Source organism: Camelus bactrianus, chromosome 23, assembly GCF_048773025.1.
Source record: "Camelus bactrianus isolate YW-2024 breed Bactrian camel chromosome 23, ASM4877302v1, whole genome shotgun sequence".
NCBI classification, from domain to species: Eukaryota; Metazoa; Chordata; class Mammalia; order Artiodactyla; family Camelidae; genus Camelus; species Camelus bactrianus.
This window is the reverse complement of record NC_133561.1, coordinates 22,906,050-23,050,228: the sequence shown is the minus strand read 5'-3', so window position 1 is coordinate 23,050,228 and position 144,179 is coordinate 22,906,050. Positions and strand designations below refer to the sequence as shown.

The 144,179-nt window shown below is 34.3% G+C and overlaps 4 protein-coding genes across 14 annotated transcripts; 2 read left to right on the top strand and 2 right to left on the bottom strand.

Annotated features, from left to right (window-relative positions):
- Nucleotides 1-7,341: 7,341 nt before the first annotated feature.
- Nucleotides 7,342-14,812, top strand: PDC (phosducin). Of its 2 annotated transcripts, XM_010973235.3 has the most exons (3): nt 7,342-7,524; nt 11,120-11,271; nt 13,999-14,812. In XM_010973235.3, the coding sequence occupies exons 1-3, from the start codon at nt 7,464-7,466 to the stop codon at nt 14,521-14,523; spliced, it is 738 nt and encodes a 245-aa protein (XP_010971537.1). In that variant the 5' UTR covers nt 7,342-7,463; the 3' UTR covers nt 14,524-14,812. The 2 variants fall into 2 exon arrangements, with proteins under 2 accessions (XP_010971537.1, XP_074208207.1); XM_074352106.1 differs by lacking the exon at nt 7,342-7,524 and having other exon boundaries at nt 10,640-11,271.
- Nucleotides 14,813-37,675: 22,863 nt separating this feature from the next.
- Nucleotides 37,676-71,332, bottom strand: ODR4 (odr-4 GPCR localization factor homolog). 5 transcript variants are annotated; one of them, XM_074351807.1, is made up of 14 exons: nt 71,130-71,327; nt 68,372-68,492; nt 66,467-66,601; nt 63,161-63,256; nt 61,180-61,286; nt 60,123-60,159; nt 59,245-59,385; nt 58,383-58,478; nt 57,270-57,338; nt 53,570-53,698; nt 52,770-52,858; nt 48,344-48,531; nt 39,191-39,301; nt 37,676-37,974 (listed from the first exon to the last, which is right to left on the bottom strand). In XM_074351807.1, the coding sequence occupies exons 2-14, from the start codon at nt 68,468-68,470 to the stop codon at nt 37,907-37,909; spliced, it is 1,365 nt and encodes a 454-aa protein (XP_074207908.1). In that variant the 5' UTR covers nt 68,471-68,492; nt 71,130-71,327; the 3' UTR covers nt 37,676-37,906. The 5 variants fall into 5 exon arrangements, 2 of the variants coding, with proteins under 2 accessions (XP_074207908.1, XP_074207909.1); XM_074351808.1 differs by having other exon boundaries at nt 71,140-71,327; XR_012501852.1 differs by lacking the exon at nt 37,676-37,974 and having other exon boundaries at nt 48,344-48,529; nt 52,754-52,858; nt 71,130-71,332.
- A 69-nt stretch (nt 71,333-71,401) lies between these two features.
- Nucleotides 71,402-123,980, top strand: TPR (translocated promoter region, nuclear basket protein). Of its 3 annotated transcripts, none has more exons than XM_045509407.2 (52): nt 71,402-71,557; nt 71,927-72,238; nt 73,713-73,817; nt 75,834-75,907; nt 76,458-76,554; nt 77,686-77,789; nt 78,130-78,294; nt 78,770-78,862; nt 79,298-79,378; nt 79,459-79,546; nt 80,294-80,434; nt 80,877-80,968; nt 81,229-81,426; nt 83,593-83,700; nt 85,408-85,634; nt 86,287-86,450; nt 86,911-87,038; nt 87,127-87,275; nt 88,259-88,421; nt 89,670-89,804; nt 90,324-90,464; nt 91,024-91,189; nt 92,284-92,450; nt 93,377-93,529; nt 93,953-94,069; nt 94,944-95,147; nt 95,271-95,455; nt 95,895-96,042; nt 97,647-97,784; nt 97,886-98,017; nt 99,061-99,191; nt 100,339-100,549; nt 101,392-101,535; nt 101,820-102,018; nt 103,012-103,217; nt 103,420-103,481; nt 104,175-104,383; nt 105,483-105,755; nt 106,622-106,770; nt 107,394-107,477; nt 109,942-110,139; nt 110,982-111,113; nt 111,324-111,414; nt 113,498-113,682; nt 114,903-114,971; nt 115,085-115,176; nt 117,140-117,246; nt 118,481-118,588; nt 118,737-118,893; nt 120,606-120,724; nt 123,090-123,185; nt 123,777-123,980. In XM_045509407.2, exons 1-52 carry the CDS (start codon nt 71,488-71,490, stop codon nt 123,830-123,832), a joined length of 7,323 nt encoding a protein of 2,440 aa, XP_045365363.2. In that variant the 5' UTR covers nt 71,402-71,487; the 3' UTR covers nt 123,833-123,980. The 3 variants fall into 3 exon arrangements, with proteins under 3 accessions (XP_045365363.2, XP_045365357.2, XP_010971563.2); XM_045509401.2 differs by having other exon boundaries at nt 71,403-71,557; nt 115,082-115,176; XM_010973261.3 differs by having other exon boundaries at nt 71,404-71,557; nt 115,082-115,176; nt 118,493-118,588.
- PRG4 (proteoglycan 4) lies at nt 122,900-141,563 on the bottom strand. Of its 4 annotated transcripts, none has more exons than XM_074351804.1 (11): nt 141,457-141,563; nt 140,515-140,616; nt 137,675-137,797; nt 136,296-136,415; nt 128,081-131,578; nt 127,319-127,396; nt 126,649-126,785; nt 126,181-126,337; nt 125,508-125,708; nt 124,919-125,056; nt 122,900-124,149 (listed from the first exon to the last, which is right to left on the bottom strand). In XM_074351804.1, the coding sequence occupies exons 1-11, from the start codon at nt 141,515-141,517 to the stop codon at nt 124,052-124,054; spliced, it is 4,713 nt and encodes a 1,570-aa protein (XP_074207905.1). In that variant the 5' UTR covers nt 141,518-141,563; the 3' UTR covers nt 122,900-124,051. The 4 variants fall into 4 exon arrangements, with proteins under 4 accessions (XP_074207905.1, XP_045365373.2, XP_074207906.1 ...); XM_045509417.2 differs by having other exon boundaries at nt 124,919-125,044; nt 141,457-141,561; XM_074351805.1 differs by lacking the exon at nt 137,675-137,797.
- Between the last annotated feature and the right edge of the window lie 2,616 nt (nt 141,564-144,179).

Here is a 144,179-nt window from a genome sequence, read left to right as displayed (position 1 = left end):
CATTTTATGCAATAGCTATTAAGTCCCTATAACTAAATACTATACATTTTACATAATACAGTTTACATTATTTAATCCTTACATAGCCTTTTGAGGTAGATAGTTTCACTACTCCAATTTTATAGGAAAGAAAACTAAAACACAGAATTTTAGTGATTTGCTCAAGGTCACAAAGTTGATAATTGGCAAAGCTAGATTTGAACCCAAGTGTTTATGTATTGTTAATCATTATGCTATACTGTCACTTGGAAGCATTGCAATGTATGGTTCTTCCCCATAAGAAGCTAACTCTTCATTGGGTATAAGACATATATAAATAAATCAATTAGAGAGCAGTTCAAGAAATGAAATGATATATTATGAGGCATAAAATCCCCTCTATATTGATACTAAACCTAAGACGACATCACTCTTACTAAAAATCTCTAGTTCTCAAAGTCAATAAATAAAATAGTGAGGTGGGGTAGAGAAAGAGGAAATTATGGCTTAGGTGAAATCATCAGCATTACCTTTATGATTTGAGAGATAGTGAGGTCTCCACAAGCCCAGGAATGACTCCCATGATCTGACATGGTGCTGTCAGACCTATCTGATGTGAAATTCCCACCACTAACCACATTTTTTAATGAGAAAGAAAAAACAGAACTGTTTTCTACAGGAGTCCAGTATGACATTGAGGAAGACAGTCATGGCAGGGGTTAAAACACCTGACGTTAATATATTAGCACTGGTGAGAACATTAGCCTGGCTTAGTTAATCAGATTAGCTCACAGTCACCTTGGAAAACACAGGAGAGCAGAGATCTAAGATGTATGGTTAGAGGTGGAAAAAGGTAGAACATGAAGTCCTGCAAGGGTAAAAAGCACAGTGTGATACTCTTCTGGAGCAGAGATCAAGACACAGAATCTAAATTTCTATCAAAAGTGAAGGTGAAGCAGAATTTCTGTAGATTTTCCTATCTAGCAGTTTTGCTTGGTTTCAGCCCTCTAATAACACAGTATGTTCCAAGTATGCCTTAAAGAGAATTTGCTATATTTCCACTTCAGTTAAGTTACAGAATTATTTTAATCAAGCACTTCAGTACTTTATTCTAGTCAGTTATTTACCTCCCATGGCTAAGCATGCTCAGACACAATAATGTCATTTTTAGTACAGCACCTTCTCTGAAACAGCTTTTATTCCATGTGTTTCCAAAAGGGAACATATGCATTTATGTATAAGAGAGAGGAAAGATTATTTGTTTTAAATTGCATAACAAGAAACTTACTTGACAATTTAACTTTGAAGCTACTTTAATACTCTGTTTTTCATGTTTTTTACGTCCCTGGAAAGATGTCACATACGTCATAGGTAGGTCATTTTAATGTTTGGTTGTTTAACCTGTTTACTCTGTACTTAGGTTATCAGAATACAGTATCAGAATACAGCATCTGAAGCCTTTAATTACAATTTTAAAAAGGAAAGAAACCACATTTACCTGAACCTCAGCCCTACGAAACAGAATGGAGTACTTCTACTGAGCCTTTTCCCCCCTTGGCATTTATGGCTTTTATTTCTCAACAGAAGACAATAGTTATTGAAATGCTTAAAACAATTTTCCCCTTTGTGTGGAAAACACTGATACACAGTGTCTTCTTAGATGTACTACCAGTTACTTGATCTGACCCAGACCAAGGTGAACCCATAACATTCTTACCAAAGTCTATGTAACATTCTTCTGATTTAATTTTTTAATATAATACTCTAGATTCTATTGCAATTAGTACAGAAGAGCAATAATTTCCTGAGGACATCAGAACAACCAAGAAAATAACTGGCATTTGCATTATTTGATGTGTAGGGCTAGGATCTTTTGTGGCATCCCAGGAATATGGGTCTAGAAGCAGGGAAAGAGATAATAAAGAATCCCCCAAACGGACAACCTAATCCTAGGTGTGCCTCATTTCCCTACCTGCAACTCTTAAAGGATTAATGGAGAACCCCATGGAATCCAGAGGCCCCCAAAGTCTTAGAAAGTCAGAGGAAAAGGCAGGCTGTTCAGGTCCAGTACCTACATAACTTAGACAATTTTTTTGTACAAAAGTAAGAGCCAGGTGCTATGGACTGAACTGTGTCCCCCCAAATTCATATATTGATGACCTAACCCCAGATGTGATAGTATTTTGAAACAGTAATTAATAAAGAAATAATGAATGGTTAAATGAGGTTAATTTAATGGTAGGGCCTAATCCATACTATTAGTGTCCTGACAAGAAGGGATACCAGAGCACCCTCTCCCTTTACCATATAAGGACACAACAAGGAGGTGGCTGCCTGCAAGCCAGGAAGAGAGGCTTCACCAGAACCAAACCTGCCAGACCTTGATCTGGGACTTCAAGCCTACAGAACTGTGGGAAAATAAATTTCTGTTGTTTAAGCCTCAAAGTCTATAATATTTTGTTATGGTAGCCCAAGCAGACTAAGTTACCAGCAAACTATATTTATATGTGATTTCTGACAAATAGAAAAGTGGAATAAAGTTTGAAGGATTGAAGTGTTAGTTTCCAAAGATACACCACACATTGAGAAGATTTTTATATAAGACTTGGGCTACCTAAAAACAGGATTAAGAAACAAATAGGCTTAATTTTAGAAACTGATCTTAAAGATTGCTGAAGCCATAGAATTGTTACTTCAATTACATTAAAAAATTCAAATATAACTCTTTGGACTATGAGAATGAAATATCTCAATTTCCTGCACAAATCTCCACACAAAGATCAGTGTTACGTTTCCATAATTTTCCTACACAAGCAAAAGTAGCTCTATAAAGAGCATATCCTGGATTTATTTTGATACATAATTGATGTATGTTACCTATTGCTTTATAAGTGATCCAGAGACATGGGATTGATACTGAATTCTCAATCAATATGTATGACTGTCAAGAACCAACATCAGGCAAAGCCATTTTGTCTTTCGTATTAATTTTCAAGTCATTATCAGTCATTTAGAATTAATTCAGATAACTCAAAATAAAGATTCTTCTATTATATTCACTATAGACAAATATGGTTTAATCCAAAACTGAGAAATATATCATTCAAATAAGTACTATCTCAAAGAATTAGGGCACGATAACTTATTGATCTATTATTTTCCATATTCTCATCTTGGTTTTAATGCTTATACAAAAAATTTGTTTGGTTTGTTAATTCATTCATTCATTAAGCATATTATTGAAAAGATAATGGTATAGTGCAAAAAAAAAAAAATAAGGATTCTAGAGATTCAAAAGTCAGACAAACCTGAATTTGAACTTTAGCTCTATCTACTGTATACTATCTCTGTGATCTTTGGTGAGTCACTGAATCTCCCAGAGCCTGAGAATTCACGTCTGAAAAATGAGGATAATGGTTTTGTGAGAATTTTAAATAGTGTATATAACATACCTAGCACATAGGTTCTTTAAAAAATTGCTGCTGTCATTTATGGAGTATTCACAATATGTGAAACAATTGTAAGAAGTAAGACAATGACAAGTAAAAACCAGTCTCTGTCCCAGAAGAATTTACAGTAGTGAAGTAAAGTAAGTCCTGTAAGTTGTTGTGGATGCTAGGAGAGAAGTCAGTCTAAGGTACACTGGTAAGATGATCCTGCTGTTTGAAAGTCTACCAATAAACTGTAACAGTTAGTACTGAAAGCAAAGCTCTTCTTCAGGAACACCAAGAATCTACAAGTCACTTCGAAACTAGATATTCTGAATAGATTAGGTCAACAAATATGAAATGATTAACAAATGTCATCATCACAGTATCATGTGAACAAGGATAATGATGATAATGAAATATTTCTAGGGTGGATTTGGGGTTTTCAGAGAGTTTTAAAATCAATTATTTAAGGACTTTACTCACTTCCTTTCTATTCTAGATCACCACTATTATGTGCAAAACAAGAACTAAAAGAAAAATGCTTAAAATTGTCTCATTTTATTTTTTAGTAATTACTAAACCATGGTTGGGAGGTGTTACAGTTTTGAGGACTAAGTCTGAAAAATCTTATCCCAGATAAGCCATTATTTTAAATTCCTATTAAAATCTTAAACTAAGAGGAAAATAAATCCTAACTTGGTAGAATTATAACTTTAAACTGTATTTCTCACCAAAATTTACTTTCACTTTTGAAGAATTTGGTAGTACCCATTCAAATGAGTGATATTTTGTCAAAGGTTATCCAAACACAATTTTTATTTAACACAGATTTCATTCATTGCAACAGTATTATAACTTTCTAAAATCAAAAAGGAACAACATCACACATTTTTATAATATAGCAAATGGAAAATACAGTAACTCTTGAACCACAGGAAATCTCGGGGAAAGTAGATTTTTTTGTCTTCTTGTCTTACTTTATCACCACTTTTCAGTAACACACAATGTGTTTACTATCGCTCAAAGTCTTATAATAATCCTATTGTTATTTTAAACCCTTTAACCAAAAGCAGACTTGTAATTTTTTAACCCCTAATAGTACTACTGCAAACCAAATGTTGATCATATCTTTGAATGACTGTTACATTGTATATCAAAACATAAAGTATATTTTTTATTTTATTTTATAGACTCATATATAGCACTTTCTGTGTGTAAGGATCTAAGCACCTTCCAAACTAACTGGATTCATTTTAGGATACTAAAGCAAATTCTGAAGACGATAAATTATTTGAGATAATCAGAAAACCCCAGAGTAAGCTGATGACAGGTGGTACTAACAGTTATATAGATCAAATATCTCACTAGCTAATTATACTAGATTTGTGTCTTCTTCTACAGTGTTTTCAAGCAGTGCAAGCAAATATACCTCATACTTCAAATTTTTCTTCCAATTTCTGCCTTTGTTCACTTGTTCCCCTAATATATATAAACAGTAGTAAATTTCATCAATCTTTGTACTCTAATTCAAATGGAGGCAGTAGGTAAGAATGGATTCTGTCTTTTACTACATAGGCAACCCAATTGACTTAACTCTTAGTATTTGTGAGTACCATACTACAAGAGTTTTGTTCTTAATGTAATTCAGAGCCCCGGGAAATGCCTGGCCCATAGCCTATTCTTAACATATATAATCCAGTCAATCAATCAAGTTTTCCCCAAGTAACTGAATTATCTTTACAATAAAGGAATTCTATGAAATTGAAAAAAGTCTTTTTGAAAAAAGAAATTTCTTTTTTTCTCCACTAGATTTCAACTAGGTTGCCAAGAAGCAGGTCAAGAAGCAAGCTATTCTATCTCTTCAACATTTGAAATAAAATTATTTTCAGATTTTTTTTAAGCCTTAAATACACTTGTGAACAGTAGCTACCCCAAATTTTCTATTTTTCCTTTTTTAATTGAAATATAGTCAGTTTACAATGTTGCATCAATTTCTGATGTACAATATAATGATTCAGCCATACATATATGTACATACATTCATTTTCATATTCTTTTTCCTTATAGGTTACTACAAGATATTGAATATAGTTCTCTGTGCTATACAGAAGAAACTTGTTATTTATCTATTTTATGTATAGTAGTTAGTATCTGCAACTTTCGAACTCCCAGTTTACTCTTTCAAAATAAAAGAGACTGGCTTGAGTCTCTACTTTTCTGAGGACTAAATAGTTATTGAAGTTATCAAATAGTTTCCATTACTTTGTTCTGTAGTGGTCTTTTGAAGCAAACTAATAATATTCATTTTTCTTAGATGAAACAATTATTTTTAAATAATTGCAGTAAGTAATTAAGTAGATTCTTTTGTCCAACAACATCTACTTATTTTAATTTTCTCTTACTCCCATTTTCTTTGATTCTTTTTCATTATTAAATCCATTCAAATTTAACATTCTTTATTACATTTATAGTCACATGAAATGGATTGGCATTCACTTGACAGCCTTTTCTTAAAAGCCTTTTCTTGTTCAACTGGGTAAAATTAAATTGGCAAAGACCTTTGACCTCCAGTGATTCCGGGTAGGAATTGTAGCAAGGAAAACAAGATTAAGATGCCAGTCCAAATGTTAGGGGCAGAAGTCAAAGAAAGAAAAGAAAAAAAAAGAATCAAGACAAAAAGAGTTCTGGTTTACCATTCTGTGCCTTGGGAAAGTACCAAACAGACCAAGCTCAGAACACATCAATAAAAAACTAAGAGGATGCTGTACACTGGAAATTAACATTGTAAATCAACTATACTTCAATAAAAGGCTTTTTAAATAAAATAAAATTTAAAAATTAAAAATTAAGATGTGATCAAAGCATAAGCTGGATGATATCACTGCTTAAAACTGACTCTGAGAGAAAGAGGCAAAGGGAAAAGTGTAGAAGAAGGAAAAAGAGTAAAAAGAGAGTATGTCCACTGTTAGCATATCCTCCTTGACTTGAGAATTATAAGAAAATCACGACTATATGGACCCTCTTAGGGAATGTGTTAGTATGCATAATAGAATTTTCCAGATAATGGAAAGGTTATTAAAATAGGCAAATAAGTTGGATTTGAATGTGAACCAAGGATAAATAGAGTCTACACGAGCTCATCAAGGAGTTTCCTATGAATAAAATTCCATGTGCTTTTGGTAGATTTTGTGACATATTTTAGCTTCTCAAAATTCTACAGGCATAGTTACTGATTGTTTTCATTTGCTTGGTGGGTAACATGACCAAAACTTGCTTTGTGGTATAGAGAGAAGTAATAGTGCTAGGTTTGGAATAGCACTGTTTCTTAGATCATAATTCTTTAATGCCAATTCAAAAAATGGATTTGTCAAAACATATTGAGAAAAATGATACAGTATGTTAACCGTCAAAATAGTAAAATGCTTTAAAATTTAGCTCTAAAATGAAAGGTAGGTTCAGATCCTTGCTCCACCACCTACTATGTGATCTTAGGCAAGCAAAAAGTAAACTCTTTGTCCTTCAGCTTCCTCAGCTGTAAAATAGCATTAACAATTGTCCCTGTTACATATGGTGTGAGAATTAAATGACTTTTGACACATGAAATGATTGGAACAATGCCTGGCACATAGTAAGTGTTCATAGTAAGTACATAATTATTATTCATTAAAACAGTTTTATTATATAAAGTGATCAGAATACAATTTCGTGAAATTTGGTAACAAACAGCAATAAAAAATAAAATCAGTAATAAATAATGTTCACTAAGTACACAGACCTAAACTGAAGCCTTTTAAGTAAAAAAAAAAAAAAAAAAAAAAAAGACAAACTATAAATTACATAAAGTACTTAGGTCCAAATATCTTTAATGACACAAATATTAAATTAATATCCTTTTACAAAGTAGACAGGAAACTAAACATTATATCACTTAGAGATAACTCTTAACCCACGTGGAATCTGACAGTAGAATACATAACATATATTTCTCCTAGAATTCATCTGTCATCATTACTTTGTTTTCCCTTTAGATTATATCAAATCTGAATTCCTAAAATGGAAGAAGCCAAAAGCCAAAGTTTGGAGGAAGACTTTGAAGGGCAGGCCACACACACAGGTAAGCAAAGCTAGAAGAAAAGATGATTATTAAATTTAAATTAAATCTGAAGCTCTCCAGTGTTTGTATTGCCACAATTCAATATGAAATTTAAGTAATACCTTTCAGTGGCTTGATGGAATCACAAAAAAAAAAAAAATTTGACTGGCTAAATTAATGTGAAATTAAATACTCTTAAAATAGTTTTATTTAGGCTACAATGAGCTATCACCTTACACCAGTCAGAACAGCCATCATCAAAAAGCCTACAAATAATAAATACTAGAGAGGATGAGGAGAAAAGAGAATCCTCCTACACTGTTGGTAGCAATGTAAATTGGTATAGCCATGGAGAACAGTCTAGAGGTCCCTTAAAAAACTAAAAATAGAGTTGCCATATGATCCAGTAATTGCACTCCTGGGTATATATCTGTAAAGACAAAAACTAGTTCAAAAAGATATATGCACCCCAGTGTTCACAGCAGCAGTATTTACAATAGCCAAGACATGGCAGCTACCTAAATGTCTATTGACAGATTAATGGATAAAGAAGATGTGGTATATATACACAATGGAACATTATTCAGCCTTAAAAAAAGAATGAAATAAATGCCATTTGCAGCAGCATGAATGGATCTTGAGATTATCATGCTAAGTGAAGTAAGTCAGAAAGAAAAAGACAAATGTCATATGACATCACTTACATGTGGAATTTTAAAAAATGGTACATATGAACTTATTTACGAAACAGACATAGAAAACAAACTTATGGTTACTAAAGGGGAAGGGGGAGAGAGATAAATCAGAAGTTTGGGATTAAAAGAGATACACTACTATATATAAAACAGATAAACAACAAGGACCTACTGTATGGCACAGGGAACGATATTCAATATCTCGTAATAACATATAATGGTAAAGAATCTGGAAAAAATATATATGTATATGTATAACTGAATCACTTTGCTCTACCTCTGAAACTAATACATTGTAAATCAACTATTAAAAAAAAAAAACCAACTGATCACCGTTGGTCTGAGAGATGAAACCTACTGCACCCTCACCCCTGTATCACTTTGCCTCCCCTGCTGGAAGGATCACACTCAGCATCTATGAGGCAAGTGAGATTTTCTTTTTTCTTAAGTCACTCTATTTGAAAGCAGGGAGTCACTTTAAATACACAACAATTGATCTTGTTAATAAAGATTTTAAAGTCCTAAAGACTATGGTAAATCAAAACTGGAAAAAAATACAGTGATAAAAAATATAGCATTCTGTGTTTCCTAAAAAAAAGTTTTACTCAGATGTCAAACAATGAGAAAAACACCAATTATTGAGAATTCTTTGTTGCCCAACTATCATAAAACTTCTCTACCTACACTATAATTAAGCCATTTTCCACTCTCCTAATCTCCCTCACTATGGATTTTCTTTGTCATTGTAAATAATAGTAGACCAAAAGATAAATAAATAGAGTTTTTAATCAATTTTTTGAATATAAAAAAATATAGAAAATAATTAAAAATCTTTAAATAAAATGGATTTTAATATTCTTCCAGAAAACCTAAGATTTCAATTCATCCAGAGCCTGTTTTCTTAATCTATTAAATTGTGTGTGGCTGTCCATATGCTATTACTAAATAAAGTTTAAAAGTCAAATATCATAGCTTAAATTTTAAAATTCAGGTTTCTTTTAACTCTACTGAATCTCATTTGAGTAATACTTTCTTCTCTCTTTTAATAATATGAATTGGAGCCTTTAAAGTTAGCCAGAATTTTGAATGAATTCAATGAGTACTAAACAAAAGGCATGAAAAGTAATTTCATAATGGCAGTATGAAGAATACCTTTCAAGCGTGACAAAACCAAGAAACCATAGAAGAAGATTAATAAATTCAGCTACAGAAATGAAGGAAGGAAGGAAGAAGGAAAAGGAGAGGAAGGAAGGGAGGGAAGGAAGGGAATGTCTGCAGCCTGGTAAAAGTCACAAAGAGAAGAATCCAAAAAACAACAAATTGGGGGAAAACATTAAGAAAGGGTTAATTTCCTAATATATATTAAAAGCTCCTACAAATCAATTAAAAAAATCAACAACCAAATGGGGAAATTGGCAAAACACAGGACTATTTAGAAAAAGAATTTTAATGGCACTGGGAATAGTCAGAACTATAGTAAGATACATTTTTTCCCACAGTTTGTAAAAGTGAAAAAGTTTAATATCACACTTTGGAAAAAGGCATACTCATAAATTATTGGTAGGAGTGTAAACTTGTACAATCTCTTTAAAGATAGTTTAGCAATATTAAAATTAGAAACATATATGACAAGCAATTTTACTACCTATATGTAGACCTAACCTATATGTAGACCTGCACAGACAGAAAAAACGTATGTGCCGCATTCTTCACTCAGAATCATATGTCATAGAAAAAATGCAGAAGCAACCATGTACATCTATAAGACACTGCTTAAGTAAACTGATATTTACACACCGGAATACCAGTCCCTATTTTTTAGAAAAAGGAAGAACCTGTTTATGTATGTATGTAAAAAAAATCTTTGAGATATATTATGAAGTAAAAAAAGCAAGGTGAAAAAAAGTGTGCAAAATATACTACCACTTGTAAAAAAAAAAAAAAACAGGAGAAAAAATATTGCCTTTTCTAAACACATAAACGCATGCTATACACATGCATATTTTGTATATGCAGAAAACATCTGGAAAACAGAGACTACACAAGTAAAAAACACTGATTGCCTGAAAATCATTAACTAAATAAATCTATATTAAAATTGTATATTACAAAACAAAAAATTATCAGGAAACATGTGGGAGAGAGAATACATCCACACATACACAATACTAAAAGTATGGATGTGGCTAAGCTTTAGTGAAGAATATTTAAAACTGCATATATTCAAGAATCTAGACCTTCTTCCAAGCACTGTTATTATTTATCAGGGCAAATGAACATCAGAGTTCCAGCTGGGTTATTCTTTATTTAATTAATTTTCTAAAATCTGTATATCTCATAGTTTCTGTATTTCTAAAAGATCCTTACAATCTTAGAAGGAATTGAATGGTTATGTAATAATTTTCTTAAACCATTTTAGTTTTGTTAATTGCAGTCAGGCATCCCTCTTACTGGTTGTCTCCTAAGTGCTATTGTTATTATTGTTTTCTGGATCTTGGTAACATTTCAATTTGTTTGCCCCAAATCCTAGTTTCCTTTGTTAATAGTATGGTGCCAATTTTAGTTTACTGCTGAAGCTTCTTTCTTATTTAATAAAAGTACTAATCTCTTAAAACTCTAGTTTCCTCTCTACAGTAATTTTTGACATCTTTACCTTCAAATTTTGCCAATAGTTCAAAGTGCATAATTTGTATTTTCATAAACACAGATGTTAAAATTCTTAGCCAAAACCCATTTAACAAGATTAATGTGGAAGAAGATTTTTACCAGCAAGGAAGTCAGAAATTTCTAGCCCGAATGAGATATTTTTCCTGACACAGAAGGTGGCAAGTCTATTTCCATGGTTATCCTTATACAAATATCAATTATGTACATAATTATTTGGAAAAAAAGGAAAACAATTTGTCTTAATTTTATTCCAGGGCCCAAAGGAGTAATAAATGATTGGAGGAAGTTTAAATTAGAGAGTGAAGATAGTGATTCATTCCCACCTAGCAAGAAGGAGATTCTCAGACAAATGTCTTCTCCTCAAAGTAGAGATGACAAAGACTCAAAAGAAAGATTCAGCAGAAAGGTAAGATAAGAAGAAATCAATAATAACCTACAATGTGTTTTTAGTCTGAATGACTCTATGGAATCACTTTAGAAATATTACAAAATACTTATCTATTTCAAGAATATTTACTACAGTATTGTTTGTATTAGCAAAAAATAAATAAATTTAAAAAACAAACTTTAGTAAATGTCTACGAAGTCATCCTATAATTTAAGAAATACGTGACAACTGTTAAAAGAATGAGTTACAAATGAGTACATGAGTTGACCTGAGGTACTTTCACAACATGAGAGGGCAAGTTACAGAGAATTTTATATATGATCCATTCTCTAGAGCAACGGAAAACAAACAACAAAAGGTATTTAGAAAAGTATGGGAAGACACTCACCAAATTGACAATATTGATTAATTGGAAGGGTAAGATTGGTTGAGAGTTCTTAACTTCCTCTTTTCAAGGAGGAGAAAGAAGGTAAGCAGAATAAGACACATTTTTTTTAATATCCATTTTTTTAGAGCAGCATTTTAAAAACTCTCACTTATTTCTTATTATATAATGTGTATGTCATCCATACACAAAGCAATACATGAGAAGTTGATCTCTAAAATTTTGATAGGGATTATCTCAGAGGATCTGAGTGGTGAAATTTCAGTATTTATTACTTCCTTTAGTGTTTAGTTCATTTTTGAATCTTTATAATTAGCATGTATTATTTATACAAAAGGAACAACAATATTAATATTAATAGAAGAAATCATAAAGTTATTTTCATTGTGGAGAAAAACCACTCTAGTGGTTTATTTATCTCCAAACCACTGTGTATGGATTATTATATATTGATTCTCAACAGAGTCTATGAATCAGAAATATTCTTGGTTCCAGGTTTCTGGTCATTGTAAAAATCTTCAAGTATAACATCTTGTTTTCAGATTTTGGTTCCTTCACTAGGTCACTATGTGATGTGAAAGAAACAATTAAATTTTCCCATCTGAGGAACTGTAACAACACCTCCTCCACTTGGTTTAAAGAGATGTAAAGAGAAAAAAATGAGAAAGTGTTTTGAAACATGTAAAATGCTATACAAATGTGAGACATTATACTGGTTAAAGATGGTGTACTAAGGTTAGGCTTTAGAAATGTATCTGAGTGCCTGAATATCTATTTGCCTGAAGATATGAATGGAACAGATTCTCATAAGAATGCTCAAATGCATGTTTAAATCAGTATTTGTGTGGTTGCATCTGTAAAATTAACAGAACTATGGTAGCAACTAAAAAATTACACAAAACATATAACAATGTCTAGGGTTAAAACAGATTAAGTTGGAATGATAATTCTAAAGCAGAAAAAAATAATATGATATGAAAAAGAATGAGGACATTGGAAAAACCACCATAGGAGGCAGAAACAAGAGAATGAAGTAAAGAATGTGCCAGATACTTCAACTTAATCTCCGTATCGTCTGTAAAAAACCTACCTCACAGGTTTGTTGTGAGGATTAAGAAAAATTATCTATGCAAAATGCCTAAGACATAGTAGATTTTCCACAAATTTGGGAGTCATCCAACCTCCATGGTTCTGGGCTGCTCCACATCTCTTAATTACATTATGACCCATCATCACTCCTTTATATCACTCGTGTGTGTGTGTGTGTGTGTGTGTGTGTGTGTGTGTGAGTGTGCGTGTGCGTGTGCGTGTGTGTGTGTGTGTGTGAAGGGAAAGTGTGTTTAACATTCTACTAAGTAATAATGATATAGCTATTAAGAAAGGCTCTGCGGGTAATTTAATATTCCAGCTTCAGTGAGAAGTAGCTGTCTTAGGAGATGGAAACTAGGTCTTTTCTCATTTTAGCCTAAAACAGTGCATACGAATCACCTGAAGGACTTGTTTAAACATGGCTCACTCAGCCTCACCCTTACAGATTCTGATTCAGTAAATCTGGGGTGGTGCTCCCAGATTTGCGTTTCCCAGAACTTCTCAGGTGATGGTGATGCTGCTGCTGGTCTCCTGGCTAAGATGAACTCCAAAAAGTACTAAAAGTTGTCTTGCTTAAACTCCATCCTACATATTCCAAAAATCATCAGCATATGGTAAGCTATAATATTGTTAACAACTTTTATGGAGGAGACACTAATGCCCAAAGGCATTTGTTGGGGACACATTTAACTGCATGTGCAGGCACTCGTGCACATGTGTGTGTATATATTTTTATGGAAGTCACTCCAGAGTAGAACTTGCTGGGCTTTTTTCCACCCAAAGTGGCACATTTCTGACTGAGATCATGACCATCTCGTAGCTCAACTATATTCAGCAATACTTACACATGCATCTAATCATGAAATAATTACTGAACCCCCATTACATGCCAGACACTAAGGCAGATATTGAAGAGCGACTGAATGAGACAAATAAAATCCCTGCCACCATACAGCACAAAAGTGGAAAAAAAAAAAAACTAACCTTATACAATTAAACTAATAAATATATAATACCATACCAGATAGTGTTTATTGCTACAAAGAAAAATAAGCCAGCATAAGGAATAGAAAGTATGAGGCTGGGACTCTTAGACAGAGAAATCAAAGAAGGTGACATTTGAACACATGATGTGAAGTAGAAGGCCACATCAGGATCAGGGGCAGGGCTGGGGGGACAGCAAATGCAAATTCTTTAAGTTAAGAATAGGATGTATGAGGAATATAAATTTCTGACTGAATATCTCTCTCATTTCTTTCATCTATTCCCAGATGAGCATTCAAGAATATGAACTCGTTCACCGAGACAAAGAAGATGAAAACTGCCTTCGTAAATATCGTAGACAGTGTATGCAGGATATGCACCAGAAGCTGAGTTTTGGTCCTAGATATGGATTTGTGTACGAGCTGGAATCTGGGGAGCAATTCCTGGAAACCATTGAAAAGGAGCAGAAAATCACCACAATCATTGTTCACATTTATGAAGACGGTATTAAGGGCTGTGACGCTCTAAACAGTAGCTTAACATGCCTTGCAGCCGAATATCCTATGGTCAAATTTTGTAAAATAAAAGCTTCTAATACAGGTGCTGGGGACCGCTTTTCCTCAGATGTGCTCCCCACACTGCTCGTCTACAAAGGTGGGGAACTCCTAAGCAATTTTATTAGTGTTACTGAACAGTTTGCTGAAGAATTTTTTACTGGGGATGTGGAGTCTTTCCTAAATGAATATGGATTATTACCTGAAAGAGAGGTGCATGTCTTAGAGCAGACCAACATGGAAGAAGATATGGAATAAAGATTCACTATGTCAATATCTCCAATTTCTCCTTTAAGCAGTGAACATTGATTTTGGTAGTATTTATATTCCTCTAGAGAACACCAGGTATAGCCATGGATGTTCTAATTTGGGGAAAAACAAGATTTACATTAAAATTACATGATTAGCATTTCTTAGGATTAGTTACTCAAATTGATAAAGTGCTTTACTACAAAACATTGTAGTCTTCAGCAACATGTTATAGACAAAGAGGATGTGGATAATATTGTGACGGTTTTCAAAAATCCCTTTCAAGTTATATGTTGGCTTTTTTCCTCCTTGTTTTTTCCTTGGTATTATTATTGGGATTTTCAAATTACATTGTTAATTATAATTTTGCTTGTGTAATAAGAATAAAATCTCATAAGGAAATACACCTTTTATCTGAAGTCCATTCTTTCTCAAATATTACATTATCAAGGTCCTAAAACATTATATATCCCAAATTACAAAAAAATTATTATTCAGTAAGATATCTTATGTTCCAACTACACTAATACACAAGAAACAGAAACCTCGTGCCACATTAAAATTGTAAAAAAAAAAAAAAGTATGTTAAAAATTCAGTTTCAGGGTTTCAAAAGCTAACTTTATCTAGAAAAAAAGGCAGAGTAGAAGCAAAGTCTTTTTATTCTCTAGACAAAAGAATAATATTCAATGGTAATAATAATTACAACTATCACCTATTGGTTACATATTATGGGCCACAATTCTGCAAGTAGATGATAATATGCCCATTTCATAAATGATGAAACTGAAATTCATAGAAGTAGTTCTATTTCCCTTAAAAACACCTGGAAAGCTCTCCTACACAGACACATGGAAATGCAAAATAAAATATAATTTGAAAAATGTTTTTAAATGCACGAATGAGCTGAAGAGCAAGATAAAAGAAATTTCTAGGTGTATGAATCGAGTAGAGTGAGTGAGAGCTGAAGTGATATGGCCTATCAGTGAAGTCATAGTCTTGATAAGTAACCAAAAATGGGCTCCCGGGGGCGAGCGTGCGTTTTCCCCTGGTGAACCAATGTTGAAACCAGACATTTGTCACAAATTCTAGTCTCCATTCTCCTAAATGACTATTTTATACCTTCTCTTCCTTCCTTAAATCTTTTTTACCTTTTATCCCCCATGCCAAACACTTCATCTTGCCTATATTTTATTGAGAACACAGAAATTATCAGATGAGCCCTACTTCTTATTTCCATCACCAATCTAACATGTGCACCTGCCTGTAAACGTTGTTTCCACTGATGTTACAATGGAAGGAGAGTTCATGCAAGTATCTAAGACCAAGAAATCAAACCTTGCTGTGGAGCCTATCTTCACCCATGCAGTAACATTTCCCCTCTCTCCGCATGATCATTTTCTCACATTCTCTATGTTGTATTATTCATAATGGCTTATAAATGAGTTTTTAAATTGTTCCCTATTTAAAATACACCACCTATAATTTAAAATTTCCAGCTATCCCTTACTTCTCTGCTTTCCTTTACAATCATATTTCTCAAAAAAAAAAGTGTCTAAAGTCATCATCTTTATTCCTCATTTCCAATTTTTTTCATCCCACTCCAATCAGGCCTTTGTCCCAAGCACTCTAATTATGGTTGTAGTTTATCTTGTCAAACTTAAGTTTATTGTAAGTCTTACTCTTTATTTTATTCTGCCTACTATATGCATGTGTTGGAGCTGCCCATTTCCCCTTTTTAAGTTACTTCTTTTGCTTTTATTATTATTTTTTTTGACATACATCTCAAAAATGTTCTCCTAGAACAGTCTACTCAAGCAATAGAAACAAAAGCAAGAATAAACAAATAGGACCTAATGAAACTTACAAGCTTCTGCACAGCAAAGGAAACCATAAGTAAAACAAAAAGACGACCTACGGAATGGGATAAAATTTTTGCAAATGAAACCGACAAAGGCTTGATCTCCAGAATATATAAGCAGCTCATATGACTTAATAAGAAACAACCAAACAACCCAATCCAAAAATGGGCAAAAGACCTAAACAAGCAATTCTCCAAGGAAGACATACAAATGATCAATAGGCACACGTAAGTTACTTCTTTTGGCTTCTTTGAAAACACACTCTGTTTCTATCCTACTGACTATTCCTTCTAAGTCTCCTTCTCTAACTTCTCTAAGCACTCACCTTAGGTAACCCCTTCCTGTTCATAGTCTTAAATACTGTTCATATTCAGACCACTTTCAAATTCACATCTCCAGCTGTCTCTCTCTTAGACTCCATTATCCTATGTCACAACTGGAGGAAAGGAGGAAAAAAGGAAAAGAAGAATGGGAAAGAAAAAGTAGGTCTGCAATTGTACTATATATTGGTATTACAAAGGTGGGTGAGATAGAATTCCTAACTGTGACCAGCTTACACTGAGCAGTCCCTAACATGTAGTTGCTGCAATAAGTAGCTTCTGCTCGTGAATCTAAAATTCTATCTTCTATTTCTCTTTATAAATTGGGAAAGACATTTTAAATACCCTATGGTTTATTTCTAAGTTGATGAACGCTAAACATATCACAAGGAAGAAAAGTGCTAGGAGGGAGACTACAGGGTAATTATATATAACATGAGAAGCTTTTAAAAAATAGCTCAACGCGTTTTTTCCTAGTAAGTAATTGCTAATGAATTTAAAGCCTTACAGAGTTCTCTGTTGGGGAATTACTGAACTTGGAAACCATAGCAAAAAAATAGGATCCTTATATGTGTTATTTATCATTTTATAACTCCTTAGCAGAACAATTCTTTTAGGTTGATATTAATTCCATGGATTGGAAGTAACTATTTAAAAATATAATAGCAAGGCAGCGGAGAAGGATAGTCAAATGTGTATCTCAAAAGAGAACAACATTTTAAGAATAAAATCTATGTTCTTTTCAATCACCCGTCATTAACTGCAGTGTAGTGCAGCTTTGTAGAGCAAAAGGAGAAAAGCATAGTTTAACTGTGAAAGAAGACTTTCATCTATGGAAAAGAAGAATAAAAATTAGTGCTTTGAAAGATCCTGTCCAGTGAAAGATTTACTCTTGTAAGAAATAACCCACTGTGCATTAATTTAAAATAGGGAGCTAGCAAGCTTAAGCAGGACTAAACCCTGGAATGTCTTTAACCCATAATTGCCAAAACAAAAGTAACTAGGTGGCACCTGTGTAAAGGGAGTAAGTGATGATAGCAACCATTCTCCAAATAAGCACTTGGTGACTAATGGATGCCTGAGTGACGCTTTAATGGTAACACTCATCAGGAAGAGTCAGACAAAAGGCAGGATTTGACTAGAATATTTGAAATTCGCTGCTGCAGAAATCCTGGATTACAAACTCCCCTCGTGTAAACACTTAATCTGCTATGACATTTGGCAGGAGGAGAGGGAGAGATCATTTTTGTCTCAGCAAAAGAATGAAGATTTAAAGGTAAAGGTTTAAAATGTCAAAACATGTCTCATAACAAACCATCCAAATAATAACTGGAATAGACTGAAAGAAAAGCCAAGAGTGTTAGTTGTGAAATATGAAAATAACAATAGAAAAAAGAAAGAGGAAAATCTGTAAGCAACAGCAAAATTATCTTGGAAAGGGAAAAGCTTATTCATTGTTTAGAAAATTTGCTGATAAGCAGCAATGCACCATGCAATGTCCTTGATCTCAGGGAGCTAAAGGTAAAAAAAACAGACATTTAAACAAGAAGTAGATGATAAAAGCGTCTACATTTGTATCTATACCTATGCCTGTATTAGTAGTGGTGGTTAATACCCTGAGCACTAGGTTTGATCTGCTCACTAATTTTCTGATCTTAGGCAAGTTAGTTAACCTCTCTGTATCTGTTTCTTCATCTATAAATAAGGATAATAATAGCACATTGGGTTGTTTTGAGGAAAAATTAAGTAAATTGTGTAAACTACTTACAACAGCACCTGTCACATAAAAAGCATTACTCAATGTTAATTATTATTATTTCTAATTGATATATATGAGGCAAAATGATAATGCAGTACATAAACGTAAGATCTTAAAGATATGCTTCATAAATAGAAGCTAATTTATGAAGAAGTTGAACTGCAATTATCTATTCCTAAACATACCACTCACATTCCTCTATATAAGGATCTTATTTTACAAATCTATATATTTGAATTGAAAGAGAAGGATCCTAAAAAACTGCTATTCCAAATTGACTACAGATACCACAATAAATATAAATTAAATTAGTTTTGAAAACAGAGGTACAAAACAAACATTAAGACACAGTTAAGAAAGAAATCTACAGAATTTTGAGGAATTTTATACTGAATTTATTACAGAATATAATTACAATCATATACTTAGCTGCTCAAATATATCCAGTAAGCTATTATCTCAGAATGAAAACTTGATCTGTTTTCCTTTGTTCTCTTTTTCAAATATTATACAAATATTTGAGTGCCTAATACATACAAGGAATTATGTTAGATAATAGAGGGGTGGTGATTAAAATGGATAGGATAGAGTCATTCCTTCTTTTCAGGGGACTTACAATTAGAAGCACACATTTCTGAAATTTAAAAAGATGGGACAGTGGTAGACTGTGTGCTTAGCATGTACAAGGTCCTAGGTTCAATCCCCAGTGCCTCCACTAAAAAAAATAACTAAATAAACCTAATTACTTTCACCCCTGCCAAAAAAATAAACAAATAAATTTAAAAGACAGAGATTTATTTTTACTTTGTTTATTACTGTTTGAGGTCTTATATTCTAGAACCCAGCTGATACTGAATTTCAGTGAAGAAATTGTCACCGACTATTGATCCTCTGATTAGCTACCATACTGTCATATCTATTCAGCAACTTCTCTTACTTTCACTACTAGCTCTCTTTTTGAAATCTTCTATTTCAATATACTATTCTCTGATTATAGCCAGCTACCCTTTCAGCTCTCTCAACCCTTTACTCCCAATGCATGTTCTTTAAAGACCTCCAATTTCTTAATCTTGCCTTTTTAACACTTTCTCCGTTTTCATGGTTTCGGACTTTCCACTGTAGCCTAGACACTTGGTGGATGACATCAATCACCTTCCTGCTAGCTCACTCCATTTTCATCCCCTTATTCTTCCAAAGCACTTCTCTTTTAACTCTCAAAACTTTTGAACATTGCAGCTAGAGTCCCTAGCTTGAACAGCAAACAAATTCTCTCTTCTACTTCCCACAGCTACCATTCTTTACTAATCTCCTCAGTCGTCCCTTCATAAGTCCCTCCCCTTCTGAACAAATGACCTTGCCTTCTGCATCACAGAGGAAATTGAGCCTCCTCACCAAGAACTTCCCTAATTACTTACCCCACATAAATTAACTCACTCTTCTCCATTTCATTGTTCTCAGAGATGTCTCTCTGTTCAAAGCTAATCCTGTCACCTCTGCCTTAACCAGATTGTATCATATTCAAATTTCACAACTTTTTTGTTTATATTATACAATTTTATCTTCTATATCAATTTCTTATTCACAACTTAAAATTAAGTCTACATATCCCCTTAAAATTTTTCCTCTGATTCTTAAGAATTCTCACTAGCTATGAGAATGCTCTCTAGCATTCTCCTTTCCTTCACTGCCATACTCTTGAAAGGAAAAAATCCATGTCCTTAATCCTTTCTTTCTTTCTTTCCATTTATTTCTCCACCTATCTTCCTCAGCCACTCCAATAAAAAGTGATTCTGATAAAGATCAAGAATGGCCTCTGTGTTAGTCAGATTCCTGGCAAGAAACAGCACAAACAGAAAAGGAATGATAGAGGGGAGTTTAATGAAGAGACTGTGTATTTGGAAGAGTGTGGGCAGGAAACTAACAAGGGATGGTGAAGCACCACAGGGATAGCAACAGGTGAAGATGACTTCTACCCACGGGCCTTGAGGAAACCAGTAAGATTTGTACTTATAGAAATGTGTTGCCCAAAAGGAACTTTAGCTGCTGGGAGAGGACAATGCCCCTGCCAATCTATGACCCAGGAGGGGAAGAGATGTCAAAATAAATAACTGGAGCTCTCTCTTCTCCAGTTCTCCTACCTCTTCTCAGTGCCTTCCATTGTCCAAACCCAACCAGAAGCCAGAAGGCAAGGAAACCTTGTTGATGAGGTGAGTTAAGTCAACTTTCCCCCCGGGCACAAAGCAGGTTGGAGAAGGATATGAAGTGGTTGTTCAGAGGCAACTGAGGGATAATCCAACACAAACACCTAACCACCATGCCCATTAGATTCTAAATCCTCATCTTACTTGATGATCGGCTCCATTGACTGCTGGTGACCACTCTCAAATTGAAATCCTTTCCTCACTTTCAGGGCAACACTCTCCAGATTCTTCAATGCTTCTGTAACCTTCTTTCTCGGTCTTATCTTTTGGCATTTCTTCCTTGGCATGATCTTTAAATTACGATGTTTTCTTGGATTAGCACCACTCCCCCTTACTTTGGATTCTATTATTCACTTTAATGGTTTCAGGTGCCACCTATATCAAGACTTCTGAACCTTGCCACTATTTTATTTGGCCAGATGATTCTTTGTTGTGCGAGGTTGTCCTGTATACTATAGGATGTTTAGCAGTATCCTTGATCTCTATCCTTTGGATGACAGTAGTACCCCAACTGACACTGTGACAACTAAAAAAACTATCTCTAGACATTGCCAAGTATCTTCTGGAAGACAAAAATCACTCCTAGACAAGAATCACTCACCTCCACATACAAAATATATATCTTCTGTCTTCTAAGTTCCATGCTGATAGAAAGTTAATTTCCATCTCATTGGACCACTGCAAATCATTTTCTAATTGGACTCCATGACTCCCAGTCTTCACACTGACACCAGAATGATCCATAAAAGATAGTGGGTATGTGAAGGAATCCCAAGGATGTCAGGGCATGCAAATGAAAGTCTTCTTGGAACATCTGTAATACAAACTTTTAAAAGTAGAACTCGAGGATTCTTGACATACTCTGACATTGGGGATATAGACATTCTATAGACATGACTTGTGACTTGAGGGAGTGAAGTGACTGTATGCAGAAATACTGTGCTTCCCATCAGTAGAAAAATATATCCTTTCCAAAGAACATAAACTTAACAGCAATCTTGGTGGCAGCCACTCTGGACAGCTCATTCTACCATGTGGACACTGGTGTTGTCAAGTGCCATTTCTGAATCCTCCCTCAAGCTTATTAGTCAGGCCCTGCCTCCACATGAGGCAGAGCCTGGCAACCAACCAGACCAGTGGCCAGCGATGCCTACCAGACTGCCCACAGTAGTCAGCTTGGCACAACAGAAGGACCCATGCAGACCACATAGGAGGGTGCCTTAGAGCATATAGTTCTAGTGACCCGAAGGGAGTGCATTGCTGGGATGCAAAGAATGTCTCCTACAAAAGGTCACTTCTCAACGATCAAGAGATGTAAACAACCTACCAGATACATAGATATAAAAACAGCAGATTAGGCAAAATAAAGTGACAGAGGGCACGTTCCAAATGAAGGAACAAGATAAAACCCCAGAAAAAGAACTATGTGAAGTAAAGATAGGCAATCTACCTGAGAAAAAGTTCAAAGTAATGATCACAAAGATGATCAAAGAACTTGGGAGAAGATTGGATGAGCAGAGTAAGAAGTTACAAGTTTTTGACAAAGAGTTAGAAAATACAAAGAACAACCAGAGAAACTCTGAAACTCCTCAGAAACCCTGCAGGCCAGACGGGAGCGAAATAATGTATTTAAAGTGATGAAAGGGAAAAACTTGAAACGAAGAATACTCTGACAAGGCTCTCATTCAGATTTGATGGAGAGACAAAAGCTATACAGATAAGCAAAAGCTAAAAGAGTTCAGCACCACCAAGCCAGCATTACAATAAATATTAAAGAGAGCTCTCAAAACGAAAAAGAAAAGGCCATAAGTAAAAACATGAAAATTATGAAAGGAAAAAGTTCATCAGTAAAGGCAAATATACAGTAAAGGTAATAAATCAACCACATACAAAGCTAGTAGGAAGGTTAAAAGACAAAAGTAGTAAAATCATCTATATCCACAAAAAGCAGTTAAGGAATACACAAAACAAGTAGATGTAAAATATGTCAAAAACAGTAATCATGAGGAAAGGAGAGTAAAAATGTGAGATTCCTTGTCATTCTAAGTGAAGTAAGTCAGAAAGAGAAAGAAAAATACTATATGATATCACACATGTGGAATCTAAAAAAAAAAAAAAAAGAAGACAACAAATGAACTTAAATATAAAACAGAAACAGACTCACAGACATAGAATACAAACTTGTGGTTGTGGTTGCCAGCGGGGAGGAGGGTGAGAAGGGACAGACTGGGAGTTCGAGATTTGTAGATACTGATAGGTATATATAGAATAGATAAACAAGTTTATACCGTATAGCACAGGGAAATATATACAAGATCTTGTATTAGCTCACGAATATGAAAATGAATATATGTATATTTATGTATGATTGAAAAATTGTGCTGTATACCAGAAACTGACACAACATTGTAAACTGACTATAACTCAATTTAAAAAATGTGAGATTCTTAAAATACATTTGAAATTAAGTGATCAGCAACTTAAAATAATCACAAACCAAAAATCTGTAATAGATAAACACACAAAAAAGAAAGTTAATTCAGACATAACACTAAAGATACTCATCAAAGCACAAGGGAAGAGAACAAAAGAAGAAAGCAACAAAAAAGAACTGCAAAAACAACCCCAAAACAATTCACAAACTGTTAATAAGTACATACATATCAATAATTACATTCAGTGTTAACGGACTAAATGTTCCAGTCAGAAGACACAGAGTAGCTGAATGGACAAAAAAAACCCAAAATTAATCCAAATTAGAAAGGAAGAAGTAAATCTGTCACTGTTTGCAGATGACATGATACTGTAAATAGAAAATCCTAAAGACACCACCAAAAAACTACCCATCAATGAATTTGGTAACGTTGCAGGATACAAAATCAATATACATACATCTATTGCAATTCTATACACTAACAACAAACTATCAGAAAGAGAATTTAAGAAAACAATTAGATTTGCAATCACATCAAAAAGAACAAAATACCTATGAATAAACCTACCTTAGGAGGTAAAAGACCTGTACTTAGAAAATTTAAGGCACTGATTCAAGAGATTGTAGACAACACAAACAGATGGAAAGATATACCAACTTCATGAAATGTAAGAATTAATATTGTTAAAATGACCATACTACCCAAGGCAACCTATTGATTCAAATGAAATCCCTATCAAAAACCAATGGCATTCTTCACGGAACTAGAACAATTTTAAATTTTGCACTGAAGCACAAAGGACCTTGAATAGCAAAACAATCTTGAGAAAGAACAGAGCTGGAGGTACCACACTCCTTGACTTCAGACTACTACAAAGCTACAGTACTCCAAACAGTGTGATACTGGCACAAAAACATATACATAGATCAATGCAACAGAATAGCTCAGAAATAAACCCACACACTTACGGTTAATTAATCTATGACAAAAGAGACAAGGATACACAATGCAGAAAAAGTCTCTCCTATAAGTGGTGCTGAGGAAATTAGACAGCTACATGTAAAACAATAAAATTAGAACACTGTTTCACATCACCAAAAATAAAAAACTCAACAATGAATTAAAAACCTAAATGTATGACCAGAAACCATAAAACTCCTAGAAGAAAACATATGCAGAACACTCTCTGACATAAATCATAACAATATTTTCTATCTGTTTCCTAAGGCAAAGGAAACAAAACTAAAAATACACAAATGGGACCTAATAAAACTTAAAAACTTTTATACAGTAAAGGAAACCATTGACAAAATGAAAAGACAACCGACCGAATGGAGAAAATACTTGCAAACGATATGACTGATAAGGGGTTAACATCCAAACTATATAAACAGCTCATACAACTCAATATCAAAAAGCCAAACTACCCAATTTAAAAATGGGCAGAAGATCTAAATAGATATTTTTCCAAAAAAGATATATAGATGGCCAAAAGGCACATGAAAAGATGCTCAATATCACTAATCATCAGAGAAATGCAGTTCAAATCTAAAATGAGATATCACCTTACATCTGGTAGAATGACTACCATCAAAAAAATCATAAATAATAAATGGCAGTGAGGATGGTGAAAAGGGAACCCTTGTACATTGTTGGTGGGAATGTAAATTGGTATAGCCACTGTGGAAAACATTATGGAGTTTGCTCAAAAATAGAACTATCATATGATCCAGCAATTCCACTTCTGGGTATATATCCAAAGAACATGAAAACACTAATTTGAAAAGACACATGCACCTCAATGTTCATAGCAACATTATTTGTAAATGCCAAGATATGGAAGCAACCTAAGTGTCCATCAACAGGCGAATTGATGGGGTGGGTATAGCTCAGTGGTAGAGTGAGTGCTTAGCATGCACTAGGTCCTGGGTTCAATCCCTAGTACTTCCATTAAAACAAACAAACAAACAAGCAAACAAACAAACAGATGAATGGATTAAGTTGTGGTATATATATTCAATGAAATACTACTCGGCCATAAAGAAGAATGAAGTTTTCCCATTTGCAACAGCATGGATGAACCTGTAAGGTATTATGCTTAGTGAAATAAGTCAGATAGAGAAAGACAAATACTATATGCTATCACTTACATGAGGAATCTGAAAAATAAAACAAGCAAATGAATATAGCAAAAAGAAACAGGCTCACAGACATAGAGAACAAATTAGTGGTTACCAGTGGGGAAGAGTGAAGGGAGATGGGAGGGTTAAGATTGGGGTATGGGATTAAGAGATATGAACTACTATATATAAAATAGATAAACAAGGATATATTTTACAGCACTGGGAATTTCGGTCATTACTTTCTAATAATTTTAAATGGAGAATAATCTATAAAAATTGTTTACCTCTATGTCATATACCTGAAACTAATATAATATTGTAAATCATCTATACCTCAATTAAAAATTATAAAAATTTAAAAAAAAACTCAACAGCAAGCATCCAGTCAATTATCAAGAGTTTGATCTCTAATTGAATGTTTGAAACCTGAAAAGATTATAAAGACTACTATGGAAATAACATAAATTCAGATAAAGATCTGCAGGTTTTATGACAAAAGTTATTATATTTACAGCAACTAGACTTGAAAGAATATACACATATATGTTCTTTCAATAACCCTTGTGCCTTTAATAAGAAAATTTTGAAAAGTTAAGAACAAATGCATTTCTCATGAGTAACCGTTTATATACCATGTTATGAAAATAAAGCATTTCACAAACAAGTTAAATATTAAATTACCGAGACATATATAAAGGCAAAAGCACCATGTAAGTCATAATTATTAAAGAATTCAAGCGAAGGCAATACTATCCATGCTATGTAATAGTAGCTTTGGAGACTACAAATAACAGCTGATACTTTTATAATGTGTTTACAACACATATACCAATTTCATATACATTATCTCATTTGATTCTCACAATTCCTCCATGAGGTAGGCAGAGCAATGGTTTTAATACATCCTGTTCAAGGATGGAGACAATTTTTTTCAGCTTTATTGAGGTATAACTGACAAAATTGTAAGGCATCTAAAGTGTACAACATGATGATTTGATATACGTATGCAATGTGAGAGGATCCCCCTACTGCCAATCAAGGTAACTAACACAGGATGGAGAAATAGAAGTGTCTGTGGTTGGCTGACTCGTCCCGGTTTATACAGCTAGTAAGACATGGAGTTTGAATTTCATGCCTCGAGTCTGTACTCTTCACATTACATCATACTCCTCACCTAGCAGTTACCAACACAAAGAACACATTAACACCAAATTTTGGGTTCTCTAAGATTAGAAGATCTGTTTTAATATATTTCAAGTCCATGTGTCAATTCTTCAGGAAAAAACAAAACAAAATAGAAGTTACCTGGAATCCTCATAAAGCTTCAGTAAGTCTCACAACTCCAGCAACTAGTGCAGTAGCCACGGCCCTGGCAGAGAGAACAAGGGTTAAGTATACAGTAATCCAGTTTTCAATTATGGGTTTTCCTTATTTGGGCAATAGCATTTAAGGAAAACATTAAGTTTTATCTTTACTTGAGGTTCTTATAACAAATGTCAAAAGTCCTTTTATCTTTCAGATATTTTTAATTTTTCCATAGTATATAAGACAATGCTTCTAAAAATTAGTTTTCATAAAACCAGGTGTTTCAACCTAGGCTATTCTATTTCTCAGAGTGTCCACTCCTTGCTCCCAATCTCTGAACACATACTAACTTGATGTAATCATGTTATTTCAAAAACATTAATTTATTTTTAAAGGTTGATATTTATTCAATGCTGACAACACATAATTATCTCCCCTACACTGTTCTTGTTCTAACAAATTAATGCACTTTCAACAGACAATGAGAACCACACATGAAATTCAACTTGCCAGGTAATTTGAATTACAGAGAACTACATACTACATTATGTTAGCCCCAAGAAGTTTAGAAGCATAAGACCATGGGTGTATGTTATATTTACCTTTTATTAAAAATAAATACATATGTCATTTTTGCCCATCATTTATCCTACTTTGGGTATGTAAGAAGAAAAGGGATTTTTTAAAAAATTTCATTGTAGCTTTTGTTTTAGTAGGGGAATGGAAAGAAATTTTAAATCCCCATTTGATTTTTCCTGAAGTGAGTAGCAGTGAATTGTTATCCATTTGAAATGAGAATTATTTTACTACTCTTCTCAGTTCCACAGTGAAAATTTGAAGTAGAAAGAGTTCCAAAAGTAACTATAGTAACAAAAACATAAATGATTAAACTCACTACTTAAAAGGCACACATTCTCAAATTAGACTTTAAAAATCGAGGTACTTTCTGTTCAAAAGAGATACACTTAAAGCATAAGGACGCAGAGAAGTTGCAAGTGAAATGGAAAAGCTATAATAAGCAAATAATTTTTTAAAGCAAGTATCACTAAATTAATATCAGACAAAATAAGCTTAAAGAGAAAAAGCATTGTTAGATACACAAATGGTCACTCATGATAAAATGATACATTTCACCATGAAGATCTATCAATTTTAAACCTATATATACCTAGTAAAATGTCATAAAATATACACAGTACAAATTAATAAAATACAGGGAGAAGGTGACTAATCTACCATCAGAGATTTGAGTACAGTTCTTTCAATCCTTAACAGATCAAATAACAAAAAAATTATCAATGTAAATATTAACCACATAATTAACAAGTTTAATCTAAGAAGCATATATAAAACACTGCAACCAATAATTAGTGAACTAACCATTTTTCCCCACCTAGCATACAAAAAAGATTTTCAAAAGTTAATAAGCTAGGTCACTACAAAAAAGATCACGTTTTAGGACACATTAAATCTTCCATGATTCTTAACCTTGCATTCATCACAGTCAACATCCAAAGTGAAAGCTCCCTCAACCTCTTCCCATCCACTATCGTGTGCCCTTTTCTAACCTGCCATTTGCCATAACACTACTGCACCATCATCCCCATCCCCATCCCCTTCCCCCTCCTCTCTAAAAGCAACGCAATTCCTTTTATTTTCAACCTTTTCTCCAAGCATTCCTTCCACATCTTTGCCATAACTGAAACCTAGCTCTTCAAAGAAGGTACACTTTCTCTTTATTGCTTTCAAGTGGTGATTGTACAGTCTTTCAAAATCCAAATATCACTGACACTCTCCTTTGCTCCAGATCATAATTCCCACTTGCTTCTGTAAAAAAAAAAATATTTTGTGCTTTTTAAAAGACTCATGCTGTTTGTTTGTATCATTTTTCCTCCATCCTTGAAACTATCAACTAGAGACCTTCTAAGCACTCTCCCTCATTTATCAAAAATCTGATACTCAATTCACACAGCCTTCTTTTATGCTTCAAGTTCTATCATCATGTTGGGTATTATAATTATTCTAGCAGACCACCCTTCCATAATCTGGACTCTGTTCCTTGACTTTCTCATCTCTTGAGCTCCAACAACCTACTTTATCTCCATCACTCACTTCATTTACTAGCATCTGTGTGTTCTTTCCTCCCAGATCACTATTCCAAGCATTCTTCTCATCACAATCATGTCTCCTTATTTACTTGTCAATTACCAAAATTTCAAATCTTTTATTTTTCTCAATCTCCACTGCACTGATGCATTTACATCTCACCAAAACATTTTCTCTTTCTTTCTGTTCTCCCCCCATCTCTCTCTTCAATTCCTTTTTCATTCAGCTTAGATTTCATGGTTCATCATTTAAATAATATTCTTTAAATGATAGTATTGGCAATATCCTAAATTTTCTAGTCTTTCTTTGTTTTCAACATATCTGTTAGACAAGGCCCTCAAATACTCCTATTCAATTTTTCTGTTCTTAAACATGAGAAGTCAAAGACTACTGCAGGACAAATCACATAACTTCATTCATTTATTATTACTAACTTCAAATGGGGCTTTACCACTGTCTGGCAATCCCACTGTTTCTTTGATTAATTTGATCTCCCACTCTTTGCAAAAGGTCTTTGAATTCTTCTTTAACTTTCTTCTACCAAATCTACAAGCCTATGTATACCTGCACCAAGTTTCTTCTCTCTGAGCTATTACATTAAAATAGATGTTTCTGCTCTCAAGGCCAATAGCTGCTTATGCTTAGAGACTACCCCCTCCCACCTTCTCAGGAATCTTGGGTTCATGTTTTCTTACTTCTATATGGCCACCCCTGTTGCTTCTACACAATCACTCCCTTTCATCAGTCTTCCCCCTTAAAATGTATATGTCCCATTAACTACTAAGTTTAGCAAATCACTTTCCTGAACCTGTTTCCCATTTGCTTTAAAAAAAAAAAAGTAGGATAAAGATGGAAATAGTCTGTAAACTGTAAAGTTCTATATAATGATAGTCAGTTTAATATTGTTAGAATTTGTTTCAACTTGAAGATCAAAGGAATTAAGTGACTTCCCAAGGTTTGGTTGTTTCCTAATTGGAAGATCTAGGGATATAACTCAACTCTCCATTATCATTACCTGTTATTTCACTTATAATTAAAATCTAGAAAATTATTTTCAGTAGTTCTAGCTTGAAAGCATAGAAATATTTTTTAAATCGTGTTATTTTTGCTTAGATATAGATGCAGTCAGCATCTTAGCTTCACATTCAGAATTTTAATCACGGGGACAGGCATCTGGTATCTCCACAACTAAATTGGATTTGACTAAAATAGAATCTAAGAGCTGATTAAACTACCTTTATCCCTATCATCAAGTTCCCCTTCACAATTCTGTGAACATAAGATCTCCTTAACAAACTGAACAAATTGAGTGAAAAATCTTTTCCTAAAAGATAAGTCTTTCTAATTAAAAATTTTATACAACGTTATTTTGGGATCAGAATTTCAATAGTTACACAGTACAGTATAAAGTATACCTTTATTTGATGGGGCTAGTTATGTAAAATATTTACAAAGTATTTTTATGAAGATTCAAAAAGGCATGGTCTATTTCTGATTATTGAGACAGATAATCGTTACCCCAATGTCTCTTCTTCCTAACTATGTGTCCTTGGATAGAATACAGAATAGTCAATATGTACTTCAATTGTATTCAAGAAATTTGAATCCACTCAACAAATCTTTGCCCTGCTTACAACACAAGAGTGCTATAGAAATCAAGTTGGGGGTGGTGGTGAATAGCTCAGTGGTAGAATGCTTGCCAAGCATGTATGAGGTCCTGGGTTCAACCCTAAAGTTCCTCCACTAAAAAAACAAATAAAAAATAAACCTAATTACCTCCCCACTCCAAGAAAAATCCAGTGAGATAATGTATGTGAAAACACCTCAGAAATGACAAGGGGAGAGAAAAACAAATGTCATTTCTAATTCCACTTTTATCTCTGTCTTTAACCAATAAATCAAAACCTATTAAATAGTAATTTACCTTTTAATAGGTATGAATTGTATGAGAACTCACTGACTACCTTTAGTGAATATTTACCACCATGCTTGATATTCCCAATATAATTATTTACTAGGTTAAAGTTAGAAATTTTTAAATTACTAGATATTTATTGTATTTTGGCTAATTTATACCTAGACAAATCTTTTAGATGAGTCAAGAAACATAATTGTAATAGAGTTTTACTAGCCCCAATAATTTTGGTAATATGGATTTGAACACATTGACCTTTGAGCATTATGGGAATAGGTAAAAGGGAAAGACATTTTATGTTTCCACAGAAATGTCACAGCAGAAAGGAGAAAGACAGAGGTGTTACATTAAAAGGCAGACTACAGTAAGGATGTGTGGATTATGTTTTTAGGTAATGGTAATTATATCTCTAGGGAACTTCTTTAATGGTCTCCCCCTTTCTCCTGTATTTTTGATCATTTTTAAAATTTGACATATACTAAAGAATATATGTGTAGTAAGTCTCCAGTAATGAATACAGCCAATTCTTTCTCTCCCTGTATGCATTTCTACTCCTCCACTGAGAATGGCTTCTTTCCCCCTTTCATGAAAATTAGGCTGGTCCTGTTTGCTCTGACCAATAAGATACAGAGGAATGACATTCAGGGACTTCTGAGCCCTGGACTTAAGCGGCTAACAACTTCCACTTACTTCCTCTTTGAACACTGATGTTTAGGGCTCTTTCTTTTGGAATTCAACCACCATGCTGTGAGAAGCCTAAGCCCTAGGGAAAGGTCATGTGGAGGAGAAACAGACAAACTGCTAACCATGTGGATAAGCTATCTTGGATGTCACAGTTCTTAGGTAACTGAAGCCCTGGCCAACATCACGTGGAGCAGAAGAACTTTCTTAGCTTAGCCAGCTAAACCCAATCTACTCACAGAATCATGAGTTAATGAAATGGTGGTTTAATGCCAACAAGTTCTGAGACTGTTTGTTATGAAGCCAGACATAACCAAAATAGAAATTGATACCTAAAAACAGAGTGCTACTGGGCCAGAACCAAAATATGTAGCAGTAACTTTGGAACTGAGTAGGAGATGGAGCTGTGGGACCTTCAAGAAACCGTGGCGACTAGAAGAGCAAGGAGGAAATTGTTATCAGAAGGCAACCCTTGTTGTGAAAGGCAACACTGACCTGCAGTAATGTGAAAGATAGAACTGATAAACTTTCCCGCTAAGGGGAAGAAATAACCCAATAAACTTGTGATCTGGCTGAGGAGATTTCAAGGCAGAATATTGAAAATGCCAATGACTTCTTCTAATTGACTATGATCAAGTGTAAAAGAGAGATGAATTAAGAAACTGTTCAGTTTTGGAGCAAAATTTATAGGAAATATAAAGGGCCCAGAACACCTTTTTCAGACAGGAAGAGGTTCTCAAGTAGGAAACATCTTCTGAGCAAAGGTCAAATCCAGGGAACTTCTAGTGAGACATAGCATCAGAGTCAGGATCAAGGTGCAGCTGTAATAATATTTAAGACCTCAGAAATACTTAAGCTAGTGCCTCATAGATCTCTTAGCTAGACAAAAAGACTTCCAAGAATCTTATGAGCACAGACTATAGTCCATTTAGCTAGACAATAGGTATCTAAGATTTGTAAGGGCACTGTCCTCCAGCACCCTGACTCTCACTCAGCTCAAAGTACAGAGTCCTGTCTTGAATAGATTTGTGGGTGTGCCTTTTGTCTAATGGAATCACTACTTTGATTCAAAGAAAATACATGATATTTTTAAAGGCATTACATCACTTTGGTCTAAAAGGGAGAGACAGTTCAAAAGAAAAAGAGGCTTCTGGACCTTGAATCTTCAAAAATCAACCAGGTTGAGAAAGCTACTCAGCTTCAAATATAAGCCATTTTTCGTGGAAAGAGACTCAGGGTAAAGAGTCAAAATCTTGTAGGGAAGAGCCAAGAGATGAGAACCACTCTCAGGGAGAATTAGACCTTAACTGACATATATTCCCTGCTCATAGAATCATGATGAATTAGACATGTGCCCAAATGGAGTTCAACTTGCTATGGAGCATTCACTACTCTGTCCCTCTCATTTCCCCACTTTTTGAACAAGAGTGTCTGTCTATTTCCTGTCTTGTTATTATATGCTGGATGAGTACGGGGATGAAAACTTCACTCTTTAGTTCATGCATTTTCAGATTGAGAGAAATTGCAGTAAGGATTGCTCATGTGTACCTGATTTAGATGACAAGATTATGAGCCTTGAGTCTGAATCTGATGGTGTGAGATTTTAAGGTATTTTGGGAAGTGGTGAATGCATTTTCCACACATCAGGAATATGAATTGCTATAGCCAGAGGTACATTATGGTAACTAATTTCCAAAGATGGCTGCCATCAAGCCTTTTTCTTCTTGCATATGCATACCCATTGAGAGGTAAAGGTTCTTTTTCCCTTTCCCCTTTAATCTAGGCTGGTCCTGTAGATTACTTTGACCAATACCATGTAGTGATAATGATGCTCTACAACTTCCAAGCCAGGGCCTCAAGGGGACACACAGCTTCTACTGTTTTTGGAATGCTCACACTTGGGATGCTATATTTTGGATAACCTAGCCATCATGATAGGAAGAAGCCCAACCACCATGATAGAGGAACCCCCAGGTCATATGGAGAGGTCACATAGAGAATTGAGGTGTAATAGCTGAGTTTCCAGCTGACAGCCAGCATCACAGGCCAACCATGTGACTAAGATATCGTGGATGTTTGAAATCCAATCAAACTCCTAGAAAACTGCAGCTCTAGCCAGCAACATGTAGAGCAGAACCACCCAGTGGATCCCTGTCAACTCAGAACTGTGAGAAAAATAAAATGGTTGTTGTTTCAAGTCCATTAAGTTTGAAGTGGCTTGTCAGTAATAGACAATCAAAATAACACATGTGTTAATATCATTAAGTAAATAAAATGATCAGTTTCAACTCAATAACTAAAACATCAATATTGTTTCATTTATTCATTTTTTTTCCTTCTTGTCTTCCTGTCCTGCCATCACTCTCACCCTGAAATGGTAACCATGGCCCTGAATTTTTGCTGTATCATCCTTCACATTAAAAAAAAACAAAAACCTTTATCACAAATATATGTATCCCTATATAATACAGTTTAATTGGCTTTTTTTTAATAAAAAAAGCTTTATAAAAACTGCATGTAGGCTTTTCAGACTTGCCTTATTTAATCATCATTTTTCTCATGTTATTCTCACTGCTAAATTAAGTTACAAAATCCACTATTTTTTATTCTCTTGTCAATGACCATTTCAGTGTTACAAACAGCGCTGCCTTGAACCTTCTTACACATGTACTTGTGCACATGTGCAAAAATTTCTCTAAGGCAGAAGTAGAATGATCAGGTTTTAGAGTATGTAAATGCTTAACTTTACAAGATAATGCCAAATTGCTTTCCAAAGTGTATCAGTTTACAACCTTACCTGTAGATGTCTTCTTGATGCATATCTTCATTGGTATTGTCATATTTCTTAATTTTTCAATCTACTGGATGTAAAATGGTACTTACTGCAGTATTAGTTGATGATTTCAGATTAAACATCTTTTCGTGTGTTCAGTCACACCTCTTAAAATACCTGGTTTCTATCTTTAGCTCTTTTCTACAGGACAGTGATGAATAGTGATAATAGGCATCCTTGTCATGTTCCTTATTTTTAATGTATACAACTTCGTCAAGATGCATTATCCTTTTTTATACAATGTTGAATTCACTTTGTCAATAATGCTGTTGACTCTCGTATCTGTGTTAATACGTGCTATTAGTCTGTAATTTTCTTTTCTCCTACTGAATGTGTCTGATTCTAGTATCAATAAAAGTTATTCAGGCTTCATAAAATGAGCTGGAGAGTATTCCTTCATTATCTGTTCTCTGCAAGAGTTTGTATAAAATGTTGGAATAGCATGGTCCTTGAAAGAGGAGTAAAACATCTGTAAATATGAGCTAGATGTTCTTTATCAAAATTTTAAAAATTATTTCCTATTCAGCACTATTGAGTAAATCTGTGTAGCTTGTCTATTTATTCTTCAGCCAGTTAAAGGAAATGGCACTTTTCTAGACCTTGGTCTATTTTGTCTAAGTTTTCAATTAAGATGCTCCTGGTAGTCTGTTATCATTTTCATCTCTGCTGTATCTACGGGTTAGGACCCCTCTTGCAATCTTTCTGTTGTTTACTTTAGCTCTGTTTTCTTCTTGTTCAAATATGCCAATTTGTTTTGTCATGAAAACAACTTTGACATGTGATTCTGTTTCCTAATCCATTGCTTTCTTCCCTTTCCTGTGTCTCCTTGCTTCAACACTGTGTTCATTCTGTTGTTCTTTTCCTAAGCCACACACATAACCTTTTTCCTCAATTTAAGCATTTAAAGCCATTTCCCTCAAAGTGCTCTTTCTGCTGCATCACCCAGTTTTTCCAAATGTAGTATCTACAATTAGGTTCTAAGCATTTTTTTCTTTCACCAACTTGTAAAACCATAACTTTAAAAAAAAATTAACCTTTGTTACTGACCTCTAGCTTATTTCTGATTATCCATTTAATACTAACTGTTTTGAAATTTACTGTGACTTACTTCATGCCTAATACATGGTCAATTTTTGCTAATATATAATGCTTAAGAGAACATTCTCTAATTGTTATTATTCTAAATATGTTCATTGAATCAACATTGCTAATTGCATTATTCAAATCTGTTTTCATTCATTTTTTGGTCTGGTTGATTAGTAATTGAGAGCTGGTAAACTCTCCCACTGTTGTTCAATTTGTTGGTTTAGCCCTATAGTTTATAAATTTTGAGGCCATTTAAAAATTATATACAAATCTAAAATTGTATATATTCCTAGTGAATTGATCCTTTTACAATTAGTTAGTAGCCTTCTCCATCTTTAATAACACTATTATAAAGTCTAATTTTGACTTGATACCACTAAAGCTATACAAGTTTTCTTTTGCTATTTCCCTAATGCATTTTTCCATCTTTAAAAAAATCCAGCCTATAGCTGATTTTTAAAAAACTAAATAAATGTTTTTAACTGGGTTTACTCTATTCATATTTATTTTAGTTATTATTTGATTTATTACTACTATCTTACTAATTTTGTACCTCCCCCATCCCAATTTCCTCCCTTTTTCTGTACTTTAAACTTTTCTTTGGAATGATTCATCCCATATCTATTATTTTAGCAGTTACATCTGAAATTTTACTGTGCATATTTAACATAATTTCAAAGTTAATCAGTATCTTAACCCATTTTTGAGTAATAAAATTCCTCAGAACACTTTAATTCTAATCACCCTCCTCCCATTTTTATAAGCTATTGTCCAGTTTTTCAATTATACCCTATTTTAAAAGTCCACATTAATGCTGTATAAAATGTTTATTTAGTTTTACCTTGTTACAATCTTACTTCTTATAAACACTTCTTTCATTATGATTGTCTTATATAATAACAACACTTTTGATTTACATATGTTTTTCATTTATTCGCTCACTAGTTCTTCAATTTCAGACCATCCTTTTGGAATCACTCTCCTTCTTGAAGATCATCCTCCTGCAATTTCTTTAATGAAGTTCTACTGATGGTAAAATCTGTTTTTCGTGTGAACATGTCTTTATTTCAGTTTTGCTTGGTACAAATTCCAAGTTGATAATTTGTTTTTCTCAGAATTTGGAGGGCATTATTCCACCATCTTTTGGGTACATTGTTGCTATTGAGAAACCTTCTGAAGTATCTGTCTTGCCTTCACTGATGATCTTTTCCTCCCTTTGATTGCTTCAACAATCCTGTTTGGTATCTCGCAGTTAAACTACTTTAGGCTTGGATTTTACTTATATATACTTGGGATATATTGTGCTTCCTGAATTTATGAATTCATGTTTATCCAACAGTTTTTATTATCTCCTCAAACACTGCCACGCCTCCATCCTCTCTGTTCTCTACTGCTAGTACCTGTAGTCTCTATAATTCTTCCTTCCATATCATTTAACTTCTCTTTTTATATTTATATTTCTAGCACTTTGTTTCTTCTTGCCACACATTGGACAATTTCTTTAGCTCTAGCATCCAGATTATGCATTGTCTCTTCAGCTGAATCTAAAATGATTTTCAACATGTCTGATTTTTTTTTTTAATTGAAAGTAACATATTTCCCATCTAGCAGTTCCATTTGTTTCTTTTTCAGATCTGCCTATGGCTCCATCCTTTAGGTATAGTGATGGTGAGATCTTGGAGAACTGAATCCAAAGTTTATTTCTATAGGTTCTTTCTCATGCTAGCTGGTTTCAACTTGTATCTGGTGATTTCTAGTCATGAAATAATATTGCTTTATCTTAATCTATAGGAATCTTGGGCTTATATTTTGCTTCTGCCAGGAACTGTAGGGTATTATAAACTGAGACCCAGTTCACCTGTCTTGGCTGGGGTAGCAGCTCAGATTTAGATTTATGTCATTTCTGGTCTGTGGAGAACTGCACATGGAAGTGCTGTAATTGGTATTTGTCATCTAGGCAACCAATGTCCACCTGTATGCTTAATACAGTTTACAGTTCCCAGATCAAAATGTACTCATTTTGTTGGGGAGAAAAAATAGAGGTATGGTTCCTAGAGATTTCCCTTACTTTCTTTGAGTCTATTAATGCATTTTAAAGTGCATTTCATTCTACTATAAAAGTAAATTTTATTCAGGATCCAGTTGTTTTGCAATACCTAATGTACTACTAGAAGCAAAAGTCTTACTTAATATATTAAGTTATGATATACTAACCTGAAAAAGCACATGATTTATGACAATCCTTGCTGATTCAAACCTCTTTGGAAGTTTGCTACCCTTCAGCTGGAACTCAATCAGTATTTTGGAAATGAATGTAGAAACGTCCTAGAGTACGAACTTACCCAATAAGTCATTGCCCCACTTTGTCGAAATTTCTCCTGTTGTTTTACAACCAAGATATTCAGTTAAGCCTGACTACTCAAAATTTCAATGTCATGATCAATATGTAGTTCAGATCAACAGGACTAAAACCTATGAAAATAAACCATCATTCTGAACATTTTAAAAATAGATAAGAAAGATCTGTTACATGCAACTTCTATCCAGATGCATAACTTTATTCTTGGAAGCCTGAGCCATCTATAATATAAGCAGGGCTAAACAAGGCAGCTGGTGATTTCATTTTAGTTAGAAACACACCTAATAGGCATCACGGCAGCAGATCTGGCTGCTATTGTCTCAAATGCAGATGGATTATTTGCATCTTTATTATTCATAATTGTTGGTCAGTGTTCTCTGGATGATCATGAAGCTCTTTGTGTCTCACCCTAATCACTGAAGTAATGAAAGGAGATACCCGCAGCAAGGGCTGCAACTGCAAACGCTGCAATCACACCTAAAAGTAAAACAAACACAAAACAAACGGAAATGGAATGAGCAAAAGAAAGGCTCAACTGATCCTAGGCTTTGAAATGCAGGTAACTGATGGAACTAAACAACAATAATACACACACACATACACAAATACATAGTACACTTAAACACATACATATACAGGTCTTAAAAGCCAGCAAAATCTTAGAAGAAAATATACCATTAAGTTGAAAAAATATTTTACAAAGGTTGAACTGGTAATCATGTACTTCACCACCTTAGTAAAACCTTAAAATAAAAAAATGTCTTTCTTATTATACACATAAGCGCACTCACACACATCTAAGAGACAATCTAAGAGACAAACTACCACGTACTTCAAAAGGCTTCTATAAATATTTATACTGACATTCCAGCTATCTCATGCTATTTAGTTGAAACCAAAAGACATCTCCAATAGGCAGGGGTTCTCCATAATTACAATGTAAAGTCATTTGTACAGCCATTGAAAACTATAGAAACTAAAATTTAAGAATTATTATGTTTGGGTTAGTTACTTTTTTTTTTTTTCTTGAGTACTGTTAAGTTAAAACAACAACAAAACTGACCATAGTAGTCAACACAAACACACACACACACACAGGTACAAAGAATTTAGGTAATTAACTGAAGTTTACCTAATGAGTAAGTGACAAGAAAAATAACCAAAATTTCTGGCTTACACCTCTTAGTTAAGTCTTAATGCTTATAAAACATTTCTTGATTGGTATTCCACTAGACAACAGTCTACATGCTCTTTGATCGATAAATCTGAAAAATATTAAAGTAACTGCCACACTTCTTGGAGCCTTTAAAATACCAAAGTGCATTAGAATTTACAGACTTGAATTTGACATTTTTCTTAGAACACGTTATCAAAATCTTCCACAATAGCAATCCTGGGAACATCAGTTTAGAGAACACTGCCCCTACTATACTAATTGATTCCCAAAACTCAACATGGTTTTCTTCTAAAAATGCCAAAAAAATTAATAGGAAGTGCCATCTTTGAGGGCACTTGGGACAATGCTTTATTTAGAAACCTATCTCTTAGGGACTATCATTTTCCATAATACTCAGGACATACTGGCCTAATACAACTCTTTTAAGAAAGCAAAATGAAATGAAAATAATTTTAAAATAACAACAAAACTCAAATCCAAAATACCATCTTCAATGTTACAGAAGAAATATAATACCTATGTTTTGCTGAATTTTCAACACTATTGTAGTTTTAATTGGCTGTTTTGGTTGTTCATCATCTGTGTTGTCCAATGAAACTTCAGTATTCATACAGGAACTCATATAAGCTGCAAGAGAACAATAATAATAAATCCTAAATAAAATGAGAATAATTACTATTTAAAAATGAGTTTTAAAGATCATTATAAAAAATATATAGAATGAACTCCATTTTCCTTCAATCTGACTTTTTAAAACATAATGAATTTGTTCTTCATTAAATGTAGGCAAATTAAATTTCATGGAATATATGTCAAACTGATACATATTTAAAATATTTTATGTAATTTTGTAACTGAAACTAGAGAGCCACAGAGTTAGTCCTGAATGACTCCCACAAATTATAAACTGATTACCATATGGTAGTAGAGATAAACTGATACCAAAAATCTAACTAGGTAGAACAGGGTAAACTTTCACTCTTAATTGGGATTAATTTATATCATCCTTATTGGTGGTTTTAGCAATTAACATTTTTAAGTAGTTTGATATTAATAATAAAAGCAGGAATCTGCAAACGATAGCCTGTGGGCCAAACTGCAGCCCATGGGACAGACCTTATATGCCCTGCAAAGCCTAAAATATTTACTACTTGGTCTTATATAGAAAAAGTTTGCTGACTCGTGATCTAACCTGGAATTTGAAATATATAAGCACAATGTGATCAGAAATTTGCCCTTTAAATAACTCAATGTTTAGCAAAGTTACGTACATTATTTCATTTACAGTTGGAAAATAAAACCTGGGACGTTAAGTGCATATTTGAGGGTCATGGGCAACAGAATGAGGATTCAAAGACAAGTTCTTCTATTCATTATGCTGACAATAATTGATATAGGTTAGCTTAGCTGAATTTATTTAACACTGATTAAAAGTGTCTGATTTGAAAACATCCTTAGGGATTATACAGACCAATGGTTTCCTGTTTTTTAACCAGTGCTAGAGAATCTGACAGAAAACTCCAAAATGTAAAATAGATGAAAGCAGAATCACTCTGGTTGAAGAAACGATGAAGGACTCCTGGAGCCAGACTCCCTCTTCCCCCTCAGAGGTGATAGCAGAGTGCTGTTCTATAGAACTCCAGAGAATTATGTTTGAAGGCAACTGCAGTTGACAACTGAACAACATGGGTTTGAACTGTGTGGGTCCACTTATACACAATTTTTTTTTCACTAAAAAACTTGGTCCACAGTTGGTTGAATCCATGGATACAGAACTGCCCATATGGAGAGCCTACTGTGAAGTTATATGTGGGTTTTCAACTGTGCAAGGGTCAGCACCCCTAAACCTGTGTTGTTCAGGGGTCAACTGTACTTCATGGTTACCCCTACATTTACAAAGAAGAGAAGAGAACCACAGAGTGAGAGACAGTAACTACTACTATTACTGCTTGGATTTAAAATATTTTTTATAGACACTGTACCCCAATATACTACACATAAAGATATGCTCACAAGGATGACACATAAATTTATTGAAATTTTGTGTTATCAAAATGGATGAAAAAAATTTGCCTGCTTCTCATCAATTTCCCATGAAGAAAAGGATCGTTTTCAGAAATAATCTTTAGTAGCTACCTCATTAGAATCAAGGGGACGACCATTCTTTTTTTCCCTCTTCAAGCATATAACTAGAGTATTTTAAAAACAAACTCAAAACACTTTTCTCTTTTTTTCTACTCCCGTATCAAATTAGTCACAAAGGCCAACAAGTTCTTCTTATAAACTGTTTCCAGAATTATTCAGTTTTCCATATTTCCACTGCTTCTAGTTTTTTTCAAAGGCCATAACACTTTACTTTTACACCATATTAGCCCACCAGCCTAAAATTTCCCCTAACTTCACCCATAAGTCTAAAAGTTGAACAGATAGTTCAACTGTATTCATATTAAAAACATACCCCCACCCCTACCCCCACCCCCAACTTTGGCTTTTCTATTAGCATATATCACTGCTAAAAAGCTTTCTCTTTGGGCCACTAAAATCCTTATATCAGATAAAAACAAAAATAATGGATGAAGCATGAATTATACCTATTTGCTACAGGAATTTTTTACTTAAGAACTACAGATAAAGAGCACAAAATGGTTTTATTTGTCATGGCATATTACTTACATATTTAATAATGAATTCTTATATGTGAAAATCATGTTCTAATAGGTCAAGCCCTCTGCATAAATAATTCACTTCTATTAAAAAAAATTCCATTGCTTTGCTATTTCCATTTTAAAATCTGTCATAAAAAGTCACATTGATTTGCTATAAATTTGAGATAATTTTACTGAAGCAGAGCATTTTTCGGGGACAAGTAAATCCTTCTAACAATTTGTTTGTGTTTGTTTTTGGTGGGGCTTGTAGAATTTTAATTCAAATCTCAAACACTGTCATTTCACCAATATTTTAATATGTTAACTGAACATTAAATGCAAAAAATATATGATTCAATAGGAAATTAGATATCAACCATTCCTTAAAACCAGGTAATTTTAGCTGCAGACAAATCTTAAATTAATCATGTAAGAAAGCAACCTTTCTAAGCAGCTGTCAGCAAAAGAGCAAGGGCCATGATGAATGCGTGCTAAATTGTAGATGTATTCAATTTTATCCCAAGCTGCTGATAGGTAGGACTATTTAGAAGCTTAAAATGAAATGTTAGGACTTGAACTCCTTAGTTAGTTGTCTTCTTCCCCATCCCTAAATTCTAAGTTAATGAGATTTCTCTAGTCAGTGATTTAGCCATGAAAATACGTCTTCAGCATTACTTTTTCCTTTGTAACTAAATGATCAATGTTTAACCAAACAACAAAAATTAATTTCACCTCTAATATCAAGACAGAATTGGCAAAGATGGGTTTCACCAGGTTTCAAAGGTGTGTCTCCAAATTTTTAGCTGATACAATGGATAAAGTACATCTGAATTATTAAGTTAATATCAACTAGGAGATGACTAATGCATTTAAGAAATTTTAAAGCCACAGTTATCCTTCACCTTAAGTGAGTCATTTTGACAAACAAATTGTTCTTCATCCCTTAAGTCATTTAAAAGTATGTTATTTTAAACTACTTACTTGGCAAAATATGTATTTTAAACATAGCAACTACTTGGCAACTATATTACAGAACAGAAATAATTAAATAATCAAGCAAATAATAACATCAAATACTTAGAAAATAAAGCTAGAAATTTATAACACGTTTAACAATCCTAAATGTATAGTAATTGATTTCAATTTTTGAATTTGAACATTTGAACACTGAATAAACCTTTCATGGTTTATTTTATATAGAAACCCTAATTCCAAATATTTAGCTATACACACTATATACAGAATTACTTTAATAAATATAAATGTTTTTCATTATAATTCAGAAGATCTATTATTTAAAAGTCTCATAATTCTGGTAAATATCACCTTATAGCTATGTATCTCTTTCTGCTTAGAAAGTATTTTCCCTAACATTTTTACTAAATTCTGGTACTAACCCCAAAAGAATCTGGGGTTCAGAGGGAACTTCTTTAAGGTTACACAGTTGTAAGTGGCAGACTTGGACTCAGCTAAAATACTATCTTGGTAAAATTATGCATCTAGTATTTTTGAATAAATGAGTAAGTGCAAAAGTGAACATAATTCTAAACCAACAGAATGTTTATGTAAAAGCACTTAATTTTTCTATTAAAATGTTTACGTTTTTATCCCATCCCATAATTTATTCTTTTGCTATTAAATAACTAAATCATTCCTTCTAGTTCAACAAATACTTGATGAAGCAAAACTAATGTAATTCTAGACGTATCTTACTTTTGGCCACAATACATTTGATACCACTGTTCAATTTCTAAAAAATTTACAATTACTTTTACTGTATTCATCCTTCAAAACAAACTCAAATGTCACCTGCTCTAAGAAGTCTTCAGTCAATCACTTATAGGAATAGTGTCTGTGCTAAATGTTCTGATAATCCTCTGTTCATTCCCCTACTATAGAACTAACCATCTTGTTTTAGAATAACCCATTTCTCTGTATTTCCCACTATACTGTGTGCTTCTTGAGAGTCAGGACTATATGTCTGATCACTAGAACCCTAATGTCTAATACATAACTGGCAATCAACAAATAGTAATCAATCGATCATTGTGCTGAGATTGATGTAAGTTTCAAAAACAGGACAGAGTCCTAAAACAATTATATCTAACACACTGAAGTAATACCTTCAATACATTATATAATATTAGAAGAAATAGATAATAGTATCTAGACCCATGAGTTTGACACAGCACTCATTTAAGTATACACACCTAAACTTTCAGATTGCTGTTTTATTTCCTTTCTCCTGGTAATATTAAACTCTTCCTACTCAGTTAATCCATCTCTACACTAGTCTGCCATAAAAACATAAAAGAACAAAGACAGGAAATAATTTTAAAATACAGTGCAAAACATACAACTGTGCCAAAATTAAAAGCTTATGAAAATCAAAACCCACAAAAGACAAGTAGATTAATATTTATGTAACACCTAAAATTTAAAAATACTTCAGTCACTAGTTCATGCTAACTTACTTAACATAATACAAACAATGCTAATGATAGCGCTTACTAAAGGAAATCTGAGAAACAAGTTTAAGATATATGTAGTATACATATAAATAATAAAAAAATTCATTAGGGAATAGCATTTAAATCTGATATTAATAGACAAGAAGTATATTTACTTTAAGGCTAAAATAAGTCTTCTAATTGTAAAAATATTTTGAAGAATCCAAAGAATCACTCAAAACTATGGAGCTTTTAATGTATTTGAGATTATCCACTATATATTAAAAACCATCAATTTATACAACAGGTATGTGCCTCCAGTTAAAATGAAACATAAACATAGTAATAATAAAGAATTAAAAAACTGAAAGAATATACTAAAATTTGAAAATACTAATGTCAAGCCTTTGTTACTATAGACTATAGGTTATTGCTAACCTACCATCAAAATATTTTTATGATTGAATTATTAACCAAATCACCGGAGACCCTAAAATTTTGATCATTGATCTTGATTAAGTTATTTGTTACTCTTAGGCCCTTATTACATGCTCTGCATAATTAATAATGCATACAATTCTATCTTCCAAATCAGATTATAGGCTTCTTGAAGAAAGGACTCTAGCCATTGATTTGTATCTATTACATTGTCTTCAACAGAGCAAATACTTAATAAATATGTGATAAACAGTCATACTAATGCTGTAAGCTAGAATTAATACTTATGGAACAACAATTAGTGCTACATATTGTCATATGTTTTTAATGTTCTATATTCCTTAAAATGTTCTGAACTATTGAGCCACAGAGCTATGATTATTATATCCTTTTAAAATTTTCATCACGTTCAGTGATGATGAAATTCAGTTTTTAAGGTTTGTAACCTTAAAAACATCATGTCTGGCTATGTATAAGCTTATACTTTTTCAAGCATAAAGTATAAAAAAAAAGATGTGCCATAGTTTCCTAAAAATGACCTATTGAGTATATGTCAGTCAGGTAGTAACAAATATTTATGAATACCTATCATGTTTTAGGCAAAGAGCTCAGATAGAGAAATACTTAACTCTCAAAACTCTTACAGTCTAATGTGGAAGATTAACGTTAAACATGCAACTGATAAGTTCAATGATTACAAGTAAGGAAAGCAATACAAAAAAGCCACACAAAACTACAATTAAGTATAATAGAGGAATTCACTCAGTCAGAGCACAAAGAAGTATCTACACAGGTTAAAAAAAATTCTACTTAGCTCCCTGAAGACAGGATCAGTATCTTATTGATATCTTATTGATCTTTGAACCCCAAATCCTGGGATTGACAAAGTCAATAATCTGTTCAGTCAACAAATATTTACTGAATAACTATAATGTGTTAAGGCTAGGTTCTCAGTAAAGTGCTGGAAATAGAGCAGTGAGCAAGAAAGGAGCAATTTCCGTTGTGAATCCTATGGAAAAAAATCAATAAATGTTTGCTGAAATGTATATATAAAATTGTTTCATTAGGGTTTTAATTTATTGGCTTTTAGTTTTCTTTTGGGGAAGCTGTCAAGCAAGATTGCCACAGTCACCTCCTTAAGAATATATATATGACAGTGATGGGAGCTACTTGGATTTTTAGCTTAATGTCTTAGCAGTATAAAGAATGGATATTAATATGTTATTAATTGAGCGTAGTCCAACTATAATTAACTGTTTTAAAGTATAACTTTAAAAAGTACTGAGTAAACTACAGTCTATATATGCTTATGTTTAAAATATAACATGAAAATAAGTGAAATAAAAATATTTCTTAAGACAGATGGTACTATTTAAAAAATCTAAATGAGATCTCTCTCTCCCTACTCTTTTGTATCTGATTTTTAAAGTAAGTTGTGAATGGGCAAATTTTGCATCCAGTGCTATCCTTATTCACTCGTAATTCAGTAACGTGATATGCACTAAAAGTATGACAAATAAATCAAAAGAATATGAAAAACATATATGACAACAGATCCAAGCTTCTAGCCAAGTGAGAAAGTATACTGACATTAAATGAAATTAAGTGAGGGTATTAAAACATCACTTATTTACGTTAAAAAAATTTTTAAGGACGGAATTAAAAGGCATAGGCTAAAATAAGTATCTAGATCATGAAAAGTAACAGTCCTATAGTTAGCATTGGTTAAGTCCCACAGAAAGGTAGTAAAACAACATTCTTAGAAAAAAAGCAGAGACTCTAGAACCAAACTGCCTAAGTTTAAATTCCAGCTCCACCATTTACTAAGTAACCTTAAAAAAAAAAGCTACTTGACCTTTCTAAACTTCAATTCTCTCATCTGGAAAACTGAGCTAACAATAATATAAAAATCAATATAGAGTTGTTATATAAGGATTAAATGATTTAGCATTTGTAAGGATCTTAAAACAGTGCTTACTAATGTGCTGGTTCTGTAAAAGTAATAGCTAACATTACTATTAGATTATTAGGTTCAATTCAGGGTAATATACTTAAATATATTTCAAGACAGGCAAACCAGAATATTATTTAAAGAAATAGTTTTTGATCTTAGGTCACCAATCCTCTGAAAACTGTAGATCTTTTCCCCAGAAAAAAATTATACAATTATTTTCAAGTGTTTTGTAGATCTCCTGACAGCCAGCAATGATTCAAAGGTTTTGGATAACACAGGTTAAAAATTCCTAATTTAGAGGAAGGCAAAAAAGAGGGTTCGAGAAAATGAGGTCTAGAAATTCTAATAATGAGAACAGTTAAAGGTATATGGGAGTATTTGGCTTTGAAATACTTAGAACATGACAACCGCCCTCAACTTAAACTTAAAGCATAGCCTCAATAAAGAAGCAGTACAGTTGACACTTGAACAATATGGATTTGAAATCCACGAGTCCACTTATACTTGGATTTTTTCCAATAAATACATACTATAATACTACACAAGCCATGGCTGGCTGAATCTGTGGATATGAAACTGTGGATATGAAGGGCCAACTGCAAAATTATACATGCATTTTCAACTACGTGAAGGTCTGTGCCCCTAGCCCCCACGTTGCTGAAGGTTCAACTGTACTCACGTTTTACTGCTCCAAATTACTGAACAAAGTACAGGTTTCAGGAAGGCAGACCGGTATTCAGAATAAGGAAGAATAGAGTCTAAATACCCAAAGATTTCAGTATTACAAGAAAGAGGACGAACCAGGTCAACTCTAATGATCCCACATAAAACTCATTCAAGTTATCAACAGTAGAGAACTACTGTTGGGTACTAGTGACAGAAGTGAACAAAAGCAAACAAACATCCCTGCCCTCATGATTCTAAGACTGGCTCGCAGAAAGAGCATAGTCATGAATTTGGAAAAACATATTTCACAAAGTAGCAAACATTTCTACCAGTCTACTTCAAAAATCTCTATCAGTTAGAGAATATGCTGTACCTTTAAAAATGTTAGTGTTTAGGGCACTGAAACACAGCCGCAGCTTTACTATTTGGTGCTGAGCAATTTAGAGGTTTTTTTTTTTTCTTTTTCTTCTTTAAAGCAAACTTAATGTTCCACATGATTAATGTGAACCTGGAGTTGTTGAGAAAAAAACAAACCTGGTGGTCTCCAACTAACCTAAGGCTTTAGTGATAGATTTGAAATTCACCAAGTACTTACTTGACTCACCATAGAAAACAAGAGAACTCAACCATTCTACTCTTGTAGGGGGTGGAAATTAGTTAAGCAACAGAAGAATAACTAAGGAATAAGAATTAGAAAAAGGACTTAAAAATTCAAACTTCATAAACATTTATATTCAGAAGTAACTTAAAGACTTTCTTCTATGAGGTATAACCCCATCCCTGCAAATAACTACTTTCATCGCATATTTTTTAAATGTTTCACGAAGACTACTATACCCTTACACATTTATTTATAGACATGTTTTCATATCCTGCTCTCACTAGACACAAAAACAAAAACAAAGCAAAGCAAAACAAAACAAAACAAAACAAAAAAAGACTTTGAAAATGTAAGGTCAAATGTGAAAGTGATGGCTAGCAGAAGAAAATGTGTTACACAATTACATAGTATGGCAAATCTCTGCTCTGCAAATATAATCTTGATTTAATTTTTGGAACTGCCCATTTCAGCTTAGTATCCTAATTATATGAAGACAATAGGAAAAGAAAGGCAAATAGTATGGAGATGTTTAATAATAGAGTGTTTAAAAAACTTTGTGACATAATGCTTAACTAAATAATTATTAAGATAATGGGTTTTGAGAAAACGTCTCATAATAAAAGGAATATCTTAAAGCTACATATTTCTACTTATTTAAGGCTGAAATTGTTTTATGAAGATCTACTTGCTACGCTTGGAAAAATCTAAAATATCTTAAATTTTAGTACAATTTTCCAGGAAAACATTGCATGTTTATATACTATGTAGAAAATAAACAGACAGTTTTAAATGCCTCGAAAGTGTCAAATAGTACTAGCTTTAAGAAAATCTAAAGACATGCTATTTAAACTACATGTCCCATAGGTAACCTCAGCCATAGTCTAATCAGGTTCTTAAATAACTTCACATAATTACCTGTGTTTATTTCCTCTGCAATTTCCAAATCTTCTATTTGAATCATATGATCTAACATCTCTATAAAATGGTCTCTTATTTCTTCAGCTGACTCATCGCCAAACTTATAATCACATAACATTACAGTAGATCCCGGAATGGGGACAAAAACTCGGTGAGGGAGGATGTGGAACTCTTTTTCAGAATCTAAAGGAGAAGGAACAATATTAATATTTAGATAGGTCTGTCACTGGTATCAGTGAGATGTATTTTATAAGTATATGAAAGCATAAACTAAAAGAAATAAAACCTAAAAGATCTTTTCATTTTTTAATTCTTCTGGCACAAAATTGCTCATTGAATTCTTTACCTCGACACCTGAGGCCTCTGCAAGGGACCTAAATGATACTCCCATGAAATATAAACTCACCACTGCCTTCAGTGTGAAGATGTTGTTGATTAGACATTCTTATATTATCCACTGTCCTATGAAGGAACACCCAGGAGATAATTTTGCCCCTGGTCTCAGAAACTGTTTTTCTTGTTTGTTTTAACCTTAGAAGTACTGAATTTTATGAACAGTTTTTCCCTTCTTCATGTAAGTTTACAGCTAAATTAGTGGCTCACCTACATCAATTTATAGGACACAATAGCATTCATTTCTGCACTAATCTCACCACTGATTTCATTTTAAGTGATGTAGCTCCCTGTATCAAGCGTATGTAGGCTATCAAGATACATGTTTTCTGTACTAATCTCACTACCATCTCCGTCTTGCTTTCTTTCTCATTTTCCCTTTGCCTCGCTCTCATTATTAATACTAATTTTACCTTGTTAACTTGTAATACCTTTTTGTAAACAGCCTTAAATCACTTTCTACATAAATAATGAATAACTATTTCATCCTTTCCGCATATTTCCCTCAATTTCTAACATAGTCACTGGTCCACATAAACACATAATTATTGTTTGGCTCAACACCATGACTCAAATGATGTATCAACAAATATAGTGATTTTACGTAAAGAATAACTTCTTTCAGCAATGGATATGATTTAAAAAGCTACCACAATGTACAAAGATCAAGCAGAAAACTAGGGTTCACGTTAACAGTAATCTAAATTTCCCTATCAAGAAACAAGTGGTAGTTTTATATAACTACAAACAGACAATGATGAAGAATGCCTTACATGTCACAGGAAATGCCATGACTTAAGCAGAATCTAGCAGGAATGCATAATTTACAATATTGCTTTCATGTAAGAACTGGGGGAATTTTACTCTTTGACCAGACTGCCTCCTAGTTGTAAAATTGTATTACTGCAATTTGTACTGTAGCATGTTAACTGACCACACATTGATTTTAGGAATATACTATTTTATTTTGGGTCACAGTTTCCTGAAACACGTTAAGTTTAAAACTTTCAAAGGTGGCTATAATGTATATGTGTAACAGGCATGCAAAATTTTAAAACTATTTCAAACTGCATTAATCTTAGGTTTGCCAGAAAAGAGACAAATTGCTTGCTATAAAATCGAATCTTAAAGAATTGGTTGCAATAATCTTAAACTACTCATTAAAGAAGAAAAGCACTTAAAAGTTAAAATTACCATTTAGTATCTAAATACAACCAAGTTTTCTCATTGGTCTGAGGTTTAAAATGGGAGGGAGATCATTCAAAAAAAATACATCTCTCTTAGGCATATTCCCACAGCAGGGTATTTAATTCAACCTGTTTAAAACTCAGAAAAAATTTTAAATTTAAGCCAATATGTTAAGAATTGAGTTCTAGCTGGTTTTAGTAAAGAATCCCAACTCATACTGGAGTATTACAGAAAATTGTGTAGAATAGGTGATACCTGAGCTGACTTAGAGGATAAACAGGCATATACATGAAGGGATGAGAAGTGCCATCCAGAGAGTGGAATCATGACTACAGGCAAAGAGGAATACAAATGTTCTGAGAGGACAGGTAGTATGGATGGATGCGGACATAGGGATGGAAGAAGGTAAAAGAGATTTCACAATTGATGATCTTAATTTTCACAATGAGTATGTCATCTACTGAGTGTAAGCTGGGCAGGACCTAAAGCAGGCTGATAGAGAATAATGAAGAGGGTCTGGAATACATATAGGAAAGAGAAGGGGAAGACCACAATAAGTGAAAAGAGTTACTGAAATTCTTATATTTTTTTCCTGTCATTGAAGTATTAAGTTCTTTAATCTGGAGAGCCAAAATTCAAAAACTATGTTTAAAGAGTAGGAATGTAAAGTTAATATGCCCTTTGCAGACTTCCTTATGCATGCAAAAAATATCCTAGTTCAGGTTAAGTTCATAGCATGCAAGATCTTACCAGTATGTAAAAAAGATAAACTAAGTACAATGAGGAGTAAATCTAAGATCTAACAATTTAGGGTGTGTGTGTGTGTGTGTGTGTGTGTGTGTGTGTGTATACACACACACACACACACACATACATATATATATATATTCAACTTAGAAATTTACATGGTTGTATTATTATACTTGCAATATATTTTGAAATTTTAGTATCTTAAGATCTACTAACATGTTGCTGGACTAATCCCGTTACTAAAATTTTTTAAATACATATTTACACTTGGTTTCTTTTTGAAATATAGGGCTATATTTCACAAAAATTGAAGTTAAAAAAGTTAAAGGCAGCCAGCACGAAGTAATTCTCTTCCTTCGTGACCCCCAATATAATAGCAACTACCACCTAATGAGAACTTGGCTTACCAACTTGTATTAGGGGCTTTAAAAATATCATCTTATTTAATCTCACAGCCTCAAAAAGTAGCTACTACAATCCTGGTTTTTCATATAAGACAATGGATGCTTAGACAGGCTGAATCATTTGCCTGAAGTCACTCCATTAGTGGTAAAGTAGACACAGAACCCAAGAACTTCAGTCTTAGTTCTTTCCACAAACTACACTGCCTATTCTCTCTTCCCATGGCCTCAAAGGCCACTCCATTACCAGTGAAAACATTTTTTCATTTTGTAAAAAATATAAGATTAGATGATAACATTAACTTCCAATATATCAAATTTAGTGTATAAATATCATAATTGCTATCACAAGTAATTAATTTTATTGATTGGACATCAGCAAAAATTTCAAAATACTAACTCTCTTAATATAAAATAATACCAGAGCAGTCACATGATACCATTTTTATGAGGTATTTATAATGGGATAGAATATTTAACTGATGTATGTGATATGGTAGATCTTTGGCATTAATGGTGAATATATCCCCATGTCACTGAAAATCCTAAAATTTACGGTTCAGTTTTAACACATACTGTTTCTAAAAAAGTGAAGTAATGTTTAATACCATAAGAGTTACCACACACACAAAGTCAAGTAGCAAAAATAAAGCCCCAGAGATGAGACTACTAGGCTAACTGGGTGGCTAAGTGAGCAGGTTTTACATATTTGCCAATACAAAAATCTCAACCCAATAGTTGCATGTAAGATTCAAATTCATGTCTCAGCATAACTACACGTTATTAGTGGATGGAACTTCAAGGTTATTTGTGAAGTACATGAAGGACAAATGTTAAATCTGGAAATTGCAGTTACCAACATACTAGGAATATAAAAAAGATTATAATCAGTCCACCAAACCTGATATACTGACTATTAACTAAAAGAAGTTAGTTATATAGAAAAGCTATGCTTTTTTTCTATAAAAATAAACATATTCCATTAACAAGCTAATGTGTCTGTTTCAATTACGTACATGTTCAACTGTGAACTGAAAAATCCATTCACACATGAATAGTAGAAAGGCAGAGATACACTTGTGTAGCTTCAAAAAATATATTCAATATTATAATTATCTTTTTGAGTAATAAAGATTTTTAATACAAATTACTGAAAAGGTATAAATTATTTATATTTCTCAAAAGATGGAATAGTTTTAAAAGGTTAAGACACCATGACCTAGGCTTTTTAAAATGTAATAAAGTCTGTTAGAGTAATAGATGAGGAGTATATAAACTAGTACACACACAAAAAAAATTTTTGGAAAGAATAAGAGAGATCAATTGAATAAAGACTTAATTATTTTGATTATGAATAAATTCTTTAAAAAAAAACTTCACAGGTATCAATTTTAAAAATAACAGCTGTAAAATGACAACACAGTTTATCCATTATGGTAAAAATTCACACAAAATTCTTATTTTTTAATTCTCCCTGATATTAAATGTTGACTGATTTGCTATTATAAGGTGTTTAAAATCCTTTTTTTAAGGTGGCAACTGAAAATTTTCCTTCTATAAGAAAAGTAAATAATGACATTGTTATAAAAAATAGATATATGTGGTTAAAAAGATATTATCTATTATATTTTGACATCCTAATAGATCAATTGAACACATGCAAAAAAGTACTTAATTTTATACTCATAACTTTTTTTTCTGGGATTTCATTCAAAAGTAGATCCTCAAATAATATTTCACAACGATCGGCAACTGTATTCAATATATCTCTTTTAATTGCCTATGGAAAAACAAAACAAACCATAATTAAAAAATCCACTAATTTAAATTTGCATTATTTTATTACCAACCCCCTCCCTAAATAATTGGCTTCCCTGTATGATCATGTCCACTAAAATAACTAGTACATCATTTCATTTTTTTAGGGTCCATTTATTTAACATGCTTATCAATACATTAATAGTTTAACAGCAAATTTACCTAGACTTTATTTAAATAGTAAATTTAAACCAAATAAATGAAAGAAATTTTGTATCTGAATAAATAATTCTAGTGCTCCAAATCAGAAAATGTATAACTATGACAAAAGTGCCAGTAATCATTTTTAAAATTTCTGGGTTATATAAATTATACAAAGAACACTACCTAATAATTCTTCCTATGAATACTTTCCTGTTATTTAAAAAGTTCGATTTCCCTCAGAAGAAATGGTTTCAAATGTAGTAATAATACATCACAACTGTGAAGCACTTAATAAGCTTATATAATCATCAGTTTAAAAAAGGTATAAAATAGATATTCTACATATGAAAATCTTGGGACCAATTACTTCCTGGTATATTTGGACTGCCCAACATATTGGACCTTTATCAGTTACAAACAAATTAATAATCATGAAATCTGAGATTGAAAAAAGATAAAATTTTTGAATTTTTGAATAATTATGTTAACATGTTTCTCTTTTTCATATTACCAGCTACCTCTTTTGTACCTGCACAGCATCTTTAACCTTGGGTTTATTGCTATGAATATAAGCTCTGCATTTCACAGCACCCTTAAGGTTTACGGAGCCACTGCAGACCTGGACTGTGGCTGTGGATCTATGGTCTGAATTCAGAAGCTGAAAGACAAAATCTGTTTAAGTTCTAATAGCCAGTGATTATTAACTATATAAAACATTTAAACATTATATAAGCCATTTCATGAAGCAAGAAGGAATTTTTAACAGAACCAAGTGCTTGAAAATATTCTCCATACATTTTTAAAAGGCTTCATATTTCTTCTTATAAGTTATGTATTATTTTCCAAGTATTCTGAATGTTCTCTGAAACTAAACATACCACATCTAAATTTTTTCTTACTAACATAACCATACAAAGTACCAATATTTATTCAATATGTTCACTAAACATATTATTTGCAGATTACTCAGATAAGTACTGTTAAGATGAAAAGATATATAAAAGAAGACATGATCTAGTAAGAAACAGAGGGTATGCAATACAAGATTTGCACAAAAATAACTGGACTACAAAGCAGGATATGAAAAATGTGATAAAATTACAAGCAACATATGGACACTCATTTATTTATACACTTTCAACTTGTAACTTCCACGGACTGAAAATAATGTTACATGCTCCACAGCAGGAAAAAAAAGCAAGTCAACTATGCCTGTCACCAGAAAATGATATCAGTGATTCATTTTCATCTCACAGACTCACTCTTATTTAATCTAAAGTTGGTTAGTTCATGCTTGGTTTTGAGCTGTTTCACAGACATTTTTAACCTTATCATTTCAATAAATGCCAAAACAAGGAGAGCTTTGAAACTGAAAATACTACTAGAGGCCTATAAAATCACAATGCAAATAAAAATCATGATTTAAAAAAATGGATGTGGTAAAAATATATGCTCTAAGTACACCTGAAATAAATCATTCAACAATAGGGTCAATTCTGAAAAACAAAAACAAGTCATGCAATTCATCACCAGTGCTAACTAACCATGTGACTATGTGATAAAAACCAACCAGGAACTGATGAGGACAAATGGTGAAGAAATCAAAAGGCTTGAGTATGTAGCCATTGAAAGAGCATGAATAGTCAATGTCTAATGTAATTCAGGCAAAGGCTGGTTGTTTTTTTTTTTAAGAATTTAAACTTAAAACATTGTCAAGGTTTTGTCAGGAAAAAAAAAAAACTTGTCACAGACCAAGTATTCAAAAGGTTCCAAGTCCATTTAAAAATGTCTATTATCAAATCAAGCAGCAGAATGATGCTGACTTTATTTGGAATAAGCTTCCTAAGACACCTGTAGGAATCACTGATGTATCAATAAGGTGAGAGTGGAGGAGGAGTAATGGGCTTCCCTCATCCACTATACAGAATTTTACTGTAGATGAAGCAATTCTGTTTTGGAAAATAATGCCCTATTTTACATATTTAATATATAATTTACAATACATAATATATAATGTACAACACATTTATAGTATGTATATTATATATGTATAAATTAGAACATCATTTTCCAAAATAAACTAGACTATATATAAAAGACTATACACACACATCAAGGAGAAGAGTTTTTAAAGGATAAAAAGACTGATTTACTCCTTTTTGGTAGAATTGTATCTGGGTTCGACAAATTTCAATTTGTCTTAAGTTTCTTTGGAGTTAGGAACAAAGTAGCTTACAGACTTTGGGAATATAACCTATTCATAAGTGAAGTGACTTCTGTGATATTGCTAAGATATTTTGGAAAATAGAAGATCCTTGTGGTTATGGTGACTAAATAAAACCTTACAGAAGTAGTAAAATTTGGGCTAGATTTTAATGCGCAGATAAGAGTTTGACAGGATGATAGAAAAAAAAATGGCACTGGTAAGACAGATGGTTCAGGAAATACAGAGAATTTTAAAGGCACAGAAAGCATACCTCTAGAATAGTAAGTTAGAAAACAATGAAAAGGAGGGTGAATATAGCTTAGTGGTAGAGTGCATGCTTAGCTTGCACTAGGTCCTGGGTTCAAGCCCCGGTACCTCCATTTAAAAAAGAAAGAATGAAAAGACATGCTGAGGCTATGAAGAGCCTCGAATTAGACTTTTCTAACTAGTCAATATAGATCAATTAAGAAATTTTAAGCAAGGAGAGTAACACAATCAGTAACTGACCCTTATATATACTCAATAAATACTAACTGAAAAAAACTAGTAAATAAATAAGCAGTGTACGAATGCAAACTGTGATTCAGAAAGGATAATCCGAGGTTACGTGCTGGATAGACCAGAAATATGAAAGATATTCCAAGAGATACACAAAGGTATGAGGATTTTGGAGAATGAATCATTTTGGTTAAAAATAAACAGATGGAGAGAGACCAGTTAAGAGTTACTTGTGATAATCTAGGTAAAATAATTATATTGTAAGGCTAATAACATTGAGACTATAAGGAAAATAAAAGATGAGCTATTCTGCAAAGAAAGAATCAGCAAGACTTGCTGGAGGGTGAATGGGAAGAAAGTGGCATCAAGTACTGACTGACTACTTATTACATACTGGTCATTTTAAAGTTCCCAGCTGGCTGACCAGTGGAATGATTGACAAAAATATATCGTAACATGTAATATTAAATATTATAATAATAAATCATCTCATGATATTATCTTCTACTCTTCTCCATATTCCCAAACTCTACACATCTTCTAACTGCAATTTTATAACTAATTAATTTTAACCAAATTGTTTAATAAACCAAGAGGTCACATAAGTGTAACTAGTAAAAAGCATATAGGTAGAGGAATAGCCTTAAAACAAAGAACACGTCTAAAATTGAAAAGAAGGAGAAAACTAAAGACTAAAAATCCTTTTAAGGTACTGAGAAGAGAAACTGAGAAATGTTTAGTAGCAAAAGTCCAGTGACAATTTAGTAATGCTCTTATTGCTAAACACAGAGAAGGAAAAGAAGAAATTAAAGCATCCTTATATAACAAATCGCTTTTAAGTCTATTTTATTCAGTTAAAAAAAAAAATACAAGTCCTGGTAGTATTTCCCTGTTTCAACATTTCCAGTATAATACTGAAATAGAAAGTTTTCTAAAAACAAGAATGTACTTTATACCCAACCTGGTCTCCAGGATAATTTCAAGCAGGATTAAAATAAAAAGTTTGCATACTTTTACAAATAATTATCCAACTTCAAATTTTGGAAAAGAGATGTGTAATTTAAAACAATCATATGAAAATATAAAACTTGCTAATACTGCATGATTTTTATCAAATCAGAAATATAAATCTACTTCAAATTAATTATAAAACAACTCTTGGCATATATGTACGCATATCTTTCACTTTTAAGCTAAGAATTGCAACTTTGCTCCTAAAAATTACAACCTCAAATATCACACACACACATGCATACACACGTGTATATATATATATATGTATATATATTTAATTGCTATCTATTTAATGTTAAAATTTTAATAGCCTTGAGACAAAAGATACAAATAGATTTTATTAAAATAATGTTTCTTGAGAATAACTTTCTTAGAGCTAAACATTTTTTATAGTCCTTTAAATCTCTAAAATTCTTTGACTCTCTAATCATAAACATAAAACCAAACAATTTCAGTAAGATTATTCCAAAAAATACTGTATTTTAGAAATGTAGTATTTTAAAATATTTACCAACTGTGTTAGCACTCTGACATCAAAAGAATGATTAGTTGCTTGAGCATTTCCTCTAGAAGATTTTTTCTGAAATAACACAAAAATTAGAAAACTATATTGTTGAGATTGAACTGGACCATAAAAGACAATTTAGGAATATGCAACATTTACTAAGTAACTTAGAGAGGGGGAAAAAAGTCTTATTATTTGTTTTATCTTAGTTTTTTCTATAGATATGTTACTTTGTGCATTTTATATCAATCAATGTGTACTCTTAAAATCCATTAATTTCCTACTTTTATTCCTCTAAAGCAAGGATTGGCAAACTATGGCCTACAGGTCAAATCCAGACTACTACCATTCTTTGTAAATGAAGTTTGGCTGGAACAACAAACTTTAAAACAGCAGAGCTGAATAGTTGCAACAGAGAGGCCCACAAAGTCTAAAATATGTACTATTTGTTTTTTTACACAAAGTTCATTAACCCCTGCTCTAAAAGGACAGATCACCAAAGCTCCTCTTCAGATCAAAGATCTTTTATAAGACCATACAGACCACTCCTATAAAATGACTAAACTTAGTCTTCAAACTATTATCAGGGCAGAACATACCACTTCAGTTTTTTTATTTTTCTTTTTCATGTTTGCCCTGACTTCATTTTTTTATATCAATACAACTTTATTTTTTTAAATTAAAAGAATTTTTATTAAAGTATAGTTGTTTTACAATGTTGTGTTAGTTTCAGGTGTACAGCAAAGTGATTCAGTTATACACATGTATACATACATATAAATTCCTTTTCATATTCTTTTCCATTACAGGTTATTACAAGGTAATGAGTATAGTTCCCTGTGCTATACAGTAGGTCCTTGCTGTTTATCTATTTTATTTTAAAATTTTTTCTTAACACCTTTATTGTGGTACCTATCACTTTAATTTTAAGTAAGTAGTTTACAATGTAGAAATTAGATGGAATTTAGATGACATTCTTTCCTCCAGGTTTCTAAATTCCTATTATTTCAGAAATAATCTATCATTTTCTGAGAAAAACATTTGCCATTTAGTTTAAGTCATTTTTTATTCTTCCTTAAGCACAAATACCATAAGTAAGATGATTTCATCTGAACTCACCTGTCCTTCTAATAGTTCACCATCTTCATCTTTAACTTGTCCATTTATCAAATAAACACCATTTTCTATTTGCTTGGCCCAGCATGCAAGTCCATTCTTAAAAGAAATACAACATGGGTATCTTTTAGATATAATGCCATTTCAGTTAAACTCCCTCGAGTCTACTTTTTTCCACTGAAACACTGAAATATTAAAAATCCCTAAGTATCAGTAATATGGTGTTTAAATTCAGTATCATAAACAACAAAAAAGTATATCTCCAATTTTTGGCACCTTACTCATATTTAATAATAGTTTTCCTAATCTTTATCCCAAACTAACATTTATATCACATACTTAGGAGGCTTAATTACTATAGCCAAAAAAATTCAATAATTTCCATTATCTTAAAAAAAAGTGAGAAAAGAGCCTCAAATATATAAAGTAGTATTAAAGAGGAAAAAATAAGCAAGCTCCATTTAACTTCTTCATCAGGAAAAAAGAAGAGAGATGAGATTGAACAAAAGAATGGTACAGAAATACAAAAAAGAACTGGAAGATGGAAAACAAAACTAAAGACCAAGAAAAAGCAAAAAGACCAAACTATATCTTTTTACATAATTATATTTTACAATATACATAACTATATATTAATAAACAAATATTTATAGAACACTCATTATGCTGAATACATTAGTATGATGACTTTGTCCCCCCTCTAAATTTCTAATCTGGCTGGAGTAATAAATTGGTTACCCATAACAGTATTATTTTAATTAAAATGCAATTTTTGAGGATGATAAAATGAATGGCATAGACAATCAGAATAAAGGCAGATTATCTATTCTGCAATCATTAAAGAAAACTCATTTTAGCCTGATACCTTTGTATTTTTCTCCAGAGTATAGGTGACTGAGGTAGTAGAGAGTGGGACATGAATATTAATATAAACTGTACACTCTAAAGAAAGCCATGAAGCTGACAGTCCATTTTGATACTTCCAGTCTGCTGGTTTTGCAGAACTCTTTGGTAAAGGGGGAAAAACAAAACATGTGACTTAGATCAATAAAACATCATAAAATGTACAACCTAATTACTCACACAAGCTGTTATCTAAACATATTTGGCCAAATTCCTTCATTAAAGGGAAACAGGTTACAACTAAAAAATAAAGCATACATTAAAAGTTCAGTATTCTTCAGCACATCCCAGGCAATCTTGACAACTCCCTCCCCCAGCAAAAGGCTTATTTAAAATTCTGGCAAGTCCTCCGGTCCTCTAGTTCTCATTTGTAGCTTCAATCCAGTGACAATTCTGAAGCTTCTGATGTGGAATTAATAATCACTGAGTGACTACTAGGTGACAGACATCCTCCTTTCTGTTCCTTCCCTGCTACCAGAATCCTGCAGTTACTTTTTCACATTGCTCTTCAGACACTACCAAAATGTTAGTGTGGATTCTGCTGAATACAGACAGCTTGTTTACTAGGCACTGTCGCTACCACAAGCCTAGACACTTTTACTACCAGCCTTTTAAATATAATACTAAACACATCAACAAGGTAGCAAGAGCTTAACAAAAAATTTTAACAATAAAAAATATAAAATTTCCTTGCCTTCAGTGAAATTAATCATATTTCAAAATAAAAAAACTACAGGTGGTTGTGGACATCAGTAGGAAATGATAGCATTGCAAATTATTAAAACTAAGAATTGAATTTTATTTAAAAATAGTTTGCAACACAGAAAAATCTTTTCTTACCTTTGGATCAAGGACATCATAAGTTCGACAAAATATTCTTTACTAATTAAGGACAGAAATAACAATAGCAAAAAAAAAAAGCAATTCTAGATAATATAAAAGAAAATAAACCATCAAAAATAAAAATGAAGTAAATGCATCCAAGAGTTTTTACAAAATCATACCACTTCATACACTTCAAGATACGTATACACGTATATGTGTGTTTCAACAAATATATATGTATATGAATTTCTCTGACTATAATACTACTAATACTTCTGGTATTCTAAACTACTTCCTACTGCTTATAAATCCTGCTAATTACAACGAACAGAATGAAAGGTCTTAGAAAATTTTCCTCAAATACACACCCTCTACAACAAATAGGAGTGCTGTTTTGAATGAAGTCAAGCCTGGGAACATTTATTGGGTCAAGGGGTCTGTGCATGAAACTTTCTAAGAAAGACCAAAGGAGTTAAAAGCCCAGCTTCTGCAGGAAAGATCAAGTTTTGAATCTTCGTTTTTGCAAGTCCTAATTTGTTGGGTCCTTTCATTGCTTGGTGAGGCTGCCTCATGCTTGGGAGGTACTTGCTTGGCAATATTTAGAGGAAAGAAGCTCAGAAGGCCCTATAACTGGCTTTTAGTGTCCCTTGTTGTTGGCCAAAGACATAAAAATTTCCTGGATGTCCTAAAACTGTCCAGCCCAGTACATCTGTGCTTTGAATTGAGCATTTATCTATAGGAACTGGAGGTGAGTAAATAAAAGCATTACTTTGCCTAAACTGTACCTCTCTGTAGGAGATCTATTATATTTCAACGTACAGGGGTAGACAGCTGGTAAAGAGTTCAGAATCTCCAGTCCTTGCTACCTCTCTCAAACCCTTACAACCCTCAGACATGATTAACAACTATTATTACTATTATTATTAGCAGTCCTAATTACGTGTTATTTACAGAAAAACTTACAAACTAAGTCTGTTTTTTAAATGATGATTTAAATAAATGGGGGAAAAACTTGCAGGAACACTATTTTGTATCATATACTTTAGAACATAAACACCTGAATAAAAGATACTTCTTTGTAGAAGAGCAAATGTGAAGTGTCACTCGTTCTGAGACCTCCTCCTCTGTGAAATTCCACAGTCTCTTTTTATTCATGGATTTTTCCACAGCAAATACTAACTGAAAGAGAGGAATTACAGTAATTAAATGTAAAATAAAAGAAGAGAATGCAGAAAAAGACAATCATAATATCCCTAAGCTCCCATGTAGATTCAAAATTTCATGATTCTATCATTAAATTTTCTTTTCTTCAAAAGAAAGAGTGAAATTGATTTTTAGGGATATATAAAAAGTGGGTATTAAATAGAAAAATATAATTCACTATCATCATAATTAACTGGACATGATTCGGGGGCAACCGACATTTAAGTGAAGTATAGAATAAAGACTTTATTTTTATTAGAATGAGAAGTGACAAGTGATTTTTAACCTGCAAAAATACAGCATGTCACTCATTTGACATTTCTTATTTAAATGTCACCAAAAAATGTAAGGTAATATATACGGGCACATAAAATATAGCAAGAACGTAAATTATAAGAGAAAAAAATCAGAAATAGTGACATAAATTTATGCCACATGTAAGAATCATAAAAAATGCATACTTGATATGGGGATAGGGGTCATAAATTTGACTCAAAGCTTTCTAAAAATAATGTGCACAGAGAAACCTAATCTGTTACCTAATTCACATGGCCTATAAGGTGAAAACAATTGATCAGAAGAGGCACAACTTTCTTCATAATAATATCAAAAGATAATTCTTCAAAGACAATATTATGTAATATAATGAACAAAGTTCTTAACAGTGACCTTACGGGAGAGTGACAAGTTTTATAAGGTTATTTCATATAGTGTCCCTCAATGCAGGCCAATGGAAACAAAGTTAGATAACTAAAACACTACAATTTGTGTTTAACTCTTATATGCTTCTTAGAAACAAAAGAGATATAAAAAGCAAAAAGAAGGAGGACCTAACTCTCTCTCTCTAGCGCTGAGCCCACATTCATTCCATTCAATCCAGCACCAACCACAAAAAGATACACAGCCAAACTATTAAATACACACATATTAAGATTACATTTGAAAATGCCAAAGAGGATGGACAATTGTGAAAGACATACATTTGTTTAAAATGGTAAAAATGGCAGAAGGTTAAATAACTTTTCAGGGAAGGGATGAACACCATTTTCGTCCCTTATTCTCATAGGTATAAATATCAAAGGTTTGAAGGTGGGATATTTGACAGGAGATGTGGTTACAAACTGGAAGAATCTGGAGCACCTGGATTCTTAGCTGTAAACTTTTCACTAGAAAAAGGTTTTTTTGGGATTCTGTGTGGTTTTGTACTTCTCAAGATTATGAGGTCCCGTTCTCTCTTGGGGTGAGAAGCAACTTTTTGAAGGCTAATTTGGATCCTGAATACTAAAAAAGATGAAAGTCTGCTGCACAGAGTTTGCTTTAGGTTTGGGCTTAGGGGGAAACAGCCTGGGGGCCCTCATATTTACTTCTAAACTATGTTACTCAACTGACTGATACAGGAATTAAACAAAAAGCAAGGGATTCATGATAGATACTCTGTCCAGGAATAAACAATAGTGTCCGACTGTTGTTACTTTATGTCCTGAGAGAAATGAAGAGGTAAAGAATTACAAAACCCATTAATTTCACATTATAGCAATCATTTGGGACTAAGTGGACACTCTAGTAGAATACTGCTGTTGCACAAGAAAAATGCTAAACTATTACAATGTTTCACAATAGCAAAAAAATTATCTTTGAAAGTAAAGAATATTTTAAAATTCATAGCTTTGATTAAAAATATAAATACTGACATGTATTACACTCAAGAGATCAAGCAACTGGGAGGGAAACGCTGTTTCAACATAATCCCAGAATAAAGCATTAATCTAAATATGCCTAGGATCACTGTTTACATGTATAATCAACTAAGATAAGATGCAACTGTAAAGTTTTTGGTATTTCAGACTTACTCTACGGAGGGTATTTTGAAATTCATTTCCCATTTCCAAAGTTGTAATAATAAATACTCCAAGAAGTAAAAGTCCCCCTGGTAGCATTCTGGATACCTAAAATAGAAATATAGTATTAGCCAATATAAGCATCTGACATTATATGCAATCCTCTCTGCCTGAGAAGCTAAATAATAAACCGGCAAATGCCTACCTAGTACCAACAATATGCATAGCATTGAGGTAGAGGCTTTGAAAAAATGGTTAAAATATTGAGAAACAGATGATAACCAAGATGAATGAGGTGTCATTATGCACATAATCTAAACTACTTTATAAGTAAAGTCATTTAATAACAATACCCTTCAGCTACATCAATAAATGAACTCCTTTCTCATAAGATCAAAGACTGAAATACCTTCTAAATTATTCAATGACTTCCACTATCAGCTAAATAAAGCACAAATTTTATCTTAGACTGGTATTCTAGACTCTCTAAAGTCTGGCTGATCTGATGTTCAGAGTCTTATCTGATACTACTTTTTATGAAATACTCAAGTATCAGTCAAAACTCCTCACTGTTCTCCATACACATGACGAGGCTTTCTAACTCTACACCGTCACTCAAGATGCTCCCTCAGCCTGAACTGACTTGTTCTTATACGTCTACACGTCTGAACTCTACTGAATACCTCCGAGTCAGCTGGAGGGAGCTGCCTTCCCTGAACCTTTGATCTCTGAACTCCTACAGGACTTCAGTGTAGTTTTCACATGAACCTGTATTATGATTATTTGTGTACCTTCCTAGTTGATCTGGGAGCTCGTTAAGGGAAGAGGTTGATTCTCAGCTACCTTCGTATCCCTGTAATATTCAGCAGAGTCTGGGATTTGAACAGAGGAAGTGCAACTTGAAAATCCACTGTTTCCTATTGCTTAGGTTTGTATCAATTTTTAAAATGTATTTATTGATATTAAGCATTTATAATATTTCCAGTTTTTTTCTTTAGTCTAAAATAATATTGGTTAAAAATCCTAGCAAGTTTCTGTGTTCACAGGATTATCTGTTTAGGACAAATCTCTTGAGGTGGATAACTAGGTTAAAAAGTTATACATATTTTTAAGGTTTTTGATACATACTACCAGTTGTCCTTCATAGGAAATCTGTTATTTCCCTTCCATATGATGCGGCCAGTTTTACATGCCACATGGACTTCTTTCTACCATTTATACAAAGAGATCAGAGTGCTTTGGTTATCTTTTGTGCACTTACTGTATAAGCAAACTGATGACAAAGTCAAGTCTTCAGAAAATTATATATCATAGTCTAATCCCTAATATATTTGCATTGTTTCTGCTGATGGTTCTCTCTGTTTTCATAAGTTCTATTTACTCTAGTAATACAAGTTTGACATAAAGAATAATGTTTTCGTATTTAGCATGAGGGACCTGTGTATCTTTTCAAAATCATCAACAAATAAAATTAACCATTTCTTTCTAGAGGCAAAAAGGTCATCTACTTTGCTACATAAATTTTATGCTTGTGTGTATATTTGCAAATAGATTAGACATAAATATAGATAAACAGATATAATTTTATAGAAGGCCAAAAGCAAAATTAGAGTAGAAAGTTATTTACATATCAATGGGAATTTAAATTTAAAATAGTTAATATTGCAATAGAAGATAGTATTAAATATTTCTTGGATTATTTTTTAAATAACTATATACTGTCCCTCATCGCAAACACAGATAAACACGTGTGTGTGTTTGAAGACTTAAAGTTAATTGGAGAAGGAAATAATTCTATTTTTACCTTACTCTAACTTTCTTTACTGGATAATATAATCCATTCAATAACTACTTTTAAGTGAATTTACTCATCATTCCCTCCCACCCAGCCCCAAATCTCTATTCCTTGTGTAAAGGCAACACCATCTTCCTAGACACTCAGGAATGAAAATCTCAGTAACCTTTAGCTACTCTCTAACAATCTCTCTTTACTTCCAATCCACTTGGTCACTAAATCATCTTGATATCAGCTCTTTCTCAGAAATGTTTTGGCAGTGAAGTTTCAGCCCACTGCACTGGTTTGTTTATTCATGTATTTGTTTATCCAGTAGTTTGGAGTTCTCATCATAAACCACAGAAATACTATGCTTGGCACTAAGAATACAGCCATAAACAAAACAGATGTGATCCCTGTCCTCACAAAGCTAAGAGTCTTGTTTGGGCTCACGTTATCTCTTTTTGAACTATTACTGTAACTCTTGTTTTCTGCTCTCTCTCCAGTCTCTCTACTCTTTATTTATACTGCACCAAGGCACTGAAATTTCTTTCTCAATTACTGGCAGATCAGTCCTTCTCAAAATAGGCAGCTCTGAAGGTCGACCATAGAACTACCCACCAGCTACCAAATAAACTCCTCACTTCCTAGGGCGGCACTCCAAAACCAGCCATACACTGCCCCGTGCATTCTTATGTCCAAAAGCATTCTTTTATATTCACAGTGCCTCAGTCATACCCAATTGCTTGCTATCCTCCTAATGTACCTTTAACTTTCATGCCTTCAGTTCATGTATCCATACTGTCCTTTGTGCATTCAATGTGCTCCCCGACTTCTACTAGCAAAGTCTTATTCATCTTTCAAGTTCAGAGCCTTCTGTGATGCTGTTAGAATTCAACAACCAGCAGATATCTCATCATTCCCTACTATATATTCCTATAGTACTTTTCTACTTTTACCTCATTTCTCTCACAATTGATTTTGGTAATATTATCTTCCACTTCAGTTAAAATATAAATTTTGAGAACATTAAAAAAAATTAACCATCATTTTTTTTTCCTCAGCAGCTAGATTAAGTGTTTAAAACAATCTGACCAGCAACAATATTATCAATAATTAGTATTATATTAAAGAAAAATTGGAAATAAGCTAAATGACTAATAATAGGAGATGGGTTAAAAAACACAATAGGAAAAAAGTTAACAATGGAAAAGCATAACATAGAAGATCAAAGGCTTTCAAGTCACACTTCCTGTGTTCAAATCCCAGTTTCACTACCGATTATGTAAACTTGAGTGGATTACTTACCTTCAAGTAACAGAACGCTTTAAAAAAAAAAAAAAACTAGATACATATAATCAACAAATAAAAATATAATCATGAGTAAAACAGAATTGAAAATACTTTTTTTGATATACTATGCAAGTTTTGAAAACTTAAGAATGAGTACTCTGAAATTCTAGTATAGTAACTTAAGGATAAAGGGCTTGTATTTTATTAGTCAATAAACACAAACAATCATATAAAGAGAAAAACATGATGACCTGGTTGGCATGTTCTGTGGCCCATTCTTCATCCAAGTTATCCAACTTTGCTTTGGAATGTTTGGGGCTCTCACTTTGTTCCTCTTTGGGTGGTGTTCTAGTGGCGAGAATCACATAATCCTTTTGTGAAGAACACTTAAAAACAAATCAGAAAAGCTTATTAGGGTGATATCTGAGGGAGGAATGCAACGCCCTTAAAAGATGCAAAAACTGAGCAATATTTATAGGAGCTTAAATTGTTAATATCTACATTATAATGGAATCTACAAGGAAACTAATTTTCATAGGTAGTCTTACAACATTTCCTTCACATGTTATTTATCTTTTAATGTACTTAAAAATCAGCTCCTTATTTATTTGGGCATCCTGAATGTGAATTACATAGTGGTCCTTAAAAATGGCTTAACGGATGAATGAATGAACTGCGTTTAAACTCAAAGATACCAAGCTTGATCAATTTTCTAGTTATATTTACCTTCTAAATAATTTGAACAGATTAGATGGCTCAGAAAATATAAAAACTCAGCAAAATAAAGCAACAAATGACCTTGTACATCTTACTTTCACTGAAACAATGACAGTAGGGAATTGCAGAAAAACAAGGGTATGTGGGACACACAACTGAAGTGATATCAGATTTATGTTTCTCAGTTTTAATAGCAATTAAATGGTAATCAAAAGTGGGAAACCTAAAGATAAATTAAGGAAACATTTAACAGCTCAGTCTCGTAGTGAAAATTTCCTATAAAGAAAGAGTAAAACTACAAGTTAGCACGATGTTATCCTTACTTATGATCTGAAATTCGCTTCATCCTGGACCAGAAAATAAAGGAAGAGAAATTACTTCAATAAAAGTTATTTCCAGAAAGTTACATGCAAATGTGCACACAGGAAAAGGTAGGTGTTGATTAAGAAAGCTCTTTCTATTCATAAAAGAAACAAACAAACAAAAAACTGACCCTGGGAGTAGGAAACAGGCAAACTTGAAAGCCTGAGGAGGAGGAGAGAAAAGTGATGAACCCTGGAATCAAGAGAAAGAAGTATGTAGAACACTGGAAGGAATGGAAAGGCAGCATTAAGCTCAATGGAAGTCTCCCCTAAATTGTGGGAGATTTATTTGTAAGAGGGTGGTTTTATTGAGCTCTAGAGAGAGTCTATGTCCCAATAGTTTTATTTGCTACTAGGCCTCAAAATCAAACCCTGGTCCAAAGCACACTCTCTTCTAAATAGTGTTTAGATGGAAGCAGCCAGTTTGTCTGTATGACTCTCCTTTTTTTGTTGCTGTGTACTGCTGACCAGTCTTCTCTGCTGATTAAGACATTCTTCCTTCAATCGTAATAAATCAGAGGTTGCTTTTATTTTTTAAAGGTAACTTCCATTTTGTGTTAATTTTTAAAGCTTAATTCTAAGAGGGAAACAAAGTTTGTCTAATTTCCAAATTTCTCCTAATTCTTTTCCCTTCCTCTCCATTGAAATCTACATTTTAAAAAACTCAATAAATGAGTACTATAATGTATAATAAAACATATAACCTACATTTGCTACCAGTCTGGTCTGGTCTGAGATAAGACAAACTAGTAATGGGAATAACACTGTCAGAAGCTACTTTTGTAAAGAATTGGACAACTGCGAATTAAAGATTAAAAAGGAGTAAAAATCACTTTGGAAAAACAATAAAATATAAATAATCTGGTTAGTAAAATTCTAATTTTGGAGTTTCTATATTGTAAGTTACTTTTACATTGTCAAAAGGGAATGTGTTCTGACTCAGGCAAACCTAGGCTGCATTCTTCTTCATTCTATCCCTCCATTCCCTAACTTGAGTATATTGTTAAATGGCATATTTTAACTTTAAACAAACAAGTAATTTGTTTTATCAATAAGTGCACAGGAAAACATACATACCTGTCCTATTAAAAGGCCAGAGACAAAAGACTTCCCTTGGAGATCGATGTTTGAAAGATACTGGCCAACAGTCTCTTCAACAATGTAGGTTCTTCCCATTATTGAGAACTAATTCAATCTCCTAAGTTACAAGAAAAAATATAATGCAATTTTAGGTAAAAAATATAATTTGCAATGTTTCTCTTATGGGGGTAGTACAGAGAGAGTACAGAGTACCTGATACTACCCTGTACCTTGCAGTGATTGCTTATTCAATAGAGTATTCTTTCTTGCAAACTTCAAATGCAGCTTCAGAATTCTCAAGAGTGTTGCAGGAAATGATTACCAATCAACCAGAGTCGACATGAGAGATAAAACCTATTTCCACAAAGAAAAGAACACTAAACTAGTAGTCAACACACCTGATTTATTTAGATCTGCTACCTCTTAGTTGTATCATCTTTGATAATTTACTGATGAGCCCCTCTGGGCTCATTTCTAAGATAGAAAAGATGATAATTTCTGAGTTGCTCAATGGGAGGTAAAGAGAATCAAATTCGTGTATTCAGTAAGCGTACTATGAAGAACTAGCATGTACTGGCAACTGTGCCAAGTGGAATGGCACAAAGATGAATAATATTTGACATTTGCCCTTGAGTAATTCAAGGTACAACAGGAATTATGGAAGTAGATAAACAGCAATGCAATAATAACAAACATTTATATAGCTTCCACTTTGTGTAAGGCATTGTTTCAGTACTTTACATATGGTAACATTTAATATTCACAAAGAAAAACCTCACGAGGTATGGGATATATACATACAACCTTGTTTTATAGATGAAGAAACTGAAACAAAAAAAGGTAATGTAACTTGCCCAAGTGAGTCTCTCCATTAAACTTTTACTAAGGGTAGCTTCTATTCTGCTTTCTCTCCAGTTTGTGGATGAGAATCAGTATACTTCCTTTACTGACTCATGCTCCTTTGATTTGAGTTTCTGTAGCTTAAAACCAAAGATGTTGAAGAAAAGAGCCAGGCAATAATAAATGATGATCTCAAGGAGTTCACATTAAGTGTGGGATACACGAATGTAAAGAGACGATTCCAAAAAGCTATAAAACAGACAGAGACTAAAGAAACACAGTTGCAGCATTTTGAATAGAGGTAATAGTCATTTAAGTCCTGCAAAAAATTCCACTCTTATTCAGTACAACAACAGCCAGGCAACTCTGGATGTGCTGGGGTGGTTTATCTGACACCAGTAAAGTAAACCACCAGTCACAATGATTTTACATGACTCTAAAACTAAAGCCCAGAGAATTGGTTCTAGTTTTAAATGGCCTAGTAGATGCTCTTTTTTTCAAAGAGCCTGTTCAATTTTGTCTCAAAATGCATTAACTTTCTTCCTAGCTCTTTTCTGACAACGATGCAAGTAAATCAGGTTTGCACAATTTTTTTTTTTTTGGCTAAGTCTAGAACTGCCTGTCTAAATCATTAATGTCTGTATAAAGTTTTGGCTTTCCACTTTTTACACCTAAGGTATGCATTTCTGTATATTAAACTTTCCTTTACTTAATCATGCTGTTCTACTCCTTTTCCTTCTGCCCTAGATAATTCTTAATTCTTACAAGAAATAGCAGTGACAGTTACTCCAAGGTTATGATATGTAACTTCTGATCTTTTTTTCCAAGGGGTCACCTACTAGCCACTTTAATGTGTAAGAAACTGCAATAAGAGGATGAAAATCTTCGGGTTATGAAATCTGGTTGAATGTCGGATATTCTTTTTCTTTAGTGCTCCTTCAAAACTTAAGTGTAGCTAACCATACATTATAGAGGACACTACTAAACATGTAAATCTTATCTTATACAGTTCAAGGTTTTCCTGAAATGCTCTGTATCAGCAGAAGCTTTGCAATTTGTTCAAACACTGACTTGAGACAACTCAACTTTCCTGGACTCTGGCTTCCTAGTCTACAAAATAAAGAATTTGGATCAAAATAGGTCTTAAAACCTATCTAATTTCGGATTCTGTGAGTCCAAGTACAGAACATCTGCATTTTCTAAATGGTAAATCAATAAGGATAATACTGTACCGCACATACCAGCAACCTTAGATTAAGTGCTCATATAAAATATTTTAGGGGGAAAAATATCAACCTTAAGCCCCTTACTGATATTCTCAAAGGTCTGCTACTTTGGGAACTGCAGGGACGACGAAATTAGGAATCCTTTATTTTTCAATAAAGGATTTTAAAAATTATTTTCAAAGAGTAATCAAACGTGAAACAACCTATGGTTTCAGCTTAGAAGTCACAGAATTAGGACCTAGAAACAAGTAGTTCTGTTATTGCGGCAGGGTGAATAGTGGTTTCTAAGAATGTATTTAGAAACTTCTGTTACACCAGTTTTTCAATTTTAACGATACACACGCAAGCCAACATTTTCTACAACGTTATCTTAAAATATAAAAATAAAAGCAATACTCAAGCTCCTCTTGGTTTCTTAAAGTTCTCTTCCTCGAAAATGAATCCAGTTCCTTAAATTTCTGTTGAATCACTGTTACCCACCCCTGCCACCACAAAAAAAAAGCACCTAAATGAGTGTCATAACTGGACTTAAGATGTACAGGAGTGTCCGTCCATATGTTTCCTACACCGTCCCTTTCTTTCCTCCTTGAAAAGGAAGCTCTCTGTGCCCGAGTGCACACAACTCACACACACCACAACTCACACACACACACACACACACACACCCCTCCGCCCTCAGGCTGACTCACCTGTTCTCACCTGTTCTCAGAACGTGCACGCGTGGCAGACAAATCTGTCGAACCGCCCGTCCGCCTGAGGAGGAGGTTCAGGGTGCAAGTACCAGCCTCCGGGACCAGACTCCAGACAGGTCTCAACTCCACAGCCAATGAATTCATCAGAAAGCGACGGACTTCCCACACCTCACTTCCCACTCCAAACCCGGGGGTCTCTGGAAGCAGGTGGCGCAGATTGATGACGCGCGCGGGCTCCCTCCTTTCACCTCAGCGCCTCAGCCAAAGCGGCTGCGGTCGCCACCCCGCCCCCTTCCGGGCGCCATTGAGAGCGTGGCGGTAGCCCGGCGCCTGCCGTCCGGCCCTGCCGGGACCGATGCCCTCTAGTGGCTCAGTGTCTAGAAGCCGCCAAAGAGGACGACCCATGGCGTCCCGGAGCTTTGACGGTAAGGTCGCCCAGCTCTTCAGGGAGGAGCGTAGGTTGACGAGTACTATGTGGCGCCACCTCGCGGGCAGTGGTAGCGCAGCCCGATAGGAGAGCCGGGGGGCGGGGAGAAAGGAGGAAGCGGAATGGGTGGTGCGGAATGGGGCTTCGCGAAAAGAGATTGAAAAAAAAAAAAAAAGTTTCCCAGAGGCCTGCGCGGCTAGAAGCGGGTGGAAAAGAGGGCCGGAAAGCGGTGTGCACGGCCGGGTCAGAGACCGCCTCTGAACTCAGCTTCCCAGGGTGCACAGCTTCCGGCGGCTGCGCGCGCACTTCGACCGCGGGCGCTGCGGCGCTTCTGGGGCTGCCGCTAACGCAGGACTCGATTTCCCAGGGTCCCGCCGCGGGAGTCTCCGGCGAGCGGGCGCGCGCGAGACCCCGAGTGAGGTGGCAGAGGCGGCCGCCCAGGCTTCTGGGTCGTCTTCTTGGTCTTCGCTTTTCTTCTCCGTGTCTGCTCCGTCGGCCGCTGCCCCCGCGGTCCCCGGGCCGATCGACATGGCGGCTGTGTTGCAGCAAGTCCTGGAGCGCACGGAACTGAACAAGCTGCCTAAGACCGTCCAGAACAAACTTGAAAAGTTCCTCGCTGACCAGCAGTCCGAGATCGATGGCCTGAAGGGGCGGCACGAGAAATTTAAGGTGGAGAGCGGTAAGTGCGGCGCTCTTCCCGCCCTGGTCCCAGGGGGCCGGCCCCGGTGGCTGTGGCTGGTCTCCTCCCCGTGCAGCCTCGCACCGCCTGCGGCTTCACTGTAGCATCGCTCCCCTGGTTGCATGGGCGCCGTAGGCCTTCTCTTAACCGCTCCTCTCACACAGTTTGATACGACGGGGCCTCTTTGTTCGTTTATAAAGTCTGAATCCATATTGAGTTCCATTTTCTTTGTTATTAGGGTGGTCTCACTTAGGGGCACCTAACGTTGCCCGGCAAACAGGAATTGCGAAGATTTGAGTCTGTTTACCCCGGGCTAGGAGTCTGCGACTCTTGACTTTTGTAAGTCTAGGGTACAACGTCTGTATATTGCACGTAAAACGACAGTAATTTCTGCTCTGTTTCTTAGTAGTCAGCATTCAGAGGCCTTGGTCTAATTGATAACTTCCTGCACTTGTTCTGAATGTGTGTCGTTCAGATAATGAACTAGATGTTCACAAAAATGAGTAGGTCCATAAGACCGCGCTGGAAGCACAGTGAACGTGCAGTAAATGTTTACTGTATCAGACTTCTCTCTTAAAGTTGGAATTTGTTAGAAAATATCTTAAGATCTGTTTACAAATACCGGTAATAGACCCTCAAATAAGAAAGTTTTTGACAATAGTGACTTGAACGTCCTTGAACAAAGATTAAGAGCATAGTAATTACCGTTAGTAAAATACAGTTTTTGTTGTGTGTCTTGGTTTACCTGTTGTTTGGAGGGATTGGCACTGGTTTTTGCTAAGTTGATTGAAATCTGAAAAAATTTTCACTTCAAAAAAATAAAGGTAATGATCAAGCAGAATTGACGTTGAAAATTAATTCTCAAATTCCAATTCTGAATATAGCACATTGCAGCCTATTCATTAATGTACACAATAAATATTGAGTGTCTTCTAAGTGCCCATACTTTGCTGAACAGTACACTATCAGTCGCTTCTCTTAGAAAGTTAACACATTTACTTTTAGATAGGTTTAGTAATTTTATAGTTTCAGATATTATTTTAGCTAGTTTAACACAAGCCTTTTTAAAGCAAAGCAGTTTTTAACCTAAATAATTTTTCTCCATTTAATAAATATGTATTTTTAGTTTGCTTTATGCTAAGAAATGTACTGATACATGGAGAAAATACTAAGAGAAGTAAGACATGTTGCCTGCCTTGAAGAAGTTGATAATCTTGTTGATTAGACGGATAAATAGTTTGTTAAAACCCCTTCAGACCTGTTTTTTTTTTTTTGTCATATACATCTAAGACAGTTGGAAATATTAAAGTCCTTTTCAGTGCTCGATCTGTTTATCTTTACTTAAATACTCTTATTTGGAGTGCAGTTCCAATACTATGTTTTAAATTTTAAAATCAAGGTTATTAAAAATAAGTAGCAATATTGACAGTGTGTGTACATGTTTGACTTTGTTTATCTCTCTGACTGTTTGCAGAACAGCAGTACTTTGAGATAGAGAAGAGGCTGTCCCACAGCCAGGAGAGACTTGTGAATGAAACCCGAGAGTGCCAAAGCTTGCGACTTGAGCTAGAGAAGCTCAGTAAGTATTTAATTATATCTTTCTAGTATTCTTGGAAGATTGAGGTCTTCAGATGTTCTTTTGCATGCTTTGGAAACATTTACTTACTGTATATGAAAATACTGATCGTCCTTGTTTTTGTTTATGGTAATATTTTGATTTTTCACTCAGTGGTAAAGACTTTCTAAGAATACAGAGCTTACTGGTCGGGAGGCATGGGTTCTAATTCCGACTGCTTACAAGTTTTTTTTGACATATGTTAATCATAACTGATTACTTCTATAAAATGGCTAGAACCACATGTCCATCTACTTAACAACTGTACAGATCACATGAGGTATGTTTGGAAGCATTTTGGAAAGGCTAAAGTATCATGGAACTGAAAAAAATAATTAAAGAGCATGACTATTTTTATGTTGAAAAATTAAAGCCTATTAGTTCCATAATTGTAGTCATATTTTTAACTGTTACACTTTTTATAAATATTTATGCATCTCAGGATGTAATTTCTTCTTTAAGGCCTAATTTCTGCGAAAGATGAGCAGCTAATTTTTTTCTTAACTAGTTTTCTTATATCATTAAGTCCTAGAAAAGTACACAGGATCTTAAAGATCCTGACATTTCTTGGGAAGATGATGTGTTTTACGTGTTTTGTTTACGACGGAAGAAATAAATGTTAGGAAGATCTTTATAGAGTAGGTGCATAGTATCTGTTACTAGGTGTAGCTGGATTTTAATTTGATTGAAAACGCAGAAAGCTAATAATCAAGTGAATGATTGAAACTTTAAATCTTTTTTAACTGCATCTATACCCATTAGCTATTTGAGTCAAAATTCTTTTCAGCTAATTTTGGCACGTCTCATTTTTAAGACATGTGGTATACCCACAATAGTGTGTATACATGTGTAATGAAGGTATTATTAAGTAGCTAATTCTAGTTCATCATCTGTACATAGTTTTATTTTGGTATAATAAAAAGGTCTGTGGAGCAGTGGTGCTAAAAAAATTTCAGGAAAATGACTGTGATCACAGCTTCTTTTATGAGATCTGGAAAAGGGAGAGTGAGAAGATCGGGAAAAACCTAGACAGACATCTAGTATGCCTTCCTGGGATGTACAGCTGTGTTTATTTTTTTTTAGTTTGTTCTGTATCTGTGAGTTTGGAAAGCAGTAAATAGTATTAAAACAAAATAGAAAATTTAGACTAAGTTAGCAGGTATTTTTAATAAGCCAGTTTAACTTGTTTGAAAGTAATAATAATGTATGTGCTCATTAAATTGTTAGCATATAATATAGATGTGCTTTATTTTTATTTTTTAATTTGGGGGGAGGTAATTAGATTTATTTATTTATTTTTAGAAGAGATACTGGGACTTGAACCTAGGACCTCGTGCATGCTAAACATGCACTCTACCACTTAAGCTATACCCTTCCTCCTATATGTGTTTTAGTAGACGAAAGTTTCAGAAACTATACTCTTCCTAATTACCAGCATGTGTTTAGAAGAGAAGCTGAACCGGGAGATAGCGCATTATGAGCGGAGATTGTGAGACTGAAAATTTAGAATCAAGTATAGCTCTCTTTATGATGATAAACCAGCAGAATTACAATTCTCCGTTACTGTGACTTACTCTGTATACATTTTATATAGTTTAAATGTTATTATTTACTCTCCTGATTTTCTCCTCTTTTACTCAGTTTTTTTATCTGTAAACATAATTCACATTTTGATTGACTTAGAAAATGTCATTGAAAAATAAGGAAGTTGATAATGGCATATGCTGTTTCCTATAAATATTGGCTAGAATGATCACAAATATGATTTTGGAGACAGGATAGTATATTTAAAAATTTGTACTAGAAATACAGTAAGTTTGGGATATACTCATGAATTTGGAATGCAGTGTTGTCCAACTCAGCCTTTCTGAAACTCAGCTTCTTTATTTCAAAATGTATATATGGATGGCAGTTGAATAAAAACTATTATTGCAAGTTTTAAGTTTCTGTGTGTATGTTCATAAAATTCCTTTTATCCAGACAGTCAGCTGAAGGCACTAACTGAGAAAAATAAAGAACTTGAAGTTGCTCAGGATCGCAATATTGCCATTCAGGTAAAAGTTATTCCTGTGAATAAAGCTAATTATGAACATGCTAATTGTGAAGTTTTTTATTACGATTGTGCTTATCGCTTATTTAGTCAATGGGAAGGTGAAACATGTTCAGTTAGGAGAAGCTACTAACAAATGTTAGTAGATATAAATTTCTTTAATAGGATCTTTATGTGTTTCATTGATTGATTGGGTATTCCTTTTACTCCTTAGAGTATGTATTTGTATTTGATATTTAAAAAAACACTTGCTTTTAGCACTGTAGCTATTATAAGTTGTGATTTTAAAAAAAAAAAACTGCATTGTGAGTAAAATGCCATAGAACTTTAAGTAGACATTCATAACATCCACCCCTTACTCACTTTCCATATTCTATATTTATTTATTCTATATTTATATTATTTGTTTTATATATTTAATTATTCTATATTCTATATTGATCTACTTATTCTTTATTTATTTATTTACTTATATTGATATATAGCTTCTATATTGATTAGTCAACTTAATTTTTCTTATTTAAATGTATTACGCTTACTCCTTTATATGACAGAGCCAGTTTACGAGGGCAAAGGAAGAATTAGAAGCTGAGAAAAGAGACTTAATTAGAACCAATGAGAGACTGTCTCAAGAACTTGAATATTTAACAGGTATGAAGAACTGCCTTAGCCTCTAACTTCACTCTTTTCTTTCTCTTCTAGTAGTGCTAAGATTTAATCCCCAGTGCATTGCTATCAACTGGTGTTCCTTTGTCATAGCTCAGAATACAGTTCGAGTAATATTTTGTTTCTCCTATTCGTTTATCTTTAGATCATCAGCAAAGATTTTAAAATGTGTCTAGACAAGTACACAAATGAAAAACAACTCAGAAGGAATTTGAACTAAGGTTTACATGCAGAGATACTTCATTACAATGTTATTTGTAATATCAAATTGAAAACAGTTTAAATGTTCAGCTGTAGAAGCTGAACTCCTTTGCTTTATACAGATACCTTGCTGGTATAAGCTGTCCACAAGCATTCAATATAAGGACCTAAAAGGAGAACACATATTTAAAAGAATAGGCTGAAGGAGTAAGAAACAAGAATATAAGATATTTAAACATAGGATATTGTGTGTAATACAGCTGATGCGTTAAAGTGAATGTGACTCTTAAGCAGTTTAATGGTACCAGGTTCGCTGGTTCCTTTTTATAAGATTTTTGTGAATTTTTATTTCTACTGAAGGAAGAGTTTTCAAGTATTTGTTACTATGCAGTAATATTCAGTTGGGTAACTATGCTTTTCTAGTCTCAGAAAAAAGTTACTTCAAAGTATTTGTTAATGGTGTTGATCAACTAGGGGGTAGGTAGAATTAAGTTTTTTCATAAAAACTTTGATGTAAGAATATAAAAAAATTGAGCGTGTGTATCATGGTTGTTTTGAGTATAAAGTTTTGATATGTATTACTGCTTTTTAACTTAACAAATGGCTAATTTGTGAAATTATAATAGACCTTTGGGTAATGTCAGGAAAATTAATGTTAATGTTGTGTATTTAGCTTTAGATACTGCATTTAAAAGAAGATAACCAAATATGTATTTTAGTTGAATGCAAGGAATTGGCTTCTTTATCATCTACTTATTAAAATTAAATTTATTACTAACTGTGGCAGAATCAAGTTAAAATGGAGTTGAAGGCTACTTACTTTGTATTAAATGTTTATAGTCCTAGAGATGCCTTTTTGATGTTTGGTTCCTCTGACCATTAATAGTCATTATTTTCCAATTCTGACATTTCTAGAGGATGTTAAACGTCTAAATGAAAAACTTAAAGAAAGCAATGCAACAAAGGGTGAGCTTCAGTTAAAACTGGATGAACTTCAAGCTTCTGATGTTTCTGTTAAGGTGAGAAACAATTTCTAATGCACAAAGTACAATTTTTGCTTCAACTCACCTAAATTAAATTTTAAATATAGGCAAGTTATCTATAAAGCAATTAAAAGCTGCATTTTTTTAACATCAAGGAATTAAGTATTAAGACAATTTTAATTGAACTATTTTGCTTATGTAGTATTTGTTTCATATAATTCTTATCTCATTCTGTTTTCTGTTAAGAATCTATGCAAATACTTATTTCTGATGTAAAATAAAATTCTCCTTATAACCCTTAGCTACACACAAAATCTTTTGAATAGCAATATATATCCTTAACTATATGCTACATTTATTTCTTGGATTTCTTTAGTATCGAGAAAAACGCTTGGAACAAGAAAAGGAATTGTTACATAATCAGAATACATGGCTGAATACTGAGTTGAAAACCAAAACTGATGAACTTCTGGCTCTTGGCAGAGAAAAAGGAAATGAAATTCTGGAGCTTAAATGCAATCTTGAAAACAAAAAAGAGGAGGTAAGTTAGTAAAATTGTGTCTTCCTGTTGGTTGCAACTTATATTTGTGTGCCAACTTACAAAAATTCAGTCAGTGGAGTACCAGATTAAGTGTATTTTAAGATTAGGGGTCACATATGGAGGACCTTAACTCAAAACATTTGGCCAAGGAAATTAACCAATTGTGTTTAAATAAAGAACTTAAGAAACTTTTTGGCGAATTTTTATACTATATAATATCTTATGGTGTATCTTTTGTAAGATGCATGTTTAAGAAGTGATGGTAAGTTTTTGTGAGCTAAATCCAAACCCATTATTCTATGAGCTGTTAGTTTTTGTTTTCTTAAACATTCATATTTTATGTAAAATGCTTTTTTGGGTGTGGAGGATTATTTAGCTTTTATTTGGCAGCTAAACTTTATATCAGATTAATTTCAGTTAATTTCAGTTAATTTAACATTCTCTCACCCACCCAACTCTACTTTTTTGTTTCTAGGTTTCTAGAATGGAAGAACAGATGAATGGCTTAAAAACATCAAATGAGAATCTTCAAAAGCATGTAGAAGATTTGTTGACCAAACTGAAAGAGGTGTAGTTCACCAGTTTAAAATGTCTCTTTTACAAAAATATTATAACACTTACAAAACTTAATTTGTAAAATGATTTTATGTTTTAAACTGCCCCTCGCACCATAAAATGGCCAGGACATTTTTATATGATGTAGCTAGGCTCAAATCGCTAGAATCAGAAATGGTAATTATATGCTTACATCCAAAGTACTGTCTAAAAAATGAGTATGGTTAATTTTAATGACATTTAAGTGTTCTATTTCAAGATAAAAATATCATTAATATTTTATCCTTAAGGTAATTCATTTCTATTGTGACAACTGATTTTAATTTTAGTGTTTTAATCTTTATCTCTGTACAAAACTGCATTTTTTATCGTGGCATTTGGTAAGCATTCTAAATTCTTAAAATGAGACTGTTGTAATTGTTCTTTTGGGTTTTTTTGTTTTTTGCAGGCCAAGGAACAGCAGGCCAGTATGGAAGAGAAATTCCACAATGAATTAAATGCTCACATAAAACTCTCTAACCTATACAAGGTAAATACTCAACCATACATTTTACTGTCCTGATGTTGTATTATTGGATGTTGGGTAACTTTTTTAGGATTAAATTTTAGAGTGCTGCTGATGACTCAGAGGCAAAGAGCAATGAACTGACCCGAGCAGTGGATGAATTACACAAACTTCTGAAGGAAGCTGGAGAAGGTAAGACTTTTTAATTATGGGAGGATTATTTTCTTTTTAGATAGAAGGTACTTCTTTCTTTAACCTTGTGTAGATTTTTTAATTTAGAGATCAGATTAACTTTATAAGGGACAAAATTTGATATAGAAGAAAGATCCTTAGATCAAGAATTTTAAAATTATAGTTTCAGCAAATAGTATATTTGAAACTATAGATAGCTAATGTTTTTCTTTTTCTTTCATTTAATAACTTTATGTATATTCTGATTTCTAATAGGAAGTTTTTCTTCCATTTTTGAAACATTTACTATGATAAATACATAGGAGTTTATAGTTTGGGTACTCTGAATGAATAAGCCTTACTTTTTAAGTTATAAACAGTGTATTTTGAAGTCTTTGGTATTCTTACATTCTTGCTTTTTTAATGTAAGTTATTTATATGTGATCTTTTCTAGTCATTTCCTGTGTTCTAGACTAAAGGTCAGATTAAAACCAAAGAGATACTTGGAGCCCCTTTTTTTACAGTTTGAGTTCTCTATTTTTTCCATATATAAGAGGCATCAAAAGGAGAAATAGATTCACCAGGCCAGGACACTTAGGAATTATAAGTAGAGCGCAAGCTTCCAGTGGGTAGTAACTATCAACCACAGCCTGTCTAGAATTTAATATTGTCTGCTGAAGGGGAAAACAATGACTATTCTGTTACATTTTATAAGCGCAAAGATTTTAATTATGCATTTGGATATTCTGTCTTTAAAAATGTTTTTAGCCAACAAAGCAATACAAGATCATCTTCTAAAGGTAGAGGAATCTAAAGATCAAATGGAAAAGGAACTGGTTGAGAAAATAGGGAAATTGGAGAAGGAATTAGAGAATGCAAATGACCTGCTTTCTGCCACCAAACGTAAAGGTATGGATCAATAGATGCATGTTAATGACTTGAAATACTAGAACTTCCCTACGTATTTCTCACTTACCTTCACTAATAGTATTTCTCCCTCATGTTGGGATGTAAGAAATTCATTAAGTTGCAGCATTCGAATTTCTTAATTCGGTGTTACTCTATCTGTATCTTTGTACAGATACAGTACAAATCTTATAGTACTTATATCAGATATAAGTACCATTTTATCACATGTAATTGTGTCAATTTTTAGAGTAGTTTTAACTAAAATTACTGCATGATTTTTAGAATCAAGTTGTTACATGAACATTTGGTATCATATGTTAAGCTCTTCATGGGAATTTTATGCTTAATGTACAGTGGGTGTTACTTTTTACTTGTAAAAAATATTAGTGGCTTTAATTTGAAATTTTACAGAAATATACTAGATTTCTATGTGTTGGCACAGGGGCCATATTGTCTGAGGAAGAGCTTGCAGCCATGTCTCCTACTGCAGCAGCTGTGGCTAAGATAGTGAAACCTGGCATGAAGTTAACTGAGGTAAGAATGGTTTTAAATCCTGTTATTTTCCCTCAGCAGAAGTGTTCAGATCTTTCTGAAACTTAATCTCCAGAAAAATTATTCTTAAAATTATCTGATGATCAGTGGATCATTCTATGAAAGGCTTTCTTCGTTCCTAGTTCTGTGTAACAGTTAGTAAACATTTCCATCTTGTGTAATTGTTAATGAGTGTTCATAATGAAGCTAAATAGACTATATATTTCTGTTACGCTTGATTTAAAATGACCCTTTTCTTTCAGCTGTACAATGCTTATGTGGAAACTCAGGATCAGTTGCTCTTGGAGAAACTAGAAAACAAAAGAATCAATAAGTATCTAGATGAAATAGTGAAAGAAGTTGAAGCCAAAGCACCAATTTTGAAACGCCAGCGTGAGGAGTATGAACGTGCACAGAAAGCTGTGGCAAGTTTATCTGTTAAGCTTGAACAAGCTATGAAGGTTGGTTCCATTTCTAAATCTTAACTGTAGAAAAAATACATAAGAGAAATGATTTACTAGATAGTTCTTTCTTAGAATTGAAATATTTGAGTCAAAAAGACTAACTGCTTTTTCAGTAAGAGGGTAGTTAAACATTTTAAAACTTGTCATCTTGTTATTACATTATTAATATCTATGATTGCAAAATACTTTACCTTTATTTAGCTAAAATTATGAAAGCCTTTTACATTCTTTAAGACATTTGGAATACTTTCTAATAGGGTTCTCTAGTGGATGATAAATAGCTGAATCTCCTTGGGCTACTCTTCAAATTAAAATAACAGTCTCTCCTTGTAACAGAACTCTTCTAAATTTAGCATAGTCATTCTTTCTCAGGCAGTTCTGATACTCTGTCTAGAAATGATAATATTGTTTGACTGTTGAAAAGAATTCCTTTTTTAGATAACATTTCATGGTTTGCCAAGTTTTTATATACTATATTTTATTACTTTTCCTTTGCATATTAGAAATACCAAGGAAGTTGTAAGTATTCTTTACCTCTTCAGATTCCTTTTTAATAATGATTTTTAAAGAGTATTTATATGTTGATAATGTTTTTAGGATACAATTACTAATATTACTGAGAAATCTTCAAGATCTATTAAACAAGTTTTTATTGAGGAAATGAGTTACATCAATTTATATCTGTTCTAAACTAATTTCTTTTGCTTTCTTTTTTTCCCTTTTTTTAGAGAGTAGTATAAATAAATTTTATACTTAATTCAAACAAACTTTTGTTTCTGTTGCTATTATAAATTAGATGTCAGTTTACATCAGGATGTAATACATCTAATGGTTTCTCCTGAATCATGTGAAGTCTAGCAGTCTTGCCTTGACAGAAAATTGGGTTTTAGACACACTCCTACCCCTCTGGTGTGGTTTGAAAAGAGAGCCCTTGGGTCCAATTAGATCTTGAGTTTCTCACTGTTAAAGAGTGAACATTTTACCTGGAACTTATTGTCTGAAGGGGATAGTTAAGGTAGAGGGGCTTAAGAATCAAATAATGGTAGCTGTTCGTTGTGGGAAAAACCTATTTGTTAATTCTTCATTAATATACAGGTACAGTGATAAAAACTCTTCACATACTTTTTTCATAACTGCCAAAGAATTTAATGATAATTTCTGTACCTTTTTTAATAGCTGAATCTTGTGTCCATAACATGGATTATGTCCAGTCTACAGTCTGTGAGACTAATTTATTACATTCTCAGAGTTTTATAACCAAATTACTTCCTTGGAATCTTAATTGATCCCAGTTTGAACTCAGTAGATTTGTGTCATTGCCATCATTCGTGAATACTTACCTGCTTCATTTTGTCACGTACTTGTTCCCATGAAATTGGTTTATGCATATATCCTGAGGGCATTATGCTCAGAAGTACTTGAAACACCAGGATAAATATGAGCCATCTTTCACTCAAATAGTATTTAAAACATTGTTATGTCAAAACAATACATCAAGAAGCAAAATTTGTATGAATTGGAGATAAAACATAACTTTCAAACATATTTTGTGTTTATATCAAGATCCTTAAACTGTGCCCTAAACCCCTAATGTTATTGTGATGCAAAACTTTGTAAAGCTCTGCAGTATGCTGTAATTTCTTTTCTTTTTAACAGCCTTGTGACATTGGCTGCTGCTTCTTTAGAATTAACACCTGATGCATTTTTTATAAAACCAAGTCTTTCATACATTATACCTGACATTTTTTACTTTGGACATTTATTTCTAGATAATCAGTGTAATAATGATCATCATTGTAATACAGTCCTTTGTTTTCGTCTTAGTAACAAAGCATTTTGAGAATTTTTGCTGACATCATTTGATAATACACTGAGTTTGGTGGGGCTGTAGTAATTCACCGTTAATTTGAAGAGAAGTGGCAGATTCCCCATTGTTGTCATACAATGATGAGCATTATAATGATAAGCAATACTTGAGATATTAAGAAATATATGTGTATGTATTTTTAAAGAATTTCTCTTTAAAGGCTACTATATTATGTAGAATATTTTTCATTTTTTACTATGGCATTTAAGCACTGTATTTTTGTTACTTGTATCATTGCTATTTGTATAGCTCTTAGAAGGAAATACAGAATTTTCACTTGAATTTACATTTTAAAGGAGATACAGCGATTGCAGGAGGACACAGATAAAGCCAACAAACATTCCTCTGTGCTTGAAAGAGACAATCAAAGAATGGAAATACAAATAAAAGATCTTTCACAACAGGTTAGAATTTTTTGTGTTTTTTTTCCTTAATTTTATTTTTCCCCAAACTGACTGCCTAAATAATGTTTGAATCTGTTTGCAGGTATCTAAGATAGAACTAGCACATAGGAAATTCTCATTGACTAAGAAAACTACTGTAGCAGAATTGCAGCCTAGTCATTGTTTTTTCATAGATCCTCCCTTTTTTCTTTTAAGTGTTTGATAAATTTTCGATTTGTAGGTACTGATTATAATAAATGAAATAATTCAAAGGTAAATAAAAATTTTCTCCCTCCTGCCCAAGTCCCAGAGTGTAACCAGTGTTAACAGACTGGTGTGTATTCTTTCACGTCTTAACTGTGCAGACACACATGTGCATTTATAAGCATATGTAAGCATTCTTTAGTTCTTCTGAATTAAAATTATGCATTTTACATATGCATTACTCTACCACTTTTTTTAAACTTTTTTTTATTGAGTTATAGTCATTTTACAATGTTGTGTCAAATTCCAGTGTAGAGCACAATTTTTCAGTTATACATGAACATACATATATTCATTGTCACTTTTTTTTTTTGCTGTGAGCTACAAGATCTTGTATATATTTCCCTGTGCTATACAGTGTAATCTTGTTTATCTATTCTACATATGCCTGTCTGTATCTACAAATTTTGAACTCCCAGTCTATCCCTTCCCATCCCCTTCCCCCTTGGCAACCACAAGTTTGTGTTCCATGTCTATGAGTATGTTTCTGTTTTGTGTTTATGTTCTTTTTTTAGATTCCACATATGAGCGATCTCATATGGTATTTTTCTTTCTTTTTCTGGCTTACTTCACTTAGAATAACATTCTCCAAGAACATGCATGTTACTGCAAATGGTGTTATGTTGTCAGTTTTAATGGCTGAATAGTATTCCATTGTATAAATATACCACAGCTTCTTTATCCAGTCATCTGTTGATGGCCATTTAGTCTGTTTCCATGTCTTGGCTATTGTAAATAGTGCTGCTGTGAACATTGGGGTGCAGGTGTCTTTGAAGTAGGGTTCCTTCTGGATATATGCCCAGGAGCTGGATTACTGGGTCGTATGGTAAGCCTATTCCTAGTCTTGTAAGGAATCTCCATACTGTTTTCCACAGTGGCTGCACCAAACTGCATTCCCACCAGCAGTGTAGGACTCTACCACTTTTTTTTGTTTTGTTTTGTCTTTACCTGTACATGTCTGAAAATGTAGATCTGTTTGGTTATCTGTTTTATCTTAATTTTTGTGGTTGGGTGTATTCATATACACACAAACATAGATAAATACTTCTCATGAATGGAATTAACATCTGTGTTCCATGCTCTCCTTCTGCCCCACCATAAAATACATAAGCATGCAAGTGCAGCCATACACACACATACAATGTATATATATTTCTGTGTTTTATTTTGTCATTCTTTTAGAAAAATGGAGGAATGCTTCTGGAATTGTAATTTGGCTGCTTTTTAAAAAATAACAGTCTTTATTCCATACTTTTATAGAAATGAAAATTTATTTCCATTAAAGTTTTCTTTTTTTTAGGTTTTAATATTTAAAATGATAAGCTTGATATTTTTCAAGATGTTAATACTAAGTTAGTGGTGTTCATAAAGTAACGTTATCACTTAAAAATTTTCGTTTTCTCCTAAACATTTACAGAATCAAAGCCAATGCTATTTGATAACATATTAAAACTCCTTTTTTAGATCAGAGTGCTTCTGATGGAACTTGAAGAGGCAAGGGGTAACCATGTAATCCGTGATGAGGAAGTAAGCTCTGCTGATATAAGTAGTTCATCTGAAGTAATATCACAGCATCTAGTATCTTACAGAAACATTGAAGAGCTTCAGCAGCAAAATCAACGACTCTTAGTGGCCCTTAGGGAACTTGGGGAAACCAAAGAAAGAGAAGAACAAGAAACAACTTCATCCAAGTAAGTAACTGACTACTGTTTGTTCAACAGACATTTATTGGAAACTTACTATGTGCCCCTAACAGTGCTGGGATACTGGGAATATAGTGATTTAGGAGGGGAAAAATGAACAGCAATACCAAAAAAAAAAATTTCTACTCTCAAGGACCTCAGTTTATGGATGAGATTGATAATAAAATAGATAAATAGATAATTTCAGTTCAGTGTAATTGGTGTTGCAGTAGATAAAAGCCTATCTGGGAGCATAGAATCCTATCTGGGAGATCCAGCCTAGATTTTAGGGAACAGGCTTTGTAGATAAAATATTTAGGAATTACTCAAGCAGAGTAAAGAATCTTTTTGAAAAAATGTTTTTGGTGCTAGAGGAGGAGGAATGGCTCTAAAAGCATGAAGACTGGAGTTTGGACTCAGTGGAATTGGTTTAATTTTTGCAAACAAATTTTTCAGATGACATTAGTGAGTACCTGAGTCCTGTATGGTGGGGATTTTAAAAGTGGTTCTTAAAATATCAGAGAAGAAAGAAAGGATAGGAAAGATGAAAATTCTGTGCTTAGTAATAGACAATAAAAAGCTCAGTCAATTTGTGGTAGAAGTTATAACTGCCGTTCAGTCTTACTCCTGTGTAATAATAGACTGATTTCTTTTCCTGCAGAATCACTGAGCTTCAGGTCAAACTTGAGAACGCCCTCACTGAATTGGAACAACTCCGTGAATCGCGACAGCATCAAATGCAGCTTGTTGATTCCATAGTTCGTCAGCGTGATATGTACCGTATTTTGTTGTCACAGACAACTGGAATTGACATTCCTTTACAAGGTAGGTTTTTATATGTTATCTTAAAAGTTTCCAAGTATTTTTGGGAAATATTTCTGAAATATATATTCGGGAATGGGTTTTACAACATAAGTATTATCTACTCTAATGATGATAACTTCAAATTTGACTTCCATATATGAGTGATCATAACATGTCATCAGTTCTAAAACACACCATTATTTTAGGTAAGAAAAATGCTAATCATTGTTGCAAAGTGTGCATCTGAGAGTCAGTGAATTACAGTGTTTATTTTGGTTATGTCTTGTTTTAACATTTAATCTGCAAATATTGTCTCTACCTAATCGAAAGTCATAAATTATCTTAATACGTTGTTTAGTAGATTATTTGTTTCATAATCTCTATAATCTTATGATTTCATTGAAATAAGTCTAGCTTGTTGACTTTTGGTAATGATGTTTTTGCAAAATAATGTTATATCATTCTTTTTACATTTCTGAAGCTTCAAGCTTAGATGACATTTCTCTCGTGTCAGCTCCAAAACGTTCAAGCACATCACAGACTGTTTCCACTCCTGCCCCTCTAATTGAATCAGCAGAAGCTATAGAAGCCAAGGCTGCCCTCAAACAGGTAAAGACTTCACCTTTATACCTTTATTTTGAGTTGGATTTTTTGAGAACATGGACTGTCATCTTCTAGTAATTTCTCCAATGTTTAGTTGCAGGAAGTTTTTGAGAACTACAAAAAAGAAAAGGCAGATAATGAAAAAATGCAAAATGAGCAGCTTGAGAAACTTCAAGAGCAAGTCACAGATTTGCGATCACAAAACACCAAAATTTCTACCCAGCTAGATTTTGCTTCTAAACGGTACATTTTCTTTTGTTCAGAAATTAAGTCTAACCAGTATACTTCATTATTCAGTTGAATCAAATTCAAGGGTTAATTTATGGTAGTGTTACTTTTTCATGGATCATGATCCATGACGAAAAGTTGCAGGAGTTCGGTTTTTGATTGTGGTTAATGATTCTCCTGGAGGATGCTAAGGGGTCCCAGGTAGTCATTTAGTAAGTTGAAGTTCATGTAAGGAATGTTGCTAGTTTCCCTCCTGAGATTGAAGTAGCTACTGACGGATAAGAGGATTATAAGCAAATTTCATTCAGCCTTTTCTGTTCCAAGTAGAAGAGAAGCAAGCACTAGATAGTTAATTTTGGGGAAATTTACTTTCTTGGTCCCTCACAAAGGAATAATAGTAAATTGTTCCATAGTTATTATAGATTTGTTAAATACTTGTTACTTTATCAAGTTAGGGAAAAACTTACTCGTGTAAAACATGATCAAATTGAGTTTTAAGAAGTATATGGAGATGTGTTATCTCTGTGCATTCCAACAGTTTGACACCCCAGTAAAAACCTTTTTTTCACTACATTGAACGCTCTGGCCAGCCATTTTCTAAGTTTTCAAGCACATAAGAAAATAAGATGAAGAATTATGTAGGAAAAAAGAATTGGCAAAAATCCATCACTACACATGCATGAATATCTTAAATTACATACTGCATTGTGGTGGATGTCTAGTGTATTAACATTGTATTGGCATTATTTTGAATATGATTTAAATTGTTACAAATGAATAAGATTAAAAAGTTAATTCAGCATGAATTTCTGTGCTTATTTAGAATTTGAATTTAATTGCTAAATGTGGAGTTCAGAAAAAAGGAAGAGTTTTACATTATTACACAAGCCACTTTTTTCATATTACTAATCATGTAAAATTAAGCTCTTGTGAAACTCAGAAACTAAGCTAGATACAGTAATTCAGTTGCTCATAGAGTTGTTTTTCTTTCCTCTAAGTTATGAAATGCTGCAAGATAATGTTGAAGGATATCGTCGAGAAATAACATCCCTACAAGAAAGAAATCAGAAACTCACCGCAACAACTCAGAAGCAGGAACAGATCATCAATACGATGACACAGGATTTGAGAGGAGCTAATGAAAAGCTAGCTGTCGCAGAAGTGAGATCAGTTTCCCTCATCTGACTTGTGTTATAAATTGCATTTGGCATTTGTTTTTCAGTTATTACTTTGGTTTTACTGGTTGGTACGACGTGGATATTTGAGGTTTGTGGATTACAAGTCCTTATTACATCGTTTCCAAATATCCACTTGTGCATCAGATCATTTGGGAGATTGTTTCTGTAAAACTGAAAGGGGAAAAAAATTTGTTTTCCTGGACTAAGATTTCCTTACAGGTTTTGCATTTCACAGTAAATTTGTATGTCACTGTTTCTCTAGTTTCAACAAAGGCTAATGAATACTTTGCCCATTCTTGCTCATCTCTAATTAAAGCAATATAAAAATTTTATTAGCATTGAATTATATTTCCGAATTTCAACGTGAAGATAAATGTCAATCAGAAATTGACAGTACTCTCAACTAATTCTGAATTATTTGAAGATAAATTTTCAGTGTTTTACTTTCTTTAACGTTATCTCACAGCTTTTTGATTGTTACGTATGAGGTAGATGCAGTTGTCTCCTGTTTTACCTGTTGAGAAACAGACACAGAAGCTAAGTAATTTGCCTGTTTAGGGGGCTGTCATGAGAGAGGGGTTGGTTGGGACTTAAAATCTAGCTTCTCTAATTCTGTTGGCTATATTCCTTCATTTCTTTCTTGTCCCCATTCCTTTGTGGGGAATAGACAGCATAGCGCTTTTTCAAATTAGTGGAATAAATTTTGTGATTGATGGTTTTTGACTCATCATATAAATATGAGTACTTTGAGGATTTTGATTTTCGAAGCACCCTCCCATATCCCCTAGGTGTACTCTTTATTGGGGGGAGAGTTTAAATAGATCAATTTGCACCTTAAACAGATACTTGAAAATCAAGCTTAGATTCTAAAACTTGCAATTTAATAGTATACAGGTATGACTGTAGTACAATTTCATAATTCCATTTTTTATATTCTGACATTTTAGATTTTTTTGTTGCTTGTTTTAAAATCTGATTTGTTAGAACAAGGAAATCATAAGTGATAATTGCAAGAGTTTTTCCTTTGATCTTTTGGTATGCCCAATAATATTTACCTCATATTTCAGTATGTGAAACTAAGAGTTATATTTCCTTATATAGTAAAGAGATAGTCTCCAATTAGCATAAAGAAATAAGTAATGATGAAAAATCATTTTAATTTTATAATTGTATCATTACATTTGATATATTGTTTTTCAACATTTTTTCTTTGACTTGTATTTGCATCAAGGTAAGAGCAGAAAATTTGAAAAAAGAAAAGGAAATGCTTAAATTGTCAGAAGTTCGTCTTTCTCAGCAAAGAGAATCTTTGTTGGCTGAACAAAGAGGGCAAAACTTGCTGCTAACTAATCTGCAAACAATTCAGGTAACCAAATAAAAAAGCACATAGGAAAATTTAAGTTAAATTTGAATAACTTTAACACTGTTTCTCTTCGTTTTCTTAATGAGAAAATGTATCATTTTTGTTATGTATTATGATAATCATGGAATTTTGAGGGTTTTTTTAAGACAGGTCAGTATTCTAAATGAAACATTGAAAGAGAACTGATTGGAGCCACATGGTTGGCAGTTTTGATCCTCAGGTCTATATTTACAGAGTCATATACAGTTTAATTGTTTATATGATTAAATCTTTGGTTTATATTTTTTCCTTTAAAACTTATATCTGAATGGATATGGTAATACAATTTTTATTTTCCCTTTTAAATAGATGTTTTAATATGGAGGATGTCTAAATACCTTCTTGGTAAATGTTTTAGATCTTAACCTCTTTATGTAGAAATGGGTTGTAATTCTATAATTTGCTATTGCTTTTGACTTTTTTTGTGTGTTGCTTTTTTGACTTTTTTTCTTTAGCATAACCAAAATCTTTTCTTTACCTTAGGGAATACTAGAGCGATCTGAAACAGAAACTAAACAAAGACTTAGTAGCCAGATAGAAAAACTGGAACATGAGATATCCCATCTAAAGAAGAAGTTGGAGAATGAGGTGGAACAAAGGCATACACTGACTAGGAATCTAGATGTGAGTCCATTGGTATTATGAATTTCTATAGATTGTTTATGTTTAAAAATTAAGCTGGTATGTAGATAGACTATAATCTCATGTTGAAGCATGGTTTTGAGGAGAATCTCTTAGAAACTCTTTTTTCTTGCCTCTTTGTATGCCTAGTAATTTTTGATTGGGTGTCATAACATTGTGACTTTTATCCTATTGGGTGCTAGATACATTTGTATTTCTATAGATCTTGAGCTTTGTCCTGGGGTGCAGTAGAGTTAACTGAGAATAGTTTGGTTCTGTTGAGTGTGCTTTTTGTGATTTACTGGGCAGGCCCAAAGCAGTGCTCAGTCTAGCACTAATTCTTCCCAGTAACTGAGACAAGGTCTTCCTGGGTGCTGGTCCCAGTGTCCAGTGAATTAAGAGTTTTTTCTGTCAGGCTGCTGGAAACAGGCATTATTCTTGACTCTCTGAGCACCAGATACTCTTTGCTTCAGCTAGTTCTATAAAAAGATAACTTGAAACTCTAAGTTACCTAAGAACTTGAAAGATGGTGTTTACAGGGTTAATATATTTTTTCTAATAGGTTCAACTTTTAGATACAAAGAGACAGCTGGATACTGAGACAAATCTTCATTTTAACACAAAAGAACTATTAAAAAATGCTCAAAAGGAAATTGCTACATTGAAACAGCATCTCAGTAATGTGGAAGTCCAACTTGCGTCTCAGTCCTCACAGAGAACTGGCAAGGGTAAGTAAGTAAAGTGACAAAAACACTTCTGTAGGTTTGTAACGTAACCTGTAAATAAATAGTCTATTCTTTGTGGATAACAGCAAAAGATTTTTTAAAAAGCCGACAAACAAAAAAAATCCTTTTCTCTTCCCATGTTAAACTCAGTTTGCCACTTAGTAGATTTGCAGACTTGGAAGATTCAGAATAGTTTTGCATATAGCAGCTAACCAAGATATGCTTAGTTTTGCAATTGTTGAAACCATTTTGTTGATACTTTAAGAATATTTCTTTTGAAGAAGGTTAATATTTGAATTTTTAACTCTCTTTTGAGATGAGGTTACTTGTTAAATCTGTAATGATAAGGCTTACAGAAATGATTGACTTGTTTGGTCTCTTTTAGAGCAGTATTCCTAATCTTTGCTCATTGATAGCTGCATGTAAAAGATTTGTTTTATTAGGTTTTGCTTCTCTTTGTGAGTGCACTATTTCGAATGCAACTGTTGTGTCCAGATAGTCTTTCTACATGGTTTTATTTCTTAATAGAACAGAAATTTAAAACATAAGTACATAAGCATATTATGCATATATGTGTTATGATATATATAGTACATACAAATTATCTAGTACTCCTTTCTTATTGATGTCTTATAAGAAAACATTCTTTTTAATCTGCAGTTTCTTCCATTTCCATGGATTTTAGAATGAGAAGTGGGCTAAATGATTTATGATTTGGTGTTTTGTAATAAATAATATTTACATAAGAAATTAAGAATGGTAGTTTCTTCAAGTAGTTATCTCAGTTTAGTGGAAATATTTTGTATTTTCTTTTTTAAATACCTGGCGGTTTTTTGTTTGGTTTGTTTTGTTTAATGGAGGTACTTGGGATTGAACGCAGGACCTTGTGCATGCTAAGCATGCACTCTATCACTGAGCTATTTCCCTTCCCCTCGAATACCTGTTTTTATTTTGGTATTAAGCATGGATTGATACTTTCTAGATAGTTAAATACGTTACATTTCAGCCTATTATAATCTTAGGTTCACAAACTCTTTGATAACAGTCATCTCTAATATTTAAAATGTTAATTTTAAGAAAGCTGTTAAATCTTTTAGGTCAGCCTCACAACAAAGAAGATGTGGATGACCTTCTGAGTCAGTTAAGGCAGGCAGAAGAGCAGGTGAACGATTTGAAGGAAAGACTCAAAACAAGTACTAGCAATGTGGAACAGTACCGAGCAATGGTTACTAGTTTAGAAGAGTCTCTCAACAAGGAAAAACAGGTATACAATTTTGAATGCAGTTATTAACTTCTTTTTTAATTAGGATGTTGCTATGTATAAGGCACTGTGTAAAAGTATGAGTTGATAAGCCAGATAAAACAAACAAGAAAAGCACACAAAATTTGTGAAACATAGAAGGTGTAATTACTTTAGGAAAAGTACAGGTGAAATATTGATGTGAGTGGAAGGTAAGTGAGATTGTCTTTTCGAGTTTGCATGACTTCACAAGAGAGATGGCATTTATGCACAGCCTTGAAAGAAAGCATTGTTTGGTTAGTTAAAAGATAGAAAGTTATCCTATGCAGTAGGAACCCTCAGCCAAGATAAGAAGGCCAGTGTGTTACATTTGTGAAGTGAAATAGTGAAGAATTTAATTATAAATGTAGTCGAGAACCAAATGTGAAAGATTTTGAAGTCGTACTAAATTAAATGCTGTAAAATTATTAAGAGCCTTTGATTTGTTTTTCCAACATGTCATAACCAGAATTTGCTTTAATTAGAAAGATTAATTAGAATTGTGGTAAATTGGAGGGCACAAAGTTCATTCAGAGGCTGTAGCAATAGTCTAAGGCTACTAAAAGATAACTTTTGTGGCTGGCATCATGGAAATCAAAATATGTGGGAGAAAAATCCCCTTTCAGTGGTAGAACAGACAGATTTGGCAAGTGGATATGAAGATTGAAGAAGAAGTAAAAATTGGAAATTTCATTTCAGTTTCGAAAGAGAATAATGGCCAGGTAGAGAGGTTAATTATGCTTATAGTTTTAAATGATGTTTTAGAACCCTTTCATCAGCATTTCGTGGATTTTTTTAAAAATACAAGGCAGACATTAATTTTTGTGTTTTTTAAATTTAACTTAGATTTGGGGGAGGTAATTGTATAATTTTAAATGTGTATATTCTTTGTATCCTACTCTTTGGTGAAGGTGACAGAAGAAGTACGTAAGAATATTGAAGTTAGGTTAAAAGAATCAGCCGAGTTTCAGACACAGCTGGAAAAGAAGTTGATGGAAGTAGAGAAGGAAAAACAGGAACTTCAAGATGACAAGAGAAAAGCCATAGAGAGCATGGAACAACAGGTAAAGCAGATTATCAATCAATACCAATCTTTTTTTCTGTTGTAAGGATTTAAATTCTGTTAACTAGCTTATTAGTTATCATTCAGTTTGTCTCAACAGCTCTTGATTAAATACATACCCAACAATTTTAGTTTTATGTTTTACTCTGCTCTGTGCATCTGTACATATTTCCTTTTGAATACTTGAGACTACTTTATGGTAGTAGGTATCAGTGCTGCTTTTTAGAATCTTCTGAAAACTGACTTTTGCACATATTAATATGGAGTGACTATAGACGTGCAGAATTTGTACAGTAGATTATGTCAGGTTATAACTTTTGAATTTAGTAAGAAGTCTTTGGGCTAATTGAATTTTTAAAACTCTGTTTTCAGTATTTTTAAAATTTGCGATTAACTCTCGTTTTTTAATCTTGTTCTGTTTTAGTTATCTGAGTTGAAGAAAACACTCAATAGTGTTCAGAATGAAGTACAAGAAGCTCTTCAGAGAGCAGGCACAGCTTTGAGTAACGAACAGCAAGCCAGGCGGGACTGTCAGGAGCAAGTGAGTGCTGCTCTCAAAGCCAGTTATTGGAAAGTGAGCTCTGATCTTAGGGACCGGTTCTTGTAGGACACCTTCCTCAGCAAAACAAGGACCTTTTGGAAACATTTTTAATGCATTACTGAGCTTATACTGATTTCTATACAACACTGTTTGTAAAGCTTTAAAAATACAAAACCACATTACTTAAGTATATATACACACATATATGTGATAAAGCTTTTGGTGATTTGTTATGAACAAGAAATGATAAAACAGTTGAGGAAAATGGGGATTATTGAAATGGTACAATGGGAAAGGAGTACATGTAGGGATATTGGTGGTGTTCTCATTTTTATGTTTAGTGGTGTATTAATAGCCATTCATTCGGTTGCTCTTCTTTATTGCTTACGTATACATAACAGGTATACGTATCAGGATTACTTTATACTACAGGGGAAGGGCTTCAAACTGAAGGTAAATGAGGTGAAAATGAACCATCTTTGGCTTATTGCCAAACAGTGTAACATTAGAAATCAAAATTGAGGAATGTATCTGTAATTCAGTATTCATACATATTATTTTCATTTCTCTTTGTTGACTTTGTGTGTGTATATGCGTATATTTTATGTAGCTGAGTTGTGTTTAGCCTTTATTTCATAAGGCCTGTTCCAGATTGCTACATCATCCTCTTAAGTTTCATTTTGAACAGTTCTTTAACGTTTTATTAAATATAGCACATCTTTTCATTATTCTCGTATTTTGGTACATTTAGATTATCTTCATTTTTATCACTTTAAATAATACAATGTGCATTTTTTTTTTCTTTTCAAAAAAGTCCTGGCTAGCTTCATGGGATTTTAATCCTTTGTGTCAATGGGGGAACAATTTCTTCTAGGCCAAAATAGCTGTGGAAGCTCAGAATAAGTATGAGAGAGAACTGATGCTACATGCTGCTGATGTTGAAGCTCTACAAGCTGCCAAGGAACAGGTTTCCAAAATGGCATCAGTTCGTCAGCATTTGGAAGAAACAGCGCAGAAAGCGGAATCACAGTTGTTGGAGTGTAAAGCATCTTGGGAGGAAAGAGAGAGGATGTTAAAGGTATTATTGTACATCATAATAGAATGTTTTGGAGAATTTAAAGGTTCTGGTTTTTTGTTTTTGTTTTTGTTTTTTTAATGTACATTGAAAAATCTGCTCTTATGATGAACTCTTGGCTTACAGGATGAAGTTTCCAAAAGTGTGTCTCGCTGTGAAGATCTTGAGAAACAAAACAGATTACTTCATGATCAGATTGAAAAATTAAGTGACAAAGTTGTTGCTTCTATGAAGGAAGGTGTACAAGGTCCATTGAATATATCTCTCAGTGAAGAAGGAAAATCTCAAGAACAAATTTTAGAAATTCTCAGGTAAATCCAGTATATTCTTAATGCTTTATTTCTGTGGTATAGCAGCAGTTATTAAGTTAAACTATAAATGTGTAAGTTAGACAAATGTGAGTTATATGCTATTTAGATTTAAAGCTCATTTCCATCTCTTCTGAGCCAACAAACCCAACCCCCCAATCAGTGGTCACTTTAATGTTTTAGACATATGCCCATTTAAATGACTTCAAGTTAAATCTAATAGTAAGGACTTGAGTATGTTCTTTAAAAAACTAAATGCCTTTTAAATTATTTTGAAGACAAGCTGCTGTCTATAATAAAATATATCTCCCATTATTATTTATTAATGAAAACACTATATAAAAATAGTTATTAAAGTGAATTTTTGTCATCAAAAATGATTCAAGTTTGAAATATTATGTTAGCATTTTTTTTTATTCACATAAAACCTCGTATGTTGTAGATTTATACGACGAGAAAAAGAAATTGCTGAAACTAGGTTTGAGGTGGCTCAGGTTGAGAGTCTCCGTTATCGACAAAGAGTTGAACTTTTAGAAAGAGAACTGCAGGAACTGCAGGACAGTCTAAATGCTGAAAGGGAGAAAGTTCAGGTATGTATCCCAAGCTTTAAGACAGAACTTGTTAAATCGAGACAAGAGCTTGCTTCAATTTCTAATAACATAAAATACAGTTTGAAATAGACATTCTTTTAAACTTGTAAGTTCATTAATCATTAATAAACACTGACACAGTATAGTGGTAAGAGACTAAGGGTAACTGGATTGCCTGGTTTAGAATTCTAGCTTCATACCATTTGATGTGTGTCTTGGATATGTTTAACATCCTTGCTCTTAAACTTCCTCATCTGTAATATTGAGGTGATAATAATGAGGATTGAGTTAGTGCACATGAAACATTTAGAATCATGTCTCATACACTGTACTTAATAAATTTCAGTTATCTTAATTTATTACTGTAATTGTCATTATATATGTATCTGGATAGTCATCCTAGGAAAAAAATGATAGATTGAAATAACTATAGAATATTTCTTTCTCAGCAAAGGTGCAAAAAAAGTAGTCAAAAGAATTGACCAAAGGGAAAAGATGTTGTAGGGAATGCATGGTCACAATACAAGCTTGACTCCTTAGCCCACACCATCATCTGAAAGCTTATTATTGCATGACATCATTCTGAGTGATGGAGTAATATAACCCCACATCTGGAGGAAAGGAAATTAAGACTTTAAATCATTACTCTTTTAACTGATAGGTAGTTGGAATGACTGCTAGAGAGAAACCATTGAAACGGGGAATTGAATAATTAGATTTATGGGATTTACATTTTTAGATAGAAATTAAAAGTTCCAGAATTACATCCTATTGAGAAAACAACACAAATTCAACTATATCTCATCATGGAAATAATGAGTAGACCCTCTGACTCACTAGAGTTAACACTTGGAGGAAAGGGGCCAAATCAGGGTTTCCAGCAGATTGCGTATTCTCTAAGTCTCTTCTGCTTTCTTTGCTATTTCTTTGTAAGATAGAAAGACAGGTAATAATAGAAAATGCCTCAATTAGCTCTTACACATAGTCGGAAGAGATTCAAGAAGTAACACACATTATATCAAAAATAATAGAATGTCTACCATAGATGAACAGTGCAACATGGCAACCTTGAGCCATAGCTTTGAAGGTATAAAGTAACATGTGCACAGATGGATAATTAAACCCAATGAGAACAGGAAAAAAGTCTTCACAAATGAAGGAATATTCAGTAAAATTGCTCAAAACCAAAGTGATGAAACAGCTAAGTGAAATGAAAGAAAGTTTCTGAAGAAAGTGGGGAAAAACTGAACCAAAATAACATCATTTTAGAACTATTACTAAATTCAGTATAGCAAGAAAAAGAATAGCTACAGAAAGACAGAGGTCTGGATTGATGTTTTTACCTCACAGAAATACTGATTATTTGTTGGTGGGATTTGTAGTATCTATTTACTTCCATCTTTGTGATTTCTTGCATTTGTTTAAACTCTGTAATTAGCAAGCATCACAGAAAAATAAACATAAAAGACCTTTTAAAAAATTGTTTTAAAGGTTGATATTTAAATCCTTTTTACTTTTTGTAGGGAAGATTAGAACTGGTAGGAAAAGATAGGTCTTCATCTATTGTTAGATATTGCTGTATATGTGTGTTTGAAATCTTTTAGGTAACTGCAAAAACAATGGCCCAGCATGAGGAACTGATGAAGAAAACTGAAACAATGAACATAGTTATGGAGACCAATAAGATGCTGAGAGAAGAAAAGGAGAGACTAGAACAAGATCTACAGCAAATGCAAGCCAAGGTTTGTAACTTACTAATTAGAAGTAGAAGCATGTTATTTTAAATAATATTTTAAGTGAATTTTTATATCAGGTATTAAAAAAATACTGGCACTGTTTTCAGGTGAGGAAACTGGAGTTAGACATTTTACCCTTACAAGAAGCAAATGCTGAGCTGAGTGAGAAAAGCGGCATGTTGCAAGCAGAGAAGAAGTTATTGGAAGAAGATGTCAAACGTTGGAAAGCACGTAACCAGGTAAATGCAGTTAAACCCACTCCAAAACGTGGAAACGTGTTGATTTGAAATAATAGGGTAAAATTTAAGGGGATAAAAATATTTGATGAACTAGTGAAAAACATGTTTATTAAGTGAAAGCCTGATATGTTACCTGTACATATGTGATGGACATTAAACTTATAATTAAATTTTTTAATTTTTGGTTACATTTTAGTATATTTTTAAAAACATTTATTTACTTGGATTCCAAATTTAGGTATGTTTAGAAACCCCAGCTCTATATTCAAAAGAAAGTTTGGGAATCTGACCTTATACTAGTTACATAACTGTTGATGAGAGTTTCTTAATCTTTCAGAACCAGTTTTCCACATTTTGACAATGAGGACATAATACTACTCTTCATGTTACAAAAATTAAATGATCTAAAGCAGTTCATTCAGCCCCTAATACCCAGAACCTAGAAAATGCTCTAGGAAGCCACTTTTATCTGAATAGAATTGTTGAATTTTAAAGCCCATTTATTCTTTTCCTTTTTCTTTTCTTTTCTTTTTTTTTTAAATCGTACAAGTAATCTCAATTAGGAAAAGAGGGTGATCTGCCCAAATCTAGATATATTTCTGTTAAATTGTACTTCCTCCTTTCCTGGTTAATGGAATCAGTTACACTTAGAGTTATTTTTATATTTTTGTTTAGATTGTAATGCATTATAAACATTTTTCCCTTGTCAATATCACTAATGAAATCAGATATTTAATTTTAATATTAAAAGCTTGTAGATTCTTTGGATTTATTTGTCTCCATTGTAACTATTCTGAAATGCTCCTTTGCAACTGAAAATATAATGAATGATTAATGACATTTACTTTATTTTGTCCTTCCATTTTGGCTAAACTTCATAGCTAAACAAAGGAACTAAAGCTTTGATCTTATTTTCTTATAGTTTGGTGCTTAATCACTGTGTATGCAAGCAGCTATTGTAAACAAATTTAGATATTCTACAATTATAGCACATTCGTTTTATAAAACCTATAAAACCATATTATGCATTTTTGCTATTTTAGCATCTAATAAGTCAACAGAAAGATCCAGATACAGAAGAATATCGGAAGCTCCTTGCTGAAAAGGAAGTTCATGCTAAGCGTATTCAACAGTTGACTGAAGAAATTGGGAGACTTAAAGCTGAAATTGCAAGGTATATGGAAGAAGCCTTAAGTTGTATATAATACAAGAAATCTTGAAGTTTATTCCTATTCTTTACGTAACTCCCCAAGTGCTTCCTGATTTTAGAAAGGATGGAAAGTGCCAGAGCCCTTACATGTGGTTTTCCCTTTATTACTTTATGGAGCCAAGCATTTACTAATTTAGTTTTATGGCTTCACGTATGCATTATTTCTCTATTTTATTTTTTCAAAAACTACATAGTTGGTATAAGTCTAAAGCAAACTATTTTTTGAACAATCAAAATAATTTTTGCAAGTAGGTTTTTCTTTTTATCTTTTGGTTAACATTTATTAATGACTATTTTTAAAGTTTTTTAATAAAGGAAGTTTTTAAGTTAAAAAGTTTTTAAATGAACTTACAGTGGAGTGTTGCCCTTTTAAAGATAAACTTAATATTAAAAGTAATGTTTCTGGTTTACCTCTTTTAAGCTTTAGTGTCCTTTATCCATATTGTAGCCCCTATATGTGTAATGCTTGAGAGTTTACAGATTTTTTGGCATATTTATTCTCTTCCTTTTTTCATAATAGTAGTCTGACATTTTAAGTAAGAGAGATATTACTTAATTTTAAAGATGAGGAAACTGAGATTCAGGAAGGGTACAGAATTAATAGCTGTTAAACCCATACTCTTAATTCAGGTCATCTGATCTGTAGCCCACAGGCCCTTTTTTTGTACAGCCTGTAAGCTAAGAATGATTTTTACATTTTTAAAGTGTTGTAATAAGGAAGACGAATAACATGTGACAAAGACTTTATGTGCCCTACAAAACCTAATATACTTACTCAGCACCCAGTAGAGTGGGAATAGTGTAAATTTTGCTGTCTGGCAGATGTAGATTAAACTCTGTATCAGCGCACACTAAAACTATGCATGTTACCTGACCACATTTTGTCATCTCTAAAATGGGCATGTATGACTTGTAGTAAGTAAATCAGATCTTCCTAAAGGACTACGGGTTCATAAATTAAGGAATTATCTTTTGAAGTGTGTGTATGGTTTCCTTAGGATTTTTTAATGAAAAACATAATAAAGCAACATAATAAAAACATAAATTAAAAGATTTTAAAATTTGAAAATTCTCTATATTTAGTCCTTTTTACCTCATTTTTTTCGTTTAGATCAAATGCATCTTTGACTAACAACCAGAACTTAATCCAAACTCTAAAGGAAGATTTAAATAAAGTAAGAGCTGAAAAAGAAAGCATCCAGAAGGACCTAGATGCCAAAATAATTGACATCCAAGAAAAAGTTAAAACTATTACTCAAGTCAAGAAAATTGGACGCAGGTACAAGACTCAATATGAAGAACTTAAAGCACAACAAGATAAGGTATTTAAAGTGATTCTCTTTTTATATATTCTTTATATATGTATATAATTTTTTGATCTACGCAATTTTGATGTACATAATTTATATAGTTTTACATATATATTTAGATGACTTTTATAAAAATCTTTTGGTTTTTAGATTCTAAATTTGGGTATAAGCTTATATATGTTTTAAGATTAGCTGTTTAATATGTCCCAAAATTAACCATAAATTCATAAAGAAATAATAGTAAATGCTAGGTATTTTAATTCAGTTTCTCAGTTTTAGATACTGTTTCTTTTCAAAACTATGTTCTTGTAACTCATTGCTGATTAAAATTGTGTATATCAAAAAATGCTAGTTCTTTATAAAATCAGATTGTGTTATACTTTAAATAAGTACTATACATTAACCACCTATCAAAAAGTTATTTTAAATCTTTGTTCTATTTGAATCTTTTGTTTTTAGTTCTCAATGGTAAGTTATATATTGACTTAATTGATATATTTATCATATGTGAGATTAGAAAATATATAAAGAAAAAATTTTTCAGAATTCTTACCCCTCAGTTAACCACTTTAGTATGCTTTTCTTTACATGTAAGTAATTTATTTTTCCAAATAATTGTATGTCAAACAGTGCATCATCATTTTGATTAGCTGATTAATAACCAGTTGTATAGAAACCCTAAACTATTTAGCTAATAAGCTTATTTTTAGACACTGAAGTTGTTCCGTAAAAAATTTATTTATGAATAACCTTAAAGATAAATTTCTTTGCATACTATGATTATTTCCTTAGATGAATTTATAGAATTATTGAGTATAAATGTGGAAGTATATTACTACTATTTGTCATTTTAGGTCATGGAGTCCTCAGCTCAGTCTTCTGGAGACCATCAGGAACAGCATGTCTCAATCCAGGAAATGCAGGAGCTCAAAGAAACCCTTAGCCAGGCTGAAATAAAGTCAAAATCACTGGAAAATCAAGTAGAGAATCTGCAGAAGGTATAACGTGTGTGAAAGTAGTGAAAGGTGTTCCTCATTGTTTCTTTGTTGTATAGCTAAAGAAATACAATTGAATATTATTCAGTCATAAAAAAGGAGTTTTAAAAAGAAAGAAAAATATGTTAAACACTGATATTCTCTCTTCTATGGAAATGTATATATTTTAGCCTTTTTACTTTGAATGATTCATGTAAGTTAATATTTTACATTTTAAGTCTGTAGGACATACAGTTTATATTGATTTGGTTGAATTACATGGTGAATACTGTGTTTTCCTTTAAAAGACCTTATCTGAAAAAGAGGCAGAAGCAAGAACTCTCCAGGAACAGACTGTGCAGCTTCAATCTGAACTTTCACGACTTCGTCAGGACCTTCAAGATAGAACCACACAGGAGGAGCAGCTCCGACAGCAGATAACTGAAAAGGAAGAAAAAACAAGAAAGGCTATTGTAGCAGCAAAATCAAAAATTGCACATTTAGCTGGTAAGTTCTGTATACTCGAAGGTTTGAACTTGATGGTGAAAAGTGGTTATTGATGCAGGCTTAAAATGAAATGGGAAAAGAGAAAACAGAATACCATAGTGTAACTTTGTGTGTGTGTGCATGTGCACTTTAAGTATTAGGCTTATTTAAATTAGATACAAAATTATAGCAGTTTTAATTTTCAAGTGATGGAGATATCCTTAATTTATTTATGAAGCCTTTCTTAATTTTTTTAGCTGGTAATGGGAAATACAGCTGACCCTCTGCTTTAGCGTGAAACTGTTACTACCTTCTGACGGAGATCTTTTGGGTCCACAGTATACTGTCCAGTGGCCTTCTGTAAATTTCCAGACAGCACTGTGTCTTACTAGCCCAGTGATTTTTCTGTGCATCACTTCAGTGAGGGTTCCCCCGTTAGCCCTTCAGGGAGAATATCATGTCAGGTTTATGAGGAGCCCAGTGCTGCAATGCTCAGGGCCTTATTGCATCTTTTTTACCAGTCTGCTTAGTGGGTAAATAAAATGCCAAGTCGGTTGGTTTTTATTTTGAGCAGTTTTTTTAATGATCTCTAAGATAGTGCCCCTGGCAACTTACTTTATAGAAAAAATGTACTTAATTATTTTGAGTATATGTTACATATTTTATGAAATGAAAATTTTGTAATTCCTAATATATAAAAATATTAAAGGCCATATAAGAGGGCTTCTGCTGACTGTCCGTAGTTTATGGTAGATCCTTTACGTTTTTGAAATCTTATTTTGGAAAAAAGTGTTTTTATTTTGGAGTATATTTTATATTAGAATAATGAAGCAAATACAGATGTGTTTAGAACTTTGCTTGTTGAGTTGTATAGTGTATCAGAATTATTGTAGATGTTAAAAGTTCAGGAATAGAATCTCATATGACCTTTGAGTACCTATTAATTAAGCACATAAATGGTTTTTATTTCCAGTGTTTGATTATGACATTAATAGAATCACATGGTTACTTTAGGTGTAAAAGATCAGCTGACTAAAGAAAATGAAGAGCTTAAACAAAGGAATGGAGCCTTAGATCAGCAGAAAGATGAACTGGATGTTCGTATGACTGCTCTTAAGTCCCAGTATGAAGGTCGAATTAGTCGTTTGGAAAGAGAGCTCAGGGAACATCAAGAAAGACACCTTGAGCAGAGAGATGAGCCTCAGGAACCTACTAATAAGGTGATTAACTAATTCTGTTTAAATGACGAATCATTTTTCTTTTTGCATTTTACTCGAAGGTGTCTGGTGATTTAGGAGCCTTTGTCAGAGTGAATTTTGGCCCAAGTATACAGAGAGATTTAACAAAAGTAAAATATTTTGATGGCATTGTTTAGTGGACTCTTTTGGGATAGGATAATAATACATATTTTTCTTTTTATAGGTCCCAGAACAACAGAGACAGATCACATTGAAAACAACTCCAGCTTCTGGTGAAAGAGGAATGTGAGTTTTACTCTTTTACAGCCTGTTCCCTGTTTTTCCTTTAAAGTTCGGGGAAGATCTAATGATCTTTGGGGAGAAAAAAAAAATCTATACTCTGTTATGAAAATATATAACTGAAGAGCTCTTTATCCTGTGCAAAACTGCATCATGTAGTTGCTAACATTTTTTTTTCCCAGAACTCTTGTTTTTAAACATACTTTCAATCCTATCAGATAGGTAGAGCTTTATGGCAGAGAAAACATCTTTTGTCTTTTAGTTTGTGATTGACTTCTAAGGTAGGATACTGATGTGTTCCCTGTGTTGTATAAGACGCTGAGCTGAGACTTAGCTTCAGAGATCAACAGTTGAATACATTCTGTGTTGTCTGGATGCACCACTGCAGAGCATTTCCTGTGTAGTTTTTAATGCTTAAATTCAAAATCTCTCCAACAAGAGTTTTGAAATTTTTAGTGAACAAAAAATATAGAACTATGCTGTCTCTTTACTTTTTTTAAAATCTGCCAAAAGTCTACCCAAAGCAGTGTTAAGAAAAACAGAATTAATAAGATCTGAATGTATATTAAGATCATAATTTCTGGACAGTCACTTCAGGAAGCATACATGCTTTGCTTTTGATAGCATGAATGTATTTTATAAGGAATATCTGTAGTAATCTTTCATGATTTGTTATTCTTCCATTTTCCCATCTGTAAGTGCCAGCACATCAGACCCACCAACAGCCAATATCAAACCAACTCCTGTGGTGTCTACTCCAAGTAAAGTGACAGCTGCAGCTATGGCTGGAAATAAGTCAACGCCCAGGGCTAGTATCCGCCCAATGGTTACACCTGCAACTGTTACAAATCCTACTACTACTCCAACAGCCACAGTGATGCCCACTACACAAGTGGAATCACAGGAAGGTAAGTAAAATAACATAGATCTGATTGGACTAATTGCTGAGGTTGAGATTTATCGTGAGAAGATGATAGTGACTTCAGGGATGAATGAGGCTTCCACTAAAGCTGAAATCAGACATAGTAGAAGTGGGGCATCATAGTAAAATATTTTCAGGTGTGTGTCTCCTGGGATGCTTGGGTTAATGTAGCATATTCCCTCCCTCCCTTCCTTTTTGCTTTGTTTTGTTTTTAAACTGGAAAAAAGGGGGTAAAGACACCCTTATAAGTATATGGCATCTTTTCCTAGGACCATAATTTTACCTCTATTGGCTAAGAAAGATGATATGAAATCCACTTTAGGAAACCACACTAAATTGGGGTTCAGCCCAAATACCACCTCTTCATTGAAACTATCTGACCTTTTAATTGCTTTCACCACTTTGTTCCCGTGTTGCTTTCTTACTCATTACAACAATTTCAACTACATATTATTGAGTTGAATACGTGCCTTTTTATTCCACTAGATTGAGCTCCTCAAGGGTACGAATCTAATTTTTGGTTGTTTAATCCCTTTACCCAACTCCAAGATAGGTTGTCAGTAAAACTTTACTAAACACAATTTCCTTAGATTCTTGTCATAACAAATGTTAGAATTCGGTAAATTATTCAAGTGTTTAGAGATATATAGTGTATACATGCTGTGAAAGGACAGGATATTTTATTTGAACTACATTATGAGATGTATTACCGTTAAATTTAATGATCATTTTATATCGATTGGAAACAAAATGATGCTTAATGAAAACTTAACGATTTGACTTTGAGCTTCTCAATATTTTATTTGGTCATAATTTAAATAGAATAATAGATGCAAAAACAGTTACAGATATTTATTTATTTAATTCAGCCAACAGTTTAGTGCACTACCATGTCAGTCACACAGACAGTAGAAAAATGCATAGTACATTACTTTTACCCTCATTGTTTTTGTCTAGTGAGTGGTAAGAGACGTTTACACAAACAACCATGCAAATGTCACCTATAACATAGAATAGGGAAGGGTGATTCTGGCTCTGGTAAGAACAGAGGCCTTCATATATTAAATACTATAATTATTTTTCAGCTATGCAATCAGAAGGGCCTGTGGAACATGTTCCAGTGTTCGGAAGCACAAGTGGATCTGTTCGTTCTACCAGCCCTAACGTCCAGCCTTCTATCCCTCAACCCATTTTAACTGTTCAGCAACAGACACAGGCTACGGCTTTTGTGCAACCCACTCAACAGAGTCATCCTCAGATTGAGCCTACAAATCAGGAGCTGTCCCCGAACATAGTGGAGGTGGTTCAGAGTTCGCCAGTTGAGCGGCCTTCTACTTCCACAGCAGTATTTGGCACTGGTAAGATTAATTTTAAAATGAAGTTAGAGTAGACCTGTGCATTTATCGTTTCTTGGATATAATACATATCTTAAGTACTCTTTGTACATTCTTGTTTTCTACCAGGTGTTAGCATGGATGAGTATATTCCTAACAGTTTATATTTATGCTGAAATCTATTTTAGGTCACTCGTTTTTGTCATTAAGATCTTTCTTCCTCTCGAGGTTTTTTTTTTGACTGGTTTTAATGGTGATATAACTTGTAACATTGTATGTGCAGTTGACCCTTGAACAACACAGGTTGAACTACACAGTCCACTTATATGTGGATTTTTTTCGGTAGTAAATACTACAGTACTACACATTCTCAGTTGGTTGAATCTGCACACGCAAAGGGATGGCAGATATGGAGGGCCAGCACCCCTGACCGCCAAGTTGTCCAAGGGTCCGCTGTAACTTAGTACAGGTCCAGAGAACTAAAAGAAGACTGTATAAGGATTTTCAAATCTAAACATACAAGGAAATTTGTTTTTATCCAAGGAGTCCTGAGTTTTATAAATTTATAGAAGGCCCTATATGAGCTTTGTGAATAGCAATTATATATCAGTACAGTCACAGTGAGTCAGATGTATTGCTGTAAAAATTGATTGGCTTTTGGCTTTATTAACCAAAGATTAAGTTGATTGAATAAAACCATCGGTTCAAAGCGTAAATTGCTCTTTGTTTATACATGGGTTAGCAGGAAGAAGTTATGTTGTTCTGTCCAAACAAATGTTTCCTGTGTCTGTTTTTAGTTAAATGACCAAAATGTTTTTAAAATTAACTTTTGTCTAAATTGGGTTTATTATAATGCTCTAATTCAAGACTTAAATTATGTGATTTCAAAGTTTCGGCTACCCCAAGTTCTTCTTTGCCGAAGCGTACACGTGAAGAGGAAGAAGATAGCACCATAGAAGCATCAGACCAAATCTCTGATGACACAGTGGAAATGCCTCTTCCAAAGAAGTTGAAAAGTGTTACTCCTGTAGGAACTGAGGTGCGTAAAGGTTCTTCTGTTTATTTTTACTTCTACCAATAGAACTAAGATATTCTTTCAGTTACAGCATTATTAAATGAATGGATTTTTTGTTGTCAACATCCAGAAAACTCTCTTGTTGATCTTACTGCAGAGTTTCCATTGACAGCCCAGGTATTGTTGCTGTTGCCAACATTGTTTTTATGTATTTGCATATGTTTAATTGAATTGGTTCCCATTTCACTTTTAAAACCACAGCTACAAAAACAGGATGAATTCCATTTCAATCTTTTTTTAAAATTCAAACTATTAACTTAACATTTTTTTCTGAGGTTAACCAAGATGATATTCCTTCATTTTCTTTTGTTGAGGGTAAATTGTAATGAATTGTTTTATTATCAAACTCTGAGACTGTTAAATTAATTTCATTAGCATATGTTTAATGTTTGTAAACCTTATTTTGTATATACTGAAGAAGAATGTGATTTAGTTATATTTTATAAATAAATATAAGTGAGCATTTCTGATGTGCAGCTTCATAAAATTACAGATTTGAGTTTTGTTTTATTGGAAGAACTAACTGAACAGGTGATGCTTCATCTAGTGAACTGGTATGGTTAACACATTTGTTTGTCATTATTCAGGAAGAAGTTATGGCAGAAGAAAGTACTGATGGAGAGGTAGAGACTCAAGTATACAACCAAGATTCTCAAGATTCCATTGGAGAAGTACGTAAAACACATTTAAAGTAAACAAATTGTTGCTTTTAATGAATGAAATGAGCTTTGACAAACTGAAATATTATTTGGACTTTATTTCTAACTTGCTGCTTTTTTGTTTAATGAAATACTGTTAGAATTACCAATGCAATTTCTGCTTTGTTTTACCCCTAATTAGTATCCTGCCTTCTAAACTTTATTAAAAAAATGTTTTTATTTATAGTCAACACAGATTTTCCAAGCGTAAAGATTACCCACTCTTAATTGTTTGAAAGGACGAGTGCTGGTTGAGTCTTGAGTTAATCAATAGTGCCCCGTTTGGTGGTCCTCTGTTGCTTTCCTTACTGAATTAAAATAATCCATGAAAGGAAATGCATTTGTATATGTCTTCATCTTTTGAACTTTCATTGAGGCTTCTCCAGAGGCAGCTTGACTAGTGGAAATGTGTAGACACTGAAGTTACAAATCACTAGGTTCTGTTCCTAACTCCACCACTTAGGAGCTGTGTGATTATAAGCAAGTCATTAATTCTCTTTAAGCCTCAACTTTCTCATCTGTTGGAATAATACAATGTAATTTTTAGTATTGTAGAGTACCTAAAGTAGTACCTGCCACAAGTTAGGCACTCAAATTATTATTTACCTTTTTTCCATTCCTCTGCCTTAGGAATTGAGAATTCATAATTACAGTAATATTAGTTAACACAGAACTTATTATTACATGCCAAATGTTCTAAGAAATTTACATTTATTAACTAATTTAATCCTCATAACAACCCTATTTTATTAGTGAAGACACTGAGACCCAGATGAGTCATGTACCCAAGTTCTCAAATGTACCCAAGTTCTCATGTACCCAAATCCTAGCATTGGGGCTAGGATTTGAACTCGGGCTGTCTGGTTTCCATTTGTTTTGTTAAGCTTGAACCAGTATTTCCTGTCCTGATAAAATTTTAGGATCATGTTATTCTAAAATTACTTTATCTGTATAAAATATAGGAATTGTTTCAAGCTAATCGTAAGTAACCATAAATTGCAAGTAAATTTGAGTTTCTTAGATGCATTAATTTTGAAAGTTAATTTTTTTAGTTTTCTTGGGCTAAGGACAAAATACTATACCTGCAAGATGCATGCATTATATTCTAAATAACATTGATTTTGTCTGTTCCTTCAGAGAGAGTCATACCTGAAGAGCATAATAACAATTTTGAAATGATGTGAATTTCCATGTTATTGTCAGACTTGGTTAAATTATACTAAAATCTTTTTTGCAAAGCTTTTTCTTGAGATTGGCAAGATTGTCTGTGACTCAAAAGTGCCATTGGGCTTTCCATTCTGCACTATCTACTGAATGTGTGAATGTGTAACAGTTCATTTTTCTAATTTTCTGACAGTGAAGCAGATGTTCTTTGTAAGTGTTGCTTTTCTTGAAATAATCATGTCAGTTTGAGTTACATTTTTAATTATACCATGACTTACTTGTTTTTTCCGTTATAGTAAACATAATCTTTATGAATGATTTAGCTCACAACATATTATTTATGATTTGTGTGAAAAATAGATTTTGCTGAGTGCTTAACTAAAAAGTAAACATTCAACTTTTTATAGTAAATATCAAAAGTAAAGTTAAATTATAGTTTATTTCAGTAGCTAACAAAATGAAATTATGAGGAAGTAGATTAAGCAAAGAATTGTTTTTATATCTGGTATATCTTTCATGTGGTTTGAAGGCTTAAGAGAGTTTTTTGGGGAAAAGTGTTTTTGTGAAAATAGCTTATTTCATTTAGTGTGTTTCACAGACCTTCTGCTTTTGGGGGGAAATTTTTTATCTTTTTAAAAATTATATGTTGCAGTCCCATGGTTATTTTTTTTTTTCTGACTTTGGTGTGCAACTGTGCTGTCAGCTAACCACATTGGCTGTTGAGTACTTGAAACATGGAGAGTCCAAACTGAGATGTACTTAAGTGTGAAATATATATCAGATTTTGAAGACTTAGTACAAATTTTAAAATGCAGAATTAATCATTTTTACATTGGTTACATGTTGAAATAATTTTTGGCTATGAAGATTATTATTAAAATTGATTTCACCTGTATTTTTTTAAGTGACCGCCAAAAAATTTTGAATTACATACGTGAAACATATTGTGGCTCACATTATATTTCTATAGTACAGCACTGATCTCCAATACCACACTGGTAGTTATGACAAACATATCTGTATATGTATATTTCTCTCTTTTTTTAATTGGAGTTTTACCCAGTGAGATTTATAATAATTCTACTATAGAAAGACAGTAAAGAAACCCAAAGCATGTATTTTAAATTAAATCTACTTTTGAGAACTGTATTTTTAAAAACAAAATGCTAGTAGTCCATATGTATTATTTAGTCTTTACTTATGTCTACCTATGTCACTGATAGTTTTAAGTATACTTGACTTTTGAAAATTTAAATTTTTTTTTTTTTTGAAGGGAGTTACCCAGGGTGATTATACTCCAATGGAAGACAGTGAAGAAACTTCTCATTCCCTACAAATAGACCTTGGACCTCTTCAGTCAGATCAGCAAACAACTTCATCCCAAGATGGTCAAGGCAAAGGAGATGATGTCATTGTAATTGACAGTGATGATGAAGAGGAGGATGATGATGAAAATGATGGGGAGCATGAGGTAAATTTAGTTTGAAATCATTTATTGTTTTGACTTCTGGATGAAATGCTAAATCCTTGGGACTACTAATGCATCAGCCAGTAAAATGTGATTCCCCATCACTCTAAATAGACTATTTTGCTTTTCTTTTATCCTGACTAGTTGTGAAGTGAACATTTTATAATGAAATTCGCATATTCCAAATGATGGGAAATCTCAATTTTGTTTTGGGGTTTTTTTTTTTTTTAATGATTACTAAATCCTTTAGGGTTTATTAGTTTAATTAAACTTAACCTTAAATCTCACTGATAAGTGACCATGGATTTACTTGTAATCTCTGTGGTTTCTGGAAATAAAAAGAGTATTTTTTTCTCGTGGAGCCCTATAGTTCTTTTCAAAGAAATTGAGGTGTCATAATTAAAGCATATGCTAAGTAAAACTTAGTATCTTATTTTGGGAGTTAGTTTTATATTGACAACTTCTCATTTTTAGATTCATTCATCAAACTGTATTTTTTTAAAGCTCATAATATAGTACAATTTCATCATTTTCTGGTTCAATGCCACATTTTAAATTTAGAATTTAAGACAACTTGACACTCCATGGACATCTAGGAGATTTAATCTTTGAATTGATCTTATACAAACAGTTAGAATTCAGAGCCGATCATTACTGTACTAATTCCAATAAGCTTCATAGTTTTGTTGCTTGCTCCCACTAAACTAATCCTGTACAACTCTCAGGACAACTCCTTTATCTTGGTCAATGATGTGTCACTTAAATTTCTAAGCATGATGTCAAAATATGCAGAACATGTATACCATATCCTAGATCCTTATTTATACTTGGGCATTTTTTACTAGGATTATGAAGAAGATGAGGAAGAAGACGATGACGACGAAGATGACACAGGGATGGGAGACGAGGGTGAAGATAGTAATGAAGGCACTGGTAGTGCAGATGGCAACGACGGGTATGAAGCTGATGATGCGGAGGTAACTGGCTAGAATTTTGACCATCCATTTTCTTTAGGAACTTGCTTAGAAAACTTTTCCAGGAGTATAAAAAGGCCTGTATTCTCAGAACATTACAACTTTTCATATCTTTGGGTTTTTATTTGTTTCTACTGTGGTTTGGTTTGGTTAATTATTTTTTAAGATAATTGCTTGATTTATTTGCACTTAGCATTAATATTTTGTTTTTAGGGTGGTGATGGGACTGATCCAGGTACAGAAACAGAAGAAAGTATGGGTGGAGGCGAAAGTAATCAGAGAGCAGCTGATTCTCAAAACAGCGGTAAGATTTGATTTTGGGTTTTTTTAATGATGTTTTGTTTTTTTCAGTCTCTTTTTAATTGAACATTTTTAATATTTTAATTTAATTAATTTAATGTTTTAATCTAGTATTTTCTAAACTAGGATTGCACTTAATTATCACAGAGGTAATAAAATTTGGTTAGTAAATTGGCAACCAAAAGATTGGTTCTTGTTCTAGCTTTGTCACTGTTATTCTTTCATAAAGTATACTATATTTATATCCATAAAATATAGTCATAATATTTTTTCTACCTCATGGGACTGCTGTATGATTGAAAAATCTTGAAATCTGTATAGAGTATTGTAAATGCCATGTGTTGCTGCTATTCTTATTAAGTGGAAAGATTTAATCAGGAACTTCTAGTAACAGCGGTTCACAGCCAGAAGAGGTCAGTCTAATCAAGCTACATGTTTCAAGATTTGTGCATATAGGAACTTTTGCAATATTGTCTGGTATTCCAGTGAATAAAAGATTTTTTGATCAATACAGCATGCCTTTCATTAAATCTTTAAAGGATGAGTCCAGGAACGTTGTAGGCAGTAAAAGCATTATGGAATTCATAGAAAATAATTTTATTTTAGAATCATTTTTAAATGTATTTTGAAGAATTGGTGACCATCTGGTATAATATTCTGGTTTTAAAGATAATACTGTCCCAAGTCATTAATAAGAATATAGTAAAAATCTTATACATGTAGACTAGTGGGAAAACAGCGTATCTGAGTTTCTGTTATAGGCCTGTGTATTTAGAAGTACAAATTGTGAAAAAAAAAAAAGTACAAATTGTATGCTTATTTGAACTAAGGAAAACAAAGGCAGACAACCTTTTCAACTTTTAAATTTTTTAAGAGAAAAATAAATAATAAATACTGAACCATAATGAAGAATAGTGTTGCTTTTTAAGGGTGGTATCGAGCTAAGGAGAGAGATTAATGCTTATAATTTTCTAAAATGTTTTATAAGATTTAAGAAACATCTTTTGTGTCATATAATTGGGTTATAGAGGGAAATTTTTTGCCTCTTTAGTTATTATCACTGAAAGCTAATGTCTGTTGAAGGCAAGTGGTCATAGCCATTTTTTTCCTAGATAAAAAACATGTAATAGATGATCATTGAATACTTGTTGGAGACTTTCTTTTTTACAGTCAAGTGAAAATATGCATAGCAGTCTGGATGAAACTAAGTTAGTGGGTGGATTTGGTACATTGCTGATAGTTACAAAAAATGCTTTTTCTGGGAGGGTATAGCTTAAATGGTATAGCACATGTTTAGCATGCATGAGGTCCTGAGTTCAATCCCCAGTACCTCCATTTAAAAAATTAATAAATAAACAAATAAATAAACCTAACCTCCCCCCAGAATGCTTTTTCTGACAACTATACTTATACTCTTACAATAAGCTTATCAGATTTAGGTACCAGTGAAGAATCTGAGGAACAGAAGCAGAGTGGTATAACCAAGGTCACATAGCTATATAAGTATTAGAGCAGGAATCTGATTCTAGACCTCAGACTGATATGCTATTCAATTTAGACAGCTTCTGTGTTTCACTTTGTATGTGGAAAACCCAGACATCTGAAGGGCCATTGAAATTCAAAATTCAGAAAAAACAAAATATAAAAGTGTTATTGTAAGGCTTTTTCCCAATCTCCTTCACCCCATTTAACAGTAATACTTGCTAACTGTAGTGGTGTGGTGTGGTCTTTATGTAATTTGCCTATTTCAATAATATAAGCCAAAATTTATTTAATGTTTATTTTTTCGTGTATTAAGCTAAGTGCCTTATGCCCATTATTTGAAATCTTCAGAAAAATGTTTCTTGTAGCTTACATTTTCTATTAACCAATCAAAGTACTCAAAGAGGCTAAGGGACTTGCCTAAGGCCATACAACTGTTCATTTTACACTCATTATCTCTGAGTTCACTGACCTCACTACTTTTTTTCTGAAAATATTAGTGAGGTGATGAACATTCCTAGTGGTAAGATTTATAATTCTAGGGATTGTCCAAGTTGCTTTGTGGTAAATTTAATAGTTCAAAATAAGCTGCTCTTTTCCTATAGGTGAAGGAAATATTGGTACTGCAGAGTCATCTTTCCCCCAGGAGATTTCTAGAGAACAACAACCATCATCAGCATCTGAAAGACAGACTCCTCGAGCACCTCAGTCACCCAGACGCCCACCACACCCACTTCCCCCAAGACTGACCATTCATGCTCCACCTCAAGAATTGGGTCCACCAGTTCAGGTATTAAAAGTACTAGTCATTTTGAAAAATGAATTTTAAAAAATCTTGACTTTTCCTCCCTTTCTTTCCATTAGACATTACTTTGGTTTTCCCCAGAAATTAAGTGAACTTTTTAATGTTTTATATTTTTATAAAATTTTTGAACTGAAACTAATCTCTGAATTATTTTCCTGGAAATACAACAGTAACTTCACTACTGTAATCATAGATGAAGTGAACTTTGGAAAGGCAAGGTTTATTAAAGTTGTATATAAATTGAAATGATTATAGTCAGGGAAAATAAGTCTGATCACTGTTTCTACAGATTAAAAAAGAAAAAAATTATCTTGGATTTTAAGTGAGATAAAATGTATTTTAGCAACTGACCACAATTTGTTTTGAAGGTTCCTTTTTCTAAGGTGCCTGTTTTCTGTCTTTTTTTATTTTCAAAAAAAAATTCTGTTGTTTAACAGAACTTTCTTTTCTCTTTTTTTTTTTTTGCAATCATACATATTAATTTCCACTTTTAAAATTCTTGAAACTGTACATGACCCTTTACTCTTTGTAGTGCTCTTTGCAGTAGGGTTGGACATCTCATCAGAAGCTCTTGAAGAAAAAGCAGGAAAAGTACAAAGGCTTATTAATCACCTAGCCTGCGTCTTACCCTGTAGTGTACTAAAGTAAACACACTTCAGTGTAGAATCTACTGAAATACCACTGGTGAAGATAACTCATTGTGAAAAGATAAAGCCATACAGGGTTGTTCGTGCATCTTGCAAAGTTTACTACATATTAATTTAGAATTGTCTAAACTGGGAAATGATTTACAAGTAGTCTGTACTGCTCTTTGAACTCCAAAGTATAATTAACCCTTAAGATCCAAAGGATACTTACTAACATTTAAATTTAGGCGATAGGAACTAAATTAGTTACCTACAAATAAGATAGGATCAGAGTTTGGTTTTACATATTGGTCAATATTATGTATTCATTAATAAAATACTGGTCTGTTGATTAATATTAGTCTATATAGTTAAAAATGTGTCATTGTTTACAAAATGGATTTCTTTAATACTGGTACAAGATTAGTAAGTTTTTCTTAAGAAAAATCCCAATGATTACGTTATCTGCTAACATTTCAGTTATTTTATTAGCACCGTAATAAGCTATATCTGTTGCTATTTGGTGTTTGTTTCATTGCCTACTTTCTTAAAACAAATGAAACGCCTTCCTTGACACAGAGAATTCAGATGACTCGGAGGCAGTCTGTGGGACGTGGGCTTCAGTTGACCCCAGGAATAGGTGGCATGGTAAGTACCTACCTATCAAACAAAATGATTCTTTTGTTCAGCACGTATTTGTATAGTCCATACGTATGTTCCTGTCATGCCTGTTTAGTTCTTGTTCTCTGTCTGTTTAGCAGCAGCATTTTTTTGATGATGAAGACAGAACAGTTCCAAGTACCCCAACTCTTGTGGTGCCACATCGTACTGATGGATTTGCTGAAGCAATTCAGTAAGTTAATGAAAGAAAAACACTTTGTGACTGATCAAATTCTTTCTGTTCCCCTGTTAACTTGATTGCTTTTGATTGATTCATTTTTTGTTAAGTCCTTCTGTGCTGTGCACTAAGCACTTGTGTACAAGGATTGAGGGTGTAGTGTTGGGGAAAATCACGTAGAGGTGAATGAAATACAGTTGCTTCCATCAGGAATTTGAAATTTAAAGGCAGTATAGCAATGGTTAAGGAGATGGACATTTAGAATGCCTGGGTTTGAAACCTGGCTGCACTGCTTCCTAGCTATGTCAAGTTACTGGGTTTTCTGTTCCTGAGTATTCTCATTTTATTAATAGGAATAATGATAATACAATAGTTCCTACCTTGTAAGTTGTGAGAATTGAATGAATTTATGTTAACATGTTGCGAATATTACCTGGCACATAGTAAGTGCATTATAGATGTTGGTGCAGGTGTGGTAATTACAGTGATCATGATGGATAGTGTTGTGAAAGCTAAGTATGTGCACAACTAACTATAACCTAAACAATTGGGGAGAACAGAAGCATAAGCAATAGGCTTTGTTAATACAAATAAAGGAGTAATTTATTCCAACAACTAGAGGGAAAGAATCTGAGAGAATTTAATGGGGACAACATTAAATTGAGTTTTGGAAAAGAATGCCTAAAACTTCCTGAGCATTCCCATGAATCAATTTATTTAATCTTTATGGTAATAGACACATTATTCCTTTTACAGATAAGGAAGCATAGAAATGCTAACAAATTTTCCAGCGGTCAGACAGTCAGAAAGTGGCAGTTTTTTATTTCAAACCAGTCAGTCTGGCTCTTGAACCTGTTTTAACTCTTGTGCTATAGCACTCCTCTCAAAAGATGTGAAGGCTTTCTACATGAAAATACACATCTTTAATTATGGCTGAAGTATGAGTTGAATGACAGGATGTACTTGAAGAGTGGAATAAAAATGTTTCCACAAACTTGGGGGTTTTCACAAACTTGGGGGACAATTGATTGTTCTGTAATATGTGGTAACGCATGGCCATCAGAACCAGTTTTAAACTTGCTCAGTTGACCACAACTGACTTGAGCTAACACAGTTTTATAAGCCAAGTGATCAGTGTCAGCCCCACCCTTGCAAAAGTCAGCCAGTCAGAAACAGACTCACTCCAGTAAACAAGTTCTGAGTGCCAGCCAATCAGCAGCATTCTCTCATAGCTCAGAAGAATTGCAGGTCTTTTTCTTTCAGGTGAATTTTTAAACTGAGAAACAGAATGTCCTTAACTAAAGCAATAATGTTGAAATAGAAGAAAAAATAGATTCAAGAGTTATTACAGAGGTATAATCCATAAACATCAGTGGCTAGCTAGCCAAGAAAGGTGGGGGTAAGCAGTGGGCTGAGGGTGAGAGAATGCTCTTTTATATCCTGGATTAGGGCAGGAAGATGGATGATAGTGTTACTAGGACAGGGAGAAAACAAGTTTCCAGCCATCTAGTATTAGATTTTTTTCTAGATCTTGGGAGCCATCTAGTGAATTCTTTCAGATAAGAAATGAACCTGAGAGGTGACCTGATTTATCTATGACTAAACTTTGAAAAGTGAGACCAAACTGTTTCATAATCTCATTCTAACTTTTTTCGTTACATCTCATGTTCAGTTTGTGTTGCTTTCAGTATATCTACACAGAGATTTCTAGCAGATTCAAGAAATGTGAGGCATAGTTTAGGAGAACTGAAAGCTATTTATATATAAATCACATATATATAAATCACATTGGTAAATTCTTACCAGCTGGTATTTTGAAAATATTTTTTTAAGTGAGAATTCCTTTATCAGCTTTATTTTCAGTCTGTTTTCTTCCTACTTTGTTTATGCTTATTCTTCCTTCCTACATTTTTTCCATCGTTGCAGTTTAAACAGGGTAACTTTAAATTTCATCTTAAATTAATTTTTGTCTGTTTAGTTCCCCACAGGTTGCTGGTGTTCCCAGATTCCGGTTTGGGCCACCTGAAGATATGCCACAAACAAGTTCTAGCCACTCTGATCTTGGCCAGCTTGCTTCTCAAGGAGGTAAATAGCAAAATAAAAGCTTGGGTCTCTTGAATTTGCATGTATTTGGTAATAAGCTGTTCTGACATGATCTTTTTTTAAGTGAACAAATATTAATATTTAAAAGTTTATGTCTAAATAATCCTTATCATAATTTGTGCAAAAAGCTAGAATATATTTACTGCTTTTTAAACACTGCCTTATGTATAAGTCTTTCCAACAAAATTTTGAGTTCTTTGAGCATTAAGGACTAGCTTTTGCATTTGTATCTCTTCTGGCTCTTAGAATGGTATCAGGAATATTTGTTGTGCCAATAAATATACATAAATATACATACTACCAGCCATTTTAAAGTTGTTGGAAGGAATGCAGCTTATTTTCTGTTTAGTTTGACATTTAACATTCCTAGTTAAATGTATAAAACTAATTAGATATTTTCCATTAACATTAAAAATAAGAAAAATAAAGTATTTAAAATACTTAGAAGAAAATGACCTCTAAATTAGGTAATAGCAGTTGGTTATTTGGACATGAATTACGTTATTTCTGGAGTCAATTACCTTTTAATCATTGGTTGCCATCCATATAATCCGCTGTGTTTCTGGGAGGCTGTTCAGGCATTTTGTAAGTGAATGGGGAGTGCATAGTATTTTAGTAAGCCCAACATGGAAGATTAATCTGTAGCCATCTTGTAAGTCATGTAATAGATCTTAGTCCCTGGTCGTTTGAATATGAGTTCTGATAATGTTTCCCTCTACCAGTGTGAAACTGTGAGTTGACTTCATAGAAATTCAGATTTTTATGTGGTTGTATTATAGGACACTTCCTAGACTATTGGAAGTTAGAGCTATGCTTAAATTGGAATGCCTTCACTTTATTAGCTTTTTAACTTTGGGAAAGTTAATTAACCTCCTTGAAATTTAGTCTTTTTAGCAAAAAGGAGACCAGTAATAATGTGCAGTTTTGGTGAGGAGTAGATTTAAACATAGTACCTAGTTCATAGTTGGGTACATCATAAAGTTAGGTCGTATGAATCTATAAGGGCATTTTAGCTGTTTTTTTAGGGTACTTAATTTAGTGTTCCTGGGCTTAAAAATACATTTAAATTGTATTTACATTTTTGAGGGGTTGATTTTGCTTGATGGGCTAATTGTGGGCGTCAACAAAGTTGTGTGTCTCCACTGATTAATTTTTTCTTTCACATACCTGGCATATTAACAACTTTTTGTTCTTTCAATCATTCATTAATATTCAGAATTGTCTTTAGGTTTGGGAATGTATGAAACACCCCTCTTCCTAGCTCATGAAGAGGAGTCGGGTGGCCGCAGTGTTCCCACTACTCCTTTACAAGTAGCAGCCCCAGGTAGGTATCTAAGGCAGATCAGTAGATTATGTGTTTTATTGGTATAGTGGAAACCTGTGATATATCTTCTGATGTAATTTCTGGCTAAAAATTAGGTAAACCGCAAAGTTAAAGTTTGAATTGCTTGTCTACTCTTTTCATTTTCAAGTGACGGTCTTTACTGAAAGTACCACCTCTGATGCTTCAGAGCATGCTTCTCAGTCTGTTCCAATGGTGACAACGTCCACTGGCACTTTATCCACAACAAATGAAACAGCAACAGGTGATGATGGAGATGAAGTATTTGTGGAGGCAGAATCTGAAGGGTAAATGTTTACCTTTTAATTTTTGCTTACTTAAACTTGCCAGATTTTTACATTTGTTTTTCTTTAGCCAGGAAACAGCAGTCTATTGAACTGTATTTTCAATAGCATCCTATAATGAAAGTAAATCTTGCCATATGTTTTGGAAGACTAATTTTTGCATGTAATAATGTATTTCAGGACTTAGAGATTATTATTACAGAAGAGAAATAATTTTTAAAATGGTTGTCTCCCTGAAAATTGCATGATGCATTCTAGAACAAAATATTTCTTGGAAATCACTGGTACCCTTCAGTTAATGTAGCTGTTTGAACTTTTCTCCAAGAAAGAAGTCTTTCTGTGAAAATTAGGAATACTAGGAAATGATTCACTTTCCATTTAGTAGTGGACTCTCAAGCAGACCTCACTTACTCTTTATTTATGTGCATTTAGAACTTGGTCTGAAATACTAACTTCTTAAAAATTAGACGTTTGCTAGTAGTTTTTAAGACTTAACAACATTTTTAACATAACAGTTATAAACAAAATTTAACAAAAGGAAGTATTTAATAACAAATACTCATCTGGATTTAAAAAAAAAAAAAACACCAAAGTAAGTGGAGTACTTCAGTGAGAAGAACCACTGGACAGTGGTCCTGGAAAAGTGTAACTTTCAAGGTGGAACCTGATTCTTTATAAAATAAAAAAGTTGAACTGCTTCATAGTCATAAGCATAGCTAGAAGAAGAACCCAGATTTCCTAGGTAGAGCTCAAAGGTTTTGTCTTTATTTATCAACATTTTCTTAGCATAGTTACAGGCCAGCTCTAGCATATGAGGAAAAATACAGGTCTGTTATTGTGCTCTACCGCAGTGCTACTTAGTTTTGGGAAGTTACAGACCCTGCTGAAAATAGTAGCTGCCTTTGATTCAGGTCACTTTATATATGTCACTTCTAAACCACACAATATCTCTGCACAGTATCATCTCCTTTTTACCAGTGAGAAAGCTCAGTCTCTGACTATGTTAAAACAACATAGTTAGGCTGCACTTCACCAGTTTTTCTCAACTTCAGCAGGGTCATGAGAGGTAGCTTTCAGGTACACTGTTGTTAGTAACTGTACTAATGTTTGTAGATGGTAAAAGCTGGAGCAGATTCAAGTTATTCTTGTACTCTTATCTCCCTCACTTGCTTTTTGATGTACTTTCTTGAATGGGAGAGAGAGAGATGGAATTACAGCATTGAGCCAGGAATTCACCTGCCCACAGCCTGCCTCATTTTGTAGCCCAGATGAGACAGCTATGGGTGCTAGAGCCCATGGTGAGTTAGTGGTATATTATTAATAGTTGTGATTGTTGTGAATTATTTTAGTACTCTCCTAGAAAGTTTTTTTGGGATTTATCAAAATCTGGATAATATATCTCCTGTGAATGTCAAGAATGTGAACATCATTTGTCAAAAAGGAAAAAAAAATGACAACAGAGGAAAAACAAACATTAAAATTGGAATGTGTCCTAGTGAGAGGGGGAATGATGAAAAAGCAGCTTGGGCTTTCTTTTCCCCGCCTTTAAAAAAAAATGCATGATTACCAATATCAGAGTCTGGAGCTTTGAGTTGGAGGGGAGCTCTGAGTTACTTACATGGTAAACTTACCAGAAAAACAATTTAGAAACAATTTAGGATATATTCTAGTATCAGTTTTGTATTTTCTAATCAATTTTTGTTTTTCCTCATTAGTATTAGCTCAGAAGCAGGACTAGAAATTGATAGCCAGCAGGAAGAAGAGCCTGTTCAGGCATCTGATGAGTCAGATCTTCCTTCCACCAGCCAGGACCCTCCTTCCAGTTCTTCTGTAGGTAAGTTCCTGCTCTTGACTGCAATACAGCTATTATACATCAAACTCATTTGCAAAAGACACTGTACTATTAGTAACAATTTGCTAACTCTTTTTTCTTTAACTTTTAAAAGACTTTATTTAAAAGGGAAGTTTTACTTTATTAAAGGGAACTTGGTTTATATTAAAGGGAATTGGTTATATTAGAGGTGCTTCAGGGGCTGTGAAGGTTGGATTTTTGGGAGAGATCTAAGGAGTAGAACTTTAGGCCTCCTGTCTGTGTAAACCAGAGCAGCGCCTTCTTTATTTGTTCTATTTAATTGGTTCTATGTGAGATCTGGTATGGAGAGTTGACATTAGGAGGCCTTTTGCTTCAAAAAAAAAGAAAGAAATTAACTGATGTGAATAGTTTTAAAGTTTGGCTTTTCAAGTTTTCAAAGTTAACTCTGAAAAAGGCTATTTTATGTGTCTTTCCTGCAATAAAAATTTTTCTGCAGTACTTTTAAAAAAATAACATTTATTAAGCGCTTACCATATATCATAGTATTCTAGGCCCTTTATATGTATTTACTCATTTAATTCTCACAACAACCCAACTTGTTAAGCATTCATCCCCCTTTTATAGATAAGGAAACTGAGGCACAAAAAGGTTAAATAATTCCTTCAAAGTTACATAGCTAGTAAATAAAGGGCAAGCCAGGGTGCAAACTCAAGAAGTTTGACTGCAGAGGCTCCACTTTTAAATATACTATACTACTATATTAGCTATACTAGCTTACCTATCCCCAAATTTTTAGGTAGGAAATTACCTTTATTATTAAAGAAATATATACTCAGTCATCCACTCCGATTATTTTCATTTTAAATTGTTTATAACAGTAATTCTCAAACTCTGCCGTGGAACCTTGAAGTTTTATGGAAGACCTAAGTCAGTTACTACTTTTTTCAGTCATGGAACTTTGCTATCTCAAGGTCTCTTCTCCTGCCTCTCATCTGCTTTTCTGTGACACATCAGCCTGTTAGCCAGCATTCCTAGGTTCAAATCCTGTATCTACCTTTTAATATATAGTAACTTTAAATCTCTGCTCATTTCATTGTGAAATACGGACATCCATAACTCATCTTGCAGTCAAGATTAGACAATGTATGTAAATTATATAACTCAGTGCTTTACATACAGTAAGGCTCAAAAAATTGTAGCTGTCACAATTACTATTAGTACAATTACTGAAGTTCTGTGCCCCCAGTTATATTCTGATGTCCCATGAGAATTGTTTCCTCAGTAGAAGAACTGGCACTAGTTATATTTTACCAGGGCTTACACTAGAAAATATGGTTCTTGTTCCTTTTTATTATAAAGTATGAAATTGGGATGTCTTTAAATTTATTTGACAATGTAAAACACTAAACCTCCCCATCTGAGCAGTTATTTATTTTGTCAGCAGATACTTCAGTGCCTACCAGGTGCCAGGAAGTTTCACAGAAGTGTTACTAAGAAAGTGACATTTAAGGAAAGACCTGATAGAGCTAAGGGAGTGAAGCTGTGCCACTAATTGAGGGAAGCATATTCCAAGACGAGAGAAATAGCCGATGCAAAGTCTGTAAGGCAGCAGTGTGATATGTTCAAGGTCAATAAGGAGGCCTGTGTGGCTGGAGCACAGTAAGGATAGAGAGAGACTAGCAGAAGATGAAGGGGATGGGAAGGATAGAGCTGGTAGACCACTGTAATTGCTTTGGCTTTCGTGGATATAGCAGGCTTTTGGAGGGCTTCAAACAGACTGGTGACATGATCTGATTTAAACACTTAACAGATCAGTTTGGCTGCTGTGTAGAGAAGAGACTGAAAATGAGTAATGGCAGAAAAAAGGAGAAAGTTTAGGGGATGTTGCAGTAATTTAAGGTAAAGATGATTTTTTTTAGACAGGATGGTAGAGTCAAGGTTGTGAGAAAAAGTCAGATTTGGGATATGTATTTAAATTAGAGCTGGCAAGGTTTGCTAATGATTAGATTGGGGGTGTCCCTAAAAGAGAAGAGTCAGATATGACTCACATTGTATTGTAATGGCCTGTTGTTTCCTGAGGGGTGTGGTATTGTGTTTCCCATTGTATTCCACAACTCCTAGGCAGTGTCTGATAGTGAGTAGGCACCAAGTAAATATTTAGTAAATTAGTTGAATGAATGAATAAAAAAGTCAAACTAGTTTTTTAGTAAGATTTTTTTTTTACTTTTTTTTGTTAAATGTCCCTTACTAAAAACAAACAACTTAAATATTGAAAGCAATGGACATCTCTGCATTTTATCCATGCATTCATTTTGTGGTTAGTTTTTGTCACTAACTGCTGTCTTACTTACTGACTTGTTTGCTTATATATTAATGCTTTTCTTAGATACCAGCAGTAGTCAACCAAAGCCTTTCAGACGTGTAAGACTTCAGACAACACTGAGACAAGGTGTCCGTGGTCGTCAGTTTAACAGACAGAGAGGTAAATTTCTAACATACTGATCACAGGGTAGGATGTAGGATAGTAATAAATGGAACGAGGTTTCTCGCTTCCAGCATGTATCTAGTTTTTAAAAAATGTTCCAAGGGTTGATTAAATAATTACACATTGAGCATGTGATGTTTACTGATCTGTAAGTTTCTTGCAGATAGACAGGTTTGTATACCATAGGTGTATAATGAATATGTACTTACATTTTATTTTTATTCATTTCTTCCTTGAATTAAAAGTAAGATTTGGAAAAGCTAAAATGTTATATTGCTGTGTCATCATTTGTTACATCTCTGCCTGTTGTCGTTTTACTTTTTATACAACAGAATAAAGCTTTGTGATGTTTAGCTAATTTAAAAGTAGTTTTAATATCTGTGTTTTCTAATGTAGCTATTAGAGATTGCATTCATGTCAAAAACAATTGTAGTGATTTCCACTGAAGATGTGAAATATCTAACACAGTTTTATGTCTATATACTGATATTTGATACTGAAAATTTCTATAATGACTAGGGTAAGTGAATACTCTAGAGCTAACTTTTTAAAGGATGCATTCAGTTTAATTCTTTTTTTCTCTTACAGGTGTGAGCCATGCAATGGGAGGGAGAGGAGGAATAAATAGAGGAAATATCAATTAAATGTTCTGTAAACTGTAATAACTGTGAATAAGATTGTCAAATCTGTTTTAGTGTAATGGTTGTCAAGTTTAAAAACATTTTTGTATTTAAATTGGTATGCTTATCTCAACATTCTTTATTAATAAAATGTATTTCAGTGTCAAAATTAGTTGACTTTTCTTCATTTTAAAAGTTGAACTCTTCCCTTTTCATTAGTTGGCTCTTCCTTTGCCCATCAGCCTAAGGACAGTTGTACCAGACAGTGGATAAGGTCTGCCCAGGACGAACAATAATGGCTCTTGCTGTCCTGCTAGGCTCATCGAGGTTATAATATTGATCTAAATAAAAGAGAAATCATTTTTTTAATTAAAAAAGAAAACAAAACACTTGAACTTAAAAATAGTTTGTATTCATTATTATACTCAAGGACAATGTTTATTATTTTAGTATCAGAAATGTTTGTATTAATTTGAACTTTCTGACAAAAAGAAAAACAACTGCCTTGACATTTGACCTTTTACCATCTTTTAATAAAATTAGGTTCAACTCTGCTTTTTCAAAGTAAGAATTTGAGAAAAACCGAGTTAGTTTAGAAAATAATGATTCACTTGGCTTTTACTCTTTTAAAAAAATACATTCTGATGTCATTTATGTAGGCAGAATAATTTTTCAGAAAAATGTCCCAGGTAATACAATTTAATTAATAGAATTAATTTCTCCAGAACTTTCTTCTGATCTTAAGGACTGTAATGATGCAAATCAATACAACTTTGTGGCAAACAAGGTCTCTGTTAAATGCCACAGATAACAGAAGTGAAATATTTTTTTCAGCAGCAGTTTTACTCAAGTAATGAGATATTTTGCATTATAAGCTTTTATCTCATGAAGGATAGGGCCGAACTGAATTGCAATCCATTCAGTTTAATTGAAAGTAAAGTGAAAAATCTAAACTGTCTCTTCCTCAAAACAATTAGAATAAGTGATATACTTTAAGTACTCACTTTTAGTCACCACTGAAGACTTGTTGCTTTTGCTTTGATTTTATTCAAGTTTCAGGAATTAGATCACGTCTTCAGAAAGCAATTAAGATTTTTCTTAATAACTTACCTTTAGAAAAGGCATAGTAATCATAGCCATCTGGTTTTCTGACACTGGGCAGTGATATAGCTGAAGTAACCAGATTTGGAAGTCCTCTCCACAGCATGCTCACTTTAACTTCATTATGGAGGAAACCTGTGGATGACACTTCAAAGGTGTCAGATGGAAAGGCAGTGTATACTGTATTGGAAAGAGCAGCTATAAAGAGTCAGACAGACCTGGGCCTTACTCCCAGTTTGGTCACTCAGTATCTCTGTTACCATGGGTGAGTTAACAGTGATGCCTCAGCCTCCACTGGCCCTGATACTGGTGCAGACATCTACCTTCTAGACTATTTTGAGGCTTACAGATTTGCATTTAAAGTCTTGGTAAATGGTATTTATTATAACTAACAAAACTGAATAAATTACATTTCTTACACAAAAAGAGAAAGTACTGATCTTTGGTCATTCGTTGAGGCAAATGGATGTTTTCATTAACAAGCTTAAAGTATGAGGGTTATTTGGTCAGTAGTCATATTTAATAAGCCTTACTCTGTAAGAAACTATGTTACATTTACTTCATATGTAAGAATTTTTAACACAGTAAAAAATACTACCTTTGTCTTGATAAGAGACTCTGATGGGTGAATGGTGAATTCGGATGGTGTGTAAAATTTGAGAAGGTCCTGTCGCACGTTCAAAGCGACGTCTCCTAACCTGTGTCATTGCTCCATACACTGGATAATTTATAGCAGGCCTTCTTCCAGTGCACTTTTTGATGGGTTCCTGTTTATAAGTATACTGCTGAATGCTGCCACCTGTGTAGGATGAATTAGAAAGTCACATGTAATATGAAAATTTATTTTAATGCCCAAAAGGGATGGAAAAGAGCTTTTTACAAAGTGGAGGAAACAAACCATGTTTTTTGTAAAGTATGTCCAGACGTTGATGGTTATTAGTCAAAGGTATTATAAAAATAATTACTAAATCTCGAAATACTTGTGAATAAAACCAACAAATTGCAGTTACACATTTAACTTTGTTTGAAAGTAAATGATGTCATCCTTTATATCAGTGTCCTGAAAACTCATGAAACTGATTTGCATGTTGAGAGATCTAAATACTTCTTACTGCCCTTAATTTTTATTTTTTAATTGAAAATGCTTGATTCTAACCATTAAAGATACCTTTTGACAGTAAACCCAATAATAAATGAAAATATTGAATAAAATTTTCCTGGCAAATCACTTCTTAGAAGTTTTTTAATTTTGTCAATTATATAACACATACCTCTCTTGAAAAAATACACAGATTCAGGTCTGCTCTTGTACTTAGCTATTGAGAGAGCTGCCACTATTTTTCCATGTAGTCCTCCAAATCCTTTGGAAATCAGTTTAGGATACCCTGCATCTTTTATATCATTGGTGAAACGCCAATACTGAGAATCCTGGTAATTAAAAAGAGGAAATGATGTTAACAGCTTATTTAAAAGGTTAAAAGGGGGGGAAAAAGGAACTCGTTCTTAAATTTAAGTATAGGGAGAAAGTTTTAACTTAGTTAAGTGTTTGAATGAGTTGACTGTTAATGTTACCAAATTAAATGTTAACTTTTTATTAAATTTTAATGATAGAATTTGTGAAACTAACTCCAGAGTATGTGAATATATGGAGACCCTTCCTAAGTGGAGGTTAAACTGATTTATGTTATCATAATAAAGAGTAACTAACGACTGATTTCTCTTAAAGATCTTTTTCTTACCTTAAAGAAGAAAGTTTTTCCTTCACAATTGCATCTAGTAAAAACAGTATCAATGGGGGAGGGAATGCCCCAAACTTCAGTAATTCTACGAGGTGGAGATGGTGGACTGAACGGATTTAGCATCCAGAAATAATGACCTAAAATTGAAAGTGAGAGATCAGCCTACAAGCTGAATGAATACAAAAACCTATCCCTGAAGAAATCAAAATGAAATCTTTTTTAATATAGTTTATTGTAAAAAAAAAAAAAAGGTTGAATGTGTTAACAAGCATTGCCTGATGAAGTTTAGTCAGAGTCGTGAGCATTAATACAGAAGGTAGTATCTGAACATTTCTGAGAATCGGTATTTCTTAAGTCTGAAATTTAGCATAATGTTTGAAATATTTTACTTTCCAGTTTCTCTTCAAAGAGCCTTCTGGCTTTGTGATTTACAGTAAGTCAACAGAGTTACAACCTAGTGACTTTATTTTATTACTTTAATATGTCAAATTTTGCTAATCTGATATATTTGTATTTACCCTCAGCTTCTTATAATATGTGTAAAGTAAGTACATCAGTCAGGTTTCCCTCCAGAAATCTCAACCCAAACTTCCACCATCCCATGGCTCTGGTTTTCATAAGTACCAAGAACAAGATGAGAAGCAGAGAAAGAAATGAGTGCATAACTCACCTCGAAATGCAACTAATGTCCCATTGCGCAAAGTAGTCATTCCATCTACTGGCCTACCATTGCATAAATTAGTCTCATCTAAAACAAATTAACAGAAATGAGGCCAATATAAAACAAAATGAGAAAAGTGTTTTTGTTCTTTTCAAATCCCCCCATTGGGCTCCATTTCCTCTGCTCACCCTTTCCTAAGCTCTTGAAGGGTATAGTTTGAGGTGCATGTATATCAGAGGTGAAAAGTGATATATTTCATAGTTGTTTTACTTAAAGTTGATATTACTCAAAATGTATATTTATATAAAAATAAATTATGAATTGAAATGAGTCAGGGTAACTGATCATGTAAATTAGGTAACGTATTAGATGTTTAATCTCAACATCAGATTCTATTTTTCAGTTCTGATTGCCCTGGGGGATTGGTTTGAGAGAACATTGCAGATGTTGCTTTGCATTGTACTTTCTTTTAAGGATAGACTCCCTACGAAGTATTTTTTTTTTTACATTCTATACACTCTCTGCTTCTGACACAGATGCACCATACTCCTAACACTAGGATATTACTCAATTTTCCAAATACCAAAAAAACTTACTGTGATTACCTTTCTGCTTACCTACAGAGAAGATGTGAAACTGCAGAAAGTTAACAAGTTTGGGGTTCTAGATAATGTACATCAGTAGAGTGATACTAAATCAGGGCATTCTGGTTCAGAAAGATTTAAGCTAACACTGCCAATTTTAAACATGAAAGTAACTGATTCAGTTTACCTGGAAACATGGGGCTGATGCCAATGCCTTGACTGGGTCCTCTCACTATGAAATCAGAGCCTGGAATCACTATAGGAGTTAACACAGGGGGCCTGGGAATCACGTGAGGTTTTTCTCCTTCAGCAGCATCTGCACCTTCATTCTCTGGATTTACTTCAATTATTTCTGGTTTGGGAGTCAGGTTAGGGCTGGTGGTGCTTTGGAACGTGGCTTCTGCTAAAGAGGTAGGGCTCGATGTAGGCATTGCTGACGTCGTCGTCTTTGGGGGAGCTGGTGTGGTCTTCGGTTTTTTCACTTTGGGTGTTTTTGGCTTTCTGGTAGAAGTGGGCTTTCTGGGTGCTTTGGTTGGCTTTTGGGGTTTAGGAGTTGTCACTTTAGAACTAGTGGCTGTACCTTTTGGTGTAGCTGTTGTTTGTTCAGGTTTGCTCACAGCCTTTCCGGTTGTCTTTTTTGTTGCAGTCATGACTTTGGGTGCGAGAGTTGCTTTAGGAGTAATTTTGGAGGATGTCGTGGTATCTTCAGTTGCGGTAGATGTTACTTGTGTGGTTGTACTTGTTATTCTGGACTCAGTGGTCTTTTCTTCTGTTTTAGTTGCTGTCTCTGTTACAGTCTTAGGTGAGGCAGTTGTCGTTTCCGGTGTAGTTTGTATGTATTTTGCTGTGGCCTTCTCTTTAGCTGTTGGAGTTATTTCAGGCTCGGTCACTTGAGGAGACTTGATTGTAGGTACAGTAGGCTCCTTAGGACGGTTTTCAAGAGCCTTTGGTGTGGATTCCACTGGAAACTCGGGAGTTGATTGAGCAGGTTTCTTGGGAGTAGTAGAAGGCTCCGTGGTAGTAGTTGAAGTAGAGGCCTCTGAGGCGGTTGGAGCAGGTGTCTCAGGAGAACTTGGAGTGAGTTCCTTGGGGGTGGTGGGAGCAGGCTCCTTGGGGCTGGTGGGTGCAGGCTCCTTGGTGGTGGTGGTGGGAGCAGGCTCCTTGGTGCTGGTGGGTGCAGGCTCCTTGGTGGTGGTGGGAGCAGGCTCCTTGGGGGTGGTGGGTGCAGGCTCCTTGGTGCTGGTGGGTGCAGGCTCCTTGGGGGTGGTGGGGGCAGGCTCCTTGGTGCTGGTGGGTGCAGGCTCCTTGGTGGTGGTGGGTGCAGGCTCCTTGGTGGTGGTGGTGGTGGGAGCAGGCTCCTTGGTGCTGGTGGGTGCAGGCTCCTTGGTGGTGGTGGGTGCAGGCTCCTTGGTGGTGGTGGGTGCAGGCTCCTTGGTGGTGGTGGGTACAGGCTCCTTGGTGGTGGTGGGAGCTGGTTCCTTGGTGCTGGTGGGTACAGGCTCCTTGGGGGTGGTGGGAGCAGGCTCCTTGGTGGTGGTGGGTGCAGGCTCTTTGGTGGTGGTGGTGGTGGGAGCAGGCTCCTTGGTGCTGGTGGGTGCAGGCTCCTTGGTGGTGGTGGGTGCAGGCTCCTTGGTGGTGGTGGTGGTGGTGGGAGCAGGCTCCTTGGTGCTGGTGGGTGCAGGCTCCTTGGGGGTGATGGGAGCAGGCTCCTTGGTGGTGGTGGGAGCAGGCTCCTTGGGGGTGGTGGGTGCAGGCTCCTTGGGGGTGGTGGGAGCAGGCTCCTTGGGGGTGGTGGGAGCAGGCTCCTTGGTGCTGGTGGGTGCAGGCTCCTTGGTGCTGGTGGGTGCAGGCTCCTTGGTGCTGGTGGGAGCAGGCTCCTTGGTGGTGGTGGGAGCAGGCTCCTTGGTGCTGGTGGGTGCAGGCTCCTTGGTGGTGGTGGTGGGAGCTGGCTCCTTGGTGGTGGTGGGAGCTGGCTCCTTGGTGCTGGTGGGAGCAGGCTCTTTGGTGCTGGTGGGTGCAGGCTCCTTGGTGGTGGTGGGAGCTGGCTCCTTGGTGGTGGTGGGAGCAGGCTCCTCGGGGGTGGTGGGAGCTGGCTCCTTGGGGGTAGGAGCTGGTTCCTTGGGGCGGGTGGGTGCAGGCTCCTTGGTGGTGGTGGATGCAGGCTCCTTGGTGGTGGTGGGAGCAGGCTCCTTGGTGCTGGTGGGTGCAGGCTCCTTGGTGGTGGTGGGTGCAGGCTCCTTGGTGGTGGTGGATGCAGGCTCCTTGGTGGTGGTGGGAGCAGGCTCCTTGGTGGTGGTGGGAGCAGGCTCCTTGGTGCTGGTGGGTGCAGGCTCCTTGGTGGTGGTGGGAGCAGGCTCCTTGGTGGTGGTGGGAGCAGGCTCCTTGGTGCTGGTGGGTGCAGGCTCCTTGGTGGTGGTGGGAGCAGGCTCCTTGGTGGTGGTGGTGGGAGCAGGCTCCTTGGTGGTGGTGGGAGCAGGCTCCTTGGTGGTGGTGGGAGCTGGCTCCTTGGTGGTGGTGGGAGCTGGTTCCTTGGTGCTGGTGGGTACAGGCTCCTTGGTGCTGGTGGGTGCAGGCTCCTTGGTGGTGGTGGGAGCAGGCTCCTTGGTGGTGGTGGGAGCAGGCTCCTTGGTGGTGGTGGGAGCTGGCTCCTTGGTGGTGGTGGGAGCAGGCTCCTTGGTGGTGGTGGGAGCAGGCTCCTTGGTGGTGGTGGGAGCTGGCTCCTTGGTGGTGGTGGGAGCTGGCTCCTTGGGGGTGGTGGGAGCTGGCTCCTTGGTGGTGGTGGGAGCTGGCTCCTTGGTGCTGGTGGGTACAGGCTCCTTGGTGCTGGTGGGTGCAGGCTCCTTGGTGGTGGTGGGAGCTGGCTCCTTGGTGGTGGTGGGAGCTGGCTCCTTGGGGGTGGTGGGAGCTGGCTCCTTGGTGGTGGTGGTGGGAGCTGGTTCCTTGGTGCTGGTGGGTACAGGCTCCTTGGTGCTGGTGGGTACAGGCTCCTTGGTGCTGGTGGGTACAGGCTCCTTGGTGCTGGTGGGTGCAGGCTCCTTGGGGGTGGTGGGAGCAGGCTCCTTGGTGGTGGTGGGTGCAGGCTCCTTGGTGGTGGTGGGTACAGGCTCCTTGGTGGTGGTGGGAGCTGGTTCCTTGGTGCTGGTGGGTACAGGCTCCTTGGGGGTGGTGGGAGCAGGCTCCTTGGTGGTGGTGGGTGCAGGCTCCTTGGTGGTGGTGGGTGTAGGCTCTTTGGCGGTGGTGGGAGGTAGTTCCTTGGGAGAGGTGGGAACAGGGGATTTGGTTATAGGTTCAACTTTGGGTTTAGATGTAGTAACTTCAGGCGTGGGTGCAAAATCTTCAGTAGGTGTTTTCTCTGCACTTCCCGACTCTTTAGTCTTCTCTTTTACACTAGGTGAGGTCTGCTTCTTTGTTGAAGAAGTCTCCTTAGTTTCAACTGTTGTCTCCTTATTGGCTATTGAAGAAGTCTCTTTGGTTGTATCAGAATTAGGTGGAAGACTGGGTTTAGGAATTGTTGGTTTTAGAGTTGTAATTTTGGGAGTTGGGGTAACTTTGTTACGTTGGGTGGTAGGAATGTCAGGAGTTGGGGTGAGCTTGAAGTCACCACTGTCCAGCCCACTTCCAGCTTCTACACCTAGTGGCTCTGGGGTAGGTTTCCTTTTAGGAGGTCTTTTCTTCTTGTCTTTTACTAGAGAGAAAATATACATCTTTTATTTTTGTATATTTTTTTCTTTAATTGTGCAATAAAGATTCCCATCCTCATCACTGATCAGCTGTGTGTCACTAAGCAAATTGCTAATGTCTAACACGTCTGTTAATTTATCGTAAAATGGTGAACACTCAACCTATCTTACTGGGCTACTTTAGGGGATGAATGGGACAAGGGGTGAGAAGCACAAGTAAAACTCAACACAATTAATACTTGGAAGCAAGTGGCAACTTTGATATTACCAGTAATGCTAATACAACTCTTGCCCCTCACTTTCTCATCTCTTCTTATTCCTTATTGCTCAGTGCCCCTTCCTTCCTACTAGAAACCTAGTTCCAACTTCTTTTAGACTCACTGAGCCCATTCCTGCAGAGGCCTCTGTAACTACATGCAAGGAATCTGTTCCAGTCACCCCCATGATTCGTGCTCAGCCCTCTTTCCATACATATGGCTGTTAGCTGCTTTCTTTCCTCTGCCCACCTAAACTCAGCAGTCTCAGGGGATGCAGAGAGGAGATCAGGATGCCATGGCAGCAAAAGGACCCTATTTAACAGGATTTCCCACAGCAGCTACCCCACAGGTAAACTACAAAACCCAAGAGGCACACCAATGAGATGAGCTCCAATAAGCAAATACTTGTATTGTGTGCAAGACTCTTTGGATGACTCAAGATTAAATATCTGGCTGTTCAGCTAGAGAGACGGCTTCAGGGGAAATAGCCACCCAGGAAATAGAGTTCTTCAAAACTCCATTATCCAAAATCCAGTATTTCCTGGAGAAAGAGAATATATTTTAGAAATTCAGGAAATAATAAAGAGCAGAACAAAAGGAATCTCTTTTCATATAGCCAGTTCTGTAGTACGTTCTCTACTACAGAAAAATCAGCCAGATATGACATATAATTTATTAGGAAAATAATGAAGAGGATCTGTAAAACATGGACAATATTGCCTTTCCCAGAGAGATGAATAAGAATTTAACGGATTAACATTTTAAAATATATAAAGAAGTATATAAATGTTTGTTAAATAAAAGAAATCTGGGGAAGGAACAATAAAAACACAGCAGAGGAAAGAGAAGAAAGATGATATCAGGTAGACAGGAATTGAAGTAGAAAACCATGAATAGTCATCTCTGGTGCCATCTGTGCTGCTGTAGCATCTTCTTATCCTTTGCTTTATAGAATGGTTTCTTAGCTGCTTGGCACTAATTTCCTATAGGAAATTTTCATTGGTATCTTCTAAAGTAATTTTTATGAAGTTACATACCCCCCTAAATACTGAAATGTCCTCAAATCATTCTACCCACATGCATGACTTTCAGGTAATTATTGTTAAAATGGCATTGATATAGTCATTGATCTTTATCAATGCTCAAACCTTTGGGTTTCTTCTTTAATTTTCTATTAGCAGATGAATTTTTAGAAGACTTGACTTTCCGAATAGTTGAAGAGGAAGAGGAAGAGGAGGAGGAAGACTCTTGATTTTCAGAAACAGAATGTTCTATAAATCAAATAAAAAAGTTGATCACACCAACTGTGATTTAAAGCAAAACAGAACCACCAGTCCGAATACAACAGGAAATGCTGTTTGTTGATCTACAAATGCCTATGTTCTGCTTTTGTTTTATCAGTAATATGAGTAACTGCCCTTTTAAATGTCAGTTAAAAGGCACTTGAGTTTGTCACAGATACTAGCAGTATAACTATATAACTGTCTCTCAACTTTTCCATATCTCACAGAATCAGATTATTCTGCAAAGAAAATCATGGACTTTTTTTTTTTTTTTTTTGAACAGTAAGATTTGCTTCTTCCGATCATTTTAACCTAGACCATACTGAGTTCGGTAAATAAGGAGAATAAATAACTGAGCATTTATACTTTGGCTTAAACTTTGACTTAAACAAGCAAACAGAAAGTGTGATGAGCCTTTAATGACTCAGAAGATCACCCCATTCTATGAGGAGTCTTAAAAACGTAGTTCACCTTCAGGTTACTTCATCTCAGAAACCTCCCTGTGTTACACCTGTCATCTTCCTACCTTCCGTTATTTCCTCTGATTCTATAACTTTCTTAGTCTTCTTCTTGTTTGGTGATTTGGGTGAACGTTTGTTTGTTGACTTCATGGTTTGAGATGCTCCTGGAGGCGGAGGTGCAGTCTTTGAAGATGGTGGTGATGTGGGATTATGCACCGAGGCCAAGCAAGACAGGCTGGTTAACATCTTGTTCATATGCCTCAGCAACTCTAACCGTGAAAGGCACGGATGAATGTGGATTCAAGAGCAGACTGGTGAAAACCACTGCAGGCAGGCTTTTAACCAACACTAATTACTCCAAACTACTTAACTCTGGGGATACATTCCTATTTAAAAAAAAAAAAAATGATTCTCAAATCGCTGTAAATTATGACTGGGAGCAAAGGCTCAGGAGTCAGAAGACCTAAATTCCAGTTCTAGACCTGCAAGTCTCTACCATTGTGACCTTGGGCAAACAGGCAAACCCTCTCGAATCTCTCTTTTCTCGCCTGCAAACTGAGCTGCGTCTTCCAGATAATTTCCGAAGGTATTTGCCTACCTAAGTAATACTTGCCTCTCTGAGGTCCATCCTACGTGCCAGCCTTCTGGGAAACAAAAATAATCACTGCATGTGGTTGACAGATACTTGTGCTCACGACAAGAAAAATATAATGGTTCTATTTTCCTGTTTTCATATTCATTTAAAGCAAATGATACCATTTTACCTTTCATTTATTTTATTTTTTTAATTATAAGAAATTCTACATGAATTTTTCCTCTTATAAGAATTTCACACCTTCACATTGTGCTTGCCTCAAAATTTAATTCCCTTCTCCAAGATAAACAGCTGTTAATGGTTTGATGCATATCTTTTGTACCTTGTATCACCCCTACTCTCTGCCCCTTTTCATGTCTAGGAGAGAAGAAGACATGGAACATGTTTTGATCATTAGGAACCAGAAGAAAAGGAGAGGGACTTCTGAAAGATAAGAAAGCAGAGAATGGAGTGTCAGGGGAGGCACTCATGGTAGAGGACAGTGGCATAAATCCTGCTGCTCTTACCAAACTTCTCAGATTCAGCTTCTGCAATCTCTGTGAACTGACCCCTGCCCCCCTCCCTCTTTCTCCTCCCATCCCACAAAGACACAAAGTACCTCAGCTTGAGAGATAGTCCTGCCACAGTCTAGCTGGTGATCTTGAGCAAAATATTTACCCTCTTGGACTGTTTCCCCACCCACATTCAGGGGCCCTCGACTGCTATGATTCCTTTAATTCTTGAACTATTTTGACTTTAAGATGAATAGATGCCTACAAGTGGTATCAATAGCAATCTTAAAACAACTACGCAGTGAGTAGCAAAGATAGTTTGGTTATTATTTTTAAAAAATAAAGTACTGGAGCTCTGGTTGGTGCCTTTATTTTCAGCTGGACCCCGACTATCTCTGTGAATTCTATAAATGAAACATTACCTTTATCATTTCTTTTTTTTTTTTCATTGAGTTCTACATAAACCTCAGGTAATCCAACCCACCACTTGGTAGCATAAACTATTGTCTTTATTAACGTGTTCTCTCAATGTTTTAGCAGTCTCTAACCATATTCCCTCCCCACCCATCTTCTGCCCAAAATCAATTCTTAGTTTTTTTTTGTCTCACAGCCAAAACAATGATCTGAGTAATGGGTAAATCTGTGGTGCTCATGTCACGGGTCCTTCTGAAACTGCAGGAACTCTACACTCTGCGACTTTGATTACAAGGGTGTTGTCACCATTATTTTCGGAATGCTTCCCAATGAAAATATTGAACAGTTAAGAAAAGTTCCTCAACTATGCTGATTAATAGTTTTCTGCCATATTTCTCCATCATTTGCAAGCAGCAAAAGGTGCAGCCTTGTTTAAATAAAATGATAAGATTACGCAAGCAATGCTTATTTTCACGTTTATCTCCACAGATATTCTCGTTTTAACAAATTAGGATTTAAGAACAAACATTTGGTAAGAGAAAGGAATCCATAATTTAAATATATTAAAAAAAATTTTTTTTGTAAGTCTGGAGGGTTTTATTACACTCTCAGTGTACTCCTTTAGGACCTGTCACCAGAGAAGAGGATTTTAAAATGGAACTCTCTCTTTTAATTGACCCCTTCATGCACAGACACTTAGATAAGAGATGATTGAAGGGACTGTAGAGATGGGAAGGGATATACAATGGACAGTTAGCAACTCCTTGGTAGGTTTGCCTATAAATTTAGTGCTTTAAACTAACATAAATTTACTAGTTCAGAGAAGCTGAACATGTTGATCCTCTCCTTAAATATACACTCAAAAACACTGAAAGCCCAAACACAGAGAGCTCAAAGGACAGCTGACTTTGTGGGGTCAACACCATAGGGTGAGACAAGAATCATCAAATGAGCTGAGCTGGGTACTGTTGGTTTAACCTGAAACTGAACCACACCTGGAGGAGATTCAGCCCCCATCCTCCCTGCTGAGGCAGGGAGTGCTTCAGAAGAAGCATTCCTTCTTTAATTCATGTTGGTGAAACAAAGGTTAATACAAAATAGCTTATAAGTTAGTAAAATCAAGACCTGAGATGGATTGTGTGTGAGCCATTAGCAGTGAAGCTGAGATAGGCGCACAAACCTGGAGGTGCTGAGAGGCACTGATGGTCCTGGGATGCTTACCTTCCTCACAAAAGGTCTCATAATCGGAGCAGCACTTGCCGTACTTCTTACAGTCTGAGTCACAGTCGCACTCCCTCCCTCTTGCAAAGCTCTCGAAGCAGCGGCCTTTACAGGAAAGCTCTACCCAGAGCGAAACAAAACATCATGGGTTATAGACTATGCAATCACGCCCATGTATTGATAGCCATTTCCCGCCTTACAGCTGACTTGGGTTCCAAAAGTGTGTATCTAAGTCTTCATTTGGAATTTGGAAAATGGCTGGTTTTCCAAACGGAGACAGCCCAACTCCAGAAAGATGGGGACTTAGGGAAACTTTTCTTGTTCTTCAAGGCTCCACAAGACACTCCAATGCTGTCTGAGTCATTTCATGTATGGACAACGGAAAACTGGGAAATGTCTGAAGAGTTAAGTACCTTTTGTATGAATTCCCTCCATCCTCTCTTCCTCAAACCACTACTTTTTAAACAGGTTTTTATATACTCTAAAGATTTATATTTTGACTCAATATAAATAGGTCATTGTTTAGGCTCAAAAATCACTTCCAATGCAGAGACCATTATTATGACAAAGTGGGCATGGTGTCGAGTTGAAAGATTTCAGCCTAATCCCATGGTGTGGACTATATAAAAGAGGTCTGCTCATTTCAAAAAAAGCCTTGGTTGGACCCATGATGATTTATCAGGGCCTACTTGAAGTAATTATCTTACACAACAAATAAATTGTACAACAATCTATCAACTTCACATGCAAACTCTAAAGCATATATAACTCTGAACCACTTTTAATTATAACTTTCATAAATTAAATGTGAAATGTTTGTGTGTTAACAGCAAAATGGTCTAAAATACATTTAAAAGTGAAATACCACTCATAATTTAAAATTCATACCCTTTGGGTTTCAACTGAAATTCATCATTAAACACTCATCATTAAACACTTCAAAGGGCCTGTTTCAGGTAATTTAGAAACATATTAATATCAAGAAGACAAACAGAAGACAAGATGATTTTTATGCCCATGAATTCTTTTGATGAAGCTATTGAAGGGGCACATTACTAAGCAATTACCTCACTGGGTAATTACTCATTACCATTTACTTAATGACTCCTGAGTCACAGTATTAAAGCAAGACATGATACTTGGCACTGATCAATAACCTTGTGCGAGTGACAGGCTTCCAGACTCCCTGACCCTCACACAGGGGTCACAAGCTTTGACACCATCCTTAGGCACAGCACACTGCAACATTTATGCAAGGGAAGGGAAAGGCACTTCAGCACAAAGAGGTGAAATAGTGTGACAACAGCACTACAAGGGGTGCAAGGGGACTCTCACAGGACACATGCTTGACAGAGGAGACACCAGCTCTCAGGACTTACCCATCGTGCAGACTTTCTTGAAGTCGGGGCAGCACTCCATGTAGTGTTGACAGTTATAATCACAGTTGCAGATGGCATCTCTAGAATACCCTTCCCCACATCTCCCTGCACAGCTTGATATATCTAAAATTATACAATACTAGCGTAAACATGGCCAAACCACTTCACAAAAAGGAAGAGATTTAATGAGGAGGATGCAGCCACTTGGTGAGGGGAGACTTGTATCAATTGGAAAAAGGTGGGAATGATGGTTAGCATTGGGTCCAGGTGATCTTTGCCTGATCTCTTAGGTACCTTGATTATGCCACTTAATTATTTACTAGACTGAGAAGATAAATACATTTTTGAAAATCAGGCTAAGTAATGGCTTTGCATAAAGAGGGTGGTACTCCTGGGAGAGGGGTGGCAGCTACAGCTCTCCTGATGCTGCTACTAAGATGATGACGACTAGTTGCCATTTACTGAGCATCTCTGTGCTGGGTACTCAGTCATACATTATCTCTAATGTTTATGAAAACGTTGCCAGAAAAGTACTAGTAGTCTCTTTTCTAGAGATAAAGTTGGAACACAGAAATTTTAATAACTTGCTCACAGGCACCCAACAAGTTAATAGTTCTGGTATATATGTATTACAGGTCAATTAAACACCTATGAACCATTCATATTGACCTCTTCCACTCTCAGAAGTGTCCTGAGTTGGATAATAAACTACATGATCTTCTTCTGTAAACAGTCCGCCTAGAGATTGAACTCCGATATATACGATTCTAAAGCCCCAATTTTTCCCACCCGATCACACTGCCACTCATCCCTGAGGATGTGTTTACAGCAAGCTGGTTTATGCCAGCACAAACTTCCCCAGGTTCCTCCTCCTTTCACTGATGGAGATAACTGGGTTCTTTAAATGTTGGGCAAGTCAGATGCTTATAACCACTGCGAAAGGGAGGACAATATAGATAACTCTTGAAAAGCATCTGGGCATGAATATAATGGTCATGAACAGAGTTATTCTGGGTAAAACAAAACAAAAACAAATACAACAGCATAATTATCCTTAAATATATTTTTTTAAATCATCCGAGAAACACCTTGAAAACCTCCCTGAGAGACAACCCCAGAAATGTAACAACTGAATCCATCTCTGGACTAGAAATTGGCAGGTGCAATATCCTAAATCCATAGAGGGATGTTGAAGTACACTGGAAAAAAAAAATCTCAAAATAATGAGTCCAGGAAAGTTAAAGTCTTAATATGCAACTAAAACAGTAAATAATAGGACAACTTTCAGAACTTTTTACATACATATATGCACGGTACATACAAAAATGCATATCATATATAGTGTATGTATACAAATACATATATTATATATAAAGAAAAAAGAACGGGAAGAGGTTGAGAAGGCAAGAAAAGCAGACAAGACAACATCAAAAGGTTATTGTTTAAAACTAGCAGATTTCTGAAACAGGAAATCAAAATCAATTATCTTTACAGGAAAAGTTTATTGCTGTAGATTTAATGGCTCTCCTATGTTTATTGATGTTAATTTTTATTTATTTACTTTTTAATGGAGGTACTGGGGATTGAACCCAGGACTTCACACATGCTAAGCATACCCTTTACCACTGAGTTATACCCCCACCCTATTGATGTTAATTTTAACAACTAATTTTAAAGTTATTTATTTAAAGGAGAGTAAAACTGCTTTAGTGAACAACCAAATTGTATTACAGAGGAGAGGCAGATTAGGAAATGTACCCAGTGTTATGAACCTTGTAATATTATTCTGAGAGAGCAGAAGGGTTTGGAGATACCAGTGTAGTCATCGTTTCTGATTAAATATTCATATTTGCCTTCATGTGTTTTTCCAACTTTGCTTATCTAAGTGATTCTGAAACTATGTCCATGGCAGGCATCTATCTCATGCTCAGTTCAGGAGAATTTTAATTATTTTACCGGAAATGTCTACTTTGTAAATCTAACTTCGCCATCACAGTCATGCACCTTGATTTTTCTTCTCTCAGATTTTGCTTATCAAAGGAAAAAAAAAAAGGAAAAGGAAACAAAAATCTAAAGCTTGGTGTTACTGTCACTAATCTACATTGTGATGTTAGGGACTCCTGTTAAGATCATTACACTGAGTGTACTCTCAAATCATGAGTAACAAGAACTGTTCATCCAGGACTGACTCTGTTTTTGGAGGGCTGTGAATAGTTCAATATTATAATATAAAATGACATTCACACTTTCACAACTGGATGAATTTATATCTTATGAATAGGAACATGTAAGTTCATATCTGGATGAATAGTCCTTGTAAGAAAGTAGCACTTTCAAGATTAATAAAGTACCATTTGAAACATTGTAAATGTTCATTGTAATATGATAGCCATATCTACTTGATGCCGAAAGAAGTTATTTATTACTAATTTATTTGATGTAAAAATTAGCTAAATTTCTTGGTAAACATGTAGAAAAATTTATGTTATGTAAATATTGTTCATTTCAGTTAATCTGATGATACTGTATCACTCCAGCATGGTTTTATCATGTGTCTGTATGTTTTCAAAACTTTGGGGAAAACCATAGGAATAATGAGTGCAAAAATTATTCTACAGAAAAGCTCAAAACTTCTTGAAAGTCTTCATAACACGTGAAAAAAAAGTGAGAATCCAAAACGCTTATAAATACGCTACACACTCCTTACATAATGTTAAGGTTGTATTATGCATTAAACTCAAACAGATATGTTTTTGGAAATCTCTTTTGTTGTCATGAAAGTCAGAACCAAGTAATTGACAACAGTTGTTAAATATAAGTACATTCAATGGGTAAGTTACCTTGAGAAGAAACTTGCTGAATCAAGAAAACAGAAGGCAGCAGCAACAAGTAAATGGGAAGCATTTTCCAGTCCATGGTTGTTTTCAGGTGCTGGGCCCTTTCTGAGAAGAAGAGAACAGGATCAGAAAACTGCTCTTTAACCTCGTCACTAACTTATGCCTGTGTTACATACACTGTTTCAGTAACTTTTAAAATATAATTTAATGATCAAACCATCTCAGTCTTGACTTTTAAAAATAATCAGTCTTAATTCTACAGTAAATATTTGACTATTAAATTTAATCTTTTTTTCACTTTATGTGTAATTTTATTTTTATTCAATTATCCTACCTACAAAAATTCAGCCAACTATTGGATTAAATTATTTTTAAGTTCTCATCCATATCTACAAGCCCAGTACTTTCACTTAATTTTTCTTACCACACTAGATCTTTCAGTATATGTGTCTGTTACTACTTTAAAAAATGCAAATTAATTTAGCATTAGTGTTTCCAAGTTTCATCCACAATGCAGCACATACTTCATTCTTTTTATGGCTGAATTAAATTTAATCTTATACAGAAGAAATCATCAAATCACCATCTTAGTCATGTTATTGACCATTTTACTGCTTTAAAATCCCCCCAAAACAGAAAACAGACTTATCTGAAAACACTATTCAAATTGTAGCATGAACCTACAGTGCAGGATTTAAATCTTATCTTGGGGAAAAAAAACATAAATAACTAGCTTCAGTAAAATTTAACTTAACAGAGTTATTTCAACTTTCCCTTAACTCTCAAAATAAATTTATGAGCTTCCAGCAGGTGGATTGCATAAATGTGATCCTTTTCAAAACTTCCCAACTACTATCCTTAAAATTCAAACACTTTTATAAAGTATGTCCCTATCAAAGTGAAAACACATTTAATTCCAGAAAGCAAGTTAACTTTGACACTTACCTGTAAAAGGAGAGATGAATTTCTCCAATGCCCTGGAAGCCTTATATATCAGTGCAAACATATCGGGATGAACTAATTAGTCCAAAGGTTAGACAAAATCAACAGTGACAACCTATGAAATCAAACTTTCCTCATTTCTTGGAAGAAGTCCCAGACGACTAGACTTGGGCAAAATCTGGAAAACACTTCCATTAAGAAAAATGACTACTACAAATAAACTCAGATTTATTGGCTCAAACACACTTCTAATTTCTAAGTGAACTGAACAAATTGTTCTGAGATGGTAAATTGCTCCAGCAGGCGTTGACTACTGCAGCAACTGAAAAATAGTCAAATGCTGGTGTAATTTCTTTCTTTTTTTCCCCCAGTTAATCCAGCAAAGAGTGATTTTGAAACTTATCTAGTGTCAGTTTGTGGCATAAGTTTTCTGAACTTATATTATTAATTTGAATGTACATTTATTTTCTTGAGTATTTTCATTTTCACTGAGCACAGAAAATATGCTTTTAATTACCTCTAGGTGGATGACACACACTGTGGATTTTATAGCTTCTTTTACTATGTGAAAACCTGCTTAAAAATTGTATTGATATCTCCCCTAGCTCCTTTATTTAAACCTACCACCTTTTGGAAAAGTAAGTTTTTACTTACTAATTTAGCTTCCTAGCCACAGAGAACACATGCGCTGTCAACCTGGCAGAGCTGGGTCTGCTAGCTCAAGGTTTTCTCCAGTTTGATTGGCAGTGTTCCTGGTCAAGTCCTATCCACCTACATAAAGCCTCGTTTATGTCCTACCATCTCCCTGAAACCTTGTCAGATCCATCCAAAGCACAACCAGAATCATTATTGAATTAATTGTGCATTTGTCTCCTTTCCACCCCCACCCCCACTCCAACAGTCAGCAAATTCCCCAAGGACAACTGACACCTATGTCTTAATTCTATTCCAGCATCTAGTTCAGTGCTTCACCAAGGCTGTGTTTAATACACTCTTGTTGAACCAAACTGTGGTAACCCGGATCCTGCTGCGTACTATGTGGTTACTGCTGCACTTAATTATCACGAAGAATGACTTTAAGTTAAACATAATCATCTATAATTTACAAATAAGATGAAGAGCCACAAATGAAGAATCTGTGCCCCATCTCAGGATACATAAAGGAGTAGGGGCCAAAGCCAAGATTTGAACCCACGTCTATTTGTTTTAAGTTCCATCACGTTTCCACTGTATCCAGCTCCCTTTTGAACAAAGCTGTCACTTCAGTTACCTATAGTGCTACATTTTACTCTTTCACGTGTACATGTGGGTTTCCGAGACTGTGACCTTTGTCAGATTATAATATAAGCATCTCTTTTGTTCCCACAGTTCTTACTCTGGGCTAAATATATAATGTACAAGGACAATTTAGACTGTCTGCCGACCTCTGAGTAATCCCCTTTCTCTGGGACCCAGCTCCCTACCTTCACAGGTGTTTTAATTGCTTTCATACCTGCGATCTTGCCGTATCATCCTCAGCTGGCAGGGTTAGGGGTAGAAACCTGAAATAAACGGGGCCACAATGTTTCTCTGTCCCGGAAATTTGGAATTGCGATTCAGAGATTACAAATCCGTCTCTGTAGACATAGAACACGTAAACATCTGTCCGTGGCCTGAGGAAGTCTTTCAGAATAAAGACGTGCAAACGAACAAAGCAGTGAGGCAGAGACAGAGCATCCGAGAGCTTTCTAGGTCTTGCTTCCTCCTTGTTCCTGAGACCCAGGTGCCTCCTTTCTCTCTCTTTTTGTGCCAGATTCCCTCTTTGGGGTTGAAGCTGGCTAAAGATTATGCTTTCTGTTACTTAGAATCACTAATCTATGCATAGTAGATGTACAAAAGATGCTGCTGGATGAAACTGAACTGAATTCTCTTAATTCTTAGCGTTCCTGATGTCGAGAGGGGGAAGCTAGAAGCTTTGTAAGCTCTTCAGGTCAGACCTTTACAGTGTTTTCTTATTATCTGTTTGAAATGCTGGGAATACCAAGAATATCAGATACAGATAGACAGACAGACACATATTCTTAAAACAAATGTAAATTCCTTTCTGATTATGCCTTTTAGAACCAACTGTACCATCTTCCTTCTTTGGACAAGTTCATTAGAATGATGACAAATGAAATTCTTAAACTGATTTTGGGAAAAATCTGCTCTAGTAACACTTGCTAAGTCTAGGCTTGAAAAACTGACAAGTAAAACAACACACACACAATTACAGCCAATAATAACTTGAAACATATCCATGGAGACATTTTCATTGTCATCAAATATGTTTTCTCTGCATAATAAAGTATGAAAAAGAATGAGAAACTTCATTAAATGTTAAGTTCATGAGGTTTAAGCTGATTTGCATAATTCTGTTGGGTAATGAGGCAGTGTGGTTTTCCTTAATGCAGGTTTTCCTTAAAGCATAGCAGCCTTTTACATTTATCTATTAAATATATCTTTATAAACTGTGCTCAGTGCTTGTTTCTGGGAATTTTGGGCCATTTAATCTCCCTTGTTGACCACAGAGCAATCGTTCCATTAGGTTACAGTTTCCTCCTTTGAGATTTCTTTTCTCATTAAAGTGTTTTCTTAATGTTCACTTAAATCTCATTTAATAGGGATTAAAAATTACCCCAGGAGTGATTTTTTTTTTTTTTTTTGGTATAGGGAAGACGGGGAGGGGAGTAAAGAGAGGTGGAGAG

What these genes read in the sequence shown, in the direction of transcription:
- PDC (XM_074352106.1), top strand. Translation starts at nt 11,038, where the DNA reads ATGGTTATCCTTATACAAATATCAATTATGTACATAATTATTTGGAAA. An exon ending in AAGAAAGATTCAGCAGAAAG is followed by an intron (nt 11,272 to 13,998) that starts GTAAGATAAGAA and finishes ATCTATTCCCAG; the next exon opens with ATGAGCATTCAAGAATATGA.
- ODR4 (XM_074351807.1), bottom strand. Translation starts at nt 68,470, where the DNA reads ATGGGAAGAACCTACATTGTTGAAGAGACTGTTGGCCAGTATCTTTCA. An exon ending in GTGAACTATTAGAAGGACAG is followed by an intron (nt 57,339 to 58,382) that starts GTGAGTTCAGAT and finishes GTGTTATTTCAG; the next exon opens with AAAAAATCTTCTAGAGGAAA. An exon ending in GAAAATTCAGCAAAACATAG is followed by an intron (nt 37,975 to 39,190) that starts GTATTATATTTC and finishes TTTTACTTTTAG; the next exon opens with GTGTGATTGCAGCGTTTGCA.
- TPR (XM_045509401.2), top strand. Translation starts at nt 71,488, where the DNA reads ATGCCCTCTAGTGGCTCAGTGTCTAGAAGCCGCCAAAGAGGACGACCC. An exon ending in GGCGTCCCGGAGCTTTGACG is followed by an intron (nt 71,558 to 71,926) that starts GTAAGGTCGCCC and finishes TCGATTTCCCAG; the next exon opens with GGTCCCGCCGCGGGAGTCTC. An exon ending in TCTGAAGGAAGCTGGAGAAG is followed by an intron (nt 79,547 to 80,293) that starts GTAAGACTTTTT and finishes AAATGTTTTTAG; the next exon opens with CCAACAAAGCAATACAAGAT.
- PRG4 (XM_074351804.1), bottom strand. Translation starts at nt 141,517, where the DNA reads ATGTTTGCACTGATATATAAGGCTTCCAGGGCATTGGAGAAATTCATC. An exon ending in ATTCATCTCTCCTTTTACAG is followed by an intron (nt 140,617 to 141,456) that starts GTAAGTGTCAAA and finishes TCTTCTTCTCAG; the next exon opens with AAAGGGCCCAGCACCTGAAA. An exon ending in GAAAAACTTTCTTCTTTAAG is followed by an intron (nt 126,338 to 126,648) that starts GTAAGAAAAAGA and finishes TTTAATTACCAG; the next exon opens with GATTCTCAGTATTGGCGTTT.